The sequence below is a fragment of the Loxodonta africana genome, unplaced genomic scaffold (assembly GCF_030014295.1).
Source record: "Loxodonta africana isolate mLoxAfr1 unplaced genomic scaffold, mLoxAfr1.hap2 scaffold_366, whole genome shotgun sequence".
Classification (NCBI taxonomy): domain Eukaryota; kingdom Metazoa; phylum Chordata; class Mammalia; order Proboscidea; family Elephantidae; genus Loxodonta; species Loxodonta africana.
The window spans coordinates 47,563-191,741 of record NW_026975080.1 but is presented as its reverse complement, the minus strand read 5'-3'; the positions used below and the strand labels follow the sequence as shown (position 1 = coordinate 191,741).

Genomic DNA, 144,179 nt, shown 5'->3' with positions numbered 1-144,179 from the left:
AGAACTTGACATCAGGATTAGAGGAAGACTCATTAACAACCTGTGATATGCAGATGACAAGACGATGCTTACTGAAAGTGAAGAGGACTTGAAGTACTTAGTGATAAAGATCTAAAACCACAGCCTTCATTATAGATTACACCTCAACATAAAGAGAACAGAAATCCTCACAACCAGACCACTAAGAAATGTCATGATAAAAGGAGAAAATATTGAACTTGTCAAGGATTTCATTTTACTTGGAGTGACAATCAAAGCAGCATTCAAGAAATCAAATGACGTGTTACTTCAGGCAAATCTGCTGCAGAAGACTTCCTTAAAGTGTTAAAAAGCAAAGATGTCACTTTAAGGACCACGGAGTGCCTGATCCAAGCCATGGTGTTTTCAACTGCCTTATATGTGTGTGAAAGCTGGACAAGGAGTAAGGAAGATCAAAGAAGAGTTGGTGCCTTTGAATAATGGTTTTAGTGAAGAATATTTAATGTACCGTGGACTGCCAAAAGTAGAAAAAAAATCTGTCTTGGAAGAAGTACAGCAAGAATATCCTACTGAGCAGTTACATCTCTCTTATAGGGTTGCTGTAAGTTGGAATCAACTCAATAACAATGGGTTTCATTTGGTTTAAGTGGAGTTCAAGGCAAAAATGTTTTATATAAATATCACAAAATACATTTCCTAAATCTAAATTGATAATTTATATTTAGGAAATGTATAAATTTTGTTGCATTTTTTATTTATGAGAAAATAAAATTTGTAACTCTTCAGGGTTATACTTTATCTATATTAATGGGGTGCCAATTATACTTTCTGAGCATTCTTTTTAGTTCATATGATTTTTCAGTTGAGTCTAATAGTGTTTCAGGTTGATTATATCATACGTAAATACCGTTCGTTTTTGCTAGCTTTTCAAAGGTAAGATATTTTTGGTTCCAGTGTTGTTTGCCATGATATCCAGGTCTACAATTTCCAAGAAAAATGTTGAGTATTTGATCCTTAATGTTTGATTGTAACATTGATGGAAAACATTAACAGTGTTTTATTTTCCATTTAGACTATGTATGCATTTTATCATATTACAGATTTTTTTCTGCCTCTTCTAGACTATCAAAAAAAAAATTAGTATGTTTGTATTTAGTGTTCTATGGGAATTTGCATTATTTTTTACCAAAAATGTTTATCCCCCACTTATGTGATGTCAGGGTTTTTCTCTAATTTGGAGTCATCATTGACTTCTCTCTTTCTCTAACATCTTATATACAACACTTTCTGTTGGTTGTATCTTCAGAATAGATTCCATATCTGCCCACTTCTAAATTACTCCCTTGCCAACACCCTGGGCCTGGCTGCCATTACAGCTTGCTCAGACACTGCAAGGGCCTCCTAACTGCTCTCCCAACCTTCAATTTTTCCCTCTAGAGTCTAATCAGACAACAACCAGGGGGAAGTTCTTAAAACATTACTCAGGTGACATGTCTCTCTGATCAAATCTTTTCAAAGATTTTAAATAAATCCAAGTCCTTTAGGCTGCCATGATAGTCTTTTGGACATATCTCTCACCTCACTACAGAGCACCCCTCTCTCCCTTGATTTCTGTTGTGCATCCTCCTTGTTTTGTTTCATTGCCTCCAGGCCTTTGGACTGGGGTTGGTTCTCTCTCCTAGCATTTTTTTCTTTTTTTTGCATATTTTCCTGTTGGTTGTCTCTCCCCTTTCTTTCAGATCTCTGCTCAGATACCACTCTTAAGAAAGGACTTTGCTGACCAACTAATTTAACCTATAAATTAACATTCTACTTCAATGCCTTGCTCATTTTGTAAGCATTAGCATTACTTTGAATTTTACTGTATCTCTATTTGTATATGCATTTTTTGTGTATTTCTACATTGGAATGTAAGTTTCTGATGGGCAGAGATTTGTCTGGTGGTTTACTTCTGTTTCTATGGGACCTGAAACAGCAGTTGACAAACAATATGCACTTACTTAATATTTTTTAATGAATGGATTATTGTACTGGTCCTATTGTAGGGCCATCTTAGGAATTTTGTAATTACAAATATATGTTTAAAATACAGTATCTTTTTTATCTACTGACAGCATTCATTTTCTGGGATTTGATTTATGGTATTAAATAACATGCATAAGTGAGGCTTGTCCAACTTATATTTTTGTTCTTTTTATCAAATGTTTCAGTGATAATGCCATAAATATTCATGATATATTGATAACAATTTCTGATAACAATTAAGTAGCAACTACAATATACCAAGCAGTGTTCTACACATTTTGTTTATAATAAGTCACTTAACTTTCACAGGGAGTCCCTAGTTGCACTAAAAAAAAAAAAAAAAATTTTTTTTTGCTGTTAACCAAAATATTTGTGGCTTCAGTCTGCCCAGAGGCACCTCAGAAGAAAGACCTAGTGATCTACCTCCAAAAGGTCACAGCAATTGAAAGCCCTACAGAGTATGGGTTTGCCATGAGATGAAATCAGTTGGATGGCAACTAGTTAATCCTCACAACATCAAAAGCTATTACTTCTATTGAATCTGTTACTGTTGTTACTGCCATTGTACAGATGACAAAGTTGAGGCTCAGAGAGGTTAAGTAACTTGTTCATGGTCATGCAACTAGAATTCGTATGATTATTGTTAATCACACGGTTTTGTTCTATTTTATATTCTCCATTGTCTAAACAGAAGCATCGCAAAAGGGGGGCAGAGGAGGGCACATGCCCCAGGGTCCAAGTCCAAGGGTGCAGCAGACAAGGTACAGAATACTTTTAGGCACCACAAATATGAAAGCCAGACAAGAGGGGGAAGACATTTCTGCTGACTCATCAACATCTATTCATCTTGAAATTTGGGATAGGGAAAGGCTGAACTTAGAGATTGGCCCTGGAAACTCCTTACCCTCACTATGCCCTGTGTCTGCAATATATTACAAAGTATAAGAATTGCAAGTTTCTTGCTATTTTGATAAAAGTAACATAAAAATTATATGACAGTGATTTGCTTTGGATTTTAATGGTTCAGTAGCTTTCTAGTTTAGGTATTTTCTATTCAGTGTTTTTTTGGTATTTTATTGATTATATTTTGTTAATGTATATCTGTGAACAGACTTACACGGGTGTATATGAACACACACATGCATGCACACACTCCTACACTCATGAACACACATAGTCACTCAAGGATTTCACGGATAAAATTATAATATTGACATGAAGGTAGATCTCAATAATTCTTGAGATATAGAAAGTTAATGGTTAAGAAGACTAAATTCCATCAATACTGTTTATATATTCTATGCAAATCTAATAAAAATCACAACAAAATTTGTAAAGAAAATGACAAACTAATTCTAAAACTTACGTAGGTATGTAAAGGCCCAATAGTAGCTAGAGTAGTACTAAAAAATAAGTAACAGCCCCTACCAGATACCTGACATTTTGTAATAAATGAACAGTGCTGTGTCCTTATTTAAATAAACAGACTTCTCATTTGACTAAATCGTTTATGTCATTGTTTAATTTCTATCTCTATGTTTACAACTACCAAATTTATATCTCCAAATAGAATCTCTTCCCTGAAATCTATGGTTGAATAACAACTTCCAAGTTAATCTCTCCATGAGGATATATGTTAAGTATTCAAAGTCGACATATTTGAAGTTTAAAGGTTGATTAGGCTCTCCAAGATATTTTCCTGCTCAATCTTCATCCTATCAATAAATGATGCCTTTATTCAACCAAAGCTTTAGTAGCATCCCTGACTCCACTGTTCTCTCAAAGAATGCATTATTCAGCATTTGCTCATTGTCTTCAGGATTTTGCTACTTTTGCTATTTTCCATACTTGATGGTTCAAGTCATCATACTTACTCACCTGTACTTTTGTAATATCTATCTAAATTGTCTTACTGTGCCCATCTTTGTACCATAAAGCACATGGAATAATCCATTTAAAGTATGTTAGATTTTATTACGGTTCTATTCAATTTTACAAAAACCTGAGTTGAATAGAAAGCTTTTAAAATTAAACTCAAGGCACAACTCCACCTGGCCTCCACTGTTGTGTGCTCCTCAATTCCTATTACATCACTGGGCTCTTTCATTGTATTACAGCTATATTTTGCTGAGGTTTCTTCTTTGGATACTAACTCACCTCTTATTTCAGGGCTTTAGCCAGTTCATTTGCTTTGAGCAGTCTGCTTCTAGAAATGATAGAGAGACTTCATCCCTGAACCAGTTACTATCTTGTCCTTTACCCTACTTTTTAAATTTTTCTTCAGAGAGCAAGGCACCATCTAACTATATATGTAATTATGTGTATCTATTTCTGTCTACTACTAGAAAAAGAATTGATGCATGCAAACTCCAGTGTTGATGAAGAATATTGAATATACCATAGACTCCCAATAGAATGAATGTTTACTCATGCAGTCTTAGAAGAAATACAACCAAAATGTACCTTAGAAATTAGGACGGTGTTTTAGTCATCTAATGCTGCTATATCAGAAATACCACAGGAGGATGGCTTTAACAAAGAAAAATTTATTCTGTCACTGTCTAGTAGGCTACAAGTCCAAATTCAGGTCGTCGGCTCCAGGGGAAGGCTTTCTCTCTCTGTCTGCTCTGGAGGAATGCCCTTGTCATCAATCTTCCCTTGGTCTGGGAGCATCTCAGTGCAGGAATCCCAGACCTAAAGGACATGCTCTGCTCCAGCACTCCTTTCTTGGTGGTATGAGGCCTCCATGTCTCTCTTTTCACTTCTCTCTTTTGTATCTCAAAAGAGATCCACTTAAGACACTACCTGATCTTATAGATTTCATCAACATAACTTCTGCTAATACATTTTATTACATCATAGTGATAGGGTGTACAACACTTAGCGAAACCACATCAGATGGTAAAATGATAGGCAATCATAGAATCGGACAAGGGAATCATGACCTAGGCAAGTTGACAGATATTTTGGGGGGGACACAATTCAATCCATGACAGCTGGTGAGACTTCAAATTGCTTACTTTGGACATGTCATCAGGAAAAACCAATTGCTAGGAAAAGGTACCATGTTTGGTAAAGTAGAGAGCCAACCAAAATGGGGGAAACCCTCAGTGAGACGGAATAACCCAATAGCTGCAACAATGGACTCAAAATACCAAAGATCATGAAGATGTTACAGGACATGGCAATCTTTCATTTTATTATGCATAAAGTCACCGTAACTCGGAACCAACTTGATGGCAGCTAACAACAACTAGAATGCATATACTTTGAATCCTGCTTTGGTATCTGAAAAAAATATTTGTGTCCAGAAAGTATTTCTTGGATGAGTGAATGCAACTTGTGTAGATTAGATTATTAGTCACCAAATATTGACATTATTCCCCTGCTTGCCCCCCCCCACACAGACCTACACTGTCTCCATGGGAGGAGTATATTTCCTGACCCATTGACACTAGTCTTGGCCATGTTACTTGGTTAATGGAATGTGGATATGAGTGTGAGTGTGGTGTTTCCCAGCCTAGTCTGTAAGAGACTTCTCCTCTGAAAGCTTGAAGTTCTACCATGAGATGAACTTGCCTCAAGTGTCTGCCGCCCCTTCAACTTGTCCAAGGAAATTAAGAGATGCATGGAAACAACCTGAACTCAAAACCTAGCTGATCTGTAGAGTTGCATGAAATACTTTTTATTACATGTCACTAAGATTTTGTGGTTGTCTTTTATGCATCATTATTGTAGTAAAATTCTGACTAATATCCCAACCCAGTGCCTTCGAGTCAATTCCATGACTAATATAGGAACATGATATGGAAGCCAAATACAGACCTAATGGTATATGAAGTATATGATTAATTCACTATACCTAGAAACAAGGGAAAGGGTTATCCTTGGTGCATCCTGAGTAGCGGGGTATTTCTCATCTCTTCCACATCAGGATTTGCCATATGACTTGCTGGGCAAATGGAATATGAGTGAAGTGAAAGATTCCACATTCAAACAGAAGAATTAAGTGCCATTTACCTGGTTCCATCCATATTCCTATGCATTTGCCATGATAGTGACTAACATAAGAGCTGCTAACCAGAAATGAAATAGGAAAGATGATAATACAGAGCAGATTTGCACTTGACTCACACCCAAGAGGTATTATAAATGAGAAATATCCCCACATTTTAAGTCAATGGAACTTGTGGATTGTCAATCAACTGGGATAGAGTTCAAGCCCAGTTCCAAGGATATAACCCAACCATTTCACCAATAACAGTAATCCCATTTGTCGTGATTATTTCTGGAGCATGAATTAAACCAGATGTTGTCTAATTAGGTCAACTGTTTATTTATTCTAGAAGGGGTTCATGCACCTGTAATTATTATACAAGTTTGAACTCAGGTTTTTTTTTTTTTTTTAACCCAGTTAACACAAATTTTAACTGATTTAGTGATAATGCAAAAAAAGTGCTGCTGCTGATGATAATGGTGATGATATACACCCGTTCCAACCCATATGTATTTTATATAATTAATACTGACAGGAGCTTGGGTGAAATTTTGACTTGCTCTACAAGCATGACTAGAAACCAGTGAGATATCACAGGTGTCTCCTATGAACAATAGGCATATTGGTTTTGACAGACCCTAAACCAAAGATGTCCCTATAATAGCTGACTTGAATATCATATTTTTAATACCATTAGGTGACCATTTATATATTTTTATAACTGGTCCTTATTAATGGTAAGATAAACGGGACATTAATAGATTTGAATATCAGTATAACAACAGAGAACTGCAAAAAATTCAAGCCAGATTCAGAAGAGGGAGTGGAACCAGGGATATCATTGCTGATGTCAGATGGATCCTGGCTGAAAGCAGAGAATACCAGAAGGATGTTTACTTGTGTTTTACTGGCTATGCAAAGGCATTCGACTATGTGTGGATCATAACAAATTATGGATAACATTGTGAAGAATGGGAATTCCAGAACACATAATTGTGTTATCAGGAACCTGTACATGGATCAAGAGGCAATTGTTCAGACAGAACATGGGGAGACTGAGTGGTTTACAGTCAAGAAAGGTGAGTGTCAGGGTTGTGTCCTTTCACCATACCTATTCAATCTCTATGCTGAGCAAATAATCTGAGGAACTGGACTGTATGAACAAGAATGAGGTATCAGAATTGGAGGAAGACTCATTACAGCCTGCATTATGCAGATGACACAACCTTGCTTGCTGAAAGTGAAGAGGATTTGAAGCATTTACTGAGGAAAATCAAAGACTACAGCCTTCATTATGGATTACACTTCAACACAAAAAAACAAAAATCCTCACAACTGGACCAATAAGCCAAACCACGATAAACAGAGAAAACATTGAAGTTGTCAAGGATTTCATTTTACTTGGATCCATAATCAATACCATAGCAGCAGCAATCAAGAAATCAAAAGATGCTATTTCCAGAGGCAGAGCCAAGGTGACAGAATAGACAGGCGCTTCCAGCGAGCTCTCTTTACAACAAACACCTGAAAAAAACAAGTGAAACAAGTATATTTATGACAAGCTAGGAGCCCTGAGTATCAAAGGCAAGCTTAGAAAAAGAACTGAGGGGCAGGGGGAGGAAGAGATGGTTCAGAAGTGGAGAGGAGTTACCAGACCTGAATCATGGGGAGCCCTTAGGCCCCATTCCCAGGAGCTGCAGTGGCGGGTTGGTACTAGTGTTCGGCCACAGTTTCCTCAGGGAGAAGCAGCCAGCCATACAGCCTACTCAGACCTCTGGAACCAGAGAAGAATGGCCCTCTCAGCAAAAGCTAATTACCTGCATATATTTCACTGCACCCCCCACTCTGCCCCCCTGCCCCCCCTACTCCCAAGATGGCTTCAGTGGCTGACTTCCCTGGGCCTGAGATAGGTCCTGTTGAGAGCCTAGACCTATCCTCATGGGCTTTGAGAAGGAATAAATTTGCAATTGGGGAAAAACATAATTTACCAGCTCCATTAACTGGGGAAGCTCAGGACAGAAGCAGCTCCTGATCAGACATAAACGGTCTGTGGACTTTGACAACCTTTCCCCTCTGCATGGACCTGTCTGGGCCTATTTCAGGAGAATAGGCCCCTGTTGGCAAACACCAACTCTTTCAGCTGTGTGGTGGAGAGGTGGGTGTTTGATGTTTGACATTGCTTTGCCTATTAAACAGGGTCCTCACCTACCCATATCAGGGGCCTAAAGACAGATGGCTCCACTCAGGTCACCCAGCCACCCACAAAAGGGGTCCGAGGATAACTGGTACTTCTCAGTCCTTACAACCAAAAATATTGGGTGCCCGTGGTCCGTCTGAAGAACCCACCCAACTGTACACTCTAGGGAATAGGGGCACACTTTCCTCAGAGACACTTGGGGGATGATTCTCAGCCCCCTGCCTTGTTCAGAGTATGACCATCTGCTACAACCAGATACAGGTACCTGCACCAATCACCCCTGCCCCTCTAAGGGTGTGGGACACAGCCTGCACCACACACTTGATGATCAGCTACCTAGACACCTGAGCGGAATTCATACAAGAAAACTGAATGCACTCCTAGACTGATCTACCTGATAACAGCTCTAACCATCTGGTGAGAGGACATCTGAGCTCCAAAAGTGAAAATAATCAAGTTAGCTCACTCAAGCAACCATCCGGGCATATCAAAACAAAACAAAGCAAGAAGCTATGACACAGTAAGCAAACATAAAATAAACTAATGCAATAACTTATAGATGGCTCAAAAAAAAACAGTCAATTTCAAGTCACATAAAGAAACAGACCATAATTACCTCAACAAACTCTCAAAACAAAGAATCAAGGGATCTTCTAGATGAAAGTGCATTCCTGGAATTACCAGAGGCAGAAAACAAAACATTAATATGCAGAACCTTTCAAGACATCAAGAAGGAAATAAGGCAATGTGCAGAACAAGCCAAGGAACATACAGATAAAGCAATTGAAAAAATTAAAAAGATTATTCAGGAACATAATGAAAAATTTCATAAGCTGGAAAAATCCATAGACAGACAGCAATCAGAAATTCAGAAAATTAACAATAAAAATAAAGAAATAGACAACTCAATAGAAAGCCAGAGAAGCAGATTTGAGCAAATGGAAGGCAGAATTTCTGAACTTGAAGATAAAGCACTTGGCAGTCATATGTTTGAAGAAAAATCAGATAAAAGAATTTTTAAAAAATGAAGAAAGCTTAAGAATCATGGCAGACTGTATCAAGGGAAATAACCTACGAATGATTGGAGTATCAGAACAGGGAGGGATAACACAAAATACAGAGAAAATTGTTGAAGATTTTTTAGCAGAAAACTTCCTTGATATCATGAAAGAGGAGAAGATATCTATCCAAGATACTCATCTAACTGAACATGAGGCAGATGTCAAAAGAAAGTCTCTAAGACAGATTATACTTGAACTTGCCAAAACCAAAGATAAAGAAAGAATTTTAAGAGCAGCTAGGGATAAAGGAAAAGTCACCTAGAAAGGAGAGCCAATAAGAATAAGCTTGGACTACTAGGCAGAAACCACACAGGCAAGAAGGCAATGGGATGACATATAAAAAGTTGAAGGAAAAAATTGCCAGCCAAGAATCATATATCCAGCAAAAATGTCTCTCAATTATAAAGGTGAAATTAAGACATTTCCAGGTAAACAGAAGTTTAGAGAATTCATAAAAACCAACGCAAAACTACAAGAAACGGAGTTCTTTGGCTAGAAAATCGATAATATCAGGTATCAACCCAAGACTAGAACACTGGGCAGAGCAACCAGAAGTCAACCCAGATAGGGAAATCCAAAAAAACAAAGCAAGATTATTAAAAAAAAAAAAAACCCTCAAAACAGGGTAACAGCAATGTTATCATAGAAAAGAAGACAACATTAGAATAATAAAGAGGGAGTAAGAAATGTTATCATACACCTTCCATATGGAGTGGAAAATACGGCAATACAAAGAAATAAAAGTTACATTTAAATTTAGAAAATTAGGGGTAAATAATAAGGTAACCACAAAGGAGACAAGCTACCCTACTCATTAAAAAAAAAAAAATAGAGACTCAGCAGAAACAAAATCAACAACAACAGATATGAGGAAAGGACAATATATAAAGAAAATCTACTCAGCACATAAAATCAAGTGAGAAAAAGAAACTGTCAATACACAAAAAAAGACATCAAAACGATAGCACTAAATTCACACCTATCCATAATTACTCTGAATGTAAATGGACTAAATGCACCAATAAAGAGTCAGAGAGTCTCAGACTGGATAAAGAAACACGATCTGTCTATATGCTGCCTACAAGAGACACACCTTAGACTTAGAGACACAAACTAAAACTCAAAGGATGGAAAAAAATATATCAAGCAAACAATAAGCAAAAAAGAGCAGGAGTAGCAATATTAATTTCTGACAAAATAGGCTTTAAAGTTAAATCCATCAGAAAAGATAAGGAAGGACACTATATAATGATTAAAGGGACAATACACCAAGAAGCTATAACCATATTAAATATTTACACACCCAATGACAGGGCTGCAAGATACATAAAACAAACTCTATCAGCATTGAATAGTGAGATAGCTAGCTCCACAATAATACTGGGATACTTCAACACACCACTTTCGCTGAAGAACAGGATATCCAGAAAGAAGCTCAGTAAAGACACGGAAGATCTAAATGCCACAATCAACTAACATGACCTCATAGACATATACAGAACACTCCACCCAACAGCAACCAACTAAACTTTCTTTTCTAGTGCACATGGAACATTCTATAGAATAGACCACATATTAGGTCATAAAGCAAGCCTTAGCAGAATCCAAAACACTGAAATATTACAAAGCATTTTCTCTGACCAGAAGGCCATAAAAGTGGAAATCAATAACAGGAAAAGCAGGAAAAAGAAATCAAACACTAACTAAACAATACCCTGCTCAAAAAAGATTGGATTATAGAAGACATTAAAAAAAAAAATAAGGATGGAATAAAGAAATTCATAGAATCCAATAAGATGAAAACACTTCCTAACAGAACCCTTGGGACACAGCAAAAGCGGTGCTCAGAGGCCAATTTATATCAATAAATGCACACATACAAAAAGAAAAAATGGCCAAAATGAAAGAATTATCTCTACAACTTGAAGAAATAGAAACAGAGCAACAAAAAAAAACTCACAGACACTAGAAGAAAACAAATAATAAAAATTAGAGCAGAACTAAATGAAATAGAAAACAGAAAAACAATTGAAAGAATTAATAAGACCAAAAGCTAGTTTTTTTGAAAAAAATCAACAAAATTGATAAACTACTGGCCAAACTGACAAAAGAAAAACAGGAGAGGAACCAAATAACCCGAATAAGAAATGAGATGGGCGATATTACAACACACCCAACTGAAATTAAAAGAATCATATCAGATTACTCTGAAAAATTGTACTCTAACAATTTGAAAACCTAGAAGAAATGGATGAATTCCTAGAAACACATTACCTACTTAAACTAACACAAACAGAGGTAGTACAACTAAATAGAGCCATAACAAAAGACGAAGCGAAAAGGGTAATCAAAAAACTGTCCCCCCCCCAAAAAAGCTCTGGCCCGGACAGTTTCACTGAAGAGTTCTACCAAACTTTCAGAGAAGGGATAACACCACTACTACTACAGGTATTTCAGAGAACAGAAAAGGACAGAATACTCCCAAACTCATTCTATGAAGCCACCATATCCCTGATACCAAAACCACATAAAGACATCACACACACACAAAAAATTACAGACCTATATCCCTCATGAACTTAGATGCCAAAATCCTCAACAAAACTCTAGCCAATAGAGTTCAACAACATATCAAAAAAAAATAATTCACCATGACCAAGTGGGATTCATACCACGTATACAGGAATGTTTCAACATTAGAAAAACCATTAATGTAATCCATCATATAAATAAAACAAAAGACAAGAATCACATGATTTCATCAATTGATGCAGAAAAGGCATTTGACAAAGTTCAACACCATTCATGACAAAAACTCTCAGCAAAATAGGAATACAAGGAAAATTTCTCAACATAATAAAGGGCATTGATACAAAACCGACAGCCAACATCATCCTAAATGGAGAGAGCCTGAAAGTATTCCCCTTGAGATAGGGAACCAGACAAGGATGCCCTTTATCACCACTCTTATTGAACACTGTGCTGGAGGTCCTATGCATAGCAATTAGGCTAAATAAAGACATAAAGGGCATCCAGATTGGCAAGGAAAAAGTAAAAGTATCTCTATTTGCAGATGACATGATCTTATACACAGAAAACCCTAAGGAATCCTCCAGAAAACTACTGAAACTAATAGAAGAGTTCAGCAGAGTATCAGGATACAAGACAAACATACAAAAATCAGTTGGATTCCTCTACACCAACAAAAAGAACATCGAAGAGGAAATCACCAAATCAATGCCATTTACAATAGCCCCGAAGAAGATAAAATACTTAGGAATACATCTTACCAGAGATGTAAAATACCTAAACATAGAAAACTAGAAGACACTACTGCAAGAAACCAAAAGAGACCTACCTATGTGGAAAAACATACGTTGCTCATGGATAGGAAGACTTAACATTATAAAAATGTCTATTCTACCAAAGGCAATCTATAGATTTAATGCAATTCCGAGCCAAATTCCAACTTTTTAAAAATAATTTGTATTGTGCTTTAAGTGAAAGTTTACAAATCAAGTCAGTCTCTCACATATAAACTTATAATACACGCCTTACTACACAATGAGACAGCCCGCTCCCTCCTTCCAGTCTCTTTTTTGGTGACCATTTTGTAAGCTTCTAACCGTCCCATCTTCCCTCCAAACAGGAGATGCCAACATAGTCTCAGGTGTCCACCTGATACAAGTAGCTCACTCCTCATCATCTCTCTCTCCAATCCATTGTCCAGTCCAATCCATGTCTAATGAGTCCAATGACATTTTTTAATGATAAGTAAAGCATTACTGGAAAAGAAGAATAAAGTGGGAGGCCTCACTCTACCTGATTTTAGAACATATTATACTGCCACAGTAGTCAAAACAGCCTGGTACTCCTACAATAACAGATTCATAGACCACTGGAACAGATTTGAGAATCCAGACATAAATCCATCCACATATGAGCAGTTGATATTTGACTAAGGCACCAAAACAGTTAAATAGGGAAAACACAGTTTTTTTTTTTTAACAAATGATGCTGGCATAACTGGATATCCATCTGCAAAAAAAATCAAACAAGACCCATACCTCACCCCATGCACAAAAACAAACTCAAAATGGATCAAAGACCTAAATATAAAATCTAAAATGATAAAGATCATGGAAGAAAAAATAGGGACACTGTTCGGAGCCCTAATACATGGCATAAAGAGTATATGAAACATTATTAATAATGCAGAAGAAAAACCAGGTAACTGGGCGCTCCTAAAAATCAAACACCTATGCTCATCCAAAGACTTCACCAAAAGAGTTAAAAGATTACCCAGACTGAGGAAAAGTTTTTAGGTATGACATTTCCAATCAGTGCCTGAGCCCTAGAATCTACATGATACTGCAAAAATTCAACTACAAAAAGACAAATAACACAATTAAAAAATTGTCAAAAGATATGAACAGACACCTCACTAAAGAAGACATTCAGGTAGCTAACAGATACATGAGGAAATATTCATGGTCGTTAGCCATTAGAGAAATGCAGATCAAAACTACAATGACATTTCATCTCACTCCAACAAGGCTGGCATTAATCCAAAAAACACAAAACAAGAAATGTTGGGGAAGTTGTGGAGAGATTGGAACACTTACACACGGTTGGTGGGAATGTAAAATGGTACAACCACTTTTGAAATCAATTTGGCGTTTCCTTAAAAAGCTACAAATAGAACTACCATAAGATCCAGCAATCCCACTCCTTGGAATATATCCTAGAGAAATAAGAACTTTTACAGGAACAGATATATGCACCCTTATGTTCATTGCAGCACTGTTTAGAATAGCAAAAAGATGGAAGCAACCAAGGTGCCCATCAATGAATGAATGAATAAATAAACTATGGTATATTCACATGACAGAATACTGCGCATTGATAAAGAACAGTGATGAATCTGTGAAACATTTCATAACATGGAGGAACCTGGAAGGCATTATGTTGAGTGAAATTAGTTACAACAGAATAAGTATTGTATAAGACCACTACTATAAGAACTAAGAAATAGTTTAAACAGAGAAGAAAATATTCTTTGATGGTTAAGAGAGATGGGAGGGAGGGAAGGAGAGGGATATTCACTAATTAGGTAGTAGATAAGAACTACTTTAGGTGATGGGAAAGACAACACACAATACAGGGGAGGTCAGCACAACTGGACTAAACCAAAAGCAAAGAAGTTTCCTGAATAAACTGAACGCTTCGAAAGCCAGAGTAGCCGGGGCAGGGGTTTGGGGACCATGGTTTCAAGGGAAATCTAAGTCAATTGGCATTATAAAATCTATTAAGAAAGCATTCTGCATCCCACTTTGGAGATTGGCATCTGGAGTCTTCGGCCCTAGCAAGCGGCCATCTAAGATGCATCAATTGGTCTCAGTCCACCTGGATCAAAGGAGAATGTAGAACACCAAGGACACAAGGTCATTAAGAGCCCAAGAGACAGAAAGGGCCACATAAACCAGAGACTACATCAGCCTGAGACCAGAAGAACTAGATGGTGCCCAGCTACAACTGATGACTGCCCTGACAGGGAACACAGAGAACCCCTGAGGGAGCAGGAGAGCAGTGGGATGCAGACTCCAAATTCTCGTAAAAAGACCAGACTTAATGGTCTGACTGAGACTAGAAGGACCCTGGTGGTCATGGCCCCCAGACTTTCTGTTGGCCCAGGACAAGAACCAACTCTTCAGACAGGGATTAGACTGGACAATAGGTTGGAGAGGGATGCTGGTGAGGAGTGAGCTTCTTGGATCAGGTGGACACTTGAGACTGTGTTGGCATCTCCTGTCTGGAGGGAAGAGGAGAGGGTAGAGAGGGTTAGAAGCTGGAGGAATGGACATGAAAAGAGAGAGTGGAGGGAGGGAGTAGGCTGTCTCATTCGGGGAAGAGCAATTGGGAGTATGTAACAAGGTGTATATAAGTTTTTGTGTGAGAGACTGACTTGATTTGTAAACTTTTGCTTAAAGCACAACAAAAATTAAAAAAAAAAAAAGAAAGAAATCAAAAGACACATTGCATTGGGCAAATCTGCTGCAAAGGACTTCTTTAAAGTGTTGAAAAGCAACTTCGTCACCTTGAAGACTAAGGTGTGCCTGACCCAAGGCATTGTGTTTTCAATCGCCCAATATGCATGTGAAAACTGGACAATGAATAAGGAAGACCAAAAAAGAATTGACGCCTTTGAATTGTGGCGTTGGCAAAGAATATTGAATGCACTGCCAAGAGAAGGAACAAATCTGTCTTGGAAGAAGTACAACCAGAATGCTCCTTAGAAGCAAGGATGGCGAGACTGTGTCTTACATACTTTGGACATGTTGTCAGGAAAGATCAGCTCCTGGAGAAGGACATCATGCATGGTAAAGTACAGGATCAGCGGAAAAAAAGGAAGACCCTCAAAGAGAGAGATTGACACAGTGGGTGCGACAATGGGCTCCAGGATAGTAACGATTTTAAGAATGGTACAGGACCAGGCAGTGTTTTGTCCTGTGATACATAGGTTGGCTATGAGTCAGAACAGACTTGATGGCACCTAACAACAACAATCAATTTGAAAATGATACCTTCAGTTCTTTTTTACTCCAATTTACTGAACGCTCTGTAATTCTGGTTGACTCATAGTGCCACAGTATTTCAAATTTATTTTCCTAACTTTTTTCAGATTCTTCGAAATCATCCTACTGAGTGATTTGGATAACTTTTATATACAACTTCCATCAACCTAGTTGCATGGTACATTCAAATATTAACAAAAAAAAAATTAGTCAACCCATTTATTTAAGTCTGATTAGAGCCACTTCATTTCTCACAAAAAGATTTAATAAATATAGAATTATTTTACAAATAGTTGTGTTGACATTTGTAAACATATTCCATTTTCTCATGCTGTACTTGAGTCATATTAAGCCCTGAGAGTGGAGAGGCAATTAAGAATAATCCACAGCTGGCTCCAGTCAGGCATCTCCTTTCCATGAACCCTTTCTTTATGATAAAAATCTCACATGAGATGATTCTAGATGATGTAATTATCAAGGAAGAGTAAAATTCCCATGTTTCCATATGAGGTTTCATTTCACTGAGAATTAAGTTACCTTGATTAGTGTTTATTTTCCTCGTGCCACACACAAGCAGTTGCACCTAGAAGATATTGCTTGTTTAAGATATTTCTGTTCATTTGTTTAACTTTAAGAGTCTTCTTTGGGACCCAGTCAAGACAGCCAAATTGCATTTGGTTCTTTTTCTGGTCTTTAGGAGCCAATGATGTAACCACCAGGAAGGTAAGTAGCTATAAAAATGAATGTTTCTGCACAAATGAGTTCAAATGCATGACTGCAGGACATCCGGAATGTTCTGGATGAAATATGATGAATATGTTGTTGCTTCTAAGATTTTGTGGAAACTCTGGTGACACAGTGGTTAAGTGCTATGGCTGCTAACCAAAGGGTCAGCAGTTTGAATCTGCCAGGCGCTCCTTGGAAACTCTATGGGGCAGTTCTACTCTGTCCTTTAGGGTCGCCATGAGTAGGAATCACCTCGACGGCACTGGGTTCGGTTTGGTTTTTTGGTTCTAAGATTTTGCAGGTAAGGATAAATTTTCTTAATCTTTTTATTCCCATAAATGATTGTCTAATCAAATATACATTATTCTATTTTAAACACCATTGTAGAAGCAACCTTCTGTATGTTCCTGCTATGAACATATTTTACATTTTGTTTGATTATTACTGTTCTAGTCCTACCCTTCTGAGAACCAATCCTTTTGAAATCCTCACCTGCTCTTCATATTAGGTTTCTAACTTACTCTTCTTACATTAATAACAAAATATTAATATCTATATTTATAAATTTATCACTTCAACATGACAGTTAAATTATCTAGCCTGATGTATGGATTCAATAGATAATAAGTAACATATTTATATTTTCTTACTATTTTAAATAACTTTCGCATGCCATGTGAGGCAGGCAGTGCAGGAATTATCTATATTTTAATTTCAGGAAGGTAAATTGCTTACTTAGATGCATACCCCCAATAGCATATAAACACTGAAATTCAACCTAGCGTTTGTGAATTCACAATGAAACTGAAAGGGAAACAAAAAGAGGTAGCATAGAAAGAAAGAAGACGGGAAGGAAGGAAACGTATCTGAGCAAACTGTCTAGAAGCTTGGAGTGAGTAAAGAAGGCAGGTAGAAGAAATAGCAATATTTGTTAGTATTGGCTTTGTTTCATCCATTGTCAGAAGTAAGTTTCATACGTATGTATATATATATATATATATATATACACATATATATATGTGTATATATATATATATGTATATTCTTTCCAGATGAGGGTCATCATCCCATTTTGTGGGAGAGTAAATCAAGGCTACGGAAAGTAAAGAAGCATACTTAAAGTCATCAGCCAATTAAGGGCAGAGTGGGATTACAAATACAAATCTGCGTAATTAAAAAGCCAACATTGTATCAATGATATTTCCCTTAACGTTATAATGGCTCCCACTTTATACTTACAATGTAAGCATTGCTGGACAGTATAAAATACCTATTTGATTCCTGAGTTTCCTATACAAAAAAGTAATGATGAAAGTGGTGAGAAATTTAAAGTATTGAACACTACAAACACTCTGGGCTGTACCATACATAATACGACATGAACAATTGACTTCGTTCTCCAAAAGTAAAAGATAAGAAATATTAGACAGTAAAGATAATTTAAATCTATTAGCCAGCAAAACATGTGAAAATAGTAGCCCAACCACTCCTGACTGTCTACTGTGTTAGTATCATAATCACTATTCAGAGACTGATGCTGAGTTTGTGCCATTGAGAATGGGTGAAAACAGGAGCACCAACTGGTCTCAAAGGCATTTAAACCCCTACTGAGAACTGGAGCTAATCACTTTATCTTACTTATTTGGAATTTATTATAATTTTTGATCAATTTACATTTAAAATTTTAAACATTACATAATTCTCTTTGACATATTTCATGCACTAAATACATAGCTGGAATATAAGCTTATCAATTTATCTGACTTATTACAAGAAAGGAATCCTGGTGATGTAGCGGATTCCAACCTGGCTGCTAACCAAAAGGCCGACAGTTCAAATCCACCAGCCACTCCTTGGAAGCCCTTATGGGGCAGCTCTCCTCTGTCCTACAGAGTCGGTATGAGTTGGAATCAACTTGATGACAACAGGTTTGGTTTAGTTTTTTTTAACACAAGAAAAATCTAAATGTTAACATCATTTTTGGTGAATTTATATTTTGAAATTAAAAAGAAATGTATATATCTAAAAAAAGCATAGATAGATTGTAACCTGTTTTACAAATGTTGAAATTAAGTTTTATAGTCAGTAAGTATTGCCGATATACAGCTAGTCAATGAAGGAAGTAAAACCCAGGTAATTGAAACTTGATTCTAAATCCCATTCTGTCTCCACAAAAATGTAATTACTTTTTAATCATGCCTGAACTCTGAGTGGACAAGAATATAATAAAAGAAAAAAACAACAGCAAATAAAATGAAACACTGTTTTAAGTGTTAAGGTAGAGAAATAAGAAAGACATTTAAAAGTAAATAACAAGGCTTCAACAACAGGTAAAGAGCGCAATAAGGCAGTAAACATGTTGAGTCGACAATAGTGACCATAGTGCTATAAAAAAAAAATATATATATAGGATGTTAAAAAAAAAAAAAAGACTTCACAGGGACACACAGTGATCAGTATCACATAAAATGGTGGTGGGACTAGAACTTGGGTTTACAGCACTGTGAAGATTTTCACAGCTATTTAGGAAGTGGTAAAGCATTCAGAATGGGAAGAGTTGTGAGCAAAGCTATGTTTATGTAATGATTTAAGCATTTTTTCTACAGCATGGGACTTGTAAAATGATTTATTGCATTAAAATAATACTTGAATGACATGGACAACTAGTTTAATTCCAATAAATCAGAAATTGCAACACCTGCTAAAGGGAAAAGCTGCTGGATGCACATTTTGAAGCATCTAGCTATTTTATTTCGGTGTCAAGATGCTCCTCTCTTTTACATAACGCTGGTAACCTCTGCTGCACTTATTTTTTATTCTTTGTTTTCTGTTTGTATCTGTCATGACAATAGGTATCTATTGACTTATTCTGCTGTTTAATGTGTTTTTATTTGTTTTTGTCTTTTTTAACCATCCGAATTATTACATTAAACATTTACCTACAAGTACACCTATAGTTATGGAACATATTTGTTGTTGAAACTTTCATGTCAAAATATTTTTTGATTCAGTATTCTGTAGCCACAATAGTCCCTCCAACTCTTTAAACCATTGGAACATCACTTTATAATTTGAAATGTAATGATATACACATTATTACACACCTGATTGTTGTCTTAAGCCACATAAAAAAAAAACATAGTGGTGAAAAATTTATATAGAGACGATGATTTGATGAAATAGTGGTTTGCCTAATAATAAAACTTAACATTTTTATAAGATTTTTCACTGTACTTTTCAAGGAGAGATTTGGAGCCAATTCTTGAACAATGCTCTTGGCAGGCTGAAGAATTTTTACCTTAGTAGAAGGTGAAGAGCAGTGGCAAATATTGAGACAAAGCTGTCTGTCTTTCTTCCTGTGCTGAGATGAAGGTCCGTGTTGCTGTGTGGAACTGCATCAGGTAGAGAATTTCTAAAGGGAGCCAAGACCCACTATGCAATTTCTTCATCCTTAGAGTTAAATAACCGTAAGAATATTTCCTATACTTCAATTTATTCTTGAACATTGAGTGAATGGTCAAAAAAATGAATGATATTGGGTAATATTTGTGAGAAACCTACGTGTAGAATGTTCATTATATGTACACAGAGCTCTGGGTATATGGAGCAAGAAAAATATCTACAAAAAATATGAATTAATCAAGAGAATTAGATTCCGGCAACCAACACAGAACCAATATGCACTTATGTCTTTAGTGATGTTCAATAGCCAATGCCTTTATTTTTAATTGACTTGCTTACAGAGCTGTGTTTTGTTCTAGAGATCAGTGTTATGAAGGCAAGTGGGACTTGCTGAGGCACCGCAAATGCAGTCAGTGTGATTGTGTGTATCCAACTGGGGATCCGTCACCAACACTGCTGGGAAACTGCTGGTAAGGAAGCACTTTTATTCAACCTGTTTCTGACTAAAAGAGCCAGTCCCCAAAATATACTAAAAGGTGGATGTCATGGATTGTATTATGTCCCCCTCGAAAAATGTGTGTATCAAGTTGGTGAGGCCATGATTCCCAGTGTTCTGTAGCTGTCCTCCATTTTGTGATTGTAATTTTATGTTAAAGAGGATTAGGGTGGGATTGTAACAAAAACATTACTAACAATGTACAAGTACCCAAAGAGAAATTAGATAACTCCTAAAAATCAAACACTTATGCTCATCCAAAGTCTTCACCAGGAGAGTAAACTGATTACCGACAGACTGGGAAACAGTTTTTAGCTATAACATTTCTGATCAGCATCTGAACTCTAAAATCTACATGATATTGCAAAAACTCAATAACAAAAAGACAAATAATCCATTTAAAAAATGGGCAAAGGATAGGAATAGGCACTTCAACGAAGAAGACATTCAGGCAGGTAACAGATACATGAGGAAATGCTCACAATCATTAGCCATTAGAGAAATGTAAATCAAAACTACAATGAGATACCATCTCACTCCAACAAGGCTGCCATTAATCCCAAATCACAAAATAATAAATGTTGGAGAGGTTGTAGAGAGACTGGAACACTTATTCACTGCTGGTGGGAATTTAAAATGGTGCAGCCACTTTGAAAATCAATCTGGCACTTCCTTAAAAAGGTAGAAATAGAACTACCATAGGATATGGCAATCCCACTCCTTGGAATATATCTTAGAGAAATAAGAGCCTTTATACGAACAGATATATGCAAAACCATGTTCATTGCCGCACTGTTTACAATAGCAGAAAGATGGAAGTAACCAAGGTGCCCATCAACAGATGAATGGATAAATAAATTGTGGTACATTCACACGATGGAATACTTCACACAGATCAAGAACAATGATGAATCCGTGAAATATTTCATAGCTTGGAGGAATCTGGAGGGCATTATGCTGAGTGAAATTAGTCAGTTGCAAAAGGACAAATATTGTATGAGACCACTATTATAAGAACTCAAGAAATAGTTTAAACAGAGAAGAAAATATTCTTTGATGGTTATGAGGGTGGGGAGAAAGGGAGGGACAAGGATATTTGCAAATTAGATAGTAGACAAGAACTATTTTAGGTGAAGCGAAAGACAACATACAATAAAGGAGAGGTCAGCGTAACTGGACTAAATCAAAAGCAGTTTCCTGAATAAACCAAATGCTCCGAAGGCCAGAGTAGCAGGGGCAGCAGTTGGGGGACCATGTTTTCAGGGGACATCTAGGTCAATTGGCATAATAAAATCTATTAAGAAAACATTCTGCATCCCACTTTGGTGAGTGGCGTCTGCAGTCTTAAAAACACTATCAAGCGGCCATCTAAGATGCATCCATTGGTCTCAACCTACCTGGAGCAAAGGAGAATGAAGAACACCAAAGATACAAGGTAATTATGGGTCCAAAAGACAGAAATGGCCACATAAATCCAAGACTACATCAGCCTGAGACCGGAAGAACTAGATGGTGTCCGTTTACAACCGAAGACTGCCCCGACAGGGAACGAAACAGAGCATCCCTGACGGAGCACGAGAACAGTGAGATGCAGACCTCAAAGTCTCATAAAAAAATCAGACTTAATGATCTGACTGAGACTAGAGGAACCCTGGAGGACACGGTCCCCAGACCTTCTGTTGGCCCAAGACTGGAACCATTCCCAAAGCCAACTCTTCAGACAGGGATTGGACTGGATTATAGGATAGAATATGATAGTGGTGAGGAGTGACCTTCTGGTCTCAAGTGGACACATAAGACTATGTGGGCAGCTCCCGTTTGGAGGGGAGATGAGAAGGAAGAGAGGGACAGAAAGTGGCTGAATGGACACAGGGAATTCAGGGCTGAGAGAAGGAGTGTGCTGTCTCATTAGTGGGAGAGGAACTAGGAGCACATAGCAAGCTGTATACAAATTTTTGTATGAGAGATTGACTTGATTTGTAAAGTTTCACTTAAAGCACACACACACAAAAGATGCAAAGAATACACAGAGTCACAGTACCAAAAGAAATGGTCGACTCTCAGTTGCTTCATGAGGTGGCATATGATGAAGAACTGGTAGTAGTGAAGCAAGAAGTCCAAGCTACACTGAAGGCACTGGCGAAAAACAAGGCTCCAGGAGCTGACAGAATACCCACTGAGTTGTTTCAACAAACAGATGCAGCCCTGTACATGCCCACTCCACTATGCAAAGAAATTTGGAAGCTAGGTACCTGGCCAACAGACTGCAAGAGATGCATGTTTGTGTCCATTCCAAAGAAAAGCGATCCAACTGATTGTGGAAGTTATCAAATGTAAATCATAGTATTAGTAAATATGGTAAACAAACAGACAAACTATCTACTCCACAGTGAATATGACATTCTATCCCCAGGAGATCTAGTGAGTTTATGATGTTGTTGTTAGGTGCTGTTGAGTCAGTTCCAACACATAGTGACCCTGTGTACAACAGAACGGAACAGTGCCCAGCCCTGGGCCTTTCTCATTGCTATGTCTGAGCCCACTGGTGCAGCCACTGTCTCAATCTGTCTCACTGAGGATCTTTGTCTTTTTCACTGACCCTCTACTTTACCAAGCACGATGTCTTTTTCCAGGGACTGATTCCTCCTGATAATATGTCCAGAGGACGTGAGACCAAGTCTTGCCACCCACCTTTCTAAGGAGCATTCTGGCTGTACTTCTTCCAAGACAGGTGTGTTCATTCTTCTAGCAGTCCTTGGTATATTCATTATTCTTCACCAACAACATAATTCAAGTTTCAGTTCTTTTGTCTCCCTTATTCATTGTCCAGCTTTAGCTGCACATGAGGCGACTGAAAATATCATGGCTTGGTTCAGGCACACCTTAGTCCTCAAAGTGACATCTTCGATTTTTAACACTTTAAAGAGGTCTTTTGTAGCAGATTTGCCCAATAAAATATGTCATTTGATTTCTCGAAGTGTGCTTCCATGGGTGTTGATTGTGGATCCAAGTAAAATGAAATCCTTGGCGACTTCAGTATTTTGTCTGTTTACTGTGATTTTTTTATTGTTCCAGTTGTGAGGATTTTTGTTTTCTTTATGTTGAAGTGTAATCCATACTGAAGGCTGAAGTCTTTGATCCTCATCAGTAAGTGCTTCAAGTCGTCTTCACTTTCAGTAAGCAAGGTTGTGTCATCTGCATGTCTAGGCTGTTAATGAGTCTTCCTCCAATCATGGTGCCCCTTCTTCTTCATAGAGTCCAGCTTCTTGGACTGTATGGATTATATGTTTTTTTAAAGACACTGAGTTTTTGGTAATTTACTATGGCAGCCCTAGAAAATGAATACAGAGCCCTTCACCAAGGACAAGTCAAGTTAGCACCAAAAATGCTCCTGTAAGGGTAGCCACGTAACATGAGACATGGCAGTTTTTAAAAAGTATGAAGTAAAACTTTCAGCTTTGACAAAGAAAGGGCTCCTCTAAGTCCAAGTTCTAAGTCCATTGCTGTTGGGTCAATTCTATCTCACAGCGACCCTAAAGGACAGAGTAGAATTGACCCATAGGGTTTCCAAGGAGTGGCTGGTAGATTCGAACTGCTTGAATAAGTATTGTGAAAAAATACAACCCTGACACACAACTTTTCTGAGCTTAGTATTAAAACAAAACAAAAAAAAAGTCGCTATTGAGTGGATTCTCACTCATAGGGACCCTATAGGACAGAGTAGAGCTTCCCCACAGGGTTTCCAAGGAGCGACTGGTAGATTCAAACTGCAGACCTTTTGGTAGCACCCAAATGCATAACCACTGCACCACCAGTGGCTTTCAAATCAGCTATAGGCTGATGATCTTCAAATTCTTAGAACCCAGAAAACTACTCTACCTCAGAGTGGTAGCCACAGCTGGGAACTGTTCTCCACACTTGGATGACCTCAGACATCCAAATCTAACATGTCCAGAAAAAAATCTTTTGGTTATTTTCTCAAGTTTGTTCCTCCATGGTTTTCCACATGGTAGAGAATGGCTCTGGTGACCATGCGCTCATGGTAGCCTGAATTCTAGAAGTCTCCTTTGATTCTCCTTTCCCCTCATCCCATACGTCTGATTGACCAGCAATTCTTGGCAGCTCAAGCTCCAAAGTACACCTCAAGCCTGCCCACTGTTCCCACCTGCACTACCACCATCACTGCTCACCCTGACCACTGCAGAAGCATCCTGACCGGTCCTCTGTATTTGCTGTCTTCAAGTTCTCCTGGGCTACAGTTAATTCCTGGGACACATTCTTTCTCAAGACCATTGAACAATAGAAGTAGAAGGGCATTTAGTTGTATGCTACCTCCTCCGCTTGAGCTGCACGCCCCTCAGAAATCACTTTTCAGTGTGCAGTCTATAATGTCTCTATCCCAATTTCCTGTCTTTGGCCGCACTGCTTTGATAGCGTGCATACATATGTGCTTCAGGGGTCATGTAGGCAGATGCTTGGAGGAATTTTTCTTAGTACAATCATGGTTGTGTGCCATCAAGAGATTCTGACTCATATCAACCCTGTATGACAACTTAGAACTGCCTCACAAGGTTTCCTAGGTTGCAGTCTTTATGGCGCAGCCCTGGTGGCACCATGGTTAAGAGCTCGGCTGCTAACCAAAGGGTGGACAGTTCGAATCCACCAGTTGGTTATTTGCAGAAAGACATGGCAGTCTGCTTCTGTAAAGACTTATAGTCTTAGAAACCCTATGGGGCAGTTCTACTCTGCCCTGTAGGGTCACTATGAGTCGGAATTGATTCAATAGCAACTGGTTTGGATTTTGTTTGGTTAGAATCTTTATGGGAGCCCATCTCCAGATCTTTTCAACCCCTGAGCTGGTGGGTTCCAACGGCCCACCTTTCAGTTAGCCAAGCACTTAACCGTTGCACCTCCAATACTTAACTCTGCACGCGAGGGGGCCCTCTCCTGACGTCTCCCGTCTCCTCACCCCGCACACCTTGGCCTTGTCCTTGCTTCTAGACCCCACTCTCCCCTCTGGAGGCCCAACCCCCCCACGCCCGCCCCACACCCGGGCCGCTGGGCGGGGCCGGCAGCCATGTTCCTCGCCGTCCAGCCAGTTACTCCCGGAAGCGCCCGGACGGGTGGTGAGGGGCCCGGGCCGGATGGCGCGCCTTAGAGCGGACGGTGTTCGTGCTGCTTTCTGTGCCGTGGTTTCTGAAAGGTAGGAAACTCCGGCAGGTGGGTGGAGGGACCCGCTCCCAGACTGAACAAGCCCGGCCCCTCGAAGGTGTGGAGGGAAGGCGCCAGGAGGGTGGTTTCCAGTGCCAGCATCCCCTGGGCTCCAGAGGTTGGGGAGTCCGGACGTTGGGTTAGCAGCTGGCATCGCCCCCTCCGGCGTACCCCGTCCCGAGTGATCCCCTGGGGCGGACGCGGCGCGGGGCCGGGCGGACGCAGCCACTCTAGGGGCTGCGAGAGGGAGCCTCTGGCCCGGGGGACGCAGCTGGTCCGCGAAATTTGCATCCCCATGGATTTGCGCGGGGGGGGGGTCCAGCCGCGGGATCCGGCTGCGGAGTGCCCTCGGGCCTGGGGGCTTGAAGGGCTTGGGGAGAAAGGCCGTGTCCAGGGCTGCGCCAAGGTCCCTCCTCTGCCCGGGGCGGGTTTGCGGGCCAAGCTGGGTGATGGGCTCCTGCCCCCCCGCCCCCCACCTGCTCCCTCTGCCAGGGGGGGAAACCAAGGCCCAGAGTTCGCCCGGGGGGGTGAGACTCCAGACTGAGGACGGGGCACTCGCCCCCGTTCGTCGTCCCACCCCCACCAGACTCCGTAGGGTGCCAGGGGCGGGGAGAGAGCGATCCCCCGCCCAAGGCCCCGCTGCCCCTTACTGTTTTGGGCGCTGTGCCTGGGAGGCTGAGGCACCCCGCGCCCTCGCCCGCGCCGGCTGGTCTACTCTCGGGGCTGGGGCGTCGGCGCGGCCCCGGCCCCACCTGGAAAGGAAGGGGTCCTGGGAATCTGTGGAGCAGCGCGGGGATTCTACTCCTTGTGGAAGCAGCAGCGATTCAGTGTCTGTTAACAGTGTGGATGCCGGGTCCCGCTCCCCTCTGGGTGGCGGGGTGGGGGTAGCAGGAAGGGGTCCTGAGCGCCCATGTTGTTCGTTAACTTAAACGTTTGTGCGGCGCTGTGTAGCGGTAGCTGTGGACGCGGTCTCTGGTGCTGAGGGGATTTGAGGGTTCCTCAAACTGGTGGGATTTGGAGCCTCTACCCTGGTGGCAGTGGGTTCAGTGGGTTACCCTGGTGGCGTAGTGGTTAAGTGCTAAGGCTGCTAGCCAAACGGTTGGCAGTTTGAATCCACCAGGCGCTCCTTGGAAACTCTGTGGGGCAGTTCTACTCTGTCCTATAGGGTCGCTATGAGTCAGAATTGATTCGATGGCAACAGGTGTGGTTTTTTTTTTTAGGTTGGAGATTAGATGTCTCTTGGGCTGACATTTGAAGGTCTGGAGCTGACGGTTTATGAGGGTTTGTTAGGTTTTTAAGCGCTCCGGCCATGGGCACCAACCCGATCTTCCAGCCCCTGCGGACGGACCGCCCCCCCCCCCGGGGGGGATTGGCTGCTCTGGGACCCTGAGCCCAGAGGGCGGTGAGAAGCTGACAAACGTGAGTGATGCCCTGCAGGCTCCAGTCGGCGGGGCAGCCCTGCTCACACGGTCTCAATACGGGTAGTCGGCTTCGTGCCTGGGGGGTGGTTTCCGAATGTTTCCTCGTGGCCCCCCCCCCCGTGCGGGGCGACAACTCTCCCCTGGGCGGGGACCTAGTAGAGGCCTGCAGGGCATCAGGGTATGGAGGGGCAGAGCTTGGGCGGGGAGGGCGCGGCCCTGCAGGTTCCTGTACATGACCACGGCAGGGGGCTGCGGGTCCTGAAGGCTGGGCCTGGTCGAGGACCCACTAGGTCTCGCAGAAGGAGTGGGTTAGGATAATCATAGCATTAATGGGAGTATTGAGAGAGCACCCTGGGGCGTTGGGTCCCTCGGGAAGAAAAGCCTCTGCTGTCGCCACTGGAGTGGTACCCAGGTCGTCCCGGCTTAGGTCCAGGAGGTTCCCATGCTCGGAGGGTCTGGTGGGCAGAACAGAACCGGCGGTGCGCACGCCCTCTCGCGGCCTTGCGCCGAATCGCTGAGGTTCAGTGTCAGGTGATTCTAAGCCATGGTTTTGGAACTCAATAGTGAAGCAGAGCAAATAAATGATGCAGTGCCTTGATGGGACCGGTGGAGACAACAAGAAGCAAAGCACAGCTGAAACTTCAAAATTCCACTGAGTGTTAGTAGGATTTGGAGGGAGAAAATAGACGGAGAGTCGAGAGGCCCAGAGATGCAGAAGGGTTAGAGGATTAGGGGTTAGGGTTTGGTGTTAGGGGTTCAGGTTGGGGGGTTAGAGGTTTGGGAGTTAGGTTTAGGGGTATAGGTTTTAGGTGGCTGGGGGTTGGGGTTAGGGCTGGGGTTACTAGGCTAGGGCACAAGTGGTTTAGGGTTATGGTTAGGGTTAGAGTGAGGCTGAGGTTGATTCCCAGTCTTGTGTACCGTCTCTTCCTTCACCAGAGTTACCACATATCTGTCGTTTGGTTGGAAACCCTGATGGCATAGTGGTTAAGACCCACCAGTGCTAACCAAAGGTCTGCAGTTCGAATCCACCAAGCGCTCCTTGGAAACTCTATGGGGCAGTTCTAATCTGTCCTATAGGGTCTCTATGAGCTGGAATCGACTCGACGGCGGTGGGTTTGTTTTTTTTGGTTATTGTTTAGTTAGCTTTTCTCTACCCACTCTCCGTCTGCCTGGTGAACATCAAGGATTGTTTCTGTGTGTAAATGTTTTCATGAGTTTTTATGATAGTGGTCTCTTAGTGTATATGTCATTTTGTGATTGACTTAGTCAGCATGATGCGCTCCAGATTCATCCATGGTGTGAGATGTTTCGGAGATTCATCATTGGTCTTCATTGTCGTGTAGTGTTCCACTGTGTGTATGTACCGTAGTTTGTTTATCCATTCCTCTGTGGACGAGCACTGAGGTTGTTTCCATCTTTTTGCTACTGTGAATAATGTCGCAGTGAACACGGGTGTGCATATGTCTATTCCTGTGACTGCTCATGGAAACCCTGGTGGCTAGTGGTTAAGTGCTACAGCTGCTAACAAAAAGGGTTAGGGTTTGAGGTTCGGGATGTTAGGGTTAGGGTTGTTAGAGTTCTGGTTGTTAGGGTTTGGGGTTAGGGGTTGGGGTTAGGGTTTTGGGGTTAGGGATGTTAGGGTTAGGGTTGTTAGGGTTTGGGTTAGGGTTTTTCGGTTGGGGTTAGGTGTTAGGCTTAGGTTTAGGGTTTGAGGTTAGAGTTTGGATTTACAGGTTAGGTGTTAGGGGTTGCAGTTTGGGGTTTACAGTTTTGGGGGTTTAGGGTTTTGGGGTTTAGTCATTAGGGTTTGGGTTAGGTTTTAGGGGTCAGGATTTAGATTTAGGGTTGGGGTTGGTGTTGGGTTTGTTTGGGATATGTGGTTTGGGGTAAGAGGGTGGGTGTTAGAGGTTTGGGGGTTAGAGATTGAGGGAGTTAGAGGGTGAGGGGTTAGAGGGTGAGGGGGTTAGAGGTTGAGAAGATTATAGAGTGAGGGAGTGAGAAGGTGAGGGTGTGAGGGGGTGAAGGTTAGGGTTTAGGGTTAGAGGGTTTAGGCTTAGGGTTCAGAGGCTTAGGGTTGGGGGTTAGGGTTTCAGAGTTCAGAGGTTGGGGTTGGTGTTGTGGTTAGGGTTAGAGAGTTAGGGTTAGAGGGTTAGGGTTGGAGGTTTAGGGTTAGAAGATTAGGGGTATGGTTTAGAGGTTTAGGGTTAGGGGTTAGGGCTAGGGTTTAGGGGTTCAGGTTTAGGGGTGTGGGATGGGTCTGGGGTAAGGTTTTAGAGTTTAGGGTTAGAGGGTTATGTTTAGGGCTTAAGGCTTAGAGTTTAGGGTTTTAGGACTTAAGGTTTAGGGCTTAGGGCTTAGAGCCTAGGGTTTAGGACTTAAGGTTTAGGGTTTAAGGCTTAGAGTGAGGGTTAGGGCTGGGGGCTGGGGTTAGGGTTTAGGGTTTAGTGTTAGGGTATTAGGGTTAGAGGGTTAGATGGTTTAGCGTTTAAGTTTAGGGTTTAGGGGTTGGGGTTAAGGGTGTTAGTGTTTAGGGTTTTGGCATTTAGGGTGTTAGGGTTGAATGTGTTAGGGCTAAAGGTGTTAGGGTTTTGTGTGTTAGGGTTTTAAGTGTTAGGGTTTACAGTTTAGGATTAGGCTTAGACCCATTCTTAGGTTTAGGGCTAGGGATTTGAGGTTTAGGGTTTGGCGTTGGGTTTGGGGGTTGGGGTTAGGTTTAGGGCTAGGATTAGAGGGCTAGGGTTAGAGGGTTACAGTTTCAGGTTAGCGTTAGAGGGTTAGGGTTCGAGTGTTAGGGTTAGGGTTAGGGTTGTTAAGGTTAGGGTGGTTAGGGGTTAGGTGTTAGGATTTAGGGTTTAGGGTATAGGGGTTAGAGTTTGGGTTAGGGTTAGAGTTTAGGGCCTTGGGGGTTAGGACCTAAGGGCTTAGGGCCTTAGGGGCTTTGGGGCTTAGGGCTTAGGGGCTAGAGTTAGAGGGCTAAGGCCAGAGGGCCAGGGTTATGGTTTGATTCCTGGTTGGCAATTTTTTTCCTTCAATATTTTGTATAAGTCATCCCATTGCCTTCTTGCGTCCATGATTTCTGCTGAGTAGTCCAAGTTTATTATTATTTACTCTCCTTTTTTGGTGACTTCCTTTATCCCTAGCCTCTCTTAAAATTCTCTTTATGTTTGATTTTGGCAAGTTTGATTATTATATGTCTCGGTCACTTTCTTTTGAGATCACCTTATGTGGAATTTGATGAGCATCTTTCATGATATCAGGGAAGTTTTCTGCCAACAAATCTTCAACAGTTCCCTGTGTATTTTCTGTTAGCCCTCCCTGTTCTGGTACTGCAATCACTCATAGTTATTTCTCTTGATAAAGTCCCACATGATTCTTTGGATTTCTTCATTTAAAATTCTTTTATCTGGTTTCTTTTCAAATATATTGGTCCCAATAGTTTTATCTTCTATCTCAGTAATTCTGCCTTCCAGTTCTTCAGTTGTGCTCTTCTTACTTTCTATCGAGTTTTCTAACTCTGTAATTTTATTGTTAATCTTCTGAATTTCTGATTGCAATCTCTCTATGGTTTCTTGCAGCTTATTAAATTTTTAATTATGTGCTTGAGTAACCTTTTTAATTTCTTCAGCTGCTTTATCTTTGTGTTCCTTGGCTTGTTCTGTATTTTGCCTCATTTCCTTCCTGATATCTTTGAGAGCTCTGTATATTAATCTTTTGTATTCTGTATCCGGTAATTCCAGGATTACACCTTCATCGAGAAGATTCCTTGAGTCTTAGTTCTGAGAGCTTGTTGAAGCAATCATGGGTCAGCTTCTTTTTTTTTTTATTTTAATAATTTTTATTGTATTTTAAGTGAAAGTTTACAAATCAAGCCAGTCTCTCACATAAAAACTTATACACAACTTGTTACATATTGCCAATTACTTTCCCCCCAATGGGACAGCCCACTCCCTCCTTCCACTCTTTCTTTCCGTGACCATTTTGCCAGTTTCTAAGCCCCTCTACCCACCCATCTCCCTTCCAGGCAGGAGATGCCAACATTGTCTCAAGTGTCCACCCAAACCAAGTAGCTCACGCCTCACCAGCATCCCTCTCCAACCCGTTGTCTAGTCCAACCCATGTCTGATGAACTGGCTTTGGGGATGGTTCCCGTAGTGGGTAAACGGAAGGTGTGGGGGCCATGATCACTGGGGTCCTTCCAGTCTCAGTCAGACCATTAAGTCTGGTCTTTTTATGAGAATTTGGGGTCTGCATCCCACTGTTCTGCTCCCTCAAGGGATCTCTGTTATGTTCCCCGTCAGAGCAGTCATTGGTTGTGGCCCGGCACTGTCTAGTTCTTCTGATCTCAGGATGATGTAGTCTCTAGTTCATGTAGTCCTTTCTGTCTCTTGGGCTCGTTATTATCTTATGTTCTTGGTGTTCTCCATTCTCCCTTGATCCAGGTGGGTTGAGAATCATTGATGCATCTGAGATGGCTGCTTGCTAGCATTTAAGATCCCAGATGCCACTCTTCAAAGTGGGATGCAGAATGTTTTCTTAATAGATTTTATTATGCCAGTTGACTTAGATGTCCCCTAAAACCATGGTCCCCAAACCCCTGCCCCTGCTTTGCTGACCTTCGAAGCATTCAGTTTATTCAGGAAACTTCTTTGCTTTGGTTTAGTCCAGTTGTGCTGACCTCCACTGTGTTGAGTGTTGTTCTTCCATTCACCGAAAGTAGTTCTTGTCTATCTCTTTAGTAAATACCCCTCTCCTACCCTCCCTCCCTCCCTCCCTCATAACAACAAAGGAATATGTTCTTCTCAGTTTAAACTATTTCTCAAGATCTTATAATAGTGGTCTTATACAATATTTGACCTTTTGCTACTAATTTCACTCAGCATAATGCCTTCCAGGTTTCTCCATGTTATGAAGTGTTTCACAGATTCGTCACTGTTCTTTGTTGATGTGCAGTGTTCCATTGTGTGAATATACCATAATTTATTTATCCATTCATCCATTGATGGGCACCTTGGTTGGTTCCATCTTTTTGCTATTGTAAACAGTGCTGCAGTAAACATAGATGTGCATATATCTATTTGTGTAAAGGCTCTTATTTCTCTAGGATATATTCCGAGGAGTGGGATTGCTGGGTTGTATGGTAGTTCTATTTCTAGCTTTTTAAGGAAGCACCAAATTGATTTCCAACGTGGTTGTATACCATTTTACATTCCCACCAGCAGAGTATAAGTGTTCCAGTCTCTCCACAGCCTCTCCAACATTTATTATTTTGTGTGTTTTGGATTAATGCCAGCCTTGTTGGAGTGAGATGGAATCTCATTGTAGTTTTGATTTGCATTTCTCTAATGGCTAATGATCGAGAGCATTTCCTTATGTATCTGTTAGCTGCCTGAATGTCTTCTTTAGTGAAGTGTCTGTTCATATCCTTTGCCCATTTTTTAATTGGGGTGTTTGTCTTTTTGTGGTTGAGTTTTAGCAGAGTCATGTAGGTTTTAGAGATCAGGCACCGGGTGGAGATGTCTTAGCTGAAAACTTTTTCCCAGTCTGTAGGTGGTCTTTTTACTCTTTTGGTGAAGTCTTTAGATGAGCATAGGTGTTTGATTTTTAGGAGCTCCCAGTTATCTGGTTTCTCTTCATCATTTTTGGTAATGTTTTGTATTCTGTTTATGCCATGTATTAGGTCTCCTGATGTCCCTATTTTTTCTTCCATGATCTTTATCGTTTTAGATTTTATGTTTAGGTCTTTGATCCATTTGGAGTTAGTTTTTGTGCATGGTGTGTGGTAGGGGTCCTGTTTCATTTTTTGGAGGTGGCTATACAGTTACGCCAGCACCTTTTGTTAAAAAGACTATCTTCTCCCCAATTAACTGACACTGGGCCTTTGGCAAATATCAGCTGCTCATATGTGGATGGATTTATATCTGGATTCTCAATATTGTTCCATTGGTCTATGTGTCTGTTGCTGTACCAGTACCAGGCTGTTTTGACTACTGTGACAGTATAATTTGTTCTAATATCAGGCAGAGTGAGTCCTCCCACTTTGTTCTTTTTTAGTAATGCTTTACTTATCCGCGACTTCTTTCCCTTCCATATGAAGTTGGTGATTTGTTTCTCCATCTGTTTAAAAAGTGTCATTGGAATTTGGATCGGAAGTGCATTGTATCTATAGATGGCTTTTGATAGAATGGACAATTTTACAATGTTGTCTTCCTATCCACGAGCAAGATATGTTTTTCCAATTACGTAGGTCCCTTTTGTTTTTTTTGCAGTAGTACCTTGTAGTTTTCTTGGTATAGCTCTTTTACATTTTTGGTAAGGTTTATTCCTAAGTATTTTATCTTCTTGGGGGCTGCTGTGAATGGTATTCATTTGATGATTTCCTCTTCAATGTTCTTTTTGTTGATATAGAGGAATCCAACTGATTTTGTGTGTTTGTATTGTAATCTGAAACTTTGCTGAACCCTTCTATTAGTTTTCTTGAGGATTCCTCAGGGTTTTCTGTGTATAAGATAATGTCTTTGGAAATAGAGATAATTTTATTTCTTCCTTACCAATCTGGATGCCCTTTATTTCTTTGTCTAGCCCAGTTGCTCTGGCTAGGACCTCTAGCACAATGCTGAATAAGAGCAGTGATAAAGGGGATCCTTGTCTGTTTCCCGTTCTCAAGGGAAATGCTTTCAGGCTCTCTCCATTTAGGATGATGCTGGGTATTGGCTTTGTATCAATACCCGTTATTATGTTGAGGAATTTTCCTTCTATTCCTATTTTGCTGAGAGTTTTTATCATGAGTGGGTGTTGGACTTTGTCAAATGCCTTTTCTGTATCAATTGATAAAATTATGTGGTTCTTGTCCTTTTTTTATGTGGTGGATTACATTAATTGTTTTTCTAATATTGAACCAACCTTGCATACCTGGTATAAATCCTACTTGGTTATGGTGGATTATTTTTTTGATATGTTGTTGAATTCTACTGGCTCGAATTTTGTTGAGGATTTTTGCATCTATGTTCATGAGGGATATAGGTCTGTAATTTTCTTTTTTTGTGTTGTCTTTAGCTGGTTTTGGTATCAGGGTTATGCTGGCTTCATAGAAGGAGTTAGGTAGTATTCCGTCCTTTTCTATGCTTTGAAATACCTTCAGTAGTAGTGGTAAGTCTTCCCTGAAAGTTTGGTAGAACTTTGCAGTGAAGCCATCAGGGCCAGGGCTTTTTTTTTGTTGGGAGTGTTTTGATTACCTTTTCAATCTCTTTTTTTGTTATGGGTCTATTTAGTTGTTCTACTTCAGTTTGTGTTAGTTTAGGTAGGTAGTGTGTTTCTAGAAATTCATCCATTTTTTCTAGGTTTTCAAATTTGTTAGAATACAATTTTTTGTAGTAATCTGATATGATTGTTTTAATTTCAGTTGGATCTGTTGTGATATGGCCCATCCCATTTCTTATTCAGATTATTGGTTTCTTTTCCTGTATTTCTTTAGTCAGTCTGGCCAATGGTTTATCAATTTTGTTAATTTTTTCAAAGAAGCAGTTTTTGTCCTTGTTAACTCTTTCAATTGTTTTTCTATTCTCTAATTCATTTAATTTTGCTGTAGTTTTTATTTTTTGCTTTCTTTTGGTGCCTGACAGTTCCTTTTGTTGCTCTCTTTCTGTTTGTTCAAGTTGTAGGGAGAGTTCTTTCATTTTGGCTCTTCTTTAATATGTGTGCCTTTATTGATATAAATTGACCTCTGAGCACTGCTTTCACCATGTCCCAAAGGTTTTCATAGGAAGTGTTTTCAGTCTTGTTGAATTCTGTGAATTTCTTTATTCCCTCCTTAAGGTCTTCCATAACCCAGTCTTTTTTGAGCAGGGTATTGTGCAGTTTCCAAGCATTTGATTTCTTTTCCCTGGTTTTTCTGTTATTGATTTTTACTTTTATGGTCTTTCATTCAGAGAAGATGTTTTGTAATATTTCAATGTTTTGGGTTCTGCAAAGGCTTGTTTTATGACCTAATATGTGATCTATTCTAGAGAATGTTTCATGTGCACTAGAAAAGAAATTATAGTTTGCAGCTGTTGTGTGGAGTGTTCTGTATAAGTCTATGAAGTGAAGTTGTTTAATTGTAGGAATTAGATCTTCCGTGTCTCTATTGAGCTTCTTACTGCATTTCCTATCCTTCACCGAGAGTGTTGTGTTGAAGTCTCCTGCTATAATTGTGGAGGTGTCTATCTCACTTTTTAATTCTGTTAACATTTGTTTTATGAATGTTGCGGCCCTATCATCATTGGGTGCATAAATATTTAATACAGTTATATGTACCTGGTAAATTGTCCCTTTAATCTTTATGTAGTGTCCTTCTTTATCCTTTGTGGTGGATTTAAATTGAAACTCTATTTTGTTGGAAATTAATATTGCCTCTCCTGCTCTTTTTTGATTGTTGTTTGCTTGATATATTTTTATCCATCCTTTCAGTTTTGGTTTATTTGTGTCTCTTAACTCTAAAGCGTGTCTCTTTTAGGAAGCATACAGACTGATCGTGTTTTTTTATCCAGTCTGCAACTTTCTGTCTCTTTATTGGTGAATTTAGTCCATTTACATTAAGTGTAATTATAGACAAGTATGAGTTTAGTGCTGTCATTTTGATGCCTGTTTTTGACAATTTCATTTTCCATTTACTTTTTTGTGCTGAGTTTTTCTTTGTAGAATGTGTGTTCCTCCTTTTTATAGTAGTTGAATTTATTTTGGTGAGTCATTATGTTTATCTTGGTTTTTATTTTGAAGTATGGAATTGTTAGACCTTGTTGTGGTTATCTTAATATTTACCCTGGTTTGAGTAAGTAAAAACCTAAGTTGTTTCGCCCTGTATCGCCTTGGTTTCCTCTCCATATGTAATTTCTAAGCCTCCTGTATTTAGTCCCTCTTTTTTCACTATCGTAATCTTTTACATAATCACATCAATGATTCCCTGTTTTGAGCAATTTTTTAATTAATCTTATTTTGTTTTTGTGATTTCCCTATCTGGGTTGATATCAGGATGTTTTGTTCTGTGACCTTGTGTTGTGTTGGTATCTGATATTATTGATTTTCTGACCAAAGAATTTCCTTTAGTAATTCTTGCAGTTTTGGTTTGGTTTTTGCAAATTCTCTAAGCTTGTGTTTATCTGTAAATATCTTAATTTCACCTTCATGTTTTAGAATTTTGCTGGATATATGATTGTTCGCTGACAGTTTTTCCTCTTTCAGTGCTCTATATATGTTATCCCATTGTCTTCTTGCCTGCATGATTTCTGCCGAGTAGTGCAAACTTATTGATTCTCCTTTGTAGGTAACTTTTCGTTTATCCTTGGGTGCTTTTGAAATTTCTCTTTATCTTAGGTTTTGGCAGGTTTGATGATATGTCTTGGTGATTTTCTTTTGGGATCTATTTTGTATGAGGTTCGATGAGCATCTTGGGTAGATATCTTTTCATCTTTTACAATGCCAGGGAATTTTTCTGCCATCAGATCTTCCACTGTTCTCTCTGTATTTTCTGTTATCCCTCCCTGTTCTGGAACTCGAATCACACGCAAATTATTCTTGATAGAGTCCCCCATGATTCTTAGGGTTTCTTCATAGTTTTAAATTCTATTTGATTTTTCTTCAACTATATTTGTGTCAATTGCCTTATCCTCCAGCTCCCCCACTCTGCATTCCAGTTCCTTGATTCTGCTCCTGTGACTTCCTATTGAGTTGTCTGAATCTGTGACTTTATTGTTAATCTTTTGGATTTCTGAATGCTGTCTCTCTATGGATTCTTACAGCTTATTAATTTTTTCACTATGTTGTCGAATAATCTTTTGGATATCTTCAACTGCTTTATCCGCGTATTCCTTGGTGTTTTCTGTAGATTGCCTTATTTCATTTGTGAGGTCATTCCTGATGTCTTGAAGCATTCTGTATATAATTTTTTTATATTCTACATTTGGCAATTCTAGGAATGTATCTACATCTGGGAATGATTTTGATTCTTTGATTTGGGGGTTTGTAGAAGGAATCATGGTCTGCTTCTTCATGTGATTTGATGTCGACTGCTGTCTCTGAGCCATTTATAAGATATTGTAATATTTTATATTTGCTCACTGAGTCTTATCTTCTTATTTTGTTTTGTTACAATACACCCAGATGGGCTACTAGATTGTGGTATCGTGATTGATGTAGCTTTTGAATCACTTACGTCCTGTTACCAGCTTGCCTGAGCTGTTACCAGGTATATAAGTGTATGAGTCCATTCACTATTCTTGAATACAATCAGCTCAGGTGTCCTGATAGCTGGTCACCTAGTGTGTGGTGTAGGCTCTCACCTATTATCTTAGAGGAGTAGTGGTGATGGTTGTATGCACCAGTTTCTATTAGTGGCAGGGGGTCACATTTCGAGGAGGGCAGGATGCTGACAGCCTTCCTTCAAGTGTCAGTGAGGTAGGTGTGGCTCTATTCTCTAGAGCACTCTGGTGGGTGGGCTTTGCAGCTGTATCTTAGGCACCCAATGCTTGGGTAGGCGTCACTATTCTCAGACCCCTCTAGCAGGTGGCTAGGTGATGTGGGTGGAGTCTCAGCCCTCAGTTCGCTGGTGTGGATCAGCGAGGGCTCTGTTTAATAGGTAGAGAGGTATCTGACCTCCAAAACTTGCCTTTCCACTGCTGAGCTAAAACAATTATGGTCAGATCTCTATCAGAATTGCCTTTACATTGTAATAGCCACCTAGTTACCTGTAGGGTGAAAGCCAAAGACTATGGGTCTGTTAATGCCTGGATGGAGCTGATTCTGTACTGTTATTTCAGTTTAGGGAAGTCAGGGAAGGATTTTTTCTTTGATTGTTAAATGCTGCTTTTCTCAGGCCAGGAGAATGGGTTAGAAAAGAAAGAAGAAAAAAAATTCAGCAGTGCACTTCACTCTCTGGCACAGAGGATTCCAATGTTAATGAAGCTGGCTGGGGCAATGAGGGGTGGAATCAGATATATAGAAGAGAGTAGCCTGGCAAAATATACAAAGTTACTTATGTTGTTTGGTGAGAACTGTTTTTTCTGAGATTCCAGAGCATTGTGTCGCTCGTGTGTGCTGGCTGGATCCCTGCTGAGACTGTCCCAGAGGGTTAGGGCTGCATCCATGCTCACACTGTCTCAGGAAGCCACAATCGGCTCCCCCACACTTAGTCCAAAGCCCAGCACCAAGGTTTCCTTTCTGGGACGCTGCACTCCAGGCTCCAAAACCAGTCGCTGCTTCCCTATAGTTTTTCGTTTCCCTGTCAGCCGCGTCTGTGTGGAGCCTGCGTGTGCTGCCTGGGTCCCCTCTGAGGTTGGTCCTGAGGGTTAGGCCTATATCTGTTCTTCCCTGTCTCAGTAAACCACAATCAGCCCCACCACTCTGACACCAGGAAACCGCGAGGGCTCAAGGCTACGGCGTGGGACACTGGCTCTGGAAGCGGTCCCTGCTGCAGCGTGGCTTTCGCTCCCCCGTCACTCAGGTCAACTCCTTAGTTCTGTGTTTGATGGTCAGGGTTTGTAGATTGTCCTTTATGTAATCAGTTCACTTGTTTTTTCGAGTCTTTGTTTCAAGAAGTATAAGCGGAATCTTCTACCTAGTCAGCCATCTTGGTCCTGCCCCCGTGTCTGCCTCTTTATGTGATTTGATATTGACTGTTGTCTCTGAGCAATCTATAAGTTATTGTATTAGTTTATTTTATGCTTGCTTTTTGTATCCTAGCTTCTTGCTTTGTTTAGTTTTGGTATTCCCAAATAAGCTGCTTGAGTGTGCTAGGTTGATTATTTTCACCTTTGAAGCTCTAATGTACTATCACCAGATGGCTAGCACTGTTACCAGGTATATGAGCCTAGGAGTTCATTTACTTTTCTTCTATGCATTCAACTCAGGTGCCCAGGTAGTTGGTCATAAAGTGTGTGGTACAGGCTCTGTCCTACCGTCTTAGAGGGGCAGGGGTTATTGGTGTAGGCAGAAGTATCTGGCTGCAGTAGGGGGTCAGGCTCTGATCAAGGCAGGGGTCTGACAGCTGTCCTCTGAGTGTCTGTGAGGAAAGTGCATCCCTGTTCTGTAGAGCACACGGGTGGGTTCTGCAGAAGGGCGATGGGTACCCAATGCTTTTGGTTGTAAGTTCTGGGAGGTACTACTTACCCTTGGAGCCCTGTCACAGGAGGCTAGGTATTGTGGGTGGAGCCACCAGTCCTTAGGCCCCTGATGTGGGTAGGTGAAGACGCCGTTTAATAGGCAAAGCAGTGTCAAACATCAAACACCCATCTTTCCACCGTTCAGCTGAAACAGTTGCAGTCTGGCGACAAGGGCCTATTCTCCTGAAATGGGCCCACACAGGTCCATGCTGGGGTGAAAGGTATTCAAAGCCCATGGACTGTTTGTGCCTGAACAAGAGCTGCTTCTGTCCTGAGCTCCCCAGCTTAATTGAGCTGGCAGATTATCTTTCCCCCAGTTGTGAACTTATACCTTCTTCAAGGATGGAAAAATGGCTCAGAGTGGTACCAGGGCCTATCTCAGGCCCAGGGAAGTTGACAGCCACTGAAGCCGGCTTGGGGGCTGGGGGCGTGGTAAAATAAACACAAGTAATTAGCTTTTGCTGAGAGTGCCGTTCTTCTCTTGTTCTGGAGGTGTGAGTAGTCTGTGCAACTTGCTGTCCTTCCCTGAGCTAAACGCCTCTGGAACACTACTGCCAGCCCCGCTGCAGTCGCTCCAGGGAACGGTGCCTGAGGGTTCCTGGCTGTTCAGGTCCAGTAACTCCTCTCCACTTCTGAATAGTCTCTCCCTCCCCCTGCCGCTGAGTCCATTTTCTAACTTTACCTTTGATGTTCAGGGCTCCTAGCTTGTCATAAATATAATCGCTTCACTTGTTTTTTCTGGTCTTTTTTGTAAGAGGGATCACTGGTGGCGTCTCAATACTCAAAACTTCATCATTTCTTCCTTTCACTTTAGCTACTCGACATTCAAGAGCAACGTTCAGAGTCTCTTCCGACATCCGTTTTGGTCTTTTCTTTCTTTCCTGTCTTTTAAAGGATCTCTTGCTTTCCTCATGTGTGATGTCCTTGATGTCATTCCACAACTCGTCTGGTCTTCAGTCGTTAGTGTTCAACACGTAAAATGTGTTCTTGAGGTGGTCTCTAAATACAGGTGAGATATACTCAAGGTCATATTTTGGCCCCTTTTGACTTATTCTAATTTTCTTCCGTTTCAACTTGAACTCCCATATGAGCAATTGACAGTCTGTTTCACAATCGATCCCTGGCCTTGTTCTGACTGATGATATGAGTTTTCCCATCTTCTCTTTCCACAGATGTAGTCAGTTTGATTCCTGTGTATTCCATCTGGTAAAGTCCACGTGTATAGCTGCCGTTTATGTTGGTGAAAAAAAATATTTGCAGTGGATGAGTCACTGGTCTTGCAAAATTCTTTCATGAGATTTCTGGCGTCATTTATTTCAGCGATGCTGTATTTTCCAACTACTTTTCCTTCTTTGTTTCCAACTTTAACATTCTAATGACCAGTAATTATCAATGCATCTTGATTGCATCTTTGATCAATTTCAGGCTGCAGAAGTTGTTTAAAATCTTCAATTTCTTTATCTTTGGCATTAGTGGTTGGTGCATACATTTGAATAGTCATATAAACTAGTCTTCCTTGTAAGTGTATGGATTTTAGCCTATCAGTGACAACATTGTACTTCAGGCTAGATCTTGAAATGTTCTCTTTGATGATATGTAACGTCATTCTTTTGACTCTGGTGGAATATCCATGTTTGTAAGACTGCTCACAGACTGTTTTACCAGAGAGTTTTCTGGTACTGCAACATCTACCACTAATCTCTGTGATCCCTTTGAATTGGCAAAATAAGAATAGTGCTATAGATTTCTTCCAAATACAGAAAACATAAGTATGAAAATGTTCTTGCTGTTGATTATATTCTTTACCAATCTGTTTGTATGGGATTTTTGGTACTTCACTTGAAAAATGAGTCCAAGGTACTGTGATGTGATTGTTTACTTTGTGTGGCCTTTCTAGCCATGGTCTTATAACATCCACCCTGGTGCTTGGGCAGGACTGTGTGATAGGGTAATTGTGGCTCACCAAGAGGATTGTTTATTTTGCCTTCAAAGAGAACCAGTTCCAGAGCAAAGAGGAGGATTCAACTCCCATCAAGGAAGAACAGCCAAGAGCCGAGCGTATATTATGGACCTGAGATCCCTGCACTGAGAAGCTCCTAGAAGCAGGAGACTGAGATAGAGAGAGGAAGCTGTAACCCTGAAGATGGTAAGATGCCATGGCAGGAGAGACCGAGCAACAGGGACCTGGCTATAGGAGATGATGGCCCAGGGAGAAGGAAAGCTGAGTGCCTTTGGAGAGAGGCCGGCCCAAGGCCAGGCAGAGGCACACCTATGAGCACAGGAGGGAAGAGGCTGTCCTGATAGAAAAACTGTGTTCTGAGTGTCTTTGAGCCTGAGCTATAACTGTTACTTCCCTAATAAACCCCATAATCGTGAATATGGACTATGAGTTCTGTGTGGCCATTGCAATGAGTTATTGAACCCGGCAGAGAAGTAGGGAGTGCTGTGTGAGGGACAGTTGGTGTCAGAGTTAGTGAAGATGGTGGAGAGAGGGTAGTTTTTTCACCAATGCCTTCAATGCAGCTTCGATTCCTTCCTTTTATACCATCAGTTCTTGATCTTATGCTACCTATTGAAATGGTTGAAAATTATCCAGTTCTACTGCAGTGGCTGTATTAATATCAGACAAATTATACTTCAGAAAAAGGAGTATTATTGGGAATAAGTAGGGACATAACATAATAAAGGTTCAATTCTCCAAAAAGATACAACACTCCTAAATGTGTACGTGTCTAACAACAGCGCTCCAAAATACAAAAACTAATAAATCTGAAAGGGGAAATGGACAAATACGCATTTATAACTGGTATCAGTACTTTTCTATCAATAATTAATAGAGCCCTGCTAGTTGAAGTCCAAAGCATCTGTATGAACCACTCATGGATGTCTATGTGTGTGTGTATGTATGTGTGTGTATGTGTGTATGTATGTATATAGTATAAAGAGAAGTAATACAGAAATAAACATAGATACATGTTGTAGTCCTTGGGAGGTACAAACGGTTAATGCATTCAGCTGCTAACCAAAATGTTGGAGGTTTGAGTCCACCCAGAGGCACTTTGGAAGAAAGGCTTGGTGATCTACTTTTGAAAAATTAGCCATTGAACTGACACACTTGTGTGTCAGTACTACTCTGACACACATGAGGGGAGGGGTCACCATGAGTCACATCAGCTTAACAGCAATCGAATGATTTTTTTATGCATTCTGCCAATGTTTGTCTTTTAATTGGTATCTTAGGCTGGGTTCTCTAGAGAAACAAAACCAGTGAGGTGTATATATATATATTTATATATAAATAGCTTTATATCAAGAAAATGGCTCACGAGGCTGTAGAGGCTGGTAAGTCTCAAGTCCATGGGTCAGGCTTGTGGCTTCTCCTGACTCACATAGATGCAGGGACTGCAGAACTGAAGATCTGCAGGTCATACAACAGGTCTGTGGCTCACAGGCTGCAAAGGCTGACAGATCTCAAGATCGGCAGGTAAGCTGGCAGGCTGCGGCTCACAGACTGCGGAGGCTGGTGAATCCCCAAATTGGAAGGTAAGCTGAGAGTTCAAGTCCCAAAAACTTGAGATCAGATGAAGAGGAGCCAGCTGCAGGATTCAGAGTGAGCAAAAGCTCAAGAGCCTTGCCAGAAAGTCCACCTATATTGGATGCAGTCCACACCTCCGAGGAAACTCCCTTAGATCTGATTGGCTACTCACAGCAGATCCCATCATGGAGGTAATCACATTATATCACATCTCATCATGGAAATGATTGCATCGTTATTCGACTGCTAAACTACATCATAACTGCCAAAGCACTGAGAATCATGGTCCAACAAAGTTGACACACAACTTTAATGATCCCAATTGTGAATTTAATCTATTTAAATTTAAAGCAATTAATGATAAGGAAGGACTTATGTCTTCTACTTTGTAGTAGGTCATATATGTATTTTGTTTCTCATTTTCTTCACTACCGTCCACTTTTGTGTTTGACTGATTTTTTTCAAGTGTACAATTTTGATCCTCTCCTTATTTCCTTTCCTTATATTTTTTAACTTCTTAGTGGTGACCATGAGGATTACAATTAATATCTTATGTTTATAACAATCTTCTTTTAATGAATACAAATTTAGCTTCAACAGTATACAACATTCTGCTTTTATTCAGCTCAGTTACCTCCCCTACTTACGTTGCTGTTACAAAAATTGCATCTTTATACATTGTGTGTCCATTAAGAGAGATGTGTAAGTATTTTTATGCATTTGTGCTTTAAATCATATATGAAAAAAAGAGTCGTGATATAAAAATATTACTGACTTTGTTTTATCTAAGTAGTTACCTTTACGGAGTCTTCGTTTCTTTTTATGGCTTCAAGTTACTGTCTAGTGTCCTTCCGTGCCAGCCAGGATGATTCCCTGTAGCATTTCTCATAAGGCAGTTCTGCTGCTAACATACTCCCTCAGGTTTTGTGTATCTGGGCATGTCTTAATTTCACCTTCATTTTTGAAAGATAGTTTTGCTAGATATTGACATCTTGGTTCATAGTTTTGTTTCTGTATTTTTTTTCCAGTACCTTAAATACATCATCCGACTATTTTCTTGTCTCAATGGTTTCTGATGAAAAATCAACAGTTAAACTTGTTGAGACTCTCTTGTACATTAGGGGTCACTTATCTGTTGCTGCTTTCAAGTTTCTGTCTTCGTCTTTTGACATTTTGATTATGTCTGTCTGTGGATATCTATGTATTTACTGTCCTTTGAGTTTATTGAGCTTCTTGGATATCTAGATGACATTTGGGAAACTTCCAGTCATTACGTTTTTAAATATTCTTTCTGTCCTTTCATCTTTCTTTCCTTTCTGGGACTCCCTTAATGAGTATATTGGTATGCTTGATGTTGTCCCGCAGGTCCCTTAGGCTCTATTCATTTTCTTCATTCTTTTTCCTTTATGCTCCTCAGTTAGAACAATTTCAGTTGTGCTTTTTCAAGCTTACATTTTCCTGCTTTCTTGCTCAAATCTGCTGTTGAGCTCCTCTAATGAAATTTTATTTCAGCTATTCTACTTTTCAGCTCTATAATTTCTATTTGGTTCTTTTGTATAATATTTCTTTATTAATGTTTTCTACTTGTTCATACATTCTTCTCTTGGTTTCCTTTTTTTGTGTGTGTGTCTATGGTTTCTTTAGCTCTTTGAGGAAATTTAAGACAGTTGGTTTAAAATCTTTGTCTAGTAATCCCAATATCTGTGTTTCCTTAGGGATGCTTTCTGTTCATTTCTCTTCTTTCTTTCTTCTTAACAAATGAACCATCCTTTTCTTTTTATGACTTAGAATAGTGTGTTGCAAACTGGATATCTTAGATATTATAATGTGACTCTGGAAATAAGATTCCCTCCTGTCATTAGGGTTTGCTTTTTTTTTTTTTTTTAATTGTTGAGGGCCAGTCATCCATTTGCTTAGTGATGTTTCCAAACTATTTCTGCAAAGATTGTATGTCTTCTCATGTGTGGACACTGAAGTTCTGTTCTGTTATCTCAGCAGTCAGTTCATGACCTGACAGTGCTTTCTTTAAATGCTTGTAGCCAAAAAGAAAAAGTAACATTATCCCAGTCTTTGCAGATTGGCTCTGAACTGGCACGTTCTTTCAATGCTAAGCAAGAGTGCCTAAAACTCTGCCCTAGCCTTCACTTCCTGCCCCCATGGAGCCCAAAGATCAGCCAGAGATGCAAGCCTAAAGCTTTGTCAGGATCTTTATGAGCATGTCTTCATCCTTAGGCAAGAACATTGCACTTCAGATTCCTCAGTATATATGGTAGCCCTTCAAAGCCCTTAAACCACCAACCATTGTCCTCTCAGCCCTTTTTCCAAGCTTTTGGATGTCTCTGCTGTTTTCTCTGTCCTTCATCCTTTGACCCTGGAGGTAGGACCAATTCTTTTTAGCTTCGTACTTCTGAGTTTCCATCACATCATACATTTTTTCTTGTGTGCTGTTGAGTCAATTCTGACTCATAGTGAATATAGGATGGAGTAGAACTTCTCCAAAGGGTTTCTAAGGCTGTAATCTTTATGGAAGGGAACGGTCATATCTTTCTCCTGTGGAGTAGTTGGTGGATCAAATCAAACCGTTTAACAGCTGAGTGCTTAACCACTGCACTACTGGGGCTCCTTTTGACATCATGCATCATAATAGATTTTTAACACACCCCTCAGAAACATAGAAGTCCATAAATTATCAAGGATACAGAAGATTTAACATGTAAAAAAATACCAAATTGCTATATGTGTATTTGTGTGTATTATCTAACCATGAAAGAATATACATTCATCTCATGCACATACATAACATAGTGTGTATAAAAATTAGCTGTATACTGTGTTATAAAGCAAGTCTCAACAAATTTCAAGAGTCTGTAATAATATAGAGGATACTATGTAAGTACACCATAATTAAAAAAAAAAAAACCATCTTAGAAAATGAAAATATAAAATCTCCATTTTTTTTTATGTAAGTACACCATAATTAAAAAAAAAAAAAAAATCTTAGAAAATGAAAATACAAAATCTCCATGTGCTTGGATATTTTAAAATACTATGAGTCAAAAAAGACATCATAATGAAAATTAGAATACATTTTGAAGTAAACAATTATGGAGATAGTGCATACAAAAATTTGTGCAGTACAGACAATATAATATAGGAAACTTATAGCCTTAAAAATATAATTGGAAAGAACAAATCTTGAAAAATAAGTGAGTTAAACATCCATTCAAAATGTTGGGAAAAAACCAGAAACAAACATTCATAGGAATTTTTGTTTCTATTAATGATTGAATACATGCAACAGATGATCAACAAAGACTAAAGTTGATTCTTAGAAAATGCTAGTAAAATTGACAAACTTTAGGCAAGATTGATCAAGTGAAAAAGAATGAAGATATAAAAAACGAATATCAGGAATTAGAAAGAAAATGACTACAGATCTTGCAGAACATAAAGATAATGTGAGAATGTTATGAACCGTATTAGCCAATAAATTTGCAAATTTAGGTAAAGTAGGCAAACGTATCATACCATGTAAGTTAATAACAACGATTCAGGAAGAAACAGGAAGCAAAAGTAATTCCACAACTGTTAATACAATTGAATTAGAGCTCAAACTATTCTCAAAAAGAAAACTTCATATCAGATGGCTTTTCCTGCAAATTCTGCCAAATATTCAAGAAATATTTCACAAATTCTTCAATATAAAAGGAAATATATACCCAAACTCATTTTATAAAGCTTGTAGAATGAATATTGATACCAAAACCTGACAAGAGCAGCAGAAGATGGGAAAATTACAGGCCAATGTCACTGATGAACATAGATGCAAAATATAAAAATAAATAGGCAAAACAAATCCAGCAATACTCTAAAGAAGAATATATTATGACCAAGTTGGGTCTATCCCAAGAATTCAAGGTTAGTTTAACATTCAAAAATGAATCAGTATAATTTGCCATATGTACAGGAAAAATAAATGTGATTATATTAGTAGGTGTAATAAAATAAGTATTTGATAACCTTCAGCATCCACTCATGTTTTTTAAAAGAACATCTAGCATGCCATGAGACCAGAAGAACCAGAAGGTTCCCAGCTGCTGTCGCTGAACATTTTGATCAAAGAGTCCATAGAAAAGCCCTGATCAAAAGGGGGAAAATGCAGAACAGAATTTCAAATGAACCCTAGACTTTTTGGAGCCACTGAGGGTGAATGAACTCCTGAAACTATTGCCGTGAGATAATCTTTAAACATTACACCAAAAGCATTCCCTTGAATCATCTTAAAACCGAAGTATGAAAAAGAAAAAACCAAACTGTTGCTGTTGATTCCAACTCAGAGACTCTGTAAGACAGAATAGCACTGCCCCATAGAGTTTCAAAGGTGCAGGTGGTGGATTCAAACTGCTCTTCTTTTGCTTGGCTACCGTATCACTTAACCACTGTGCCATGAGGGCTCCAGAACATTAGCTTACTTAACCAATAAAAATGGTCTACCTTGAGCATATGCTCTTTTAAGAACTGTCTACATGGCATCAGATTGACAACAGCTACTGAAAAGATTAGATAGGAACCTTAAGGAGCAGTGGGTTTATGTTAATGACAGAGGAACAACTCAGAAAAGGAGGGTAAGAATGGTTGCACAACTTCAAGAATGTAGCCAGTGTTATTAAATTGTACAGGTAGAAACTGTTGAGTTGGTGTATGTTTTGCTGCATATATTCTCAACCAGAAAAAATACAGGTAATAATTAACAAAAAATGTCAAGGAGAGCTAAATATTTTGAAAATAAGACAGAGTTGCGTGTGAGGGAATGAGTGGGGTGAGCTGTTTTAGATTAATAGTAAAGGCTTATGGGAGCAGGATATTTGAGGAGATAACTGACCTATATCAAAGGAGAGAATAGGTTTATGAAGTTCTGAAGGGAGGGATATTGCCAATAAAGGAAAGAGTTGTTTCTGAGGCCCTTAAATAACCAAGTGTTTTGGCACATTTGAGGAAGCTCAGGAAATAAGTCATGGCTAGTGTGGAGTGAACCGAGGGAAGACTGTTAGGAAATGAGGTTAGTATGGTGAGCAAGCCCCGCATCATGAAAGACCATGGGAAGGATTTGGGAATTTTTCCTAATTGCTATGAGAAGCCACTGAAATGATGCTGTTATGTAGATTGTAAGAGGGAAGATCGGTGCATGGAGTCCAGTTTTAACCAAGAGATGATGGTGGATGTAAGGTGGAGGTAGTGAGAAGTGGATAGAGTCAGGATTTATGTTAAGGTAGTGCCAAGAGTCCAGAATATGTCAATGGATTGGATGCAAGATTTGAATAAAGGAGAGAAATGAAGGATGATTTCTAGGTTTTTGTCCTGAACAACCCAGAGGATAGTGAGAACATTTGCTGAGATAAGGAAGACTGGGAGGTAGATAAGACACTTGGACGAAGAATTTTATTTGAACCACATTAAGTTTGAGATGCCTAGTAGACATTCCAGTGGAGATGTGAGGTCAGCCATTGGTGAAGGAACAGGGCAGAGTATGTAAATGAGGGTATCCTAGGGCTCAGGTGGAATTGACTGCCATGAATTGGCTCAGATAACCTAGACAGTGAGAAGTGATGAGTGATGTTACTTAAACAGGGCATGGAAATCAATGAAAAAGGTGTGGGAGTGGCAGGGAAGCTAAGGTAGAGAAGTTTCTCTCTCCCTAAACCTGATTAGCTGGATTTGAAGACATCATAAGTTCCTGTATGAGAAATATCCAGCAAATTACCAGTTGATTTAATAAATTGATAACAAAGTCCACCTTTCAGCCAAAGATTGAAAAGCAAACAAACCAATTGTCATCCAGTGAATTCTAACTCTTATCAACCCTATAGGACTGAGTAGAACTACCCCATAGGGTTTCTAAGGAGCAGCTGGTGAATTCAAACAGCAGACCTTTTGGTTAGCAGCTTAGCTCTTACCCACTGCACCACCAGGACTCAGACCAAGAATAACACATGTGAGGAACTTACTCCTTAGTTCAATCAAGTATGTAGAAATTGAAATTTGTAATTTTGGAGATTCCTCTCTTTTTTTTTCGAAATGGGGGCATTGAGATGGAGGATTTTCCTATGCCCACCATCCTAAGGGATTTAATTAACCCATAGTTGAGACATTGTAAACATCTCAAGAAATTATTACCTTTGAGAAATTTGAGGGTGAGTAGGCATATCACCTGGCTCCTCTTAAACTCCTTATAAAAACCTGACTTGAAGACTCACCTGCCTTTTTGAATAAGTGCCAGCTTGAATAGGCAGGGTTCAGGGAATTGCCAACCAAAGGTATGGTTTCTCCAGAGGCCTCCAAGGGATGTAAAAGAAGAGTGGAGCCAGACCCCGTGCTTGGGACACACCCTTGGTAGGAAATATTTGAGTGTGTGTGTGGTGGGAGAGCACTGGGTGTGGGAGAGTGGGGTGGGTGGGTAATAGGGAAATGCCTGTTTTGTTTTTTTTTTTTTTTTAAGAAACAGTTTTTTACTTTTTTTTTTTTTTAATTACAATGAACAGTTCAGTGGAGACACATTCCTTATGTGCAGGGGCTAGTGGAAGTGCTGATAGCTGAGAATGTAGCCTGCTCCCCAAGTGCCAGTTGGCATTTTGGAGAGAAAACTTGATGTTTGGAGCACTGACTGGCCCTGCCTTTTCTAAATAATTAAGGGTGGTGGGGTGGTGGTAAGAGAAAGAGGATGGTCTATGAACACTGACCCTGGAAAATTAACCCGAGTGTGTGGGTTGTGGATAGCAGGAAAAGAACATCGCCCGCAAATGACAGCAGTGCCTTTATTTATTTATTTATGCTTCTTTTTAGTTCTGAGTTGTTTTTAAGCCATAAATTAATGGGGCCACCATGAATTTTCAGAGAATGAGTTTTACAAAAATCCAAGTGTTTTAAATATTGCCAGGATTTACTTATATACACTGTATATGAGAAAAGTCCTTCCAGTTATAGGGAGGAGAAAGAAAGTATATTCAGGAATTAAATTTTCACAGTTCTCTGAATTCTTATATTTCTCCTGTTGTCCGTTTTTCTTTTTTTGTCCTTCATCCACCCCTTCCACCTTGACCCACTGTCTTCATCATCTAGTGCTGCCATAACAGAAATACCATGAGTGGATGGCTTTAACCAAGAGAAATGTAATACCTCACATTAAAGTAGGCTAATAGCCCAAATTCAAGGCATTAGCTCTAGGGGAAAGCTTTCTCTCTCTTTCGGCTCTGGAAGAAGGTCCTTGTCCTTAGCCTTCCCATGGTCAAGGAGCTTCTCAGGTGCAGGGACCTTGGGTCCAGAGGACATGCTCTGCTCCTGGTGCTGCTTTCTTGATAGTCTGAGGCCCCCAACTCTCTGCTTGCTTCCCTTTCGTTTTATCTCTGGAGAGATAAAAGGTGGTGCAGGCCACACCCCAGGGAAAGGTGACCTGAGTGAGGGTGGTGTTACAATCAATCCCACCCTAATCCTCTTAAAGTAAAATTACAATCACAAAATGGAGGACAACTACACAATAGTGGGAATCATGGCCTAACCAAGTTGAGACACACATTTTTTAGGGTCATAATTCAATCCATGACACCCACCAAACCAAACTTGTCACCATCAAGTTGATTCCAACTCATAGAGACCCTAGTTGATTCGAACTCATAGAGACCCTATAGCATAGAATAGAACTATTCCATAGAGTTTCCAAGGACTAGTTGGTGGATTCGAACTGCTGACCTTTTGGTTAGCAGCTGAGCTCTTAACCACTATGCCACCAGGGCTCCTCTTGATCCACAGTCCACCCTAATTCACCACTGTGTTAGAAACTAAGGTTTTGCTACTCTGAAATAAGAACCTTTTACTATACTTTTGTGTTAGTGGTTGCTTTTGGTACGTCTTTAAGCACTGAACAGTTACCTCACACCCGTTAAAAACCCATTGCCACTGAGTCTATTCCAACTCATAGCGGCCCTATAGGGCAGAGCAGAACTGTGCCATAGACTTTCCAAGGAGCGCCTGGTGGATTTGAACTGATGACCTTTTGGTTAGCAGCCATAGCTCTTAAACAGTACACCACCAGTGTGGGAGGGGTTTAATTGATAACATGATGTCTGGGCTCCAAGGGAGATGGAATGGATGTGCAGGAGAAGGGCATGCAGAGTCTGCCTGTATAGTCCCCAGAACTCTGTTCAAGATCATAACACACCTCAGTAATCACTTGAATCTAAACATACAACTTTAACAGTTGATGTAAATGACTTTACACATGAATTTTGGAACTCAACTCTTTCTCAATGGAAGTTCCTTCAACCTAGCCGTTTGTTTGTATTCCCTTAATAATTATGAAAGCTAACAATTATTGTGTTCATTCTGTGTGTAAGGCCTTTTTCTAAGTGCCTTGTGTGTTTTCTTTAACCTGCGTAACAACCTTTTGAATAAGACCCATTTTAGAAATGGGAAACTGAGGCAGTGAGAGGTAAAGTAACGTGCCCAGATCACCCAGCTGATAAATTGAGTTAGGATTTAAACCCAGGCAGTTTGTTTCAGAATTTGCTTATGTAATCACTGTACATGACAGCAGTGAGCCCTAGTGGCTCTGTGGTTAAAGAACTTGGCTGCTAACTGAAAGGTCAGTGGTTCGAACCCACCAGCCTCTCTGTAGGAGACAGATGTGGCAGTCTGCTTCAGTGAAAACCCTATGGGGCAGTTTTACTCTGTCCTTTGGGGTCACTGTGAGTTAGAATCGACTTGATGACAGTGGGTTTTGGCACATAATACTAATGTGCAGTGTATTCTGTATGCCGTGTATATGTTCAGAAACTAATTTTCCGAACATTTATGCCATATATAGATTACCAATCCAGTTGCCATTGAGTAGATTTTCACTCATGACGACCCCGTGAGTTTTCAGAGTAGGACTGCCCTCCATACGGTTTTCAATAGCTGTGACTATTTGGAGGTAGATTGCCAGGCCTTTCTTCCAAGGCAACTCTGAGTGTATTTAAACTGCCAACCTTTCAGTTAGTAGCTGAGCACTTAACTCTTTGTGCCACCTAATACATATATATACTAGGAGGTTTTCCTCCTTATTTGTACTTTAACGTTTTTTAGACTCTTACGAATACTTGTTCCTGGCAGTGAACTGGATGCTAAAGAACAGAATAGGCACATGTAACCCTCTCTCACCTTCTCCCTCCCCTCTTTCACAGAGATGAAATAAAAAGGAATTAATGAAGACAGATCATTGGATTAGGGCCCATACTCAGGGCTCTAACAGCATGGGGGGTTTCTCCTGTCACTTCAGTTCTTGTTCAGGAATTGGTACCTGCTTTTTGTGAATCACAAAGACCAGTGCTGTATATCAAGCCATTTAGATTTGGGGTATGGAGCAGTGATTTAAAAAAATTAAATTTTATTTTCAGAGATTTTTTCTAATAATTGTTTACATTTATTTATTTATTTTTAAAGTTAGACCCTGCTTTATTTTAGAGAGGAACAAACTTTCAAAGTTTTTAAGCAAACATTGGTCAGGGCTGGGCTTTTTTTTTATATTAACTTTTATTGAGCTTCAAGTGAACGTTTACAAATGAAGTCAGTCTGTCACATATAAGTTTGTATACACCTTACTCCGTACTCCCACTTGCTCTCCCCCTAATGAGTCAGCCCTTCCAGTCTCTCCTTTCGTGACAATTTTGCCAGCTTCCAACTCTCTCTATCCTCCCATCCCCCCTCCAGGAATTGGCACCTCCTTTTTGTGAATCACAAAGACCAGTGCTTTATATCAAGCCATTTAGATCTGGGGTATGGAGCAGTGATTTAAAAAAATTAAATTTTATTTTCAGAGATTTTTTCTATTAATTGTTTACATTTATTTTAATTGTATATTCTAAAACCCCTACAAAAAGGCATGAAATAATTGTTTAAATTTTAATTCATATGGGTCAAAATGTATGTTAAACTACCTATCGTCACCTTCACAGTCGTCGTTATGTTTGAGCCAATTGTTGTGGCCACTTGTTACCAAGTATGACCTGCTTCTCCAGGGACTGATCTCTCCTGACAACATGTCCAAAATATGTGAGATGAAGCCTCGCCATTCTTGCTTCTAAGGAATATTCTGGCTGTACTTCTTTCAAGACAGATTTGTTCATTCTTTTGGCAGTCCATGGTATATTCAATATTCTTTGCAAACACCGTAATTCAATGCCTTCAATTTTTCTGTGGTCTTCCTTATTCATTGCCCACCTTTCGTATGCGTATGAGGCGACTGAAAGCACCATGGCTTGAGTCAGGCGCACATTAGTTTTCAAGGTGACATCTGTACTTTTGAACACTTTAAGAGGCCTCTGGCAGCAGATTTGCCCAATGCAATGTGTCGTTTGATTTCTTGACTGCTGCTTCCGTGGGTGTTTATTGTGGATCCAAGTAAAAATGAAGCCCTTAATGACGTGAACATTTTCTCCGTTTATCATGATGTTGCTTATTGGTCCAGTTGTTAGGCTGTTAGTCTGTAGTCTTTGATCTTCAGCAGTAAATGCTTTAAGGCCTCTTCACTTTCAGCAAGCAAGATTGTATCATCTGCATATCTCAGGTTATTAATGAGTCTTGCTCCAATCCTGATGCCTTATTCTTCTTCAGACCAGCTTCTCAGATTATTTGCTCAGCATACAGGTTGAATACATATGGTGAAAGGATACAACGGTGATGCACACCTTTCTTGACTTTAAACCATGCTGTATTCCTTGTTCTGTTTAGATGACTGCCTCTTGTTCTATGTACAGGTTTCTCATAAAAACAGTTAAGTGTCCTGGAAATCTCATTCTTCCCCATGTTATCCATAATTTGTTATGAGCTGGAGTAGGTCTCAGAAATAATGTACCATTTCTTCCAGTTGGTTGTGCATGGCTGCCTACTTCCCTAGGTGGTAGCAGCTAAGGCCTGTCTCAGAAACACTCTCCTCCCCACTTAGCATGAGTTTTCACACTGGTCCATCTTCTTTCCCTTGTGTGTCTCCTGCCCTCCTCAGTGGCTGGGGAAAATGATAGTAGTCCACTGATGAGATTTATTCTTTTATTATACTTTATTTTATTATTTGTTTTTATAACATAGTTCTGTTAAAATCAAGGGTAATAAAAATGTTTGTATGATGGAAGTGGATAATCCCACCCACTGTGTCCATCTAAAGTTTCATGAGAAAACTGTGCCCACAACAGAGGGCTCCCACTCCTCTGGCTCACTGTATTTTCTCCTTGTTTATTTGCTCTTCCCTCTTTCCTGATGGATGCATGGAACCACTGAGCTTCAGGACTCCACAATTCTGCTTTTCATACCAGTGTTACTGTAATCTTGGGTTCATGGGCTGCCTTGCCACAGATTTACTCATTCTGTTTCTGTTAATTATTTCATTACTTAAAAATCTCTCATGAATTTTTCCAGAAGTACATTCTATTCCTCAAAAACTTGGAAGCAATGGGAAAGTATGCAAAAAAAAAAAAAAAAAAAAACAAGAAAACATACGTAATGCATAGAATAAATTATTAACGTTCCGATATGTCTATTTTCTTGCTTATATTGGCATGTATGTGTATTAGAGTCTCTGGTTGATGCAAATGGTTAATATCTTGAGCTGCTGACAGAAAGTTGGAGTTCAGGTCCACCCAGAATTGCTGTGAAAGAGAGGTCTGGCAGCCTACTTCCGAAAACTCAGCCATTGGAACCCCTATGGGGTACAGTTCTACTCTGGCACACTGGTGTCATCATGAATCAGAACTGACTCAGTGGCAACTGGTTTTATGTGTGTATTAGCACACACATTTATGTATATTAACACAGATATTACATCCTGATATTTTCATTCAACATTAGTCTTTTCATGGTAATTTTTTTTTGTTTTTTTTTAATGAGGGCATTAAATTACTTTGTAATATTCTGTGTGCATGTAGTATATGGTTTTTAGCGATTTGACTATAGTTGCAATAATGTGCATGTTTCTAGTAATCTTCAACCTATACTTACCTCTTTTTAACATACATCTCTGCCATTAAATCTCTTTGTTTAAGTGTTGTTTAACACTCATTACGCCTAAGGGATGGTCTCAGAAGCAGCCCTGATCAATTTTTCTCCCTCTTACTCATGAAGCCCCTTAATGTATTTCAAGGTATCAACTACGAAGGATTTTACGTACTTATCCTTTGTTTATTTTTCATTCAGTCAGTATATTCCATGGGCCAGAAGTAGTCTATGTTATGCAGATACAGTGGTGAAAGGTACACACTGTCCCTGTCGTCATGAAGGGGACAACCCAGTGCAGGTGGGAGGAGCACTGGGGAAATGCAGCTGAGAGAAAGGACAGACAACCCTCCAGGAACCACACTGGACTTCAGAGAGGCTTGTTGGCTGCTGTTCACCTGGCAGGCTTCTAGATACCAGAGTACCCTTGGGCTTGGTGCCTGCTCCTCTCTCTATTGACACCCTCCCTCTAGGATGCCTCAGTGAGTTTACTGCTGTCTATTTGTAGCTATGGACCTGAGGTTTATACCTCCATCCATTCAAACTCCTCCTGGGTCCAGACTCATATATTCAAATGTCAGCCTAACTCTCTGTATTGACCTCTTTATGCATTATAATGATACATTCCTCATATGGCCATCATGAAAAGCAAACATGAAAGGAAAAGCACAGGAGTGCCTGGCACCAGTGTAGGTACTCAATGAGCATTAGCTGTTGGTATTATTCTTGACATCTCCGTGTGTGGTGAAGTTTTATTACCGGACATCTCCATGTGGATATCTAACAGCTGCACCATGTTATCTAGGCTATGAAACAATTCTTGGTTCCAACCACCATTCCGTTCTTATCGATGAATTTCTCAGGACTTCGGTGATGGGAGTGTGTGTTTTTCCACACAATGGACATGATTAGGAATGGTAGGCCAGGTCCTGCACAATAAATTGCTCCAACATTCCTATGGGTGACCATTGAGACAAGTTTCAGCCACTGAATGTAGCAAAGAATTGGAACTACTCTCAGCTGTTCATGTGAGTACTCTCAATCCAGAATATCTGGTAAATCAACTGTTAGGGATTGAATTGTGTCCCTCCAAAATGTATGTGGAAATCCTAACCCCTGTACCTGTAATTCTGACCTTGTTTGGAAATAAGGGGCCTGCTTTTATTATGTGAATGAGGTCATACCAATGTAGGGTGGGTCCTAAGCCTAACTCTTCTTAGTTATAAAAGGAGCAGAATACACACAGACACAAACAGGTGAAAAGGAAGACAGACAAAGAAGACAGATGCTTCTAGAAGGCCAGGAACACAAATGATTGCTGGCATCTACTAGAAGCTGAGGTAGACAAGGAAGGACCTCCCACTACAGCCATGCCCTGAATTCGAACTACTACCTGCTAAACTGTGAGAAAATAAATTTCTGTCCTTTAAAAGCCATCCAGTTGTGTTATTTTTTGTTATGGAGGGACTAGGTAACTAACACACATACCCGTGCTTGTAAGTTCAGCCCAGTGCAGAATAATTTTCTTCCCTCCTTGGTCTAGCCCACCCGAACCTCCTCTTTCCCTATCAGTGTCCTTTGCTTTCACCTAAGAGCTATGACAGAGTCCGCTTGATGCTGACGCATTGAAATTTCAATTTATTTTTTATTTATGATTACTATTAATTCCAATATTTTCTACAGTTTTCAATGGAGACAGTCCTATAATCTATGAATAGCAGTTATACTTTTTTTGTACTAGCTTACACTTCCAGTGTTAAATGTTTAATAAAAATAATGATAGAAGCATCCTTATTTTATTTTTTATTAATTTTAAAGAGAATGTCCCACCCGTCACCATGAACTATCATGCTAGTTGTAGTTTTCCACGTTCGGGAACTCCTTTTCTGTTCCATGTTTGCACCTAGTCCTTATCTGTCCGTGTGATTGGATTTTATCAACCTGCTTTGCCCCCATCTCTTGAGGTGAGCATATGTCTTCTCTTCTTTCACCTATGCATGTGGTGAATGAAATTACTAAATCTTTAATGTTCACTCAAATTTGTATGCCTACAATAAACCGCCTTGATCATGGCATGTTACGTGGTTTACCCTTTGCTGGATTTCCTTTGCTGGCATCTTATGTAGGGTTTTGCATCTCAGTTACTGAGTGTGCTTGTCCTCTAACTCTTCTTCTACCTTCCTTCTCTAATTTGTTATCATTTTTAAACTAGCCATAAGGATCAAGTTAGGGGAGTGTCTCATGGTTTTCTAATCTCTGTTGACTGCGTACAAGATTAAAATGACTGTTTCTTGCATGTTTGCTGGAACCTGACTGGAAACGATCTAGGTCTGCCATTTTCTTTGTAGGGAGATCTTGAACTACTGACCCATTTTATTTAGTGGTTAAAGGCCTCTTCTGGTGCTAATTTACTTGTAAAAAATTCTGATGCATGTTCTAGATTGCTCGAATCTCATCTTTAAATATTGATTATCAGGGCTTGTAGCCTCATGCAAGCCAATTAATCAATCCCAGATTTCCCCAAAGTCAGGCTCTGCAACTATTCCCGGTACCAAATTCCCTCATCTAAGACTTATTTGCAAAGAAAGATACAACAGTATGCTATCTACGCGGTTGTGTATCCGCAGCCTTCTTGAGTCCATAACGTGAGGTTACAGTCTTCTAATACTTTTTTTGTAATTGTTCTCTTTCTTTTTTTTTTTTTTTTCCTTTTTTCACTGCCAATACCGCCCCCCACCCCAGTCTAGTAGTTTTAAAGTTGTGCGTTTCAGGTTCAAGTCTGTAATCCAGCTGGGATTCTGTGTGTGCTGCATGTGTGCATCAAAAGAACACGCTTCTAGAAGCAGAAAGCAGGCAGTGCGACTGTTCGGTGGTTGGCGGGGCGGGGGGAGGGGAGCTGCTGCCCAGAGAGGGCGCCCGAGGGAGGCAGGAGATGCCGGGCTGCCCACCGCAAGCCCGCAGACTCCAAGGAGGCGGAACCCGCGTGCGCCATGAGCCTTTTGAGACAGGCCCAAGCCCGCCCAGCCGGGTGCTAACCTCGCACCCGCCAGGCTTGCGGGTTCCCCCAGGACTAGGGGAAGCCTGAGGCCAAGGAGGACAAGACCTAGGGTCTGGACCTGGGAACTGGTTCTGCCACGTGTGATCGCAGCACTTATGCTGGGAAGGAGGGCAGGAAGCATATCGCAACGTGCGTCCGGACGATGACCCAGAAGGGCAGGAGTTGTAGTCACCCACGGACTCTGCGTCTGCATATGGACGCCCCCAGGGTGCAATTCCAGGAGCAGAAGGCAAAGCCACAGAGGCCACAGTGCACCTCGCTGATGCTCCCCAGGGGCATTTCCCTAAATTTGGGGAACAGTCCCTCCTCTGGGCTAGGGACTTTGTTTCCTCCATTGTCATCACTGACTGTGAGCAGACTCTTGTCTAGGCAGACTAACGAGGAGTTATCAAAATGAGCTCCAAACTCCGGATTTGAGTTAAGGATCATAAATTAACACAGAGAAATACGACTTTAGCAATAAGTGCCTGCTTGAAGCCCAAGTTGCCTGAAAACACGGAATTTCAGTCTTTCAGCTCCTCTGCTAATCTAGGGACTAAGAACAGGATCTCACTGGAGCTCAAAGATGTGGGGCACTGGGAATACTCTGGGTCTGTCTGCTCATGGCTGATTGCCTGATTCCCAGTTTTATTATACAGCTTAAATACAGACCAGAAGAGGAGTTTGGGGCTTGACACCTGACATCTTAACACCAGTTCCTGTTTCTTGAGGAAGGAAGAGGTAAAATAAATCAGCGTTTGCTGTTTCCTTCTCCATCCCCGGAAGTCCTGATGAAGACCCTCTCAGGTAAGGATTGACAGGGAGTGGCTTGGTTTACTATTCAACTTTGTCCTTCAGTAACTTTGTTTATGTCCTGCATGTAAACTGTTGTGCATTGAGAAGCATTCTAATTCTTGTGCAGAAGGACTAGACCTCCTGCAGAATGACTATATTGTGCCTCCCTCGGGCACCCCTGTCTGCGCAGCACCCCCCAACGCCAACTGCCCAACCGCCTCTCTCCTGGCATTCTGCTTCTAGAAGCATGTTCTTTTGATGCAGAGATGCAGCACACACAGAATCCCAGCTGGATTACAGACTTGAACCTGAAGACCTTATGCAGAATGACAATTTATGAACCACTAAGCTCAGTACTAAAGCAGGTACTTACCCCTCAGAGAAGGCCCTGGGGGAGGTTGACACCTGCATTCCCCAGCGCTCCTGCTGCTCTAGAAGTGCCTGAAATGCCTCTCTGGGAAAGGCCTTCAGAGTAGTAGGCTCATGGCCCACGTGGGAATTCAGGCCTATTTTTCTGTTAGAACATCTCATTTCGCTCTGAAAATATTATTATCCAGTTTATCCACCAGGCATGAGTACAGACATCTCATATTTTCAAAATTAACCCCATTCTCTAATACTAATGTGCCACCAAGAGTATATTCCAAAGTTTTTCCAATAGGCTAGAAAGTCTTTGCAAAGAGGGGAGTCCTGCGCCATGTTGTGCAGTGACAACAGGGTTGGCATAATATGTTTACCGAGATACCTACCACTTTTTTTAATTTTTTATTGTGCTTCATTTGAAACTTTACAGAGCAAATTACTTTCTTGTTCAACCATTTATACACAATTGTTTTGTGACATTGGTTGCAATATTCATGATGTGTCAATATTGTCCTCTCCTATGCTCCAGTTCCCCGTTTCCATCCGCCATGATTCCTGTTCCGTCCTGCCCTCTTTTCAGTGCTTTTGGGCTGGTTTTGTACTTTTGGTCTCATACACATGATTGAACTAAGAAACACTTTCTTCACGTGTGTTGTTGTTTGTTTTATAGACCTGTCTAATCTTTGGTGGAGGGCGAACTTCCGAAGATACTTTCCACTTTGTTGCTTTCCATAATTCCTGAAATTCCAAGCCTGCCACCTGAAGAACTTCCTTTAGTGTTTCATTTAGAGCAAGTCTGGTGGCGATGAATTCTCTTAAGCGTCTTTCACCTGAGAATGTCAATATTTTTCCTTTACTCATGAAGGAAATAACAGCCTATAGAACACCGGGTTAATGTTTCTTTTCTTTCAGTGTTGAAAAAATGTTGTTTTCACAGCCTTTTCGCCTCCATGGCTTCTGATGATGAATACAGAGTCATTCCAATTGTTTCTCCTGTGTGAGATGACTTGTTTTCTCTCTAGCTTCTTTGAAGATATTTTCTTGGTCCTTGTTATTCCACAATTGACAATGAGGCATTTGGGCATAAAATTATGTGAGTTTAACTTGTTGGAGTTTGCATAGCTTCTTGAATCTGTAAGTTTGTGTCTTTCAACAAATTGGGAAAGTGTTGAGCCAGTATTTCTTCAGATACTTTTTTCTACACCACATATTTTTTCTACACCGTATGGAATTCCAATAAATAAATGTTAGATATTTTTGAATTTTTTTGAGGCTCTGTTCATTTTTTTTCAATATTTGTTCTCTGTTTTCAGATTGGATATTTTCAATTGAACTGTTTTCATCTCATTGATCCTTTTGTCTGTCAACAGCATTCCACTGTAGAGCTGATCAAGTGAATTTTTTATCCTATTTTTCTGTTTTTCCTGTCTAAAATTTTCATTTGTGAATGGTTTCTATGTATTTTTCTATTTTTCTAAGTTGTGCCTGTTACTTCTTTGAGCATGGTTAAAGTAGCTTTTTAAAGTTTTTGTCTGTGATTCCAAGACTGTGTCTTACTTCAATCTTACAGAAAATGTCGATGTTGTTTGTTTTAGGAATCACTTGACCCAGTTATGTTCAGGCTGCAGGTTCTTTCCCAACTTCTGTGTGCTGTGGCTCAGATGTCAGTTCAGATTTTGAAGACTTTGCAGTGATATTTGGATGTAATCTATGGGAGTGTCACTCAGTCTGGGACCTTGTTGGTGTTCTAACCCATAATGCAGTTCTCAAAGGATTGATCTACTTCTTAGGGTCAGAGCAAAGCATATGCAACTGTGGGAGTGGGGAGGGGTATGAAAAACAACTTTATGGTATCCCCCTCTTGAGCCGCCTGGTCTCTGTCTCTCTGAGGCTCTCTGATGTCTGAGCAGCTACCTTCCTGGTCCACTGGCAAGAATGTTGGGGCTTTAATCTCTTCATTCTGCTGCACAATTAAGTGACTGGGTCTGCGTATGAGGCCAAATAATGGTAAGATGGAGAAAATGTAACAGAGATTCCTGTACATTATTTGGTCCTTATATACTTAGGTCAGAGAGAAGGCACACTGTTTCGGGTGATACTTTGAAACAGGTATGGAGAAAAAGGCATTAACAGGTCGATAGCTGCATACTAGGTGTTACGGATTAAATTCTGTCTTCCCAAAATGTATATATCAGCTTGACTAGGCCATGCTTCTCAGTATTGTGCGATTATCCACCATTTTGTCAGCTGGTGTGATTTTCCAATGTATTGTAAATCATACCTCTATGATGTTAATGATCGAGGATTTGAAGCAGTTATGTTAAGGAGGCAGGGCTCAGTCTACAAGATTAAGTTGTGTTTTAAGTCAATCTCTTTTAAGATATAAAAGAGAAAAGAGCAGAGAGACAGGGGGACCTCAGTAGCACCAAGAAAGAAGTGTCAGGAGCAGTGCATCCTTTGGACCTAGGATCCCTGTGCTGAGAACCTTCTTGTCCAGGGGAAGATTGGTGACAAAGACCTTCTCGTAGGAGTGACAGAGAGAAAAAGCCTTCCCCTGGAGTTGGCACCCTGAATTTGGACTTATAGCCTCCTAGACTGTGAGGGAATAATTTTCTTTGTTAAAGTCATCCATTTGTGGTATTTCTGTTACAGGAGCACTAGATATCTAAGACGCTAGGTACCAGGAGATGTACATTTCCCAGCTCTTTCGCTCCCAGGGACACTATGACTAAGTAGCCAATGCCATAAATCCATGCGAGCAGACTGTTCTGATTACTGCTTTGACTCTACTGTCTGTTATGGTAACCACACCCACCTTGTCTTTGTTGATTGAGTGCCACCACTTGGATGCTACCACCATGGGGTCCAGTCAACTGCATTGTAGTCAGGTGTCTTAATTCAGTTAGGGCAGTTCTCACTGTGGACTCTTACTTACATAAAATAGCAACCACAGAAGTCTTCAATAATGCTGGGGCTTGCTTCCCAAATTTGTACCTCACTGCTATGGTAAAAAGAGAGCCCTCTGGGCACTCCGTGTGTGGGTCTGTGGGTCCAGCCTAATAAATCCATTCTAACATTCCAATTTCCCTCAGCCTTTGGATACCTTCTCCTACAGTATACAATGGCAGATCTGCCATTTCCACTTGATTTATTTTAGGCCACCACTTAATCCATGCTTCAGTAAACCAGCCAAATAAACTATGAGATCCTTTTCTAACCTCTGAAGCTGAAACACTGAATGAAGAATCTATGCTTCCTGGGCCTATATCAATAAACTCAGACTAATCCACCTTTATGTTGCTTGCACCGTTATCCCACACCCAAAATAGCCATTCCCACACATATTCACCAGGTTTCTGTATGTATATATTAGAAAAATCAAGCAGTTCTTTTGGAGTTTAGCATAGCTTATCCTGGGTCACACTTCATAGCTCACCTTTTGGGGCTTGTTGGGACTGAAGTCTAGGTATAGGTCTAGAAGCAAAAATGGGCAGAGGCAGTGGGATGTTCAGCCGTGTCTTATAAGGCATCTGCCTAAGGTGATGCCCCAGGCAATGCCCCAGACACCACCCCAGGAGACAACTCAAACAAGACACTTCAGGCACAGCTGGGGTAATCTCATCAGATGGAGGTGGAAGGGATAATTGTTTTACTGGGAAGGGTGGCTTAGCCGGCAAAGTTAGAGAATCTCTTTAGATGGGAGTAAGAGGTCTGGTTCTGTTAGGAAGAGCGATTCAACAGAAATTGGAGGTTCATTGTCCCCCGCTTCCTGACTATCTGCCCATATGTCCTCATCCCAAGTTTCAGGATCCCATTTCTTCCCAATCAGTGCCCTTACTTTAACTTCAGAAACCATTTGAGTGAGGTTGGATATTCAACTGGTGCTTTAATTCAGTCACTCTTATGATAAGAATCTGAGTTTATTTTTGGCAGCATTAGCCTTGTTAGTATAAGAAATATGGTTTTCTTTCTGGGCACAAGTGGCAGCTTTCAGATCTTGTATGTGGTGCTTGAGCTTTGAGTCCATTTCTTTCATTCACCAGTGTGGCTAGCAAAAGCAGGACCAACCAAGCAGCTTCCTTATTATTCTTATTCTGACAAAATTATAGAAAAGTATCAAATATGTAATCAGGCAGAGCCTTGTCTCTCACAAATATTTGATCCAGTTGTAGTAGTATTTTGCGTATTTCTATTGTCACCTCCCACCATGGATTAGCAATAGCCTATTTACTACTGGAGACAGTCATCAGTGCCTTTAAGATTAGCCAGACTTGAGAATCAATTCAGAAAACTCATCCTTAAGATTTGGTTCCTCTGGAACCACTGTAGGTACCAAATGTCTTAGCCTGGGATCTCTAGAGATGCAAAACTGGTGAACAGAATATATATATACACACATATATATATATAAAAAAAGAGTGTGTGTATATATACGTGTGTGTATGTGTGTGTATATATATATATATACATATAAAAAAATTTTTTTTTTTTATATGGAAACCCTAGTCGCATAATGGTTAATAGCTATAGCTGCTAACCAAAAGGTTAGCATTTCGAATCCACCAGGCGCTCCTTGGGAACTCTGTGGGGCAGTTCTGCTCTGTCCTGTAGGGTCACTATGAGTTGGAACCGACTCGACGGCAATGGGTACACACACACACACACACCCACCCACCCATATATGCTTACATATGTTAGTTGTGGCTGTTAGAGGCCATCGATCCTGTGTAAAACAGAATGAAACACTGCCTGATCCTGAACCATCCTCACAATCATTGCTATGTTTGAGCCCATTCTTGCAGCCATTGTGTCAGTTCATGTTGTTGAGCGCCTTCCTCTTTTTTTCTGACCCTCAGCTTTTCCAAGCATGATGAGCCTTTCCTGGGACAGGTCCCTCCTGAAAATATGTCCAAGGCACGTGAGACGAAGTCTCGCCATCCTTGCTTCTAAGGTGCATTCTTGGTGTACTTCTTCCCAGATGGATTTGTTTATTCTTCTGGCAGTCCATGGTATATTCAGTATTCTTTGCCAACACCATATTTTAAATGAATCAGTTCTTTGGTTTTCCGTATTCATTGTCTAACTTGCTCAAGCATGTGAGGTGGTAGAAAATATCATGGCTTTGCTCAGGCACACCTTAGTCCTCAAAGTGACATCTTTCCTTCACAACACTTTAAGGAGGTCTTTTGCAATAGATTTGCCCAATGCAATACATTGTTTGAATTCTTGACTGCTGCTTCTGTGGGCATTGATTATGGATTCAAGTTAAATGAAATGCTTGATGACTTCAGTATTTTCTCTATCATGGTGTTGCTTACTGGTCCAGTTGTGAGAATTTTTGTTTTCTTTATGTTGAGGTGTAATCCATACTGAAGGCTGTAGTGGTTGCTCTTCATCAGTAACTGCTTCAAGTCCTCTTTACTTTCAGCAAGCAAGGTCGTATCAGCTGCATATCATAGGTTGTTAGTGAATCTTTCTCCAAAACTGATGCCATGTTCTTCTTCTTACAGACCAGCTTCTCAGATTATTTGCTCAGCATACAGATTGAGTAAGTATGGTGAAAGGATACCACCATGACACATAACTTTCTGATTTTAAACCACACGGTATCCCCTTGCCCTACTCAAATGACTGCCTCTTGGTCTACATAGATATTCCGCATGACTACAGTTAAGTGTTCTGGAATTCCCATTCTTTGGTAAGCTATCCATAATTTGTCATGAGCCACACAGTTGAGTGTGCTTGTATAGTAAACAAAAATAGGTAAACATCTTAGTGATAGTCTCTACTTTCAGCCAAGATCCATCAGACATCAGAAATGATATCCCATGTTCCATGTCTTCCTCTGAATCCAGCTTGAATTTTTGGTAGTTTCCTGTCTGTGTACTGCTGCAACTGTTTTTAAATTAAATTCAGCAAAATTTTTCTTGCATGTAATGTTAATGACATTGCTCGATAATTTCCGCATTGCGTTGGACCACCTCTCTTTGGAATGGGCACACATATAGATCTCTTTCAGTCATTTGGTCAGGTAGCTGTCTTCCAAATATATTGGAATAGACAAGTGAGCACCTCCAGCACTGCGTCCCTGTGTTGAAACATCTCATTTGGTACGCCATCAATTCCTGGAGCCATGTTTTTTGCCAATGCCTTCAGTGCAGCTTGGAGTTCTTCCTTCAGTACCATCAGCTCTTGATCCTATGCTACCTCCTGATATGGTTGAACGTCGACCAATTGTTTTTGGTGTATTGAGTCTTTGTATTCCTTCCATCTACTTTTGATGTTTCCTCTGTTGTTCGATATTTTGCCCATAGAATCCTTCAGTATTGCGCCTAGAGGCTTGAATATTTCCTTCAGTTCTTTCAGCTTGAGAAATGCCAGGTGTTTTCTTCCCTTTTGGTTTTCTAACTCCAGATCTGTTCACATTATATTATCATACTTTGTCTTCTCCAGCTTCCCTTTCAGGTATTCTGTTGAACTCTTTTACATTATTTTTCCTTCCATTCTCTTTAGCTACTGTACATTCAAGAGCAAGATTCAGAGTCTCTTGTGACATCCTCTTTGGTCTTTGCTTTCTTTCCTGTCTTTCTAATGACTTTTTGTTTTTTTCATATATGATGTCCTTGCTATCATCCCACAACTAATCTGGTCTTCGATCATTAGTGTGCAGTGCATCAAATCTATTCTTGAGATGGTCTCTAAATTCAGGTTTGATATACTCAAGGGCATACTTTGACTCATGGACTTGTTTTAATTTTCTTCAGCTTCAACTTGAACGTGAATATGAGCAACTGATCATCTGTTCTGCAGTCAGCCCCTGCCCTGATTCTGACTCATGATATTGACCAAGTGAAGAGTGATTCAGAGAAAAACATGGATAGAGTGTGACCTAATTTCCATAAAAACAAACAAATGAATGTACTTACATGTGTCCCGGCAAAAAGAAGTGTGTAAAAGGGTACATATGTATCTTTGGACACTGGACACTTCAGGGGAGCAGGTATAATATACTTATGTGGGGATGGCTCTTATTATAACTTCTATATACAAATCTCTATTGTTAAATGTGTTATAAGAATGTAAAAGCTTTTAAAGTTTAATAACATCATACGTGTATGTGTGTGTATTTGAAACTTTTTTTCTTTTGACTATTTTATATATGTGTTTTTTAGTTATCTAGTTTTTTTTTTAGTGTGGCTATAGCAGAGATACCAAAAGTGGATGGCTTTAACAAACAGAAACTTATTCTCTCACAGTTTAAGAAGCAACAAGTTTGAAGTCAGGGCACCAGGTCTAGGAGAAAGCTCTCTCTCTTTGTGGCTCTGGGGGAAGGTCCTTGTCATCTATCTTCCCCTGGCCTAGGAAATTCTCAGCGCGTGGACACTGGGTCAAAAAGACGTGCTCCACTCCAGGCACTTCTTCCTTGGTGGTATGAGGTCCCTCTCATTTCCGCTCACTCTTCTCTTTGTATCTCAAAAGAGACTGACTCAAGACTCACCCTAATCCTGTAGATTGTGTCCTCCCTCATTAACCTAACTGCCTCTAATCCCGCCTTATTTACATCACAGAGGTTAGAATTTACAACACATAAGTAATCACATCAGATCACAAAATGCAGGACAACCACACAATACTGGGAATCATGGTCTGGCCAGGTTGGCACACATTTTGGGGGACACTATTCAATCCATAACAACAGAGAAAACACTGTCTTCAATGCCAGATTCAGAGACTTTTATCAATCTATGAAGGGCAAACACAGAAATTGAACAAAATTCAGACCAGCGAATTATTGCTTGCTCTTGTAACTAATGACTTCTTCTGGTCTCTGTACCTGGAAATGGCCAAAAAGAATTCTGTGAGGATTAATTCAGTTATTGCTAAAACATCTACTGCATTTACATGTCTACAGATAAGGAATAATGCTGGACACCATGTGTGATTCATTAAGTAACACAGGGACTATTAGACTGTTGTTCTCCTTCTCTGATATGCCACTATCACCTTCTCCCCTTGTTGCTCTCCTGAAAAACCCACACTTGTATATTCTAGGCTTTTTTCCAGGATTGAATTTGCAGGAAGTTGAAGATACATCTTTGAAAGATAAAGAAGACTTTGGCCACATTGTCTTTAGACAGTCGAACTTCCCAGCCAGCCTCTGTGCAGGATGGGAATTCACAATCCCTCCTACTCAGTACCTCTGAGCAGGACGGGATTTCTGTTTCATTATCAGGAGACTGTGGAATTCACCCCTCTTCAGAAAACTTACTTTCCTTTGCCTCAAACTGTCCCTCTCAGGATCTGTCACGGTCACTCTGAGAAATTCACATGGGCAGCCTGTATGGAAGTGCCCATCCTAGAGTCCCTGCCCTCCCTTCCTTGCTCCGTAGGGCTTCCTCCGACACTTGGGGTCACATCTCCCAGGGAGTACACACCTCTGGCACTTCCAGGGATTCCCAGGCCCTGGGATACTGTGGATGGGACTTGGAACTCAATCTGTTTCTTCCCATCCTCACCTTTGGTTATCTGTGTTCTGTCTTCACCAGATTTAGGAGGCCTTGTCTTCTCTTTGCTCATTTCATTTCAGTCAGGCTTTTCTATTCCAACTCTCTGATCTCAGGACACATCAGGTTAGACCACAGAAAAGAGAAAGACCAAGCAAACATCACTGATCTGTGCAGAAGCTGCTGGGAAGGGATTCGATTCTCATTGGTTTAGGGTTTTAAGCCCACTGCTCACCGGCAGGCAGGTTCCCCCCAGAGTCTGGCTTCTGTCTGGTACCTTGTACTACAAAGAACTCAGTGACCAGCCCACCTTCACAATCACACCTCCCTTAGAGCTATCTTTGCAGAGGCTGTTTCTCAGACTTCCATGTCCCACTGAAATCCCATTTCTCTTTCCTTACAAACATTGTGCTCATTCTCAGGGCCCTGAGACCTCATCTGCAGGTGAGTCTTGTCCTCTTCTCTCCTTGGCGGGGGGAGCTTTGGAGTGGACCTCATGTCTTTGGACAGCTATCCTGGGGCTTCTTCCACCCTGGTGCTCTAGGGCTGCATCTCTCCATGTACTTGAGGGGTCGTGGAAGGGGCACAAGGCTAAAAGAGTGGATCTTCCAGGTGAGGTGGGTTTAAGAAGCCTGAATGAAGTTCTTCCCTGAAGGGTGCATATTTTGCAGTCCAGACATCCTGCTCCTCTCAGTCTAAGTGTCCTAGCACGTCTTCAGGTGCTTTCTCCTTTGACCTTGAGGCCATGCCTGCACCCTCTGCAGCCAGGTCTCCGACATGTGTAGCAGCACCAGTAGGTGTGGTAGCCTCTTCAGCCCCTGTCTCCTCCTCCAGATGCTCCTGGAGGTGCCTGGCTCTTCTTGCCAGGACTCCAGGATGCTGACCAGGGACTCAGTGTTGGTTAGACTGAGGGCAGACCTGATGGCACTCACTTTCTTCAAAAACTCGGCCTCAAGACCAGGGGCCTTTTGCCGACAGGGGTGTGAGATGTTTTGGTCTGGTCTGCCAGACCATGGCTAACCCCTTGACCTTACACACTTGGGTAGAATACTCATACTTGACCTATGGATCTCTGGAGTAATTTGATGAGTGGGAATTCTGCCTAGTGGAAGCTGATGCAAAAGGCCTCGCTGATACTTGGGGAATCTTCCTGGGCTTGGAACTTGGGCTTTTTGTTCTCATGTTCTACCCTGAGTGACACTTTCCTCTTGGGTTGAGACTTGCAATAATGGAGAGTTAATTTACATGAGCCCTCTGGGCTCTGGTGTCTCAACTGTGACCTAAGTCTCTGGTCTAGGGATCCCTGGAGGCCTCTCCATCACCACCATCCTCCACTTCCACAGTCCCCATGGTTTCTTTCTTCTTCCCCAGGCACAGACCATACTTTAGGGAATTTACTCTGGGCAATAAAGTCTCCTCCAGAAAATTTCAGCGATGGTACTACCTTATAGCAAAAGTCTATCGTTTTTCCAAAAATTATAATACATTGATTTAAAAATAAAACTCCCAGTTTTCTTTTAGTAGATTCCAATTCATAGCAACCCTATAGGACAGAGTAGAACTCCCCTTAGGGTTTCCAAGGAGCAGCTGGTGGATTCCAACTGCCAGACCTTTTAGTTAGCAGCCGAAGGTTTATCCTGTGATAGTTTATAATATAAACAGAGGATCGCCACATTAAAAAAATTTTTTTTTTTTTGCGTTTGTTGGATGGAAGTGAATTTGCTCCTGTGGAATATGGGAGTTACCTCATCCTCTGCACCTTCATGATAATACATGGTTTCTCTAAAAACTGTTTTCTATGAAAGTTATTTTTTTTAGTAAATTTAGAGTGTAAACATTGAAACAGGAGAATCGGTCTCCTCTTTGTAACTTGTTTTCATACTCCTTTTAAGGGAAGGATTTTCACAGAAGGAATTATACTTAAAGAGACAGCGTAATTTGTACTTTTATGTGTGATTTAAAACTTCTCCTCGTACCCTTAACTAGCCTACACCAGGAGATTAAGATTGCCTTTCTCTGAACAGAAGCCCATTACCATGTCCTTCAGCGTGAGGCAGAAACAGATGTCCGTATTTGAGAGTCTGATGGCACAAACCTTAGTAGCTGAATCACAACCATGCCTCCTGTGTGGGCGAGCGGGGCTTGTATATGTCAGCTTAAGGGTCAGTTTTTTTCTGAGTTTGAGGGAAGGATTGGCGAGTTAAGGAAGAAAGAGAAGGAGTTTGGGAGGGGAGTGTAAGCTCCAGTGACAGACAGAAGATGGGGTGGGGGATCTCTCAAAGGGTATTAGAGGCCAGTCAGAAAAGCAGGAAGCAGCAGGAAGCAGGGCCAGTGGAGGGCAGCACTGGGTGGAGGAGGACAGCAGAGGTAATAGTAGTAGGGAGGGCAACAAAACTGGCCTGAAAAGAGTGATACATGACTGATCCTAGATGAAGCTCAGGTTGAGAAAAGTAGGAAAATAAAAAATTCTATCCTGTAGCCATGTTTGTGGTTAGGAGTTGTTAGGCTCTTGAGGGAGGTGGGCAGGAGACACAGGAGGGGAAGGGGAGTTCCTGGATCTAGGAAGGAGTCTACAGCCCTTCTTCTGCCCTCAATGATGTGGGTTCTGGCCTCTTCAACCTACCACTCCCAGAACCTCCTGAGAAATTTCCTTAGTTCTTCACATGGTATATTAATTCCATCTCATTAGAAAATATAATAATGAAGTACGCTTCTTGCAACCCACCCTTTCCACCATCCTATACTCTCTGCCCCAGTTGCCCACTGGCTTCCTTCCCTTCCACCATGTTCAGATCCAGAACAAAAGAGTGCCTTTTCTGCAGCTATTCTGGAAAGCTCTCAAACTTACAATTGAATTCTTTCATTTCATCCCTCATTTATTCCTACATTTCTTATTGACAAAATAAACTTTGGTTAATTATCCACTAAATGACAGAATGTGCTTTCTCAGGAGAATCTTCCTTATGACCTTATCCATTCACCCCAAATCCTTCATCTTGTCCTACCATGGCTCTCTTTTCTGGTGGAAGTCAGACCTTTTGTTCTGTAGCACTCATCAATCGGGGACAACTTTTCCTCACCTTTATCTGGAGTCTTAGAGAAAGGCCTTTTCCTCGTGTATCACTGTTTCATCCTGCTTGGGTGAAGATGTCCAAACATAATGGTCTGAAGGACCTTTATCCCTTCTCCCAGCAGGAAGCTTTAATAACCTGGGGACTCTGGCTTGCTCCTGAATTTCCTTGATTCAGTAGCTACAGTTTCTCTCCCACAAGACCTGAGGTTGGCACCCTTTTCAAAAAGCAGCTGAGATCTGAGTTAGCACCAAGGCTTCCGTAATCCTGTGTGACATCATTGCTGACACTGCTGAGTTCCATGGGCCCAGTTTGAAGCTAAACACAGCAACCAGAAAAACATGAAACTGTCAGGTAGGCGCTTGAGAAGTGCTAGTGCCAATGTGGGAAGAAGGAGAGTAGATACTAAAAATGAATTGAAACTTTTCGGTGCCGTGTAAGGGGTTACTATCCCTTGGTGGGTAAAGAGAGCACAGGGAATGATAACAGTATCATGGGCAGCTGCTTTCTCCCAGTCCTCTCATTTGACTCTGTTGGAATCATGTCTCTCCAGCTCTGGTTATAAAATGTCCACTCTGAGCCCCTCTTAGGTCTCCTTAGTCTCTGAGTCTTCACACAGGCTCTGCTCTCTGACTAGGAGATGTTCTCTCCCTTCCCATCTGCTGGCCTACTCTCCCTGGTGAAGCGTGGAGGTGAAGAAAACTGACCCCACTGGAACAGATGAGGTTTATGACTTACCAAAAAGCCCTAAGACTCAGCAATTTTGTGGTCAGCCAGAATGGGAAGTTTGGGAGTTGACTTGGGGAAAGCCCATGACAGACTCTGCTTTTGTTTAGGAGGCAATTTAGAAGAGAAACCAGCAAATGGGGAGACCATTTGAGGAAGAAATTAAGAAGGTTGGGGTGGTGATGAGGAAGGAGGAGACTTCTCCAAGGAAAATAAAAATTCCAACATGGGGATGGTAGGGGTTTGTTTTGTGTGACCGAAAAGGACAGAAGAGGCAGGAATGGTAGGGAAACAATAGAAGAAAAGATAATCTGTGCCTGTTCACAAATGTAACAAATCCCCCAGTGCTTTTACCCTGTTTCCTCAGACTTTTCTCATCAAGCCATCCTTCCCCTTTTACTGAAGCCTGTGGAAAATACCTGGGGCTTCCTGGATGCTCGGCCTTTTTTCATCCCTTAACTATTCAGTCATATTCCCAACTTGGTTCAGGCATGACTTCCTGGTTGTAGTCTTCCCTGAATCTTCTCCTGGTAGATGAGTCCACTTCTTGCTCTGTACTCCATTGTACCCAGGAAACCCTTTACCACAGCATAAAACACAATTGCATTTACTACACATTCTTCCCCTCTCTGTGCCCATGCCTTCTATGAGACTCCAGAACACCTTTCATTAGCAGTAGGAGTCTTCTTCTACCTGTTGAAGGCCGACCTTACGGTTGCTTCAGCCATTGAAATAGTAGCAGAGATGATAGAAGGAGAGAATTGAAAAGATTTTACATTGAGTCTTGCCCTTTTGTTGCTCTTAAACCCTGAGAACCTGTGGGAATGACCCCAGGCCAGCCTGCTGAATGATGAGGGACCATTGGAAACAGGATCCAGCGGTTTCACTGAGTTGATTTTATGAAACTGGCTCGCAGGTGACCTGGAATCAAATTGTAGACACATGAGTAAGCCCTGCTGCGAGCCACTGTGGCTGGCCCAGATCAGAAGAACCCCAAAGTGACAACCTGAAAAATTGTGAGCTTAGTAAATGGTTGTTTTTTTAAGACACTACCTTTTGGAGTCATTTGTTATACAGCAATACGTGACTGATACACCTGTTGACTTGGCCGTTTCTCTTACCAGGCAGTGAGGCAACTTCTCTAAGTCATTTCATCACCAAGAGCATCTGGCCTAGGGTCTGACATGTAGCTGTTTATACAGGAAATCTTTGTTGACTTACTGCATGAATTAGTAATACGAATTTTATGTGCGAGTCTGCACAAAATCATGTATGAAAAAAAGCATGATTTTTTAAAAAATAAAATGAATTGAGGCTCAGAACTACCTGCTTACAAAATTGAGGGGAGTTTTTAACCTCACTTACTTTTAGGGTACTCCCTCATCCAGATATGCAGTAATTCCCAGGGTCTAATGAAGGACCAGTGCTTGGAGAAGACCTTCAACACACCCATTGCCTCAGCCTATGTGGGTGATCTCTCTAGAAGCATTCGTTCTGCTGTTTCCATTCTCAGCTGGAGCATGAGAACCTTGGTGGGGCTGTCAACAGCATAACAGGGTTTGTCTACTTATGTGCCTGCATCAGCCTTTGAGGTGCTGTAACCTACCCCAGGGCACTATCAAGAAGGAGCTCCTACTCCTCCCAATGTCTAGGACACTACTATCTGACTGTCACTCTTCCCCTGGGCTCCAGTTCACTCAGTGTGATCACCTCAGTGAGCTGAGGCTTTTACCACAGACTCTTCAGAGTCTTGAAGTTTCAGAACTTCAACACTGTGAGTCCAGCTATCTCCTTGAAATGAGGTAGGGAAAGAGGAAAAATGTAGGAAGACTTTATTTTCCATTTAATGTTGCAATAAAATTTCTTGCCCTGCATTTTTGAAGGGTCCTGCCTAACAATTCCCTCTGTTCTCTTCCAAGATGTAGGACGATGAAGAGTGAATGTTTGTTGTGTCATAATCTGCAGAAGGCTGCAAAGTGCACATGGGGTCCATTCCCCCGATGCTCACACTAGAGCACCCCACCCACGTGGAAATCTCTGCAAGTGTTACTGAGTCCCTCCCACATCCACAGTGAACAGCTTTCAGATTCTTATAAGAGGGAATTGTGTCCTAACACCAGCTGCTCCCTGGAAACCCTATGGGGCAGTTCTACTCTGTCGTATAGGGTCTCTGAGTCAGAATTGACTAGATGGCTACAGGTTTGGTTTTTTCTTTCAGCCAAGTGGTGAGAGTTTGATGTCAGCTCCATAATCGTGTTATTAAAAAATGATGACAAAGTACCAGGTGAAAGTAACAAAACAAAACTGAAATGTAATGGCTTTTTCACATTTATTGGCCCCACAGAGTTCCTTCGAGGTGTTTACTTTTCACTAGATTCGGAGAAATCTTTGTGAGAGAGACAACAGCTTGAGATAGCTCCAAAATTACGTTTCCCTCCTTAATGTTAGGTTACATTAAGAGCTGGTTGGCTGGTTTATGATCTGCCTGCTTCACAAAAATAGAAGGCCCATGCAGGCAGGAACTTGTCTGTTGTGTTTGTCAGAGTATCCTGGTACCTGGTGCCTAAGAAGTGCTAAAAAATTATTTGAGTGAATGTGGGTGGGTTTTTATAAAAAAACACTGTGTTGCTGTCTTTATTTAGTTAAATAGTGAAAACAGGGATAAGGAAAATGAAGACAATTATTTGTATAATTTAGAGTTACATAAGGTGAGAATAGAAGTTGAATAATGAAGAGATAAAAAAATAAGCTGTGTGGATGGAATGTACCCCCTTCCCTTTGCTTTGGAGGGAGACATTTTAAAATTGGATTGTTTTTTCCCTACTGATTTATAGGTTCTATATGTTAATTGAAAAGTTAGTCTTTTAGGAATCACAAATACTTCTATTGAGATACAATTCACCTGCCGTAACACTGCCTTTGAAAATATGCACAATACCGTGGCTTTTAGTATATGGGCAGACTTGGCACAACAGTCACCACTGTCTAGCTTCAGAATATTTTCAGTGCCCAGTAAATAAAGGCCCTTGTTAATGAAGGCGTATTAACAGTCATCCTCATTACTCCTTTCCTCCACGCCGTAGCAACCACTAATCTACTTCTGTCTGTGTTGGTTTGTTCTGGACATTTCATGTAAATGGAATCATGCACGTTGCGGTCATTTGTGTTTGGCTTCTTTCATTTAGCGTAATGTTCTCAAGGTTCGTCCATGTTGTGGCATGTATCAGTACTTGGTGCCTTTTTGTGGCTGAGTAATATTCCAGTCTATGAATATACCACATCCTGTCTATCAGGTCATGACATTTGGGTTCTCTCCACATTTTGGCTGTTATGAATAACACTACTAGGAATCCTCTGTGTGAGTTTGTATGTGAATATGCTTTTGATTCTCCGGGGTGCAGACCTAGGAGTGCAATTGCAGTGTTGTGTGGTAATTCTATGTTTAACTTTCTGCAGAATTTCCAAACCGTTTTCCAAAACAATTGGATCATTTTACATTTCCACCAGCGGTATTCCAGCTTCTGCACATCGTCGCCGACACTTGTCCATCCTGTTGAGTTTAGCCATCTTACTGCTTTTGAAATAGTAGTGCACTTTAGTTTAGATTTGCATTTCCCTGATGACTAATGAGGTTACGCTTCTTTTCCTGTGCTTGTTGACAGTTTCTGTATCTGCTTTTGAGAAATCTCTATTCAAATCCTTAGCCTGCAAACCTTTTTTCAGCTTTTTGCCTGTATTTTTACTCCCTTCATATACTTTTTGATATGCCAAAGATCTATAGATCTTAACAGTTTTAGCCTTCATATTTTGGGATTTTTAAAAAGTCTTTCTCTTTTATCAATAAAAAGAAAATAAAAACTTCTAAAATTTTTATGGTTGCATATTTTAATTTTAAATATTCTATCCATCTGGAATTTCATTTTGTGTAAGGTATGAGAAAAAGGATGAAAACATTTTTACAGGTGGTCTGAGTGATTACCAGATTGCTACAAACGCTCCTTTTCCCATGACCCATATCTTCACTGCATTTTCCCGTAGTCCGTACAGAGACGCCTTTTTATAAAGGGAGGCCACCATTCCCAGCCATTTCATTTTAAGGTTTGTTTTCTGCAATTAAATCCCTTGTGTATCTTATCTACACACCTTTTCTTTTAAGCTAATACAAATTTTGTGTGAGTAGGACCTTGGCGAGTGCAAGATGGGCTTGAATTTCATAACTGGTTCCGTGTGGTGCAGCCCAGCAGATGGACAGACAGAAGCAGGGGCTGCAGAGGCGACAGAAGCTATGAGAACGTGAGCCTCTAGAGATTTGCTGTGGAATTTCAGATAAAGATTCCATGTGCCAGGAATAGTCTACATCATGTGGACGCAATGGTGAAAGTACCCATTGTCCCTGCCATTGTGAAGGGGACACCCAGTGCGGGTGGGAGGGGAACTGGTAAAATGCAGTCAAGAGAAAGGACAGACCATGCTCCAGGAACCACACTGGACTTCAGAGAGCTTTGTTGGCTGCCGTTCATCTGTCCGGCTTCTAGATGTCAGAGTGCCCCCAGGCTCAGTGCTTAGTCCTCTCTCTCTATTGACACCCTCTCTCTAGGATGCCTCAGGGAGTCGGTTGCTGTCTGTCTGTAGCTGAGGATGTGATGTTTACACCTCCATCCATTTCAACTCCTCCTGGTTCATGACTTCTATTCAAATGTCAGCGTAACTCTCTGTACTGAGTTCTTCATCTATAAAATGTGCCTTATAATGATACATTCCTCACATGGGTATCATGCAGAGCAAGTATCTTAAGAAAGGAGAAGCCCTCACAAGAGTCCTGGCACCAGTAAGTGTTAGCTGTCAGTATTATTACCTGACATCTTTACGTAGATGTCTGACAGCTATGCCATGTTACCAACGCCATGAAACAATTCTTGGTCCCAACCCCGTTCCACCCTTATCGATGAATTTCTCAGGGCTTCAGTGATGGGAATGTGTGTGTTTTTCCACATAATGGACATGGCTAATAAAGGTTGGCCTGGTCCTTCATAATAAGTTGCTCCAAAGTTTATATGGGTGGACTCAGACAAGTGATAGCCAACTAATATAGACAAAAAATAGAACTCTCAGCTGCTCATATTTGTACTCTCAGCCTAGAATATCTGGTGAGGGTACTATATGGACTGAATTGTGTAACCCCAAAGGTACGTTGAAATCCTAACTACTGTACCTATAAATGTGACCTGATTTGGAAATAGGGGATTTTTAAAATTATTTTAATGAGGCCATACCAGTGTAGGGTGGGTCCTAAACCTAATCCCTTCTGAGTTACAAAAAGAGCAGAATAGACACAGACACAAACAGGGGAAGAGGGAGACAGACAAAGGGGAAGATAATCTACAAGGCCAGGAACGGAAAGGGTGGCTGGAAGCTGCTAGAAGCTGAAGTAGACACGAGCCATGCCCTGAATTCCTACTTCTAGCCTCCCGAACTGTGAGAAAATAAATATCTGTTCTTTAAAGCCACCCAATTGTGTTATTTTTTTCTCATGGCAGTACTAGATGACTAACAAATACCCATGGTTATACATGAAGCCTGGTGTAAAATAGTGTTCTCCCCTCCTTGTCTAGCCCACCCAAATCCTGCTATTTCCTTATCAGTGTCCTCTGCTTTCACTAAGAGCTACAACAGAGTCGGCTTGATGCTGATGCATAGAAATGCAGTTTATTTTTTAGTTTATATTTACGATTGACTGGCATTAATTTCAATGGTTTGTAAATTTTTCTGTGGAGGCATTTCTGTAATCTATGAATAATAGCAGTTGCAGCTTTTCCTTCTTTTTGTTGTCATTTTGTTCTAGCTTGGACCTCCAGTGTTAAATATTTAATATAAATAATGATAGAAAGCATCCTTATTTTTTAAATATTTTTTTGTGTGCTTTAAGTGAAAGTTTTCAAATCAAGTCAGTCTCTCACACAAAAACGCATATACACCTTGCTACACACGCCCAATTACTCTCCCCCTAATGAGGCAGCCTGCTCTCTCCCTGCACTCTCTCTTTTCGTGTCCTTTTCGCCAGCTTCTAGACCCCCTCCACCCTCTCATCTCCCTTCCAGGCAGGAGATGCCAACATAGTGTCAAGTGTCCACCTGATCCAAAAAGCTCACTCCTCACCAGCATCCCTCTCCAACCCATTGTCCAGTCCAATCCATGTCTGAAGAGTTGGCTTCGGGAATGGTTCCTTTCCTGGGGCAACGGAAGGTCTGGGGGCCATGACCACTGGGACCCTTCCAGTCTCAGTAAGACCATTAAGTATGAATTTATGAGAATTTGGGGTGTGCATCCCACTGTTCTCCTGCTCCCTCAGGGTTTCTCTGTTGTGTTCCCTGTCAGGGCAGTCATTGGTAGTAGTCGGGCACCATCTAGTTCTTCTGGTCTCAGGATGATGTAGTAGCTGATTCACGTGGCCCTTTCTGTCTCTTGGGCTCGTAATCACCTCGTGTCCTTGGTGTTCTTCATTCTCCTTTGATCCAGGTGGGTTGAGACCAATGGATGCACCTTAGATGGCTGCTTTCTAATGTTTAAGACGCCAGACGCCAGTCTTCAAATTGGGAAAGCATCCTTATTTTAATGCTAATTAATTTTAAAGAGAATGTCCCACATTTCACCATGAACTATCATGCCAGTTGTATCTTTCCAACTTAAGGAACTCCTTTTCTGGTCCATGATTGCTCAGAGTCCTTATCTCTCAGTGTGATTGGATTTTATCAACTGCTTTGTCCCCATCTCTTGAGGTGAGCATGTCTTTTCTTCTTCCATCTATGCTTATGGTGAATTAAATTATTAAATCTTTAATGTTCACTCAAGCTTGCATGCTGACGATAAACCCCCTTGATGATGGCGTATTACCTGGTTTATACTTTGCTGGATTTCCTTTGCCAGTATTTTATGTAGGTTTTTGCATCCCAGTTACTTGGTGTGCTTGCCCTGTAACTCTTCTTCTACCATCCCTGTCTAATTTGGTGTCAATATTAAACTAGCCTTAAGGATGAAGTAGAGGAGCATCTCATCTTTTTCTCTTCTTCTCTGACTTTGCACAAGATTAAAATGCTCTGTTTCTTGCCTGTTTGCTGTAACCTGAATGAAAGTGGTCTCGGCCTCCTATTTTCTTAGGGAGATCTTGAACTACTGATCCATTTTGTGTAGTGATTAAAGGTCTTTTCTGGTGCTACTTAGAAAAATTTCCACTGCATGTTCTAGGCTGCTAGGATTTCATCTTTAAATGTTATGTTGTTATCACGATTTTCAGTCTCATCCACGTCAATTACTCAATCCCAGATTTTCCCTCATTTTTCCAAAGTCAGACTCTACATCTTTTCCTGGCACCAATTCCCTTATCTAAGACTTCTTTGCAAACAAAAATACAACCCAGCATCTTTGAGTCCATGATGTGAGAATACAGTCCCATATAACTTTTTTTGTAACTGTTGTTAAGTGTTTCTCCTCTTTTTTTTTTTTTTGTTCATTTCCCACCTATCTAGCAGTTTCAAAGTTGTGCACTTCAGGTTGAGGTCATTAGCTGGATTGACTCTGTGCAGGGCCATGGGGTGCCAGTTGCAAATGCGCATCAAAAGAGCACTCCTCTAGAACTAGGAGGCAGGAGGAGGTGGTTGGGCTGTTGGGGGGGGGAGGGAACTGGGCAGGGCTGTGTGGAGAGGGGCGCCTAGGGGAGGTGCCAGGTCGGAGGCTGCCCCACCACAATCTCACGTGCATCAGGAAGGAGCTGGCTGCAGGAGCCTTTCGCGAGAGTCCCAGCCCACCCAGCCTTGCCCTGAACTCAGACCCGCTAGGCTCACAGGTCCCACCAGAACTAGGGGAAGCCTGAGGCTACCGATGTCAAGTCCCAGGGTACACCCCTGAGCCCAGTCACAGTGCTTATGCTGGGATAGGAAGGCAGAGGAGGCGTATGGGGACTTGGGTCCAGAGGGTGACCCAGAAAGGGTGGGAGAGTTTTGGTCACCCTAGGACTCTGGCTCCGCACGTGAAGGGCCCCAGGTTGCACTTCCAGGAGGAGAAGGCGAAGCCACAGAGGCCACACTGCTCACACAAACTATCCCCCACCCCCCTCTGCCCTTTCTCCAGGCTGGACGCCCCTCCTGTGCTGTCCTCAGAAGGGCTCTTCAGGGACCGCACCCCTAGTTTGCGGAGCAGCAGAGCCTGCCCCAGTCTGGACTAGGGACTTTATTTCTTCCACTCTCACCACTGGCTGAAGGCAGACTCCTGTCTCTACAGACTAAAGAGGAATTATCAAAATGAGCTCGAAACTCTAGATTTGAGTTAAGGATCATAAATTAACACAGAGAAATACAACTTTAACAACAAAGACCTGTTTGGAGCCCCAGTTGCAATTAAAAAAAAAAAAAAACTTGAACAGGGGGAGTGATAAAGTCTTCCTTCTTTTCCACCCTCTCTCGGTGGTCCCAAGCTTTCTCATCTCCCACCTCACAAGACTGTATCAACTGCTTTGAGACTTTTAGAATAAAGATCCCCAGGCATATCACTGCTGTTACCCTGTGAGGATTTCCCCAGTGCTGGGTTAGACTAAGACAGAATCCTTCCAAGGCTTCCAGGGCCTGTGTACTGGACGGTCAGCACACGGAGCCTCAGAGCCCACTTTGTTTTTCCTGCAGTTGGGCACGACCCCAGGGACATGACCCTTGAGAGTGCTGACACTTCCTGAAGCCAGTGACCCTCCCCCTGGGCTTCTCTCTGCCTGGGTCTCAGAATCTCTGAGGCCAACTTGTACCCTCGGAAGTGTTTCTGCTGAAGGACACGTAAACAGCACTGTGGATTTGTGTCCTGCAGTCTGCAAAACTGCCTCCCCTGAGTGGGGTGAGGAGCTAGTGAAATACTGAAATCATTGAAACTAGCAGAAGCCACAGCTCATGGTGCTGGGAGAGAACTGGGAAGGACGGAGAGGTGAAGAGGCTATAAAGGCCCAGTCGTGAAGGCGACCATGGGCCAGGATGTCCTGAAGTCGCAAAGCTGACCAATGCTGAGTGCCCTAAAACCTGCCACTCCTGTACCCATCTTTTCTTTCAATGGACAAAGTCTTCCCCTGCTCTTATGTGCCTGGGCTGGAAGGGCCTTTGACTTAGAACATGAAGCAGCCTCCAGAGCCTCTTGGGGCAAGTGATGGTCAAGGAGGCTCTGCCTAACCCCACCCTGCCCTTCCCAGTTGTCAGAGGACCAGGAATTTCAGTCTTCCAGCTCCTGGGCTGATCTAGTGACTTGTAACAGGATTTCGCTGGAACTGGAAGGTGTTGAAGACAGGAAGTACTCCTGGGTTTCTTCACCCAGCTGAATGCCTAGTTCCTGGTCTTATTACACGGCTTACATTCAGGATAAGAAGAGGCGTTTGGAGCTTTACGCATGACCTCTTAGCAGAGGTTTCTGTTCAGGAGCAAAGAGGTAAAAAGAAGCAGTGTCTACTAAGTCCTTTTCCAAGAGTCTCAGGAAATTCTCACGAAGACCCTCTCAGGTAAGGACTGACGGGAAATGCCTTGGTTTAATATTAAACTTTGCCCTTGACACATTTTGTTTATGGAAGGCGTATACATATTGTCCGCTCAAGGAAGCACTGTAGTTCTTATCTAGACTTTATGTAGAATGAGTATATATAAAACCTAAACTTGGTCCTTAAGCAAGGGGTTACCTCTCAGAGAAGGCCTATGGGAAGGTTTCTACCAAATTCTGTGGTGCTGCCATTGCTCCAAGGAGCCCAGGTGGTGCCAAATTTGAGCACTCGGCTGTTAACCGAAGGTTAGTTTTTTGAACCCACCAAAAGGCTCTAAGGAGTAAAGACCTGGCGAACTGCTTCCGTTAAGATTACAAACCAGGAAACCCTATCGGGGCAGTTCTCCTTTTACACTGGGCCACAATGACTCAGAAACCCACTCGATGGCACCTAGCAATAACAACAGGAAGCCGTTGCCCCCCATGTGCTTGAAGTGCCTCTCTGGGGAAGGTTGGCCTTCAGAGCCAGCTCATGGCCACACGAGAACTGAGGCTCATGTTTTGTTACCACACCTTAGTTTCAGTCAGTAAATTTATTTTCCAGTTTATTCACGAGACTTGACTGCAGACATCTCTCAGGTATTGTCAAAATTAATTCCATTCTCTAATAATGATTTGCCAGGACATATTTCCAAGCGTTTCCAAGAGACTGGAAAAACTTTCCAAAGAGGCTTGTCCAGCGCCATGTTGTGCAGTAACTACAGTGTTGACGTAGTATATTAACCACATAGTTTCCACGTTTTCTGCTTTCCATAAATACAACTGAAATTCCAAGTCTACCACCTGAAGTACTTCCTTTAGTGTTTCACTTAGAAGTCTGGTGATGAATTCTCTCAGGTTTCTTTCCCCCAAGAATGGCATTATTTGTGCTTTACTCCTGAAGGTAATGATACATAGATACATGATACATAGAATTCTGGGTTAATATTTCCATCTTTCAGGGTTGAAAAAATGATGTTTCACAATCTATTTTTTTGGCTTCCATGGCTTCTGATAGTGAATACAGAGTCATTCAAATTATTTTTCTCAGGTGAAATGTGTTGTTTTCTCTCTACCTCCTTCCTGAGTATTTTCTTGACCTTTGTTATTCTGCAGTTGATTATGATGTATGGTATTTTTATGCAAGTAACCCATGTTCTATATATATATATATGTGTCAACTGTTTCTCCCTTCCCGGGTGTGTCTGTGAGTACAGTATACTGTTTTTTTCTTTTTACATGCTGCTGTTTAAAAAAAAAAAAAAACAAAATTAGAGTAATGTACTTACAAATATACTTGGGATGTGGGGTAAGGCCCACTGGGTTGGCAAAAAACCTATAACCCGCAGAATATTTTTGTGCAAATACAGTATTGGGGCATGGAATTCTTTAACTTGCTGTGGTTTGCTGAACTTCTTGAATCTGTAAGTTTATGTCTTTCACCACATTTGGAAAGTGTTCAGCCAGTATTTTTTCAAATACTATTTTCTTCACCACACATTTTGTCCACTTCTTCTGGAGTTCCAATAAATAAGCTTTTTGTCTAGTTCTTGAGGCACTGTCCATTTTTTTTCCATATTTTGCTCTCTGTTTGCAGAATGGATATTTTCTACTGATCTTATTTCAAGTATTTAGTTTTTTTCTCTGTCATCACCATTCTGCTATTGTGAAAATATCAACTGAATTTTTGATTTCTACAATTGTACTTTTAACATGTAAAATTTTCATTTGCAAATAGCACCTATTATCTTTCCATTTATTTAAAAAGTGTCCCTGTTATTTCTTGGATTAGAATAGCATTTTAAAATCTGTTTCTTATGATTTTGAGAGTACAAGTCCTGCTTAAATTTTATGGAGAATTTTTTTGTTTTTAGCAGTCAATTGACCCAGTTATGTTCAGGCTCCAAGTTCTGTCCCATCTTCTGTATTCTATGGTTCAAATGTGAGTTCAATTTTTGAAGGCTTTGCAGCTGTACTAAAGTCTAATCTATGTGAGCGCCACTCAGTATGGAACCTTGATGGCATTCTAACCCATAGTGCAGGTCTTAAAGGATTTGGTAATGCTTCTTTGGGTCAGGGCAATGGATATGCACCTGGGGGGTGAACCAGGAGTTCATGGCAAGTCTGCAGAATCTCTTTCTTGCACAGCCTCCTCTCTCTCTTTCTCTTCTGCTCTCTGAGTTCAGAAGGAGTGCTTTCCTGGCCCACTGGCGGGAATGCTGGGGCTTTAATTTCCTCATTCTGTTGTGCACATCAGTGACTGGTTCTGCCTATGGGGCCAAAGCACTGGACAACCAGCCAAAAGGCTGGCAGTTTGAACGTGTCAAGAAGCACCTCAGAAGACAAGCCTGGCAATCAGCTTTTGAAAAGTCTCACCCTTTGAGGTAGAATTGACTAGGTGTCAGTTAACAGCAGAGAGAGAGAAAATGTAATGGAGCTTTCTCTACAATATTTGGTTCTTCCATACTCTGGTCAGAGAGAAGGATTCTCCTCTGCCAGAGTTTCAGGTGTCTGCCCACCTACCCAGCTGCCTGTCTCTCTCCTTTGCGGACCTTCTATCCCATTTATATGAGAGAGGGCTTCTCTCAGAGCTGTTTCTGTCCACAACGGGTGTGCAGCTGTGAGATTTGGGGTCATTTAATTTCAGCCTCTAGAATGTTCATACTTTATGTTCTGGCTCCGCCCTGCCCCCATCCACCTTCAACACTTTCCTTTGCAGAGTCCTGAGATAGTGACCCATGCATTTGTCCAGATACTTAGTTGTCAGATACCAGCATAGCCACCGGGGGCAGTGCTGGTTGTGGTTGGGGGGGAGGGACTGTACACTGAAGGAGCTGCAAGACCTGGCTGCCTTGTGTGAGCAGGACGGGGGTGTGCTGAGGAGTGGGTGCTGAAGGTGCTGAGTCAAGGGGTGTTTAATATAAAGTTGGGTCAAGGAGAGTTTGTTGACAAGGATTTATTGCCGTAGCAAGGGTTCTGGAAATGGGTTTAATATGCTGTGGGATTGCTTTTGGAAGCTTAGAAAAGGCAATGGCCCACATTCTCTGAAATCGAAATGCCAGACCTGCTGTGTCAGATGTTGGAAGAGGGATTAAAAGCCTCCAATATGTGGGCATGTCTGAGTTAGTCTTCTATAAGACCATTTCTTGGAAGTCCTGAAGGATACCCATTTCATCAGAAGAATAAGGAATGCGGACATGAGGGGAGCACTAGCAACACAGAGCTTACCAATATGTATACTTTGTAGGGAGTCCCTGGACACCACAAACAGTTAAGTGCTTGACTATTATCCGAAAATCTGGCAGTTTGGCAGTTTGAACGTACTCAGAGGGTCCTTGGAAGACAGTCCTGGCCATCTGCTACTAAAGGATGAAAGCCTTAAAAACACTATTGAACAGTTAGTTCTACTATGCCCACATGGGGTGGTCATGAGTCAGAAATGACTTGATGACAACTAACAGCAACAATCGTCTATAGGCTCAGGTTGTTAGTGGGAGCTGGGCTGCCTAGTAGCAATGCAAATCATGGGATCCCAGCTCCACAGAGGCCAGGTGGAAGTACTTAACTGTCAGAAACAAGTTGTGTGTGATTACAATAGTGGTCAGCAGGTCAGAGTAGTAGTTACCTATTGGGGCATAATAGAGTTCCCCAAACTTAGCAGGTGTGAGATAAATGGAAAATTAATATTCAACTCATTCTGATCAATTTGGAACTAGACAAATATTTTGGTATCAACATAGTTTTAAGGTGAAGGAATAAACTAGAAAATTTAAATAACTAGTATAAGTATAATAAGAGATTTTTCAAATAATGATGATATAATTGCATAGCTGAATAAAAGACAAATACATCAAAATCAATGGTTTCTCTCCAGTATAGACATGAGGGTCTCAAATTGGCAAGGGTGAGAAGGGCAGACCGTTCTCTTTCCCCTACTACTTGACTGGATCAAACTGTGTTCAAAACTGTAAAATATTTAGGAAAACATTGTTTTGACCAGAGCAGCAAAGGACTTCTATGACGAAAACTAATGTACTAAAATACATAAAATGAAACCTGAATATATGCAAAAAATATGCCATATTTCCAAATGAGAAGTCTTGTCAATCAAATGGAGGTCCCTAAAACTAATATATAAGTGGAATGTATTTCCAGTCAGAATATTAAGATAGTTGTTTTTGAATTGTATACAGTAATCGTATGCTACAAATAGTACAGTAGATAACAGAGGATGTTGCTGGTGTTAGGAGACTTGGAGTCCATTTCTGACTCATAGTGATCCCATTTCACTGCCCCATAGGGTTTTCTAGGCTGTGATCATTATGGGAGGAGAACAATAGGTCTTTCCCCTCAGTGCCCCCTGGTGGGTTCAACCTGCCAAACCTTCTTTGGATTAGCAGATGAGCACTTAATCACTGCAACACCATGGCTGCTTTAAAAGGTATAGAGAAGAAAAACATGAAAAAGCAGGATACTGACAGGTGTCTACCTCCTCAGGTAACAGAACAAATTGATATTACATAGCATAGAAACTGACAAGTCGACCAATGAAACAAAATCTGCTAAGAAGTCACAATAACCATTGATACAAAGGCGGTATTTTGAGAAAATTATATTTATTTAATAAACGGTGCTGACTCAAGTGATCGTTCTGGGGGACAAAGCTTGAGAAAATGTGATACACAAATGATAGATTTGGAAAATCATGTGAAATGGAGATGATAAGACTTAATAACAATTTCCATTTTACACAGAAGGATAAAAGTTAAGCACTTGAAAAATGAGCAGTGAATTCAAACAGATCGTTCACAGCAAATCCACATGCCCAATAAACATAGTCCAAGTTGCTCAAAAACACTGGTAGTTAAGAAAATATCAAAGTCCCAGTGAAACTGGCACAATTTAAAAATCAACACCATCTGTGGCTGGCTGGGCTGTGGGGAGAAGATACCCTGAGACATGGCTGGAAAGGTGCTTTAGGACAGCCTATAGGGGAAAGACACGGCCATGGCTCTGTACTTTTAAAACATACTTTGAGCTGGAAATCTCACTCTATGGAGTCTATTCCACAGAAACAGATCCTGTAGTATACAACGGATAGTTAATATTAATGTTGACCAAACATTGACTGTACATTGATAGTTGAATGATAGATAACTTATGGTAAAGCTACATCATCAATAAATGAGTTGTAGTAGTTGAGTGGGAAAAATATCTGTGAAGTATTATTTATTACTGAAAAAATCTAGGTGCATGCAGAGAAGTGTATATAAAATGAGCACATCTGGGTTAAACAAAATCAATTGTTTGAATATGCTTGAATACCTGTTTATGTTTATGAGTGTATATAAGTCCATGTGCTTGTTTAAGCAAGGATAAGAGAGACTACTTACCACATTGTTAACCTGAATTATCTTGGATTCACTTGCGGGAAAGAACAGGGGGAGGAGAGCTAGAACACGCAGGAAGAGTGGACTTAAAAAGCATGGATGATAATGTTTCCATTTTAGTAGTGTTATGTATGGCCGAACAAATCTGTCTTAAAGGGAGAAAGCCAGAATATTCCTTAGAAGCAAGGATGGCTTTGGCCATGTTATCAAGAGGGAGGGACCAGTCCCTGGAAAAGGACATCATGCTTGGTAAAGCAGAGGTCCAGTGAAAAAGAGGAAGACCCTCAATGAGATTGATACAGTGGCTGCAACAGTGTGCTCAAATAGAGCAACGATTATTAGGATTGCCCGTGACCAGGTGGTGTTTTGTTCTGTGGTGCAAAGGGCCACTGTGAGTCAGAACTGACTTGATAGCTTCTGACAAGAACATGTAGAAGTATAGATAAAGTGTACTGAATTGAGATCATCTATTTAAATTATTCATGTAAGTTAAAAGATCAAAAAATATAGTGTCAGTGCCATATCTAATGACTTACAGAGAATCAAGGTAGAATATCAAGTGAAATAAGGGGCGAGAGCAATGTGGATGGAGTGTGACCAGGCTTCCATAAAAGTAAACACCCCAGCAAATGTACTTGTGTACCTGTGACTGTGTGTATGTGTCCCTGCAGAGAAACGTAGGGAAGGATACACGTGTGTCTATTAACATTGGATACCCTGGGGGAGCAGGACCAAATTACATATGAGGGTGGGACCCTGACATAAATTTTTTTGCCACACAAATCTGTGATCTTGCAAATGTGATAAAAAAACAACTTCAGAGCTTTGGCAATTCATAAACATCATAGATACATGTATATTTTAACGTGTTTTGTTACATATTTAAAATAGGTGAAAATTCTCCAGAATGACAGACAAAAGATTTGAATCACTGGCAGGAGAGCACACTGCAGAAAGTAATAATAAGATCCAGTGGATTTCTTGTTGTTCTTGGAGCCAGTGAGTTCTTCTGGTCTTTATAACTGGAAATGACCAAAAATAATTTTGGGAAGTCAGTAGAGTTACCCCTCAAACACATCTTGCAAGCACACGTCTACAGCTAAATGTAGAAGGCTGGACGCCATGTGCAATTCACTAGGTAACTCATGCGCCTCTAGAAGATTCTCTTTCCTGGATATGCTGCTTCCACCTCCTCTCTGCCTAGCCCCACTGGATAACCCACCTTTGTGCATTCTAGGCCCCATTCAGGTCTGAGCATAGATCATAGAGGACATCAACTGGGAAGGTAGCTTTTAAGAAGAAAGATGTTGATGAAAAGATTTCAGAAACCAGCACCTCCCCAGCCAGCCTCTCCCCAGCCTGGGAATGCCAACCCCTCCCACCCTGATACCTCTGAGAATCTCTGATTTTTCGGTTTGGATCCTTAGGAGACTGCAGAATTTACCTGGTCTGAACACCTTGGTTCTTTTCTGCCTGTGACCCTCTGCCTCGCAGGAGCCGTCCCTGTCACTCTGAGGAATACACACAGGACAGACTGTATGGAGGTGCCCATCCTAGAGGCCCTGCCCTCCATTCCTCTGCCCCTGGGGGGTTCCCTGTGATACTTGTGGTCTCATTTCCTGGAAAGATGGGTACACCCCTGTCATGTCCAGAGATTCCCCAGACTTGGGATTTGATGTCGTGACTGAGACTGGGGCTTTGTTGTCCACTGTTGAGTCTGGGCCTGAACCTGCCCCTGCTCACCATTACCTCTGATCACCTGTGTTCTCGCTGTTCTCCCTGGGTTTGAAGCCTTTCCTCTCTTTTGGTTCTTTCACCTCAGAGGGCCTTTTTCTTCCAGTTCTTTGACCTCGCGGCAGGTCAGATTTGACCACAGGAAAACAAAAAAAAATTAGCAAGTTTGTTTGACATGTCAAGAACCGGGATGTACAGCTTGATTTAGGAGAAGAAAAAGTTCCAAAGCTCTACCCCTTACCCTAGGACATGCTCTACAGGAAATATCCTGCAAGCCCTGGATCAACTCTTATCCAGAAATGGTTAACACCCAGGGGGATTTTTCTACACCACCTCCCACTTACATTCCCCTAATGTGGCAAAAAGGATGCATCCCAATCATAAACCCAAATTCACCCTAGGAGACCAGAAGACATGGCTTGGGTGAGTTCATTTTCCTTCCACCTGCCCCCCTCTCCTCCTACCAAGCCCTGTCTCTTTCTCCGCCTCTATACTGCTGGGAAGGGACCCAGAGTTGTTTGTTTAGGGCTTTATGTCCACTGCTCACCTGCAGGCATGTTTCCCAACAGCCTGCCATCTCTCTGATTCCTTCTTCTCCAAAGAACTCAGTGACACCCCCTTCACCATCACACCTCAGCAGGGCCCCCCCCCAATCCTCCCAAGTCCCACTGAAATCCCCTTTCCCTTTCCCTATTTATGTTGCGCTCATCCTTCGGGTCCCAAGATCTCACCATCCAGATGAGGCCTGTCCTGTCCTCTCCTGGGCCAGGGGAGCCTCTGAGGGGACCTGGTGTCTGCAGTCAGGTATCTGGGGCTTCTTCCATCCAGATCCCCCTTAGGGCTGGAGTTCTCTGTGCGCTTGGGTTGGGAGGGTTGGGGTCACAGGGGAAGAAGGGTATGATCTTCCAGGGGAGCTGGGTTAAACGAACCTGAATGGAGGTCTCTCCTGAAGGGCCCACGTTTCCAGCCCAAAGGCCCTGCTCCTCCTAGTCCCGGGGTTCTAGCACGTCTTCAGGCGCTTCCCCTTCTGGCCTCGGTGGTGCGCCTGCTCCTTCTGCAGCCTGGCCTCCTGCCTCTTCAGCTTGTCCAGCTGGTGCCTCAGCCTCTTCAGTTCTTCTCTCTGCTTCTCCAGCTGCTCCTCCAGGCGTCTGCAGACCGCTTTCTTCTCCCTCACCTCCCTCTTCTTGGCGGCCATCAGGCAACGCCTGGCCAGCTGGTGGCAGCGTCTGGGCCTTCGCTGGACTGAGCGTGGCAGCCGCCTCTCCAGCAGCTCTTCAAAGAAGACCGGCAGCTGAAGCCCTGGCTCACACCATGCTCCGCATGGGCCACGAGGGCCTCCCGGGACTCGAACACGCGTCAGCAGGCCACGCAGCGGAAGCCGCGCTCACGGGTCACCAGCCACTCCGGGGTGGTTGCGCGGGGTCTCTCAGCATGCTCCTCCCGTTGGTCAGTGGGCTCCTGGGTACAGGTCTGGGGCCCCTCCTGCCAGGGCTCCAGGTTGCTGACCAGGGACTCAGTGTTGGCCAGACTGGGGGCAGAGCCGATGGTGCTCTCCTCAGAGAGCTCGGCTTCAAAGACCTGGGGAATCTTGCCCACGGGGGCAAAGGAGGTTTTGGTCTGCCGGGAGACCGCCACCCCCTTGACCGTGCGCACCTTGGTGAAATATGCGCACCTGACCCATGGCTTTCCTGGGGCAGCCCCGTAGTTGGAGGAGTGAGAGGTCTGCTCGGTGGAAGATAAAGGAGAAGGGTTCTTGGATTGTTTTGGAATCTTCCTGGGCCTGGAGCTTCGACTTTTTTCATGGGATGTTGTTGACTGTTGCACATTTTCCTCTTGGATAGAGACCTCTGAGAATAGAGAGTTAATTTACTTGAGCTTTCAGGGTCCTTATTCTCACCTGTGAGCCCAAAGCTTTGGTCATAGGGACCCCTGGAGGCCTCTCCATCACCACATCCTCCACCTCTGCAGACCCCATGCTTTCTTTCTTCTTCCCCAGAGACCCACCACCCTTTGGGGGCACTGCTGTGGAAGACAAAGTCTGCATTGTAAAGTGGCACTGTTTATGGTAGTTCATTTTTTAAGAAGTTATTTTTCTTTAATTCCACATTTATTGAATTCCAATGAATTTGTTCCTTTGGAACTTAGAAATGACCTCATTCCCATGAAACTTCATAATAAATGTGTGACTTGATGTTTTGTATGCGGGTGATATTCTTAGTAAATTTGGAGAGTAAACACTCCAGAGCAATGGTCACCTCTTTTCATCCTCTTTTTACTGAAAGGCTTTTTATAGAGGAGTTATACGTAAAGAGAAGAATGTGTATATTTAGTTATGATTCTTACATGTATACCTCTTCCTTGCACCCTTCTTAACCCAGCCACAGTAGAAGATGAAAATTGTTTTTCTTGGAATAGAAGCCCAGTCCTTAGTAGATGAAGTGAGGCAGAAAGAGATGGCCGTATCTGAGAACCTTGATGCGAGAACTTCAGATGGAGAACACACAGCCTCCTCTCCTGTGTATGTCGCAGTGGGTTGTCTGTGTCAACCTAAAGGTCTGTGTATGTTTCTGAATCTGTGGGAATGACTGCAGAGTTCAGGATGCAGAAAGAGATGGAGCTCGGTCGGGTGTGTTGGATGGAGAGAAAACTTGAGAGAGAGACAAGATTCAGAGATGGAACATGCCAGCAGTTGGTTAGAAGGATACAGAGATCAAGGAGGGAGCAGAAAGCAGGGCTCAGCCGCTGAAGGGCAGAATGGGGCAGCAACAAAGAAGACAAAGGGGGGGCAGACTAGTCAGAGAAAGAATGGATAACTAAGAATGATAGCAGAAACTGAGGTTAGCTATAGTTGGAATTTTAAAATTCTTTCCTGCTAGACTTGGAAAACATCATGCTAAATGGAATAAGTTAGTATTTGCCCTAAGTATAGGGCAAATACTGTACGATCTGACTTATATGAAATAAGCAAATATATAGAAAGCAAGGATTATTGGTGGTTGGCAGTTGTGGGCAGGGGGAAGGGGAAGTTTTTCCACTGGGGCATTGAGGTTATGTTAATGGTTGTAGAAATGTTTGGAGAAGGATATTGAGAATGGTTATATGACTTGAAGAATGTAATGAGTATCACTGACTCATACATTAGCAATTATTCAGTTATGTTTTATGTATATTTTCAACACAATTTAAAAAAATAAAACTTTGCAATTACAAGAGAAAAAAAAACGATCTATACTATAGCTGTCTTTACCTAGAAGAAATGTTAAACCCTTAGGTAAAGATGGTCAGGAGACCTTGGAGGAGAAGGGAAATCCCTAGAGCTAGAGGGGCAGGGCCTTCCTGGACCTTCTTCTGCCTGAGTCCAGGCTGAGGACTGTGGCAGCTTACATTGACTGGAAACTCTGAATGAATGTGTCGTACTGTGCTCCATCACACCACCCACTCCCAAAACCTCCTGATAAATTTGATATTTTTTTTAATTCGCATGATATATTAATTCATTCTCATGAAAAAATTATTTACAAGTCTCTGTAACCACCCTTCTCCCTGGTTCTATACCCACTGCCCCAGTTGCCCACCTGCGTTCTTTCCACTAACAAAGCACGAGAGTTCACAAATCTGACTTGTCTGCTACTGTTATGGAAAGCCCCTCAGATGACAGTAGAGTTCTATACTTCACTCACATATTTATTCCTTCATTTATTTATTCACACTATAATTTCTTACTGTTTACTAATTGACAGGAAGTTTTTTCAGGTGAAAGCCTCGGTGATCCCTTGTGGTCCTTGTTTCCGGGGTGAATCAAACCCCTTGCTGCCCAGCACCCATCGCACAGACTGAATTTTCCTCCCACCCTTACCTCGGGCCTTAGAGAAAGGCCTCTTCCTCATGTATTGCCGCTCCATTCTGGCTGGGTGAAGATGAACCACGAAGGATGGTCACCAGCAAGATGTTTCTCCTCCTCCCACGTAGAGATGATGTCCCAAACTCTCACAAGTTGGGGACCTTGATTTAGGGAGAACCGTTTGTAATTTGGTATCCAAAGTCGCTCTCCCACAGGAGACCTCAGACCCACAACCTCTCCAAAGAGCAGTTGGGATCTGAGTGAGCACCAAGGTTTCCAGTAACTCTTGTGTGACATCATCGCTGACATCGCTCAGTTCCAAGGTCCCAGTTTGAATCTAAACACCGCACTAGGAAAAAATATGGCAACTGTTGTGGGAGAGGCTAGGAGGCTGGGAGGAGGGAAATTATATCTTAAAAATGAATTGAAATGTTCACTTAAAGAAGTCAACATCTAAGAGGAAGGAAACTGTGAGTTGAGGAAATAGAAGAGTATAATGAGTCGCTATTTCTCCCAAACCTCTTCTCTGGCCCTGAATCAAATCTCTCCATCTCTAGAAACACAATGTCCACTCTGAACACCTCTCAGGCCTCCTTTGCCACTTAGGCTTCACACAGGCTGTTCCCTCTGACTAGTAGACGTTCTCTCCCTTCCTGTTGACTGGTTCCTCCTCCAAGGTACCCAGTCTGTGCTCCTGCTTTATGTATTCAGAGGACCTAGTAATCTTTTAGTAATCCTCCATCATAGCACTGAGTCATAGGAGATGCTCAATTTCCAATTTGTGTCTTCCAAATGTGTTGTAAATAACTTGGGGACAAAGACAAGGTCTGCCTCATATTTGGCAGTCCCAGAAAGTGAGACAGAACCCCACCCATAGGAGATACCCAATATATATCTATTGATTAAATAAAAGAAAACTCTTCCAAAAGACTCACCCTTCGTAGCCATCCGTGCACAATGGAGTTTTTGGTCTGTTGCCTGGAGGTACCATCACTCGGTGGTGTCTAGGCCACTCTCTCTTGACCTCCTGACTCTCAACCCTGTGAAGCCTCTTGGCCTGTCCACATGCTTCTCCCTTGGAGCCACTAAAAAGGGTAGGATTACATCATCACAGAAAAGCACTGAGACTCCAGACGTCTGTGGTCAACCTGCCTGGGAGGCTTAGGAGAGCCCTCAGGGAAAGGTCCACTGTCCTCTGCTTGATCTCCTTTTTTGTCCAGGGGGCGATTAGAAAAGGAACAAGCAAATTGTTGAAACATTTTAAGGCAGGGTTTGGGAAGTTGTGCTTGGTAGGTAGAGGAGAGCCTGAGGATTTGAAGGAAAAATAAAGATGTCAACATGGGAGCAGAGGGCTCGCTTTGTGTGACGACAGATGGTAGAATGTGGGCAAGTGGTTGGAAATATAAAAAAAAAGAAAATCTCCTAACCATCCACTCGTATTTCAAAATTTAGGTCAAACATCACTTCCTGGTGGAAGCCTTTCCGACCCCACACCTGGTAGAATTTCCCACCCTGCTCCACACTCTATTGTATTTAAGAAACGCTTCTGCCACAACTAGGGACAAACTTGGTTGCATTTACATGGTGTGATGGATAGCAAAAATGGCCACATGTTCTAATATGTATGTATCCATACATATTATATGACCTACAGCTCCCTTTCTCAAGAGCAAGATTCTTCCTCCAGTCCTTGAATTTGGACTGATCTATGATTGCTTTGGCCTTTGGGACAGTACAAAGACCAATAGAAGCAGAGACCGAATATAATTAGACACATCGTGACTTGCTCTCTTACCAAAAACGAAACCCATCACTCTCAAGAATATTCTAACTCATAGTGACCCTGAAGGACAGAGTAGAACTGCCCCATAGGGTTTCCAAGGCTGTAATCTTTACAGACGGAAAGTGCCATGTCTTTCTTCCGCAAAGCAGCTGGTGGGTACAAACTGATTACCTTTCCTTTAGCAACTGAGCCCTTAACCACTGCACCACCAGGGCTGCTCCTTGACTTCTTGCTGCTCTTCAAACACTGAGAACCCATGGGAACAGCCCAGGCCACCCTAATAAATGACAAGAGACCATTAGAGAGAGAATCCCGCTGAGAAGATTTCAGGCCCTCTGCCCGCCAGCTGACATGGTGGCTGATTCCAGATACATGAGGGAGCCCAGCTGAGAGCAGCTGAGTCTGCCCCAGACCAGAAGAACCCCAAACTGCCAACCCGCAAAACTGTGAGCGAAGTAACTGCTTGTTCTTTTAAGGCACTTCATTTTTGGTTCATTTGTTATACAGCAATTGATAACTGATTTGTTAACTGGGCTGTTTCTCTCACCAGACTGCAAGGAATCTTTTCTTAATCATTTCTGTATCAACAGTATCTGGCAGAGGGTTGTTCATGTAGTCATTAGACAGTAGAAATTTCTTCATTTACATAATTTAAAAGTTTCTAACATTATGTTTTAACTTTCTTTTATAAATAAGATATGGGTGGATTTGCAAGTCTAAGCTGAGTGTACATGTTTTTTCCTTAGGTATTAATCCCTTTTTCTTGCTATTACTCATACATTTAGACATAATTCCCATATTATACTTCATATTCACTGTTCTTTTTTTTTATTATTATTCTGCTTTTCCTGTTTCTTTTTTTATTGGAATGATGAAATTTCTCTTACTTTTTTTTTCCTTCTAGCGATTTGAAAGTTGTATTTTCAATTCCTATTCTTTTATAGTAAACATGAGATCTTTGAACATTTTAATATTTGGTATATTGTATCAAGTTCATATCTCAGTTCTCCTCTCAAACAGTAATGTTTTGCTAGCTGCCATTGAGGTGACTCCGACTAATGGTGAACTTAGGTACCACAGAACTAAAGGTTGCCAGGTCCTGTGTCATCCTCACAAGTGCCAGCAATTTAGATTCCATCATTATGGCTAATGTGCCAGTCCATCTCACCAAGGGTCTCCTACAGCCTTGTTGGCCTTCTTCTTCATCAACCATGATATTCTCCTCTAGGACTGATTAATCTCTCCTGATGACATGTCCAAAGCAAGTGAATTGGACAGTATTCTCTTGTGATCTGTAAGGGTTTAATTGTCTAATTTTCAGAAGTAAATCTCCAGGTCTTTCTTCCTAGTGTGTGTTAGTCTTGAAGCTCCACTGAAACCTGTCCACCATGGATAACCCTGTTGGTATTTAAAATACTGGTGGCCTAGCTTCCAGCATCATAGCAACATCCAAACCACCACAGTACAGCAAACTAAGAGACAGGCAGTGAGCCGAACAGGGTATTGTTGTTAGGTGTCATCAGGTCAGTTCTAATTTATCGTGACCCTATATACAGCAGAACAGAACACTGGCCAGTCTTGTGCCATTCTCACACTTGTTATTATGCTGGAGCCCATTGTTGCAGCCACTGTGTCAATCCATCTCACTGAGGGTCTTCCTCTTTTTCACTGTCTACTTTACCAAGCATAATGTCCTTCTCCAGGGCCTGGTCTCCCCTGATAACATGTCCAAAGTATGTGAGACAAACACTCACCATCTGTGCTTGTAAGGAATATTCTGGCTGTACTTCTTCCAAGACAGATTTGTTTGTTCTTCTGGCAGTCTATGGTATATTCAATATTGTTCACCAACACCATAATTCAAAGGCAGCACATCTTCGGTTTCCCTTATTCATTGTCCAGCTTTCACATGCGTATGAGGCGTTTGAAAATGTCATGGCTTGTGTCAGGCACACCTTAGCCTTCAGAGTGACATCTGTGCTTGTCACCAGCTTAAAGAGTTCTTTGCAGCAGATTTGCAATACATCATTTGATTCCTTGATTGCTGCTTCCATGAGCGTGGACTGGGGAACTGAATAAAATGAGATCCTTGATAACTTCAATCTTTTCTCTGTTTATCATGATGTTGCTTATTGGTCCAGTTGTGAAGATTTTTGTTTTCTTTATGTTGAGGTGCAACCCATACTGAAGGTTGTAGTCTTTGATATTCACCACTAAGTGCTTCAGGTCCTCTTCACTTTCACCAAGTTTGTGTTATCTGCATATCGTAGGTTGTTAATGAATCTTCCTCTAAACCTAATGCCACGTTCTTTTTCATAGAGTGCAGCTTTTTGGATTATTTGCTCAGCATACAGATTGAATAAATGTGATGAAAGGATAGAACCGTGACACAAACTATTCCTGATTTTAAACCACATAGTACCCCTTGTTCTCTCTGAAGAACTGCCTCGTGGTCTATGTACAGGTTTCAAATGAGCAAACTTAAGTGTTCTGGAATTTCCGTTCTTTGAAGTGTTACCCATAATTTGTTATGATTCACACAGTTTAATGCCATTTCATAGTCAATAAAACGCATGGAAACATCTTTCTGGTATTCTGGTATTCTCTGCTTTCAGCCCAGATCCATCAGACATCAGTAATGATATTCCTCATTCCATATCCTCTTCTGAATCTGACTTGAATTCCTGTTGCAACTTCTTTTTAATGATCTTCAGCAAAATTGTACTGGGTTTTGATATTAATGATATTGTTTGATAGTTTCTGAATTTTGTTGAATCACTTTCTTTGGAATGTGCCCAAACATGGATCTCTTCCAATCGGATGGCTAAATTATTCGGCATAGACGATTGAGCACCTCCAGTGCTGCATCTGTTTGTTGCAACATCTCAATTGGTACCTGTCAGTTCTTGGAGTCTTGTTTTTTGCCAATGCCTTCAGTGAAGCTTGGACTTCTTCCTTCAATACCATCAGTTCTTGATGACATGCTACCTCCTGAAATGGTTGAACATCGACCCATGCTTTTGTGTGTGTGTGTGTCTGTGCAGTGACCCTGTGTATTCTTTCCATCTTATTTTGATGCTTCCTGTGTTGTTCAATATTTTGCCCGTACAATCCTTCACTATTGCATGTCGAGGCTTGGATTTTTTCTTCAGTTCCTTTAGCTTGAGAGATGCCAAGCATGTTCTTCCCTTTTGTTTTTCTAACGCCAAGTCTTTGCACATGTCATTATCATACTTTGTCTTCTCGAGCCGCCCTTTGAAATCTTCTCTTCAGCTCTTCTACTTCATCTTTTCTTTCATTTCCTTTAGCTACTTTACGTTCAAGAGCAAGTTTCAGAGTATCTCTGACATTCATATTGGTCTTTTCTTTCAGTATAAGGGCTGTATTTGAGGGTACCATCATTTTTATAACTTGCAAGTATCCTCTGTCAGAGCAGTTATTGACTGTAGCTGCACACCACCTAGTTCTTCTGGTTTCAGGCTGATGGAGTCCCTGGTTTATGTGGCCATTAAAGGAAGACCTGTTATTCAAAAAATTATACTTAGAGCAAAATTTGTATATGTATAATTTAAAGCTTCTCCTTTAAAATTGCCTTTCCCTGAACAGAAAGCTCTCACCATGTCATTATGAGAAATACTCTTTCAGTGTGAGGCCGAAAGAGATGTCCATATTTGAGAGTCCGATGGTACAAATCTCAGTAGCCAAGACACAACCACATCAACTGTGTGTGTGGGTGGGTTGTATATGTCAACATAAGGGTCTGTATTTTTCTGAGTATGAAGGTAGGATTGGCGAGTTAAGGAAGAAAGAGATGGAAGCAGCTTGGGAGTGGAGTGCAAACTCCGTGACAGAAGTTGTAGCAGAGGATCTCTCAAGAGGGTTTTAGAGGCCAGTTAGAAACCTAGGAAGCAAAAGGAAATAGGGCCAGTGGAGGGCAGCACTGGAGTAGTGGTGGGGGGCAGCAAAAATAATGGTAGTGGAGAGGGCAACAAAACTGCCCTGAAAGGAGTGGCAAATTAAAGATCCTAGACAAAATTCAGGTTAAGAAAAGTAGGAATGTAAAAAAATTCTATCCTACAGCTCTCTTTGCTGTAAGGGTTTCTTAGGCCCTTCGGGAGATGTGGGGAGAAGACATAGGAGGAGAAGGGGAGTTGCTGGATCTAGGGGAGGAGTCTGCAAGCCATCTTCTGCCCTCAATGATGTGGGCTCTGGGCTCCTTCAACTTCTCACTGCCAGAACCTCCTGAGATATTTTCTTAATTCTTCACATAGTACATTAATATCATGTCATTAGAAAATATAATAAGTACGCTTCTCTCTAACCACCCTTTGCCCCATCCTCTACTCTCTGCCCTAGTTGTCCACTGGCTTCCTTCCTTTCCACCAGGTACAGATCTTAAACAGCAGAGTGCCTCGTCTGAATCTGTTCTGGAAAGCTCTCAAACTCCCAATGAACTCTGTAGCTTGATCCCTCACTTTTTCCTACATTTCTTGTTGATATAAGAATTTGGTTAATTGTCCACCAAATGACAGGAAATGCTTTCTCAGGACGCTCCTCCTTATGACCTTATCCATTCCCAATTCCTTCATCTTGTCCTATCATGGCTGTCTTTTCTGGTGGAAACCAGACCCTTTGTTCCGTAACACACATCAATCTGGGACAATTTTTCCTCTCACCCTTATCTAGAGTCTTAGAGAAAGGCCTCTTCCTTCTGTATCAGTGTTTCATCCTCTCTGGGTGAAGATGTCCAATCATAATGATGTTCTGAAGGATCTTTATCCCTTTTCCCAGTTCTTCATGATGCATGACCGTTTGGTGACTTGGGGACCCCGGTTTAGTCCAGAATTTCTGTGATAGAGTAGTTCCAGGTGCTCTCCCACAGGATCTCAGATCGACACCCTCTCCAAAAGAGTAGGTGAGATCAGCATGAACGGCATGGCTTCCATAACCCTGTGTGACATCATTCCTGACATTGCTCAGTTCCATGGTCCCACTTTGAATAGAAACACAGGAAAAAGAAAAATATGAAACAGTTCAAGTAGGAGCCTGAATACTGCCAGTCCCAGACTGGGAAAAGGGGGCTTGGATATAAAAAAGGAATTGCAACTTTTCTCTGCACTCCATGTCGTTACTATCCCTTGGTGGGGAGAGAGAGAGTACATGGAATCGTTACAGTGTGACCAGGAGTTGATTTCTCCAAAACTTCTCATTTGACTCTCTTGGAATCGTGTCTCTCCAGCCCTGGTCATACAACGTCCACTCTGAACACCTCTCAGGTCTCCTTAGCCTCTGAGGCTTCACACAGGCTCTTCCCCGTGACTAGATTTTCTCTCCCATCCCATCTGATGGCCTACTCTCTGGTGAAGCATGGTGGTTAAGAGAACTGACCCCACTGGAACAGATTGGGCTTATGAGCTCACCATAAAATGCTAAGACTCAGGAATTTGTGGTCAGCCAGAATGGGAAGTTTAGGAGTTGACTTGGGGAAAGTCCATGACCTGTGCATCTTCCAGGCTCTGCTTTCACTCTGGAGCCCATTTAGAAAAGGAGCTGGTAAATGGAGACAGCATTTGAGGAAGCAATTAAGAACATTGGGGTGGTGATGACTTCTCAGAGGAAAATAAATTTTCAACAGGGAAATGCTAGGGTCTACTCTTGTATGACTCCAAACTATAAATAGGGATGAGTGGTTGGAAAACAGTAGAACAAAAGATGATCTGCATCTGGTCACAAATGTACCAAATGCCTCAGTGGCTTCAGCCTGTCTCCTCAGACTTCTCTCTGGAGAAGACATGGGGCTTCCTGGACCCGGGCCTTTTGTCACCCCTTAACTATCCAATCATATTCTCAACTTGGTTCAGACATCACGTCCCTAAATATCCTCCTGGTAGATTTGTTCACTTCTTGCTCCCTACTCCATTGTACCTGCAAAACCCTTTACCACAGCATAAAACACAATTGCATTTACTTTTTGTGGTTGATGTAAGAAATGTCTACACATTTATCTGCTGTCTGTGCCCATGCCTTCTATGAGACTCTGGAGAGCCTTTCATTAGCAGTAGGAGTCTTTCTCCATCCCTTAGTTGGGGCTGACATTATTGTTTTGGACATTGGGATGGTAGAAAACCTGATAAAATGAGAGAGTTGAAAGACTTTACATTGAGACTTCCCTTTTGTTGCTCTTAAACCCTGAGAACTCATGGGAACATCCTCAGGCCAGCCTGCTAGATGATGGAAGACCAATGGAGGGAGGATCTAGCGGTTTCACTGACTTGATGTTATGAACTGGCTCCCAGCTACCTGGAAGCAAATTGTAGACACATGAGGAAGCCGTGTTGTGAGCCACTGAGGCTGGCCCAGATCAGAAGAGCTCCAAACTGACAACTTGAAAAATTGTGAGCTGGTAAATTGTTGCTCTTTTAAGACACGACAATTTGGGGTCATTTGTTACACAGCAATACATGACTGATATAACTGTTAACTTGGCTGTTTCTCTCACCAGGCATTGAGGGAAATTCTCTGAGTCATTTCATCATCAAGAGCAACTGCCTTAGGGTCTCACATGTAGCTGTTATAGTGTAAATGTTTGCTGACTTCGTGGATGAATGAATAATACGAATTGTAAGTGAATCAGCACAAATTCATGTGTACAAGAAAACTTGATATTTCTTTAAATAAACTGAATTCCAACTCAGAGCTCTCGGCTTACAAAATTGGGGTAAAATTTTAACCTTACTTCTTTGCAGGGGTATATTTGGTGTTGGTTTATTTTCTAGGTACCCCGGGGTCTAAAGAAAGACCAAGGTTTGAAGATCTTTAACACACCCATCGCCTCAGCCTATGTGGGTGATCTCTCTAGAAGCATTGTCTCTGCTGCTTCCATTCTCAGATGGAGCATGAGAACCTTGGCAGGGCTGGGAACACCATAACGTGGTTTGTCTACTTGTGTGCCTGCATTACCCTTTGAGGTGCTGCCACCTAGCCCAGGGCATTATCAAGAAGCAGGCCTCACCCCTTCCCAATGTGTAGGTCTCTGCTGTCTGACTCCCACTCTTCCCTTGGTTTCCAGTTCACTCGGTGTGATTACTGCAATGAGCTGAGACTCTTCCAACAGACTCTTCAGAATCTCGAAGTTTCAGGGCTTTAACTCTGTGAGTCCAGTTACCTCTTGAAATGAGGTAGGGAAGGTTGAAAAACATAGGAAGATTTTATTTTGAATTTAATGTTTCAATAAAATTTCTTGCCATGCATTTTCAAATGGTTCTGCCTAACAATTCCCTCTGTTCTCTTACAAGATGCAGGACGATGAGGAGGGAATGTTTGTTGTGTCATAATCTCCAGAAGGATGCAAAGTGCCATGGGGTCCATTCCCCCCGATTCTCACACTTGAGCACCACACCCACATGGAATCTCTGCAAGTGTTACTGAGTCCCTCACACATCCACAGTGAACAACTTTCAGATTCTCATAAGCAGGAATTATTTGTGTCCTAAGACGAGGAACTCCTTGGAGACCCTACTGTGTCCTACAGGGTCGCTGTGAGTCGGAATCGACTGCATGGCATCGGGTTTTGTTTTTGTTTTTTGGGGGGTTGGTTGATGTCAGGTGCAGGATAGTGTTTAAAAAAATGTCGACAGCGTAGCAGGTAAAACCAACAAAATGAAACTGAAATGAAATGTCTTTTTCACACTTACTGACCTCACAGTTCCTTCAAAGTGTTTACTTTCCACTGGGTTCAGAGGCAAGAGGGAACTCTTCATGAGAGAGACACAGCTTGGGACACCTCCAAAATTATACGTCTCCCTCCTGATGTTAGGTAACATTACATACTGTTTGGCTGGTTTATCATCTGAGTGCTCCACAAAAATAGAAGGCCCATGCAGGCAGGACCTTGTCTGCTGTGTTGGTCAGAGTATCCTAGTTCCTGGCACCTAAGAAGCTTCCAAATATGATATGTCTGATTGAATGAGTGGGTGGGTTTTTATAAAAGCCATGGAAGTGCTCTGTTTATGTAGTTACAATAGTGAAAACAGGCATAAGGAAATGGAGACTGGTTATGTATAATTAGAAATGGAGACTAGTTATGTATAATGAGAACAGAACTTGTTCATGAAGAGATAAAAAAATAAGATGTATTAATAGAATGTACCCCCTTCACTTTGCCTGGAGAGAGATATGGTAAAATGGGTTGTTTTCGCCTTCTGATTTATGGATTGTATATATTTCATTGAAATGTTAGTCTTTCGGGAATCACAAATATTTCTATTGAGATATAATTCACCAGCCATAACATTGCCTTTTATAATGTGCACAATTGTGTGGTTGCTAGTATATGGACAGAGTTGTGCAACAATCACCACTGTCTAGCTTCAGGATATTTTCAGTACCCTGTAAATAAACGCCCTACATATTAGTAGTCATCTCATTACTCCTTTCCTCCAAGACATAGCAACTGCTAATCTACTTTCTGTCTGTGTTGGTTTGTCTGTTCTGGGTATTTCATGTAAATGGAATCATGCACCATGCGGTCATTTCTGTTTGGCTTCTTTCACTTAGCATAACGTTCTCAAGGTTTGTCCATATAGTGCCATGTATTAGTACCTGATGCCTTTTAATGGCTGAGTAATATTCCATTTTACGAGTATATCACAGTTTATCAATTCATGACTTTTGGATTCTCTCCACATTTTGGCTATTTATAAATAATTCTGCTATGAAAATTCTTTTGTAAGTTATAATGTGAACGTGCTTCAGTTGTCCTGGATGCATACCTAGGAGTGGAATGCTATGTTTCATGCTAACTCTATGTTTAACTTTCTGAGCAAGCACCTAACTGTTTTCCAAAGCGATTGGATCATGTTACATGTCCACCAGCAATGTATGAGGGTTCCAGTTTCTCCACATCCTCACCACTTGTGTTGTCCATCCTGTTGATTTGAGCCATCTCAGTGGTTTTGAAATAATAGTGCGTTTTGGTTTTGATTCGCATTTCCCTAATGACTAATGAGGTTGAGCTTCTTATCATGTGATTATTGACCATTTCTATATCTTCTTTGGAGAAATGTCTATTCAAATCCTTAGCCTACGAATTTTTCTTCAGATTTTTGCCTGTATTTTTGCTTTCTTCATATAGTTTTTCATATGCCAAACATCTATATCTGTATCTTACCAGTTTTAGCCTTCACAGCTTTGGGATTTTTAGATAATCTTTGTTTTTTACCAACAAAAAGCAAAACAAAATCTCTCATAGTTTCTTCTGAAATTTGTATGGTGACGTATTTTACTTTTAAATATGCGATCCTTTTGGAATTTCATTTCCTGTAAGCTATGAGAAAAAGGATGAAAATATTTTTACAGGTGATCTAAATGATTACCAAATTGCTGCAAGCACTCCTTTTTGCCTTTTTGCATAAGCCATATCTTAACTGCATTTTCCCATATTCCATGTAGAAAAGCATTTTTACAGAAGGAGGCCCGCCATTCCCAGCCATTTCATATTAAGGTTTTGCTTTGCTGCAATAGAAATCCCTTCTATACCTCCTCTACACACCTGTTCTCATAGCCAATAAAAATTTTGTGTGAGTAGGACTCCTGTGAATTTATAAGATGAGGTTGAATTTTATAACTGGTTCCATGTGGTGCAGCCCAGCAGAAGGACAGACAGAAGCAGTAGCTCCAGAGGGAGCAGAAGCTATAAGAACATGAGCCTCCAGAGATTTGCTGCTGCATTTCACAGAAAGCTCTAGACTTTTCTTTATAAGTTTATCATTATATATGGCCATCACCTTAGAACAGACGAGAATAGTGCTTTTTAAGTGAGACATTCAGGACAGGACTGGAGAAAAATATAGAAGAAAATCCTAATTAAAAAAAAAAAAAAACCCAGAATTCTAGGTTGACAGAGACTGGAGAAACCCTGAGAATATGACCCCCAGACATCCTTTTAGCTCAATAAAGAAGTCACTCCTGAGGTTCACCCTTAACCAAAGATTAGACAGGCCCATAAAACAAAATGAGACTCCAGGGGCATACCAGCCCAGGAACAAGGACTAGAAGGCAGGAGAGGACAGGAAAGCTGGTAATAGGGGACCCAAGGTCAAGAAGAGAGAGTGTTGACATGTCTTAGAGTTGGTAACCAATGTCATAAAACAATATATGTCCTAACTGTTTAAGGAGAAGCTACTTTGCTCTGTAAACCTTCATCTAAAGAACAATTAAAAACAAAAGTTAGGCATTCAGAAGGAGGGTGTTCATTCCTTAGCAGATGGTTAGACTTATGTGTTCTGGTGAACATATGTACCCATTTCTATTGGGTATGTATCTAGAAGTAGAATTGCTGGGTCATAGAATATATGGATGTTCACAGCTGTAGTAGATATGGCCAAAGCATTTTTAAAGTGGTTGTACCAAATTGCACTTTCACTAGCAGTAGATTAGAATTCCAGTTGCTCCGTGTTCTACCAAATAGTTGGTATTTCCATTTTTTTTTTTTTTATTTTAGCCATTCTGGTGTGCAGGGTTAGGATCACATTGTGAGCTTTTATTAGAATTCCTCTGATAACTGATGTAGTCCCTTTCCATATGTATGTTGGCCATACAGAAATCTTTTAGAGAGCACTCAAGTATTTACTTGTCTATTGAATTGTTTTTTTTCTTTATGAATCATCCTTTGCATATTTTAGAACCAAGTTTGTAGTAGGATGTATGTATTGCAAATAACTTCTGCTTCCACATGAATTCTCCCTTGTAGCTTGTCATGAACTTTCAAATTAAAAAGCATGCCTTTTACAAAAACAGGCAAATGTATAGAGACGAAAGTTTATAGGGGTTCCCAGGGACAGGAGGGAGGGAATAAAGGGGTGTTATTGCATATTTTTTTTTATTGCATATGGAAACTGAGTTTCTGTTTACAATTATGGAAAAATCACACTGATTAAGGGTAGGGTTGCACAGCCTATTAATGTAATTCCTGTCAATAGTGTGTACACCTTTATAACTCGTTCACTTGGCAAAGGTTGTGTGTTATATTTACATCAACAACAAAAATGTGTAGCTGCTGAGGCAAAATGATAGTACTGAATTGATGAGATGTTTTCTTTTTTTATTCTTTTATTATACTCTTTTCTATTTTCTCATTTGTTTTTATAAGAAGTTACTGTTAAAATCAAAGATAATAAAACGTTTGCATGATGAAAGTGGATAGCAATGTCTATTCCACCCATTGTGTCCCTCTGAAGTTTAAGTGAGGAACTACATGCCACTAGCAGTCGCCCAGCCTTACTTAGCACTCAGGAAATATTCATTTCTCCCACTCCTCTGGCTCACGGTCTTCTCCCCGTCTTTATTTCCTCTTTTCCGTTTCCAACTGGTTGCATGTGACCACCAGGCTTCCTGACTCCATCATTCTGCTTTCCATACCAATGTTATTGTAACCTTGGGATCTTGGGCAGTGGTGAAAGTTACACACTGTCCCTGCCATTAGGAAGGGGACAAGCCAGTGCAGGTGGGAGAGGCAGTGGGAAATTCGGCCTAGAGAAAGGACAGACCACCTTCCAGGAACCACACTGACCTTCAGAGAGCTTTATTGGCTGTGGTTCACCTGGCCAGCTTGTAGGCGTCAGGGTGCCCTAGCGCTCGGTGTTTAGTCCTCTCTCTGTGTTGACACCCTCTCTCTGAGATGCCTCAGTGAGTCCACAGCCATCGGTCTGTAGCTGAGGATGTGAGATTCACACCTCCAGCCATTTCAACTCCTCTTGGGTCCAGACTTATACTCAAATATCAGCTTAAATCTCTGTATCGGCCTCTTCATGTATAAAATGTGCATTATAATGGTACATTCCTCACAGGGCTATCAAGCAGAACAAATATCTTAGGAAAGGAGAAGCCCTTACAAGAATCCTGGCACCAGTGCATGTACTCAGTAAGTGTTAGCTGTTAGTATTATTACCTGACATCTCCATGTGGGTATCTAACAGCTATGCCATGTTATCAAGGCCACGAAACAATTCTGGTCCCAACTCCATTCCCCACACTTATCAATGGATTTCCCAAGGCTTCAGTGATGGGAGTCTGTGTGTTTTTCCACACAATGGACATGGGTACAAAAGGTTGGTCAGGGTCTTCATAATAAGTTGCTCCAAAGTTCATATGAGTGACCATTGAGACAAGTTACAAACAACTAATGCAGAAAAAAAAATAGAACCATTCTCAACTGCTCATGCTAGTATTCTCAGTCCAGAGTATCTGGTGAGGGCACTATTATGGACTGAATTGTGTAACCCCAAAAGGTATGTTGAAATCCTAACCACTGTACCAGTAAATGTGACCTGATTTGGATATAAGGGATTTTAAAATTATATTGACGAGGCCATACCAGTGTAGGTTGGGTCCTAAACCTAGTCCCTTCTGAGTTATACAAAGAGCAGAATAGACACAGACACACTCAGTGGCAGAGGAAGACAGACAACGGAGCAGATGCATCTACAAGACCAGGAACACAAAGGGTGGCTGGAAGCTTTTAGAAGCTGAAGTAGACGTGAGCCGTGCCCTGAATTCAGGCAGGTAGCCTCCTGAACTGTGAGAAAATGAATTTCTGTTCTTTAAAGCCACCCAACTGTCATTTTTTTTTTCTTACAGCAGCACTAGGTAACTAACACACATACCTGTGCTTATAAATCCAGCCCAGTGTAAAATAGTGCTCTCCCCTCCGTGGTCTAGCCCACCTGAATCCTGCTGTTTCCCTGTCAGTGTCCTCTGCTTTCACTGAGAGCTATGACAGAGTTGCCTTGATGCTGCTGCATAGACATTCACTTTATTTTTTACTTTGTATTTATAAAAAAAAAAAAATTTATGATTAACTAATATTAATTCTAATATTTTCTATGGTTCTTAAATTTTTCTGTGGAGACATTCCTGTAATCTATGAATAATAAGAGTTATATGTTTTTCTTTTTGTACTCCCGTGTTAAATATTTAATAGAAATAATGAGAGAAAACATCTTTATTTTATTTCTAATTAATTTTAAAGAGAATGTCCCACATTTCACCAGGAATTATCATGCGAGTTGTAGTTTTCCATATTCGGGAACTCCTTTTCTGTTCCATGTTTGCTCAGAGTTCTTATGTCTCAGTGTGGTTGGATTTTATCACTGCCTTTTCACCGTCTCTTGAGGTGAACCTATGTCTTTTCTTCCTTAACCTACACATGTGGTGAATTAAATTATTAAATCTTTAACGTTCACTCAAGCTTGTATGCTGACAATAACCCCCCTTGATGCTCGCATATTACGTGCTTTATACTTTGCTGGATTTCTTTGCCAGCATTTTATGTAGGTTTTTGCATCTCAGTTGCTTAGTGTGCTTGTCCTGTAACTCTTCTTATACCTTCCTTTTCTAATTTGGTATCAATATTAAAGTAGCCTTAGGGAACAAGTTGGGGAGCATCTCATAGCTTTCTCTTCTTTATTGACTGTGTACAAGGTTGAAATGATCTGTTTTTTGCATGTTTGCTGGAACCTGCCTAAAAGTGATCTACCAAACCCAAAACCAGTTGGCCATCGAGTTGATTCCATCTTTGTAGGGAGATCTCGAACTACTGACCCATTTTGTGTAGTGATTAAAGGCCTCTTCTGATGCTACTTTACTTAGACAAATTTCCACTGCATGTTTTAGGCTGTTAGGATTTCATCTTTAAATATTATGTGGTTATCACTGTTTTCCACCTCATCCAGGTCAATTAATCCCAGATTTTCCATTTTCCTGAAGTGAGAGTGTGTATCTACTCCTGGTACCAATTCCCTTATCTAAGACTTATTTGCAAAGAAAGATACAACCCAGCCTCCTTGAGTCCATAATGTGAGGTTACAGTCTCATATTATGTGATTTTTTTGTAGTTGTTTTTTTGTTTTGTTATTTTTTTCTTTTATATATTCTGTAATTGTTCTTTTTCTTAAATTTTTTTTATTTTCCTTTTTTTTTCTTTTTTCATTTCACACCTATCTAGCAGTTTTAAGAAACCTGGTGGAGTAGTGGTTAAAAGCTACAGCTGCTAACTAAAAGGTTGGCAGTTCAAGTCCACCGGGCGCTCCTTGGAAACCCTACAGGGCAGTTCTACTCTGCCCTTTATGGTCCCTATGAGTTGGAATGGATTAGATGACAACAAGTTATTGGTTCTAGTGGTTTTAAGGTTGTGCATTTCAGGTTCAGGTCTATAATCTAGCTGAGAACCGACTTCGGGTTCAGTGTGGTGAGGTGCCCAGTTGCACCTGTGCATCAAGAGAAGGCGCCTCAAGAGCTAGGGGAGGGGGCAGCAGGGATGCTCAGAGAGGGGCACCCGGGGGAGGCGCGAGGTCCCGGGCAGCCCTACCACAAGCTGGCGGGGAGCAGGAAAGAGCTGGCTTCAGGAGCCTTTTGTGACAGTCCCAGCCCACCCAGCCCCACCTGGACCTCAGACTCAGCAGGCTGGCAGGTCCCAATAGAATTAGGGGAAGCCTAAGGCCATAGAGGGCGAGATCCAGGGTATATACCTAAGCCTTATCATAGTGCTTATGATGGGATAGGAGGGCAGAGGAGGCATATGGGGACTTGGGTCCAGACAGTGGACACAGAAGGGTGGGAACTTCTGGTTAGCGTCAGGATCCGAATGTGGAGGCCTTCGAGATGCACTTCCCGGAGGAGAAGGTGAAGCCACAGAGGCCATACTGCCTGGCACCCACCTCTGTCCCCCTCCCAGGGCCCCAGACTGGACTCACCGCCTGTGCTGCCCTAGGAGAGCTCCCCAAGTGTGGTACTCTTATTTTGAGGAGCAAGAGAGCCAGCCCTGGTCTAGGCTAGGGAATTTATTTCCTCTGCTCTCATTATGGCTGTGAGCGGACTCTTGTCTGCACAGACTAAAGACGAATTATCAAAATGAGCTCAAGACTCCAGATTTGACTTAGATATCACAAATTAAAACAGAGAAATAGAACTTTAGCAATAAGTGCCTGCCTGGAGCCCAAGTTGCATTAAAAAAAAAAAACCTGAACAAGACCCCAGAGAGAGTGAGTGATAAGAGGCTCCTTCTTTTGCCACCCTGTGGTCCCAAGCTTTCTCTTTTCCCACCTCCCAAGACTGTATCAACTGCTCTGAGATTTTTGAATAAAGATCCCAGGAATATCACTGCTCCCACCCCATGAGGATTTCCCCAGTGCTGGGTTAGACTAAGACAGAATCCTCCTGAGGCTTCCGGGGCCTGTGTACTGGTTCAGAGCCAGTTCATTTTTCCTGCAATTGGGCATGACCCCAGGACATGACCCTGAGAGTGCTGACACTTGCAGAAGCCAATGACCCTTTCACTGAGTTTCTCTCTGTCTTGGTGTCAGGATCAGTCAGGACAGCTTGTCACCTCAGGACTGTTTCTGTTGAAGGACACCTAAGCAGCACTATGGGTTTGTCCCTCACACCCTGCAAAGCTGCCTCCTCTGAGCGGGGCGAGGAGCTACTGAAACACTGAAATCATTGAAACTAGCAGAAGCCACAGCCCATGGTACTGGGAGAAAAATGGGAGGGAGAGAGAGGTGAAAAGGTATAAAGGCCCAACTGTGAAGGTGACCAGCGGCCAGGATGTCCTGAAGCTGCAAAGCTGACCGAAGCTGAATGGCCTCAAATCTGCTGCTCCTGAGCCCATCTTTTATTTCAATGGAAAAAGTCTTTCGCTGCTCTTATGCGACTGGGCTGGAAGGGCCTTTGACTTATAACATGAAGCAGCCTCCAGAGCCTCTTGGGGCAAGTGATGGTCAAGGAGGCTCTGCCCAATCCCATCCTGCCCTTCCCACTTGTCAGAGGACCAGGAATTTCAGTCTTCCAGCTCCTGGGCTGATCTAGTGACTTGTAACAGGATTTCACTGGACCTCGAAACTTTGAAAGATGGGAAATACTGCCTGGGTCCTCGTCTCATTACAGAACTTACATACAGGATAAGAAGAGGAGTTGGGAATTGACACCTGACATCTTAGCAAAGGTCTCTGTTTGTTTAGGAGGGAAGAGGTAAAAAAGAAGGCAGTGTCTACTACGTCCTTTGCCATGTGTGTCAGGAAATCCTCACAAAGAGCCTCTCAGGTAAGGAGTGATGGGAAATGCCTTGGTTTACTCTTAAACTTTGCCCTTGAGGCATTTTCTTTATGGGGGCATGTAAAATGTTGTCCATTCAAGGAAACACTGTAATTCTTATGTAGACTTTGTTTGTTGACAAGGATTTATTGCCATAGCAAGGGTTCTGGAAATGGGTTTAATATGCTGTGGGATTGCTTTTGGAAGTTTGGAAAAGGCAACGGCCCACATTCTATGAAATCGAAATACCAGACCTACTGTGTCAGGTGTTGGAAGAGGGAATAAAAGCCTCCAATATGTGGGCATGTCTGAGTTAGTCTTCTATAAGACCATTTCTTGGAGGTCCTGAAGGACACCCATTTCATTAAAAGAATAAGGAATGTAGAGCTGAGGGGAGCACCAGCAACATGGAGCTTACCAATATGTACCTTTGCAGGGGGTCCCTGGACGCCGCAAACAGTTAAGTGTTCTATACTAGCTGAAAGTTTGGTGGTTTGAACCTACTCAAAAGCACCTCAGAAGACAGTCCTGACGATCTGCTTTTAAAGGATCACAGCCTTGAAAACCCTATTGAACACTTCTACTATGCCCACATGGGGTGGTCATGAGTCAGAAATGACTTGATGACAGCTAACAAGAACAATTCTCTATAGGCTCAGGTTTTAGTGGAGGCTGGGCTGCCAAGTAGCAATGTAAATCATGGTATCCCAGCTGAACAGAGGCCAGGTGGAAGTACTTAACTGTCAGAAACAAGTTGTGTGTAGATTACCATAAAGGTCAGTAGCTCAGAGTATTAGTTATCTATTGGTGCATAACAAAATATCCCCAAACTTATCAGGTGTGAGATAAATGGAAAAATATTAAACCCATTCTGATAAATTTGGAACTAGACAAAAATTTTGGTATTACTCAACATAGTTTTTAGGTGAAGGAATGAACTAGAAAATTTAAATAACTAGTACAAGTATTAAAAGATATTTAAAATAATGATGATATAATTACATACCTGCATAAAAGACAAATGCATCAAAATCAATGGTTTCTCTCCAGTATAGAATAAGGGTCTAAAATTGGCAAGGGTGGGAAGGGCAGACCGTTCTCTTTCCCCTACTACTTGACTGTACCACACTGTGTCCAAAACTGTAAAATATTTAGCAAAACATTGTTTTAACCAGAGCAGCAAAGGACCTCTATGAGGGAAGACAATGTATTAAAGTACATAAAATGAAACCTGAATATATGCAAAAATATGCCATATTTTCAAATGGAACGTCTTGTCAATTAAATGAAGGTCCCTAAAACTAATATATAAGTGGAATGCATTTCTAGCCAGAATATTAAGATAGTTGTTTTGAACTGTATACAGTGATCATATTCTACAAATAGTACAGTAGATAACAAAGAATAGATAACAAGGAATATTCCTGTTGTTACGAGACTTGGAGGCGATTTTGGACTCAAAGCCATCCCATCTGACTGCCCCATAGGGTTTTCTAGGTCGTAATCATTATGGGAGCAGAACACCAGGTCTTTCTCCCTTGGAGCCACCTGGTGGGTCCGACCTGCCAAACTTTCTTTGGATTAGCAGTTGAGCACTTAATCGCTGCAAAACCAGGGCGGTTTTACCAAAGTAAAACATGAAAAAGCAGGATAGTAACAGGTGTCTATCTCTTCGGGTAACAGAACAAATTGATATTACATAGCATAGAAGGTGACAAGTAGACCAATGAAACAGAAAATCTGTTAAGAAGTCACAATAACTTACAAAGGTAGCATTTCAAGAAAATTATATTTATTTAATAAATGGTGCTGACTCAAGTGATTGTTCTGGGGGAAAAAGCTTGCAAAAATGTGATACACAAATGATAGATTTGGAAAATCATGTGAAATGGAGAGGACAAGGCTTAATAACAATTTCCATTTTACACAGAAGGATAAAAGTTAAGCACTTGAACAATGAGCAGTGAATTCAAACAGTTCATTCAGAGCAAATCCACATGCCCAGTAAACATAGTCCAAGTTAAGAAAATATCAAACTGCCAGTGAAACTGGCAGAATTGGAAAATCAGCGCAACCTACGGCTGGCTGGGCTGTGGAGAGAAGGATACCCTGAGACGTGGCTGGAAAGGTGCATTATGGCAGCCTCTAGGGGAAAGACATGGCCATGGCTGTGTACTTTTAACATTCTTTGAATTGGAAATCTCACTCTGTGGAGTCTATTCCACAGAAACAAATCCTATAGTATAGAAAGGATAGTTATTATTAATATGACCAAACTTTGTCCATTGATGGTGGAATGATAGAGAACTTATGGTAAAGCTACATCCTCAATAAAACAGGGAGTCATTAGAATGAAAAAGAGTTGTAGTAGTTGAGTGGGAGAAATCTCTATGAAGTATTATGGAAGTATTACTGAAACAATCAAGGTGCAGAGAAGTGTATATAAAATGAGCACATCTGGGTTAAACAATATCAATTGTTTGAATATGCTTGAATACCTGTTGATGTTTATGTGTGTGTATAAATGAGAAGATGAGGATACATGTATGTCTGTGTGTGCTTGTTTAAGCAAGGATAGGAGAGACTACTTACTACATTGTTAACCTGAATTACCTTGGATTCACTTGTGGGAAGGAACAGGGGGAGGAGAATTAGAACATGCAGGAAGAGTGGACTTAAAAAGCATGGATGATAATGCTTCTGTATTAGTAGTGTTATGTGTGGACAAATAAATCTATCTTGAGCAGAGAAAGCCAGAATATTCCTTAGAAGTAAGGATGGCTTTGGACATCTTATCAAGAGGGACCAGTCCCTGGAAAAGGACATCATGCTTAGTAAAGCAGAGGTCCAGGGAAAAAGAGGAAGACCCTCAATGAGATTGATACAGTGGCTGCAACAGTGTGCTCGAATATAGCAACGATTATTAGGATTGCAATGACTGGACCGAGTTTTGTTCTGTGGTGCCTAGGGTCACTGTGACTCAGAACTGACTTGATAGCTTTTAACAACAACATGTATAAGTCCAGATAAAGTGTACTGAGTTGATACCATCTATTTAAATTATTCATGTAAGTTAAAGACCCCAAAATATAGTGTTAGTGCCATATCTAATGACTTACAGAGAATCAAGGTAGAATGTCAAGTGAAAGAAGGGGCGAGAACAATGTGGGTAGAGTGAGACGAAGTCTCCATAAAAGCAAACACTCCAGCAGATGTACTTGTGTACCTATAACTGTGTATATGTTTCCCTGCAGAGAAATGTAGGGAAAGACACACATGTGTCTATTAACATTGGATACCTTGTGGGAGTGGGAGCAAATTACATATGAGGGTGGGACCCTGACATAACTTTTTTGTCATACAAATCTGTAATCTTGAAAATGTAATAAAAAACAATTTCAGAACTTTGGAAGTTGATAAACATCATAGATACATGTATATTTTAATGTGTTTCATTAGATATTTTAAATAGGTGAAAATTTTCTATAATGACAGACAAAAGATTTTAATCACTGGAAGGAGAGCACACCACAGACGGTAATAATCAGATCCAGTGCATTTCTTCTTGTTCTTGGAACCAGTGAGCTCTTCTGGTCTCTATAACTGGAAATGACCAAAAATAATTTTGGGAACTCAGTAGAATTAACCCCCAAACACGTTTGCAAGCACATGTCTACAGCTAAATGTAGAAGGCTGGACACCATGTGCGATTCACTAGGTAACTCATGGCGCTCCAGAAAATTCTCTTTCCTGGATGTGCTGGTACCACCTCCTCCCTGCCTTGACCCACTGTATAACCCGCCTTTGTGCATTCGAGGCCCTTTTCAGGTCTGAGCCTAGAGCATAAAAGAGGACATCAACTGGGAAGGTAGCTTTTAAGAAGAAAGACGTTGATCAAAAGATTTCAGAAAGCAGCACCTCCCCAGCCAGCCTCTCCCCAGCCTGGGAATGCCAACTCCTCCCACCCTGATACCTCTGAGAATCTCTGATTTTTCGGTTTGGATCCTTAGGAGACTGCAGAATTTACCTGGCCTGAACACCTTGGCTCTTCTCTGCCTGTGACCCTCTCCCTCACAGGAGCTGTCTCTGTCACTCTGAGGCATACACACAGGACAGACTGTGGACGGAGGTGTCCATCCTAGAGACCCTGCCCTCCTTTCCTCTGCCCTCTGCGGTCTCATTGCCCAGAGAGATGGATACATCCCTGTCATGTCCAGGGTTTCCCCACACCTGGGATTTGATGTTGTGACTGAGACTTGGTCTTTTTTGTCCACTGTTGAGTCTGGGCCTGAATTTGCCTCTTCCCATCCATACCTCTGGTCACCTGTGTTCTCGCTGTTCTCCCCAGGTTCAGAAGCCTCTCCTCTCTTTTGCTTCTTTGATCTCAGATGGCCTTTTTCTTCCAGTTCTTTGACCTCGGGACAGGTAAGATTTGACCACAGGGGGGGAAAAAAAATTAACAAGATTTATTGACGTGTCAAGAACCGGAATGTACAGCTTTATTTAAAGGAGAAGAAAAAGTTCCAAAGCTCTGCCCCTTACCCGAGGACATACTCTACAAGAAATACCCTGCAAGCGCTGGATCAACTCTTATCCAGAAATGGTTAACACCCAGGGGGATTTTTCTACACCACCTCCCAGTTACATTCCCCTAATGAGGCAACAACAATGCATCCTAATCATAACCCCAAATTCACCCTAGGAGACCAGAAGACATGGCTGGGGTGAATTCATTTTCCTTCACTGGGCCCTCCTCTCCTTCTGCCAAGCCCTACCTCTTTCTCTGCCTGTATGCTGCTGGGAAGGGACCCAGAGTCCTTCGTTTAGGGCTTTATGCCCACTGCTCACCTGCAGGCAGGTTTCCTGACACCCTGCCATCTCTCTGATTCCTTCTCCAAAGAACTCAGTGATACCCCCTTCACCATCACACCTCAACAGGGTCCCCCTTAGCCTCCCAAGTCCCACTGAAATCCCATTCCCCTTTCCCTACTTACGCTGTGCTCATCCTTAGGGTCCCAAGACCTCACCATCAAGATGAGGCCTGTCCTGTCCTCTCCTGGGCCAGGGGAGCCTCTGAGGGGACCTGGTGTCTGTGTTCAGCTATCTGGGGCTTCTTCCATCCAGATCCCGCTTAGGGCTGGAGCTCTTTGTGCCCTTGGGGTTGAAGGCTGGTGGGCACACGGGAAGGAGGCTAGGATCTTCCAGGGAAGCTGGGTTAAACGACCCTGAATGGAGGTCTCTCCTGAAGGGCCCACGTTTCCAGCCCAAAGGCCCTGCTCCTCCTAGTCCCAGGGTACTAGCAGGTCTTTAGGTGCTTCCCCCTCTGGCCTTGGTGCTGTGCCTTCTGCAGCCTGGCCTGCCTCTGCAGCCTGTCCAGCTGGTGCCTCAGCCTCTTCAGTTCTTCTCTCTGCTTCTCCAGCTGCTCCTACAGGTGCCTGCAGACTGCTCTCTTCTCCCTCACCTCCCTCTTCTTGTAGGCCATCAGGTAACGCCTGGCCAGCTGGTGGCAGCGTTGGCGCCTGCACTGGACTGAGCGTGGCAGCCACCTCTCCAGCAGCTCTTCAAAGAAGACCCGGTAGCTAAAGCCCTGAGTCACACCACGCGCCGCGTGCGCAACCAGGGCCTCCCGGGACTCGAACACGGGGCAGCGGACCACGCAGCGGAAGCCGTGCTCACGGTTCACCAGCCACTCCGGGGTGGTTGCGCGGGGTTCTCCCCATGCTCCTCCCCTTGGTCGGTGGTGTCCGGAGTACAGGTCTGGGTCCCGTCCTGCCAGGGCTCCAGGGTACTGACCAGGGACTGAGTATTGGCCAGTGTAGGGGCAGAGCTGATCGTGCTCTCCTCAGAGAGCTTGGCCTCAAAGACCTGGGGCATCTTGCCCACGGGGCAAAGGAGGTTTTGGTCTGCCAGGCGACCGCCACCCCCTTGACTGTGTGCACCTTGGTGAAATATGCGCACATGACCCATCGCTTTCCTGGGGCAGCCCCCTAGCTGGAGGAGTGAGAGGTTTGCTTGGTGGAAAATGAAGGAAAAGAGCTCTCTGATGGTTTTTGGAATCTTCCTGGGCCTGGAACTTGGGCTTTTTGCTTGGGGTATTGTTGACTCCTGGGCATTTTCCTCTTGGATAGAGACCTCTGAGAATAGAGAGTAGATTTAGTAGAGCTTTCAGGGTCCTTATGCTCACCTGTGACCCCAAAGCTTTGGTCATAGGGACCGCTGGAGGCCTCTCCATCACCACATCCTCCACCTCTGCAGACCCCATGCTTTCTTTCTTCTTCCCCAGAGACCCACCACCCTTTGGGGGCACTGCTGTGGAAGACAAAGTCTCCATTGTAAAGTGGCACTGTTTATGGTAGTTCATTTTTTTTTTTTTATAATAACTTTTATTAAGCTTCAAGTGAACGTTTACAAATCCAATCAGTCTGTCACATATAAGTTTACATACATCTCACTCCCTACTCCCACTTACTCTCCCCGTCTTGAGTCAGCCCTTTCAGTCTCTCCTTTCTTGACAATTTTGCCGGCTTCCCTCTCTCTCTATCCTCCCATCCCCCCTCCAGACAAGAGTTGCCAACACAATCTCAAGTGTCCACCTGATATAATTAGCTCACTCTTCATCAGCATCTCTCTCCCACCCGCTGACCAGTCCCTTTCATTTCTGATGAGTTGTCTTCGGGGATGGTTCCTGTCCTGTGTCAACTGAAGGTCTGGGGAGCATGGCCGCCGGGATTCCTCCAGTCTCAGTCAGACCATTAAGTTTGGTCTTTTTATGAGAATTTGGGGTCTGCATCCCACTGATGTCCTGCTCCCTCAGGGGTCCTCTGCTGAGCTCCCTGTCAGGGCAGTCATCAATTGTGGCCGGGCACCAACTAGTTCTTCTGGTCTCAGGATGATGTAGGTCTCTGGTTCATGTGGCCCTTTCTGTCTCTTGGGCTCTTAGTTGTCATGTGGGCTTGGTGTTCTTCATTTTCCTTTGCTCCAGGTGGGTTGAGACCAATTGCTGCATCTTAGATGGCTGCTTGTTAGCATTTAAGACCCCAGACGCCACATTTCAAAGTGGGATGCAGAATGATTTCATAATAGAATTATTTTGCCAATTGACTTAGAAGTCCCCGCAAACCATGCTCCCCAGACCCCCGCACTTGCTCCGCTGACCTTTGAAGCATTCATTTTATCCCGGAAACTTCTTTGCTTTTGGTCCAGTCCAATTGAGCTGACCTTCCATGTATTGAGTGTTGTCTTTTCCTTCACCTAAAGCAGTTCTTATCTACTGATTAATCAATAAAAAAACCCTCTCCCACCCTCCCTCCCTCCCCCTCTCGTAACCACAAAAGTATGTGTTCTTCTCAGGTTTACTATTTCTCAAGATCTTATAATAGTGGTCTTATACAATATTTGTCCTTTTGCCTCTGACTAATTTCACTCAGCATAATGCCTTCCAGGTTCCTCCATGTTATGAAATGTTTCAGAGATTCGTCACTGTTCTTTATCGATGCGTAGTATTCCATTGTGTGAATATACCACAATTTATTTACCCATTCATCCGTTGATGGACACCTTGGTTGCTTCCAACTTTTTGCTATTGTAAACAGAGCTGCAATAAACATGGGTGTGCATATATCTGTTTGTATGAAGGCTCTTGTATCTCTAGGGTATATTCCTAGGAGTGGGATTTCTGGCTTGTATGGTAGTTCTATTTCTAACTGTTTAAGATAACGCCAGATAGATTTCCAAAGTGGTTGTACCATTTTACATTCCCACCAGCAGTGTATGAGAGTTCCAATCTCTCCGCAGCCTCTCCAACATTTATTATTTTGTGTTTTTTGGATTAATGCCAGCCTTGCTGGTGTGAGATGGAATCTCATCGTAGTTTTAATTTGCATTTCTCTAATGGCTAATGATCGAGAGCATTTTCTCATGTATCTGTTGGCTGCCTGAATATCTTCTTTAGAGAAATGTGTGTTCATATCCTTTGCCCACTTCTTGATTGGGTTGTTTGTCTTTTTGTGATTGAGTTTTGACAGAATCATGTAGATTTTAGAGATCAGGCGCTGGTCGGAGATGTCATAGCTGAAAATTCTTTCCCAATCTGTAGGTGGTCTTTTTACTCTTTTGGTGAAGTCTTTAGATGAGCATAGGTGTTTGATTTTTAGGAGCTCCCAGTTATCGGGTTTCTCTTCATCATTTTTGGTAATGTTTTGTATTCTGTTTATACCTTGTATTAGGGCTCCTAGGGTTGTCCCAATTTTTTCTTCCATGATCTTTATCGTTTTAGTCTTTATGTTTAGGTCTTTGATCCACTTGGAGTTAGTTTTTGTGCATGGTGTGAGGTATGGGTCCTGTTTCATTTTTTTGCAAATGGATATCCAGTTATGCCAGCACCATTTGTTAAAAAGGCTGTCTTTTCCCCAGTTAATTGACACTGGTCCTTTGTCAAATATCAGCTGCTCATACGTGGATGGATCTATGTCTGGGTTCTCAATTCTGTTCCATTGGTCTATGTGTCTGTTGTTGTACCAATACCAGGCTGTTTTGACTACTGTGGCTGTATAATAGGTTCTGAAGTCAGGTAAGGTGAGGCCTCCCACTTTCTTCTTCTTTTTCAGTAGTGCTTTGCTTATCCGGGGCTTCTTTCCCTTCCATATGAAATTGGTGATTTGTTTCTCTATCCCCTTAAAATATGACATTGGAATTTGGATCGGAAGTGCGTTAAATGTATAGATGGCTTTTGGTAGAATAGACATTTTTACTATGTTAAGTCTTCCTATCCATGAGCAAGGTATGTTTTTCCACTTAAGTATGTCCTTTTGAATTTCTTGTAGTAGAGCTTTGTAGTTTTCTTTGTATAGGTCTTTTACATCCTTGGTAAGATTTATTCCTAAGTATCTTATCTTCTTGGGGGCTACTGTGAATGGTATTGATTTGGTTAATTCCTCTTCGGTGTTCTTTTTGTTGACGTAGAGGAATCCAAGTGATTTTTGTATGTTTATTTTATAACCTGAGACTCTGCCAAACTCTTCTATTAGTTTCAGTAGTTTTCTGGAGGATTCCTTAGGGTTTTCTGTGTATATAATCATGTCATCTGCAAATAGTGATAACTTTACTTCTTCCTTGCCAATCCGGATACCTTTTATTTCTTTGTCTAGCCTGATTGCCCTGGCTAAGACTTCCAACACGATGTTGAATAAGAGCGGTGATAAAGGGCATCCTTGTCTGGTTCCCGTTCTCAAGGGAAATGCTTTCAGGTTCTCTCCATTTAGAGTGATATTGGCTGTTGGCTTTGCATAGATGCCCTTTATTATGTTGAGGAATTTTCCTTCAATTCCTATTTTGGTAAGAGTTTTTATCATGAATGGGTGTTGGACTTTGTCAAATGCCTTTTCTGCATCAATTGATAAGATCATGTGGTTTTTGTCTTTTGTTTTATTTATGTGATGGATTACATTAATGGTTTTTCTGATATTAAACCAGCCTTGCATACCTGGTATAAATCCCACTTGATCAGGGTGAATTATTTTTTTGATGTGTTGTTGGATTCTATTGGCTAGAATTTTGTTGAGGATTTTTGCATCAATGTTCATGAGGGATATAGGTCTATAATTTTCTTTTTTTGTAATGTCTTTACCTGGTTTTGGTATCAGGGAGATGGTGGCTTCATAGAATGAGTTGGGTAGTATTCCGTCATTTTCTATGCTTTGGAATACCTTTAGTAGTAGTGGTGTTAACTCTTCTCTGAAAATTTGGTAGAACTCTGCAGTGAAGCCGTCCGGGCCAGAACTCTTTTTTGTTGGGAGTTTTTTGATTACCGTTTCAATCTCTTTTTTTGTTATGGGTCTATTTAGTTGTTCTACTTCTGAATGTGTTAGTTTAGGTAGGTAGTGTTTTTCCAGGAATTCATCCATTTCTTCTAGGTTTTCAAATTTGTTAGAGTACAATTTTTCATAATAATCTGAAATGATTCTTTTAATTTCATTTGGTTCTGTTGTGATGTGGTCCTTCTCATTTCTTATTCGGGTTATTTGTTTCCTTTCCTGTATTTCTTTAGTCAGTCTAGCCAATGGTTTATCAATTTTGTTAATTTTTTCAAAGAACCAGCTTTTGGCTTTGTTAATTCTTTCGATTGTTTTTCTGTTCTCTAATTCATTTAGTTCAGCTCTAATTTTTATTATTTGTTTTCTTCTGGTGCCTGATGGATTCTTTTGTTGCTCACTTTCTATTTGTTCAAGTTGTAGGGACAGTTCTCTGATTTTGGCTCTTTCTTCTTTTTGTATGTGTGCATTTATTGATATAAATTGGCCTCTGAGCACTGCTTTTGCTGTGTCCCAGAGGTTTTGATAGGAAGTATTTTCATTCTCGTTGCTTTCTATGAATTTCCTTATTCCCTCCTTGATGTCTTCTATAACCCAGTCTTTTTTCAGGAGGGTATTGTTCATTTTCCAAATATTTGATTTCTTTTCCCTAGTTTTTCTGTTATTGATCTCTAGTTTTATTGCCTTGTGGTCTGAGAAGATGCTTTGTAATATTTCGATGTTTTGGACTCTGCAAAGGTTTGTTTTATGACCTAATATGTGGTCTATTCTAGAGAATGTTCCATGTGCGCTGGAAAAAAAAGTATATTTTGCAGCAGTTGGGTGGAGAGTTCTGTATAAGTCAATGAGGTCAAGTTGGTTGATTGTTGTAATTAGATCTTCCGTGTCTCTGTTGAGCTTCTTACTGGATGTCCTGTCCTTCTCCGAAAGGGGTGTGTTGAAGTCTCCTACTATAATTGTGGAGGTATCTATCTCGCTTTTCAGTTCTGTTAAAATTTGATTTATGTATCTTGCAGCCCTGTCATTGGGTGCGTAAATATTTAATATGGTTATGTCTTCCTGATCAATTGTCCCTTTTATCATTATATAGTGTCCTTCTTTATCCTTTGTGGTGGATTTAAGTCTAAAGTCTATTTTGTCAGAAATTAATATTGCTACTCCTCTTCTTTTTTGCTTATTGTTTGCTTGATATACTTTTTTCCATCCTTTGAGTTTTAGTTTGTTTGTGTCTCTAAGTCTAAGGTGTGTCTCTTGTAGGCAGCATATAGATGGATCGTGTTTCTTTATCCAGTCTGTGACTCTCTGTCTCTTTATTGGTGCATTTAGTCCATTTACATTCAGGGTAATTATAGATAAATAAGTTTTTAGTGCTGTCATTTTGATGCCTTTTTATGTGTGTTGTTGACAATTTCATTTTTCCACACACTTTTTTGTGCTGAGGCGTTTTTCTTAGTAAATTGTGAGATCCTCATTTTCATAGTGTTTGACTTTATGTTAGTTGAGTCGTTACGTTTTTCTTGGTTTTTGTCTTGAGTTATAGAGTTGTTATGCCTTTTTGTGGTTACCTCATTATATACCCCTATTTTTCTAAGTAAAAACCTAACTTGTATTGTTCTATATCGCCTTGTATCACTCTCCATATGGCAGTTCAATGCCTCCTGTATTTAGTCCCTCTTTTTGATTATTGTGATCTTTTACCTATTGACTTCCGTGATTCCCTGTTATGTGTTTTTTTTTTTTTTTAATTAATCTTAATTTGTTTGTTTTTGTGATTTCCCTATTTGAGTTGATATCAGGACGTGCTGTTTTGTGACCTTGTGTTGTGCTGATATCTGATATTATTGGTTCTGTGACCAAACAATATCCTTTAGTATTTCTTGTAGCTTTGGTTTGGTTTTTGCAAATTCTCTAAACTTGTGTTTGTCTGTAAATATCTTAATTTCGCCTTCATATTTCAGAGAGAGTTTGGCTGGATATATGATCCTTGGCTGGCAGTTTTTCTCCTTCAGTGCTCTGTATATGTCGTCCCATTCCCTTCTTGCCTGCATGGTTTCTGCTGAGTAGTCTGAACATATTCTTATTGATTCTCCCTTGAAGGAAACCTTTCTTTTCTCCCTGGCTGCTTTTAAAATTTTCTGTTTATCTTTGGTTTTGGTGAGTTTGATGATAATATGTCTTGGTGTTTTTCTTTTTGGATCAATCTTAAATGGGGTTCGATGAGCATCTTGGATAGATATCCTTTCGTCTTTCATGATGTCAGGGAAGTTTTCTGTCAGAAGTTCTTCAACTATTTTCTCTGTGTTTTCTGTCCCCCCTCCCTGTTCTGGGACTCCAATCATCCGCAGGTTATCCTTCTTGATAGAGTAATACTATCTCTCTATGGTTTCTTCATTTTTTTTAATTCTTTTATCTGATTTTTTTTCAGCTATGTTGGTGTTGATTCCCTGGTCCTCCAGATGTCCCAGTCTGCATTCTAATTGCTCGAGTCTGCTCCTCTGACTTCCTAGTGTGTTGTCTAATTCTGTTATTTTATTGTTAATCTTTTGGATTTCTACATGTTGTCTCTCTATGGATTCTTGCAACTTATTAATTTTTCCAGTATGTTCTTGAATAATCTTTTTGAGTTCTTCAACAGTTTTATCAGTGTGTTCCTTGGCTTTTTCTGCAGATATCCTAATTTCATTTGTGGTATCATTAAGCATTCTGTAAATTAGTTTTTTATATTCTGTATCTGATAATTCCAAAATTGTATCTTCATTTGGGAAAGATTTTGATTCTTTTGTTTGGGGGGTTGGAGAAGCTGTCATGGTCTGCTTCTTTAAGTGGTTTGATATGGATTGTTGTCTCCGAGCCATCACTGGGAAACTAGTTTTTCCAGAAAATCCGCTAAAAAAAAACTGCAGTCAGGTCCCTATCAGAGTTCTCCCTCTGGCTCAGGCTATTCAGATGTTAATGAAGCCGCCTGGGGAGGGTGGGGGAGGGAACAGAGAGATAGGAGAGTAGCACCTCAGAATATAGCCAGAGTTGCTTGTCTTGCTTGGAATGACTGTTATATCTGAGATTCCCGCGGGCGCGTCGCCTATGTGTGCTGGCTGTGTGGAGATTGCCCCCAGGGGGTCTGGCCCGCTGGAGTCACAGTCAGATCCTCCGCTTCCAGCCCCACGCCCAGCATCAAGGCTCCCCTACTGGGACGGTGCACTCTCAACTCCAAAATCAGTCGCTGCCTCCCGGGGACTTCTCGTCCCTCCAGCCGCGTGGCCGTGCCGCCCCCGTGAACCAGGTGGGCCCCCTCCCGGGGTTAGTTCAGATGGGTGGAGTAGCTCCCCGTGCTTGTGCCGCAACCAAGTGTCCCGGCTGGAACGCTGTTCTCCCCACTCCAATACCAGTCGCTGCCTCCCGGGGACTTCTCCTACCGGCTGCGTCCCATGCCGCCCGCGCGACCCGGCTGGTCCCCTTCCCGGGGTTAGTTCAGGGGGTGGAGCAACTCTCCGTGTTTATGGCGTACCTGCGAGCAGTCCAAATCCCTGCGGGACGGTTCCCCGGCTCGGATGCTGCTCTTTCTGCTCCAAGATCGGTCACTGCCTCCCGGGGACTTCTCCTACCGGCTGTGTCCCACGCCGCCCGTGGATCCGGCTGGTCCCCCTCCCGGGGTTAGTTCAGGGGGGTGGAGCAGGTCTCTGTGCTTGTGCCGTACCTGACTGGTACGCTGGCTCCAGGCTCTGGAAACTATCGCTGCTTCCCTGTATTAGTTCCTTCTCCGTCTCTAAATCTGTGTTTGTTGTTCAGGGTTCGTAGATTGTTATGTATGTGATCGATTCACTTGTTTTTCCGTGTCTTTGTTGTAAGAGGGATCCGAGGTAACGTCTGCCTAGTCCGCCATCTTGGCTCCGCCCCCCCCATTTTTTAAGAAGTTATTTTTCTTTAATTCCACATGCATTGAATTCCAATGAATTTGTTCCTTTGGAACTTAGAAATGACCTCATTCCCCTGAAACGTCATAATAAATGTGTGACGTCATTGAAAGAAATTTTCTATGAGGGTGATTTTCTTAGTAAATTTCGGGTGTAAGCACTCAAAGGAGAGCAATGCTGACCTCTTTTCAATCTCTTTTCCTGAAAGGCTGTTTTACGGAGAAGTTATACTTAAAGAGAAGAATGCGTATATTTAGTTAAGACTCTTAAGTAAATATACGCATTCTCCTTCTATCATTCATTAGATTTTGGTTGTTTTAGAATAACTCACTGTTGAATGAGAATATGTTAGAGCCAGGACATATGATGAAATATAAACACAAGAATTTGTTAAAATGAATAAATTTTTAACACTAAAACAATTTCATCTGGGAATAAAAATTCTTTTATATATATTTTTGATCCTGTACTATATACAGAGAATTTCTATTTTAATAACTTTCGTTTCTTTCTTCCTACCTTCCTTCCTTCCTCCCTCTCTCTTTCTCTTCCTCCCTCCCTCCCTTCCTTTACTTCTTTCCTTTCTCTCTCTCTTTCTGTTCTATGTCATTAAAAAGTGTACCACCCTTTAGATTCACCAGTTCCAAATAGTTGAGAGATAATATAGGGTAGCTGTGAGTTGGAATCAACTCTATGGTAATGGGTTTGGTTTACAGGGTATGTATTTTAAAAGGTTTTATATATATACATAATTTAGCTGGACATTTAGGGAAAACTACTTAAAATCCCTCATATCAATTTTATCATCTATAAAATGTCAGTGGTGATATCAACCTTAAGAGGTTGTGTGAAGTATAAACTACAATTTAATCCTGACACAAATCCTGAAATATTTTAGGTGTCACCCAGTGAAGGTGGTGAATAAAAGTTTTACCTCCCATGTATGGTCATGGTCCAGATTTAAGGCTTGTTTCTCCCACTTTTGTTTCTTCTCTGAAACTATCATCAGATTTTTTTCTCCTTGTCCTTTCTTTTTGTGTATAATGTAATAAATGCTAGTGCCCATATCACAAAATTATGGGGGAAAATTAAAAATAAAGACAGGTTAAAAGTTTTGTAAATAGACTACAAATAAATATTTATTTTTCTTTCAATGGATAAAATAAAAATAAAAGGGACAAAAAAAAAAACCTATTTGGATTTCTTTTTACAGAAGAAAAAACATCCTCTTCTATTTAGACCTGGGGAAAATGCTTAAAGCTGCTTCCGGGTCAGGCACACAGCCCTTGAAATGAGTTCACAGGACAGGATACTAGCACATAAACAGGGAGACATGGATAAAAAACAATATGTTACATTGGCAGTCATAAGACATGGCATCAAATAACTGATCTGATGTGGCATTCCTTACTTCTGTATTGTGCTGTTTTCCCCACTTCTTTAATTTAGGAAAATATTAGCTACCTCGTGGGCAAAACCATTTTAAAAACGTGATTGTAAATATGATGTACATATATTCACAAAACGTGGAGGAATTCTATCCCTTCAAAAATATAGGAAAAAACATTTGGGGAACTAGTGACTAAAAACAATGAAACATATAAATCCTTAGATTAGGGAAGGCAAAGATATCCCAAGAGGGTAAAGTAAAAATAAATCTGAATCAAGATATAATGTAGTGAAACTTCAGTACATGAATACAATAAAAAATCTTAAAAAGAACCAGAGAGTAAAGAAAGACATTTATTCAAGAACATAGTGGAAAAATTCACAAGTTGCAAGAATCCTTAGAGAGACAGCATGTAGAAATCCAAAAGATTAACAATAAAATTACAGAATTAGACAACACAATAGGAAGTCAGAGGAGCAGACTCGAGCAATTAGAATGCAGACTGGGACATCTGGAGGACCAGGGAATTAACACCAACATAGCTGGAAAAAAAAAAAACAGGTAAAAGAATTAAAAAAAATGAAGAAACCCTAAGAATCATGTGGGACTCTATAAAGAAGGATAACTTGTGTGTGATTGGAGTCCCAGAACAGGGAGGGAGGACAGAAAACACAGAGAAAATAGTTGAAGATCTGCTGACAGAAAACTTCCCTGACTTCATGAAAGACGAAAGGATATCTATCCAAGATGCTCATCGAACCCCATTTAAGACTGATCCAAAAAGGAAAACACCAAGACATATTATCATCAAACTCGCCAAAACCAAACATAAACAGAAAAATTTAAAAGCAGCCAGGGAGAAAAGAAAGGTCACCTTCAAGGGAGAATCAATAAGAATAAGTTCAGACTACTCAGCAGAAACCATGCAGGCAAGAAGGGAATGGGACGACATATACAGAGCACTGAAGGACAAAAACTGCCAGCCAAGGATCATATATCCAGCCAAACTCTCTCTGAAATATGAAGGCGAAATTAAGATATTTACAGATAAACACAAGTTTAGAGAATTTGCAAAAACCAAACCAAAGCTACAAGAAATACTAAAGGATATTGTTTGGTCAGAAAACCAATAATATCAGATACCAGCACAACACGAGGTCACAAAACAGAACATCCTGATATCAACTCAAATAGGGAAATCACAAAAACAAATTAAGATTAATTAAAAAAAAAAATGCTCATAACAGGGAATCACTGAAGTCAAAATGTAAAAGATCACAATAATCAAAAAGAGGGACTAAATACAGGTGGCATAGAACTGCCATATGGAGAGTGATACAAGGCGATATGGAACAATACAAGTTAGGTTTTTACTTAGAAAAATACGGGTAAATATTAAGGTAACCACAAAGAGGTATAACAACTCCATAACTCAAGATAAAAGCCAAGAAAAAAGTAACGACTCAACAAACATAAAGTCAAACACTACGAAAATGAGGATCTCACAATTTACTAAGAAAAACGTCTCAGCACAAAAAAGTATGTGGAAGAATGAAATTGTCAACAACACACATAAAAAGGCATCAAAATGACAACACTAAACACTTATTTATCTATAATTACGCTGAATGTAAATGGACTAAATGCACCAATAAAGAGACAGAGAGTCTCGGACTGGATAAAGAAACACGATCCATCTATATGCTGCCTACAAGAGACACACCTTAGACTTAGAGACACAAACAAACTAAAACTCAAAGGATGGAAAAAAATATATCAAGCAAACAACAAGCAAAAAAGAAGAGGAGTAGCAATATTAATTTCTGACAAAATAGACTTTAGACTTAAATTCACCACAAAGGATAAAGAAGGACACTACATAATGATAAAAGGGACAATTGACCAGGAAGACATAACCATATTAAATATTTATGTACCCAATGACAGGGCTGCAAGATACATAGATCAAATTTTAACAGAACTGGAAACTGAGATAGACACCTCCACAATTATAGTAGGAGACTTCAACACACCACTTTCGGAGAAGGACAGGACATCCAGTAAGAAGCTCAATAGAGACACGGAACACCTAATTACAACAATCAACCAACTTGACCTCATTGACTTATACAGAACTCTCCACCCAACTGCTGCAAAGTATACTTTTTTTTCTGGCGCACATGGAACATTCTCTAGAATAGACCACATATTAGGTCATAAAACAAACGTTTGCAGAGTCCAAAACATCGAAATATTACAAAGCATCTTCTCAGACCACAAGGCAATAAAACTAGAAATCAATAACAGAAAAACTGGGAAAAGAAATCAAATACTTGGAAAATGAACAATACCCTCCTGAAAAAAGACTGGGTGATAGAAGACATCAAGGAGGGAATAAGGAAATTCATAGAAAGCAACGAGAATGAAAATACTTCTATCAAAACCTCTGGGACACAGCAAAAGCAGTGCTCAGAGGCCAATTTATATCAAGAAATGCTCACATACAAAAAGAAGAAAGAGCCAAAATCAGAGAACTGTCCCTACAACTTGAACAAATAGAAAGTGAGCAACAAAAGAATCCATCAAGCACCAGAAGAAAACAAATAATAAAAATTAGAGCTGAACTAAATGAATTAGAGAACAGAAAAACAATTCAAAGAATTAAAGCCAAAAGCTGGTTCTTTGAAAAAATTAACAAAATTGATAAACCATTGGCTAGACTGACTAAAGAAATACAGGAAAGGAAACAAATAACCCGAATAAGAAACGAGAAGGATCACATCACAACAGAAGCAACTGAAATTAACAGAATCATATCAGATTATTATGAAAAACTGTACTCTAAGAAATTTGCAAACCTCGAAGAAATGGATGAATTCCTGGAAAAACACTACCTACCTAAATTAACACATTCAGAAGTAGAACAACTAAATAGACCCATAACAAAAAAAGAGATTGAAACGGTAATCAAAAAACTTCAATAAAAAAAAAAAGAGATTGAAACGGTAATCAAAAAACTCCCAAAAACAAAAAGCCCTGGCCCGGACGGCTTCCCTGCAGAGTTCTACCAAACTTTCAGAGAAGAGTTAACACCACTACTACTAAAGGTATTTCAAAGCATAGAAAATGACGGAATACTACCCAACTCATTCTCTGAAGCCACCATCTCCCTGATACCAAAACCAGGTAAAGACATTACAAAAAAAGAAAATTACAGACCTATATCCCTCATGAACATAGATGCAAAAATCCTCAACAAAATTCTAGCCAATAGAATTCAACAACATATCAAAAAAATAATTCACCACGATCAAGTGGGATTTATACCAGGTTTTTTTTTTTTAATGCAAGGCTGGTTTAATATCAGAAAAACCATTAATGTAATCCATCACATAAATAAAACAAAAGACAAAAACCACATGATCTTATGAATTGATGCAAAAAAGGCATTTGACAAAGTCCAACACCCATTCATGATAAAAACTCTCACCAAAGTAGGAATTGAAGGAAAATTCCTCAGCATAATAAAGGGCATCTATGCAAAGCCAACAGCCAACATCATTCTAAGTGGAGAGAGCCTGAAAACATTTCCCTTGAGAACGGGAACCGGACAAGGATGCCCTTTATCACCGCTCTTATTCAACATCGTGCTAGAAGTCCTAGCCAGGGCAATTAGGCTAGACAAAGAAATAAAGGACATCCAGATTGGCAAGGAGGAAGTAAAATTATCTCTATTTGCAGATGACATGATCTTCTACACAGAAAACCCTAAGGAATCTTCCAGAAAACTACTGAAACTAATAGAAGAGTTTGGCAGAGTCTCAGGTTATAAGATAAACATACAAAAATCACTTGGATTCCTCTACATCAACAAAAAGAACATCGAAGAGGAAATCACCAAATCAATACCATTCACAGTAGCCCCCAAGAAGATAAAATACTTAGGAATAAATCTTACCAAGGATGTAAAAGACCTATACAAAGAAAACTACAAAGCTCTACTACAAGAAATTAAAAAGGACCTACTTAAGTAAAAAAACATGCCTTGCTCATGGATAGGAAGACTTAACATAGCAAAAATGTCTACTTTACCAAAAGCCATCTATACATACAATGCACTTCCTATCCAAATTCCAATGTCATTTTTTAATGTGATAGAGAAATCACCAACTTCATATGGAAGGGAAAGAAGCCTTGGATAAGCAAAGCATTACTGAAAAAGAAGAAGAAAGTGTGAGGCCTCACTGTACCTGATTTCAGAACCTATTATACAGCCACAGTAGTCAAAACAGCCTGGTATTGGTACAACAACAGGCACATAGACCAGTGGAACAGAATTGAGAACCCAGATATAAATCCAACAACATATGAGCACCTGATATTTGACAAAGGCCCAGTATCAGTTAATTGGGGAAAAGATAGTCTTTTTAACAAATTGTGCTGGCATAATTGGATATCCATTTGCAAAAAAATGAAACAGGACCCATACCTCACACCAAGCAGAAAACTAACTCCAAGTGAATCAAAGACCTAAACATAAAGACTAAAACGATAAAGATCATGGAAGAAAACATAGGGACAACCCTAGGAGCCCTAATACAAGGCATAAACAGAATACAAAACATTACCAAAAATGGCGAAGAGAAACCCGATAACTGGGAGCTCCTAAAAATCAAACACCTATGCTCATCTAAACACTTCACCAAAAGAGTAAAAAGACCACCTACAGACTGGGAAAGAATTTTCAGCTATGACATCTCCGACCAGCGCCTGATCTCTAAAATCTATATGATTCTGTGAAAACTCAACCACAAAAAGACAAACAACCCAATCAAGAAGTGGGCAAAGGAAATGAACACACACTTCACTAAAGAAGATATTCAGGCAGCTAACAGACACATGAGAATATGTTCTCGATCATTAGCCATTAGAGAAATGCAAATTAAAACCACGATGAGATTCCATCTCACTCCAACAAGGCTGGCATTAATCCAAAAAACACAAAATAATAAATGTTGGAGAGGCTGCGGAGAGACTGGAACTCTTATACACTGCTGGTGGGAATGTCAAATGGTACAACCACTTTGGAAATCTATCTGGCGTTATCTTAAACAGTTAGAAACAGAACTACCATACAACCCAGTAATCCCACTCCTCGGAATATACCCTAGAGAAACAAGAGCCTTCACACAAACAGATATATGCACACCCATGTTTATTGCAGCTCTGTTTACCATAGCAAAAAGCTGGAAGCAACCAAGGTGTCCATCAACGGATGAATGGGTAAATAAACTGTGCTATATTCACACGATGGAATACTACGCATTGATAAAGAACAGTGACGAATCTGTGAAACATTTCATAACATGGAGGAACCTGGAAGGCATTATGCTGAGCGAAATTAGTCAGAGGCAAAAGAACAAATATTGTATAAGACCACTATTATAAGATCTTGAGAAATAGTAAAAACTGAGAAGAACACATACTTTTGTGGTTACGACTGGGGGAGGGAGGGAGGGATGGAGAGGGTTTCTTACTGATTAATTAGTAGATAAGAACTGCTTTAGGTGAAGGGAAGTACAACACTCAATACATGGAAGGGCAGCCCAATTGGACTGGACCAAAAGCAAAGAAGTTTCCGGGATAAAATGAATGCTTCAAAGGTCAGCGGAGCAAGGTCCAGGGTTTGGGAACCATGCTCTAAGGGGACTTCTAAGTCAATTGGCAAAATAATTCTGTTATGAAAACATTCTGCATCCCACTTTGAAATGTGGCGTCTGGTGTCTTAGATGCTAACAAGTGGCCATCTAAGATGCATGAATTGGTCTCAGCCCACCTGGAGCAAAGGAGAATGAAGAACACCAAGGTCACATGACAACTAAGAGCCCAAGAGACAGAAAGGGCCACATGAACCAGAGACCTACATTATCCTGAGACCAGAAGAACTAGTTGGTGCCTGGCCACAATCAATAACTGCACTGACAGGGAGGACAATAGAGAACCCCTGAGGGAGCAGGACATCAGTGGGATGCAGACCCCAAATTCTCATAAACAGACCATACTTAATGGTCTGACTGTGACTAGAGGAATTCCGGCGGTCATGGTCCCCAAACCTTTTGTTGACACAGGACAGGAACCATTCCCGAAGACAACTCATCGGACATGAAAGGGACTGGACAGTGGGTAGGAGAGAGATGCTGAGGAAGAGTGAGCTAATTATATCAGGTAGACACTTGAGACTGTGTTGGCATCTCCTGTCTGGAGGGGGGATGGAAGGATAGAGAGAGTTGGAAGCTGGCAAAATTGTCACGAAAGGAGAGACTGGAAGGGCTGACTCATTAGGGGGAGAGCAAGTGGGAGTAAGGAGTAAGATGTGTATAAACTTATACGTGACAGACTGACTTGATTTGTAAACGTTCACTTGAAGCTCAATAAAAGTTAATAAAAAAAACTTTATTTAACAGAAGAAATGAGAAAATAATATCTGCTCTTAACACTTCTATTCATATTCAGATTTCAGATTTACACCCCCCCAAAAAAGAAAGAGAAAGAAATTATAATGGTTGTGAATTGATATAAAAAATTATTATTGAAGGTTATACAATAGTGTAAACAGAAAACCTAATAGAAATTAAATGCAATTGATGAAGTGTAACAGAAAGCTTAGCAATGGTTTTAGATGAATTTTCAAAACCATATAATTAAACAAAAGCTTTACAAGATTTATTTTAAAAGATACAAGTTACATAAGAACAAAACTGCACACACTCCTCAATGACATGCATGGAATCAAGCTTTCGAGACCTTCATTTGCTGGTGTGGCATGACTCAAAATGAGAAGAAACAGCTGCAAACATCCATTAATAATAGAAACATAGAATGTATGAAGTATGAATCTAAGAAAATTAGAAATCATTAAAAAATGAAATGGAACACATAAACATCAATATCTTAGGCATTAGTGAGCTGAAATGGACTGATATTCGCCATTTTGAATGAGACAATCACATGGACTACTATGCCAAATCGAAGAGAAATGGCATTAAGTTTATCATCAAAAACAACATTTCAAGATCTATCCTGAAGTACAATGCTGTCAGTGATAGGATAATATCCATATGCCTACAAGGAAGACCGGTGTCTTAGTCATATAGTGGTGCTGTAACAGAAATGCCACAAGTGGGTGGCTTTAACAAAGAGAAATTAATTTTCTCACAGTCTAGTAGGCTAGAATTCAAAATTCAGGGTGTCAGCTCCAGGGGAAACTTTCTCTGTCAGCTCTGTGGGAAGGTCTCCATCATCAATCTTCCCCTGGTCAAGGGGCTTCTCAGGTGCAGGGACCCTGGGTCCAAAGGACATCCTCTGCTACTGGGGATGCTTTCTTGGTGTTATGAGGTCACCATATCTCTCTGCTCTCTTGTCTCTTTTATATCTCAAAAGGTATTACCTTAAGACACTATCTAATCTTATAGATCTCATCAATATAACTGCGACTAATCCATCTCATCACATCATTGTGATAGGATTTACACCACATAGGGAAATCACATTAGATGACTAAATGGTAGACAGTCATACAATACTGGGAATCATGGCCTAGCCAAGTTGACAGATATTTTTTAGGGACACATTTCAATCCATGACAAGCAGTTAATATGACTATTATTCAAATTTATGCACCAACTGCTAATGCCAAAGATGAAGAAACTGAAGATTTTTACCAACTTCTGCAGTCTGAAATTGATCAGACATGCAATCAAGATGCATTGATAATTACTGATGATTGCAATGTGAAAGTTGGAAACAAGAAGGAACAGTAGTTGGAAAATCTGGCCTTGGAGACAGCATGATAGAATTTTGCAAGACCAATGACTTCTTCATTGCGAATACCTTTTTTCAACAGCTTAAATGGTGAGTATACGCATGGGCTTCACCAGATGGAATATACAGGAATCAAATGTCTACATCTGTGGAAAGAGACAATGGAAAAGCTCAATATCATCAGTCAGAACAAGACCAGGGGCTGACTGTGGAACAGACCATCAATTTCTCATATGCAAGTCTACGAGAGCCAAAGTACAACCTTGATTATATCTCACCTGAATTTAGAGACTATCTCAAGAATAGATTTGATGAATCGAAGGCTAATGCTTGAAGGCCAGATGAGTTGTGGAATGACATCAAGGACATCATACTTGAAGAAAGTAAGAGGTCATTGCTCTGACAGGGATCACAATAGAGGGTCTGAGAGCTGGAGAAAAATGTGGAACAAAATTCTAACTCTCAAAAAAAGACCAGATTACTCACCTGACAGAGACTGGAGAGATGCTGAATATGTCCCCCGGACACACTTTTAGCTCAGTAATGAAGTCACTCCTGAAGTTCACCCTTCAGACAAAGATTAGACAGACCCATAAAGCAAAACTAAAGGGGCACAAAAGCCCAGGGGCAAGGGCTAGAAGGCAGGAGGGGACAGAAAAGCTGGTAATAGGGAACCCAGGGTCTAGAAGGGCAGAGTGTTGACATATTGTGGGGTTGGTAATTAGTGTCACAAAACAATATGTGTACTAATTGTTTAATGGGAACCTAGTTTGTTCTGTAAACCTTCATCTAAAGTATGACAATAAAGATATAAAATAAAATATATATGTATATCTGTTGGAAAAAACAGAAAGCAAGAGGTCATTAAAAAGCCAGGAAAGAAAAAAAGAAGACCAAAATGGATGTCAGAAAAAACTCCGAATTTGCTCTTGAATGTAGAGTAGCTAAAGCAAAAAGAAAATAATGAAGTAAAAGAGATGAATAGAAGATTTCAAAGGGCACCTCAAGAAGACAAAGTAAAATATTATCATGAAATGTGTAAAAACCTGGAGTTTAGAAAACCAAAAGGGAAGCACATGCTCGGCATTTCTGAAACTGAAAGAACTGAAGAAAAAAATTCAAGCCTTGTGTTGCAATATTGAAGGATTCTACAGGGAAAATATTAAATGACACAGAAAGCATCAAAAGAAGATAGAGAGAGGCAGAGTCAAGATTGCGGAGTAGTCAGACACTTCCAGTGATCCCTCTTACAACAAAAACCAAAAAAAAAAAAATAAAGACCTGAAAAAACAAGTGGAACAATTTTATACATGACAAGATAAGGGCCCTGAACATCAAAGGCAAGTTAGGAAATCAGACTGAGTGGCAGGGGGAGGGAGACACGGTTCAGAAGTGGGAAGCAGTTGCCGGACCTGACTTGGTGAGAAATTGCACCCCTTGGACACAGTCCCCTGGAGGGACAGTGGCAGGGCTGGCAGTAGCATTCAGGATGCAGTTTCCTCAGGGGGAGACAGCAAGTCACACAGTCTACTCACAACTCCGGAACCAGAGAAGAACAGTGCTGTTGGCAAAAGCTAAGTACTTGCATTCGTTTTACTGTGCGCTCAGCCCCCAAGACAGCTTCAGTAGCTGTAGATTTCCCTGCACCTGAGATAGGTGTTGCTGTGCAGCCTGAGCCATTCTCCTGGCCTTGAAGAAGGAATAAATTAACAACTGGTGGAAAAGATAATCTGCCAGCTCCACTAAGCTGGGGAGCTCAGGACAGAAGAAGCTCCTTTCCAGGCACAAATGGTCCACGGACTTTAAATACCTTTCACCCCTGCATGGACCTGTGTAGGCCCATCTCAGGAGATTAGGCCCTTGTTACTGCAATGGTGTATGTGCTGGGTATCCAACTTCAACTGTTTTACCTTGCAGTGGAGAGGTGTGTTTTTGATGTTTGACACTGCTCTGCCTATTAAACAGGGTCCTCACCTACCTACATTGGTGGCCTGAGGAGTGGTGGCTCCACCCACATCATCTAGACACCCAAGACAGGGGTCCAAGGATAACAGGTGCCTCCCAGTCCTTACAACCAAAAGCATAGGGTGCCTGTGGTATAAATGCAGAACCCAGCTACCTGTGCACTATAGAAAACAGGGGTGCACTTTTCTCACAGATACTTCGGAGATGGTTGTCAGCCCCCTGCCTTTGTTCAGAGTGTGACCCCCTGCTTCAACCAGATACCTGTGTCTCCAACAATCACCCCTCCCAATCTAAGACTGTAGGACTTGATGACCTACAATTGATGACCAACTATCTAGACACCTGAGCTGAATCTATACAAGAAAAGTGAATGGACTCCTAGGCTCATATACCTGGTTGCTCTAGCCATCTGGTGACAGGACGTTAAATCTTGAAAGTTGCAAATGATCAAGCTCACCTACTCAAGCAGCCTATTTGGGCATATCAAAACAAAACAAAGCAAAAAGCTAGGATACAGTAGGCAAAAGTAAAATTATAAAATAAAATAACTTATGGATGGCTCAGAGACAGCAGTCAATATCAAATCACATAAAGAAGCAGACCATGATCACTTCAACAATCTCTCAAAACAAAGAATCAAGGAATCTTCCACATGAAGGTGTCTTCCTGGAATTACCAGATGTAGAATACAAAAGGTTAATATACAGAACTTTCAAGAGATCAGGGAGATCAGGCAAAATGCAGAACAAGCCAAAGAACACACAGATAAATTAGATGAAGAAATTAAAAAGGCTACTCAAGAACATAAAGAAAAATTTAATAGGCTGCAACAATCCATAGAAAGAAAGCAATCAGGAATTCAGAAGATTGACAATAAAATTACAGAATTAGACAACTCAGTGGACAGAGGAACAGTATTGAGGAAATGGAAAGCAGAATTGGTGAGATTGAAGATAAATAACGTGGCACCAATATATTTGAAGAAAAATCAGATAAAATTATTTTTAAAAACATGAAGAAATCCTAAGAATCATGCGGGACTCTATCAAGAGAAATAACCTAAGAGTGATTGAAGTATCAGATTAGGGAGGGTTAACAGAAAAAACAGAGAGAATTGTTGAAGATTTGTTGGCAGAAAATTTCCTTGATACCGTGAAAGATGAGCAGCAGATATCTATTCAAAATGCTCATTGAACCCCACATAAGGTAGATCTCAAAAGAAAGTCACCCAGACATATTATAAACAAACTTGCCAAAACCAAAGACAAAGAGAGAATTTTAAGAGCAGCTAGGAATAAACGAAAAGTCGCCTACAAAAGAGACTCAATAAGAATAAGCTCAGACTACTCGAGAGAAATCATGCAGGGAAGAAGGCAATGTGATGAGTTATATAAAGTGATGAAGGAAAAGAATTGCCAGCCAAGAATCATATACACAGCAAAACTGTCTCTCAAATATGAAGGTGAAATTAGGACATTTGCAGATAAACAGAGGATTAGGGAATTTGTAAAAAAAAAAAAAAAAAAAAAAGACCTAGAAGAAATACTAAAGAGGGTTTTCTGGTTAGAAAATCAACAATATCAGATATCAACCCAAGACTAGAATGCAGGACAGAGCAACCAGATATCAACCCAGGTAGGGAAATCACAAAAATAAATCAAGATAAAAAATGCTCAGAACAGGGAAACAGTGATGTTATTACGTAAAGGACGACAATACTAAAATAATAAAGAGGGACTGAAAAATGTAGTCATAGATCTTTCATATAGAGAGATAGTCAAGGGGTAGAGAGAAATAAAAGTTAGATTTAAACTTAGAAAAATAATGGCAAATATTAAGGGAACCAAAAAGGAGACTAACAATCCTACACATCAAAATAAAATACAAGAAAAAGGTAACAACTCAGAAAAAAAAAATCAACAATGAATAAGAGGAAAAGACCATATTCAAAGAACAACTACTCAGTACAAAAAATTAAGCAGAAAAAAGAAACTCGACAACATACAAAAAAAGATATCAAAATGACAGCACAAAACTCATAACTACCAGAATTACACTGACTGTAAGTGGACTAAATGCACAAACAGAGACAGAGAGTGAAAGAATGGATTAAAAAACACGATCCATCTATATACTGCCTACAAGAGACACTCCTTAAAGACACAAACAAACTAAAACTCAAAGGATGGAAAAAATATATATCAAGCAAAAAAGAATCAAAAAAGAGCAAGAGTGGCAATATTAATTTCTGACAAAATAGACTTTAAAGTTAAATTCACCAAAAAGGATAAGGAAGGACACTATATAATGATTAAACAGAGAATATACCAGGAGGATATCACCATATTAAATATTCACACACCCAATGACAGGGCTTCAAGATACATAAAACAAACTCTTAACAGCATTGTAAAGTGAGATAGACAGCTCCACGACAGTATTAGGTGACTTCAACATACCACTTTGGTGAAAAACAGAACATTCAGAAAGAAGCTCAGTAAAGACATGGAAGATCTAAATGCCACAATCAACCAACTTGACTTCACATACATATACAGAACACTCCACCCAACAGCAGCCAAGTATACTTTCTTTTCCAATGCATATGGAACATTCTCTGGGAGAGACCACATATTAGGCCATGAAGCACACCTTAACAGAATCCAATACATCAAAATATTGCAAAGCATCTTCTCTGACCATGAAGCTATAAAAGTAGATATCAAAAACAAACAAACAAAAAAATCAGGGAAAAGAAATCAAACACTCAGAAACTGAGCAATACCTTGCTCAAAAACGACTGGGTTATAGAAGACATTAAGGATGGAATAAAGAAATTTACAGTATCCAATGAGAATGAAAACACTTCCTACCAGAACCTTTGAGACACAGGTAAAGCAGTGCTCAGAGGTCAATTTATAGCAATACATGCACACATCCAAAAAGAAGAAAGGGCCAAAATCAAAGAATTATCCCTACAACTTGAACAAATAGAAAGAGAGCAACAAAAGAAACCCTCAGGCATCAGAAGAAATTAAATAATAAAAAGTAGAGCAGAATTAAAAGAAATAGAGAACAGAAAAAAAATTGAAAGAGTTAACAAGACCAAAAGCTGGTTCTTTGAAAAAATTAACAAAATTGCTAAAACATTGGCCAAACTGACAAAAGAAAAACAGGAGAAGAAGCAAATTACCCAACATCACAACAGACCCAACTGAAATTAAAAGAATCATATCAGATTAGTATGAAAAATCATACTCTAACAACTTTGAAAACCTAGAAGAAATGGATGAATTTCTAGAAACACATTGCCTACCTAAACTAACAGAAACAGAGGTAGAACAGTTAAATAAACCCATAACAGAAGAAGAGTTGAAAAAGGTAATTAAAAAAATTAAAAATCTCCCAAGAACAACGACAAAAGCCCTGGCCCTGACAGCTTCCCTGGTGAGTTCTACCAAACTTTCAGGAAAGAGTTAACACTACTACTAGAAAAGGTATTTTAGAGCATTGAAAAAGATGGAATACTCCCAAACTCATTCTACGAAGCCAGCATATCCCTGATACCAAAACCAGGTAAAGACACTACAAAAAAAAACAAAAAAAAAAAACAAATTACAGACCTATATTCCTTACGAAATTAGATGCAAAAATCCTCAACAAAATTCTACCCAATAGAATTCAATAACATGTCAAAAAAAATAATTCACCATGACCACGTGGGATTCATACTAGGTATGCAGAGATGGTTCAACATTAGAAGAACAATCGAAGTAATCCACCATATAGGTAAAACAAAGGACAAGAACCACAGGATCTTATCAACTGATGCAGAAAAGGCATTTGACAAAGTCCAACACCCGTTCATGAGAAAAACTCTCAGCAAAATAGGAATAGAAGGAAAATTCCTCAACACAATAAAGGGCATTTATATAAAGCCAACAGCCAACATCACCCTTAATGGAGAGAGCCTGAAAGCATTCCCTTGAGATCGGGAACCAGACAAGGATGCCCTTTATCACCACTCTTATTCAACAGTATGCTGGAGGTCCTAGCCAGAGCAATTAGGCCAGATAAAGAAATAAAGGGCATCCAGATTGGTAAAGAAGAAATAAAAGTATCTCTATTTGCAGATAACACGATCTTATACAGAGAAAACCCTAAAGAATCCTCAAGAAAACTACTAAAACTAATAGTTCAGCAGAATATCAGGATACAAGATAAACCTACAAAAATCAGTTGGATTCCTCTACACCAACAAAAAGAACATTGAAGAGGAAATCACCAAATCAATACCATTTCCAGTAGCCCCCAAGAAGATAAAATACTAGGAATAATTGTAACCAGAGACATAAAAGACCTATACAAAGAAAACTACAAGACACTACTACAAGAAACCAAAAGAGACTTACGTAAGTGGACAAACATACCTTGATCATAGATAGGAACTCTGAACATTGTAAAAATGTCTCTTCTACTGAAAGCGATCTATAGATAATGCTGCAATTCCAATCCCAATTCCAAGGACATTTTTTAATGTGATGGAGAAACAAATCCCCAACTTCATATAGAAGGGAAAGAGGCCCCAGATAAATAAAGCATTACTGAAAAAGAAGAACAAAGTGGGAGGCATCACGTTACCTGATTTTAGAACTTATTATACCACCATAGTAGTGAAAACAGCCTGGTACCGGTACAGCAGCAGACACATAGATCAATGGAACAGAACTGAGAAACCAGACATAAATCCATTCACTTATTAGCTGATATTTGATAAAGGCTCAAAGTCAGTTAAATGGGGGAAAGACAGCCTCTTTAACAAATGGTGCTGGCATAACTGGATATCCCTCCACAAAAAAATGAAACAAGATCCATACCTCACACCATGCACAAAAACTAACTGAAAATGGATCGAAGACCTAAATATGAAATCTAAAATGATAAAAATCATGGAAGAAAAAACAGGGACAACACTAGGAGCCCTAATAAAAAAAAAAAATATGTAGCATAAACAGTACAAAAAACATTGCTAACAATGTGCAAGCACCCAAAGAGAAAAGAGAACTCCTAAAAATCAAACACTTACGCTCATCCCAAGCCTTCACCAGAAGAGTAAACTGATTACCTACAGACTGGGAAACAGTTTTTAGCTATAACATTTCCGATCAGCCTCTGATCTCTAAAATCTACATGATATTGCAAAAACTCAATAACAAAAAGACAAATAATCCATTTTAAAGATGGGCAAAGGATAGGAACAGGCACTTCAACGAAGAAGACATTCAGGCAGGTAACAGATACATGAGGAAATGCTCACAATCATTAGCCATTAGAGAAATGTAAATCAAAACTACAACGAGACACCATCTCACTCTAGCAAGGCTGCCATTAATGCCAAATCACAAAATAATAAATGTTGGAGAGGTTGTAGAGAGCCTGGAACACTTATTCACTGCTGGTGGGAATTTAAAATGGTGCAGCCACTTTGGAGATCAATCTGGCACTTCCTTAAAAAGCTAGAAATACAACTACAATAGGATATGGCAATCCCACTCCTTGGAATCTATCTTAGAGAAATAAGAGCCTGTATATGAACAGATGCATGCACAACCATGTTCATTGCAGCACTGTTTACAATAGCAGAAAGATGGAAGTAACCAAGGTGCCCATCAACAGATGAATGGATAAATAAATTGTGGTGCATTCACACGATGGAATACTTCACACAGATCAAGAACAATGATGAATCCGTGAAATATTTCATAGCTTGGAGGAATCTGGAGGGCATTATGCTGAGTGAAATTAGTCAGTTGCAAAAGGACAAATATTGTATGAGACCACTATTATAAGAACTCAAGAAATAGTCTAAACAGAGAAGAAAATATTCTTTGATAGTTATGAGGGTGGGGAGAAAGGGAGGGAGAAGGATATTTGCAAATCTAGATAGTAGACAAGAACTATTTTAGGTGAAGGGAAAGACAACATACAATAAAGGAGAGGTCAGCATAAATGGACTAAATCAAAAGCAGTTTCCTGAATAAACCAAATGCTCCAAAGGCCAGAGTAGCAGGGGCAGCAGTTGGGGGACCATGTTTTCAGGGGACATCTAGGTCAATTGGCATAATAAAATCTATTAAGAAAACATTCTGCATCCCACTTTGGTGAGTGGCGTCTGCAGTCTTAAAAACACTATCAAGCGGCCATCTAAGATGCATCCATTGGTCTCAACCCACCTGGAGCAAAGGAGAATGAAGAACACCAAAGATACAAGGTAATTATGAGTCCAGAAGACAGAAATGGCCACGTAAATCCAAGACTACATCAGCCTGAGACCAGAAGAACTAGATGATGCCCGTCTACAACCGAAGACTGCCCCGACAGGGAACGAAACAGAGCATCCCTGATGGAGCACGAGAACAGTGAGATGCAGACCTCAAAGTCTCATAAAAAAAAATCAGACTTAATGATCTGACTGAGACTAGAGGAACCCTGGAGGTCATAGTCCCCAGACCTTCTGTTGGCCCAAGACTGGAACCATTCCCAAAGCCAACTCTTCAGACAGGGATTGGACTGGATTATAGGATAGAAAATGATAGTGGTGAGGAGTGACCTTCTTGTCTCAAGTGGACACATGAGACTATGTGGGCAGCTCCCGTTTGGAGGGGAGACGAGAAGGCAGAGGGGGACAGAAAGTGGCTGAATGGACACGGGGAATACAGGGTTAAGAGAAGGAGTGTGCTGTCTCATTGGTGGGAGAGGAACTAGGAGTACATAGCAAGCTGTATACAAATTTTTGTATGAGAGACTGACTTGATTTGTAAAGTTTCACTTAAAGCACACGCACACAAAAGATGCAAAGAATACACAGAGTCACAGTACCAAAAGAAATGGTCAGCTTTCAGTCGTTTCATGAGGTGGCACATGATGAAGAACTGGTAGTAGTGAAGCAAGAAGTCCAAGCTACACTGAAGGCACTGGCGAAAAACAAGGCTCCAGGAACTGACAGAACATCCACTGAGTTGTTTCAACAAACAGATGCAGCACTGTTCATGCCCACTCCACCATGCAAAGAAATTTGGAAGCTAGCTACCTGGCCAACAGACTGCAGGAGATGCACGTTTGTGTCCACTCCAAAGAAAAGCGATCCAACTGATTGTGGAAGTTATCAAATGTAAATCATAGTATTAGTAAATATGGTAAACAAACAGACAAACTATCTACTCCACAGTGAATATGACATTCTATCCCCAGGAGATCTAGTGAGTTTATGATGTTGTTGTTAGGTGCTGTTGGGTCAGTTCCAACTCATAGTGACCCTGTGTACAACAGAACGGAACAGTGCCCAGCCCTGGGCCTTTCTCATTGCTATGTCTGAGCCCACTGTTGCAGCCGCCGTCTCAATCTGTCTCATTGAGGATCTTTGTCTTTTTCACTGACTCTCTACTTTACCAAGCACGATGTCTTTTTCCAGGGACTGATTCCTCCTGATAATATGTCCAGAGTACGTGAGACCAAGTCTTGCCACCCAGTTTTCTAAGGAGCATTCTGGCTGTACTTCTTCCAAGACAGGTGTGTTCATTCTTCTAGCAGTCCTTGGCATATTCATTATTCTTCACCAACAACATAATTCAAGTTTCAGTTCTTTTGTCTTCCTTATTCATTGTCCAGCTTTAGCATGCATATGAGGCGACTGAAAATATCATGGCTTGGTTTAGGCACACCTTAGTCCTCAAAGTGACATCTTTGATTTTTAACACTTTAAAGAGGTCTTTTGTAGCAGATTTGCCCAATAAAATATGTCATTTGATTTCTCGAAGTCTGCTTCCATGGGTGTTGACTGTGGATCCACGTAAAATGAAGTCCTTGACGACTTCAGTATTTTCTCTGTTTATTGTGATTTTTTTATTGTTCCAGTTGCGAGGATTTTTGTTTTCTTTATGTTGAAGTGTAATCCATACTGAAGGCTGAAGTCTTTGATCCTCATCAGTAAGTGCTTCAAGTCCTCTTCACTTTCAGTAAGCAAGGTTGTGTCATCTGCATGTCTAGGCTGTTAATGAGTCTTCCTCCAATCCTGGTGCCCCTTCTTCTTCATATGATCCAGCTTCTTGGACTGTATGGATTATATGTTTTTTTAAAGACACTGAGTTTTTGGTGATTTACTATGGCAGCCCTAGAAAATGAATACAGAGCCCTTCACCAAGAACAAGTCAAGTTAGCACCAAAAATGCTCCTGTAAGTGTAGCCACGTAGCATGAGACATGGCAGTTTTTAAAAAGTATGAAGTAAAACTTTCAGCTTTGACAAAGAAAGGGCTCCTCTAAGTCCAAGTTCTAAGTCCATTGCTGTTGGGTCAATTCTATCTCACAGCGACCCTAAAGGACAGAGTAGAATTGACCCATAGGGTTTCCAAGGAGTGGCTGGTAGATTCGAACTGCTTGAATAAGTATTGTGAAAAAATACAACCCTGACACACAAGTTTTCTGACCTTAGTATTAAAACAAAATGAAACAAAAAGAAGTCGCTATCGAGTGGATTCTGACTCATAGGGACCGTACAGGACAGAGTAGAGCTTCCCCACAGGGTTTCCAAGGAGCAACTGGTAGATTCAAACTGCAGACCTTTTGGTAGCAGCCAAATGCATAACCACTGCACCACCAGTGGCTTTCAAATCAGCTATAGGCTGATGATCTCCAAATTCTTAGAACCTGGAAAACTATTCTACCTCAGAGTGGTATCCACAGCTGGAAACTGTTCTCCACACTTGGATGACCTCAGACATCCAAATCTAACATGTCCAGAAAAAATCTTTTGGTCATTTTCTCAAGTTTGTTCCTCCATGGTTTTCCACATGGTAGAGAATGGCTCTGGTGACCATGCTCTCATGGTAGCCTGAATTCCAGAAGTCACCTTTGATTCTCCATTCCCCTCATCCCATACGTCTGATCGACCAGCAATTCTTGGCCGCTCAAGCTCCAAAGTACACCTCAAGCCTGCCCACTGTTCCCACCTGCACTACCACCATCACTGCTCACCCTGACCACTGCAGAGGCATCCTGACCGGTCCTCTGTATTTGCTGTCTTCAAGTTCTCCTGGGCTACAGTTAATTCCTGGGACACATTCTTTCTCAAGACCATTGAACAATAGAAGGAGAAGGGCATTTAGTTGTATGCTACCTCCTCCGCTTGAGCTGCACGCCCCTCAGAAATCACTTTTCACTGTCCACTCTATAATGTCTCTATTCCAGTTTCCTGTCTTTGACCGCACTGCTTTGGTAGCGTGCATGCATGTTTGCTTCAGGAGTCATGTAGACAGCTGCTTGGAGGAATTTTTCTTAGTACAATCATGGTTGTGTGCCATCAGGAGATTCTGACTCATATCAACCCTGTATGACAACTTAGAACTGCTTCACAAGGTTTCCTAGGTTGCAGCGTTTTATGGTGCAGCCCCGGTGGCACGGTGGTTAAGAGCTCGGCTGCTAACCAAAGGGTGGACAGTTCAAATCCACCAGTTGCTTCTTGGCGGAAATACATGGCAGTCTGCTTCTGTAAAGACTTATAGTCTTAGAAACCCTATGGGGCAGTTCTACTCTGCCCTATAGGGTCACTACGAGTCTGAATTGATTCAACAGCAACTGGTTTGTATTT

General features: G+C 41.1%; 1 long non-coding RNA gene across 2 annotated transcripts; it reads left to right on the top strand.

Moving 5' to 3' along the window:
* The first annotated feature begins 38,986 nt into the window (after positions 1-38,986).
* Positions 38,987-110,910, top strand: LOC135229546 (uncharacterized). Of its 2 annotated transcripts, none has more exons than XR_010320233.1 (3): positions 38,987-41,367; positions 58,468-58,615; positions 109,566-110,910. It is a non-coding gene; the product is annotated as an uncharacterized LOC135229546 (long non-coding RNA). The 2 variants fall into 2 exon arrangements; XR_010320232.1 differs by lacking the exon at positions 109,566-110,910 and adding an exon at positions 65,731-69,118 and having other exon boundaries at positions 58,468-58,968.
* The last annotated feature ends 33,269 nt before the right edge of the window (positions 110,911-144,179 follow it).